The sequence below is a fragment of the Vespa crabro genome, chromosome 12 (assembly GCF_910589235.1).
Source record: "Vespa crabro chromosome 12, iyVesCrab1.2, whole genome shotgun sequence".
Classification (NCBI taxonomy): domain Eukaryota; kingdom Metazoa; phylum Arthropoda; class Insecta; order Hymenoptera; family Vespidae; genus Vespa; species Vespa crabro.
In genome coordinates this window covers 2,494,138-2,638,316 of record NC_060966.1, presented here as the reverse complement: position 1 = coordinate 2,638,316, position 144,179 = coordinate 2,494,138, and the positions used below count along the sequence as shown (strand labels likewise).

The 144,179-nt window shown below is 27.8% G+C and overlaps 9 protein-coding genes and 2 long non-coding RNA genes across 21 annotated transcripts; 7 read left to right on the top strand and 4 right to left on the bottom strand.

The window, feature by feature from the left end:
* The first annotated feature begins 591 nt into the window (after positions 1-591).
* On the top strand, positions 592-4,062 carry LOC124428360 (cytochrome P450 4C1-like). Its single transcript, XM_046972303.1, has 14 exons — positions 592-665; positions 851-1,054; positions 1,143-1,351; positions 1,423-1,529; positions 1,611-1,701; positions 1,998-2,180; positions 2,270-2,339; positions 2,414-2,540; positions 2,644-2,713; positions 2,798-2,904; positions 2,986-3,054; positions 3,159-3,333; positions 3,454-3,630; positions 3,719-4,062. Exons 1-14 carry the CDS (start codon positions 592-594, stop codon positions 3,883-3,885), a joined length of 1,830 nt encoding a protein of 609 aa, XP_046828259.1. The 3' UTR covers positions 3,886-4,062.
* Positions 4,063-12,826: 8,764 nt separating this feature from the next.
* On the bottom strand, positions 12,827-17,431 carry LOC124428359 (cytochrome P450 4C1-like). Its single transcript, XM_046972302.1, has 16 exons — positions 17,426-17,431; positions 17,164-17,344; positions 16,988-17,094; positions 15,908-16,086; positions 15,611-15,819; positions 15,433-15,539; positions 15,260-15,350; positions 14,782-14,964; positions 14,623-14,692; positions 14,422-14,548; positions 14,249-14,318; positions 14,058-14,164; positions 13,908-13,976; positions 13,629-13,803; positions 13,332-13,508; positions 12,827-13,243 (listed from the first exon to the last, which is right to left on the bottom strand). Exons 1-16 carry the CDS (start codon positions 17,429-17,431, stop codon positions 13,077-13,079), a joined length of 2,025 nt encoding a protein of 674 aa, XP_046828258.1. The 3' UTR covers positions 12,827-13,076.
* A 14,953-nt stretch (positions 17,432-32,384) lies between these two features.
* LOC124428357 (glutamate receptor 2-like) lies at positions 32,385-36,319 on the bottom strand. The gene is made up of 8 exons (XM_046972301.1): positions 36,029-36,319; positions 35,610-35,939; positions 35,455-35,529; positions 35,383-35,392; positions 35,096-35,301; positions 34,888-34,977; positions 34,342-34,505; positions 32,385-32,466 (listed from the first exon to the last, which is right to left on the bottom strand). Exons 1-8 carry the CDS (start codon positions 36,317-36,319, stop codon positions 32,385-32,387), a joined length of 1,248 nt encoding a protein of 415 aa, XP_046828257.1.
* Positions 36,320-49,836: 13,517 nt separating this feature from the next.
* On the bottom strand, positions 49,837-65,737 carry LOC124428282 (cytochrome P450 4V2-like). 4 transcript variants are annotated; one of them, XM_046972184.1, is made up of 9 exons: positions 65,535-65,737; positions 64,885-65,098; positions 64,412-64,652; positions 63,993-64,140; positions 51,388-51,457; positions 51,236-51,326; positions 51,026-51,095; positions 50,132-50,934; positions 49,837-50,043 (listed from the first exon to the last, which is right to left on the bottom strand). In XM_046972184.1, the coding sequence occupies exons 5-8, from the start codon at positions 51,450-51,452 to the stop codon at positions 50,804-50,806; spliced, it is 357 nt and encodes a 118-aa protein (XP_046828140.1). In that variant the 5' UTR covers positions 51,453-51,457; positions 63,993-64,140; positions 64,412-64,652; positions 64,885-65,098; positions 65,535-65,737; the 3' UTR covers positions 49,837-50,043; positions 50,132-50,803. The 4 variants fall into 4 exon arrangements, 2 of the variants coding, with proteins under 2 accessions (XP_046828140.1, XP_046828141.1); XR_006943118.1 differs by lacking the exons at positions 49,837-50,043; positions 50,132-50,934; positions 51,026-51,095; positions 51,236-51,326; positions 51,388-51,457 and adding an exon at positions 61,465-62,287 and having other exon boundaries at positions 62,377-64,140; XR_006943119.1 differs by lacking the exons at positions 49,837-50,043; positions 50,132-50,934; positions 51,026-51,095; positions 51,236-51,326; positions 51,388-51,457 and adding an exon at positions 61,465-63,553.
* A 9,317-nt stretch (positions 65,738-75,054) lies between these two features.
* Positions 75,055-79,321, top strand: LOC124428356 (glutamate receptor ionotropic, delta-1-like). Its single transcript, XM_046972300.1, has 6 exons — positions 75,055-75,121; positions 77,582-77,791; positions 77,853-78,340; positions 78,432-78,761; positions 78,845-79,010; positions 79,092-79,321. Exons 1-6 carry the CDS (start codon positions 75,055-75,057, stop codon positions 79,319-79,321), a joined length of 1,491 nt encoding a protein of 496 aa, XP_046828256.1.
* Positions 79,322-88,711: 9,390 nt separating this feature from the next.
* Positions 88,712-90,582, top strand: LOC124428355 (glutamate receptor ionotropic, delta-1-like). The gene is made up of 5 exons (XM_046972299.1): positions 88,712-89,052; positions 89,114-89,601; positions 89,693-90,022; positions 90,106-90,271; positions 90,353-90,582. The coding sequence occupies exons 1-5, from the start codon at positions 88,890-88,892 to the stop codon at positions 90,580-90,582; spliced, it is 1,377 nt and encodes a 458-aa protein (XP_046828255.1). The 5' UTR covers positions 88,712-88,889.
* A 9,388-nt stretch (positions 90,583-99,970) lies between these two features.
* LOC124428329 (probable glutamate receptor) lies at positions 99,971-103,881 on the top strand. Of its 2 annotated transcripts, XM_046972265.1 has the most exons (10): positions 99,971-100,311; positions 100,373-100,860; positions 100,952-101,281; positions 101,365-101,530; positions 101,612-101,820; positions 101,953-102,042; positions 102,616-102,776; positions 102,845-103,055; positions 103,276-103,381; positions 103,462-103,881. In XM_046972265.1, the coding sequence occupies exons 1-9, from the start codon at positions 100,149-100,151 to the stop codon at positions 103,330-103,332; spliced, it is 1,875 nt and encodes a 624-aa protein (XP_046828221.1). In that variant the 5' UTR covers positions 99,971-100,148; the 3' UTR covers positions 103,333-103,381; positions 103,462-103,881. The 2 variants fall into 2 exon arrangements, with proteins under 2 accessions (XP_046828221.1, XP_046828220.1); XM_046972264.1 differs by lacking the exon at positions 103,462-103,881 and having other exon boundaries at positions 102,845-103,353.
* A 2,630-nt stretch (positions 103,882-106,511) lies between these two features.
* On the top strand, positions 106,512-120,810 carry LOC124428354 (probable glutamate receptor). Its single transcript, XM_046972298.1, has 9 exons — positions 106,512-106,563; positions 106,690-106,997; positions 107,116-107,418; positions 107,497-107,662; positions 107,791-107,999; positions 108,183-108,272; positions 108,363-108,526; positions 108,595-108,731; positions 120,545-120,810. Exons 1-9 carry the CDS (start codon positions 106,512-106,514, stop codon positions 120,808-120,810), a joined length of 1,695 nt encoding a protein of 564 aa, XP_046828254.1.
* Positions 120,811-133,004: 12,194 nt separating this feature from the next.
* LOC124428309 (60S ribosomal protein L6-like) lies at positions 133,005-134,724 on the top strand. The gene is made up of 4 exons (XM_046972240.1): positions 133,005-133,107; positions 133,367-133,561; positions 133,627-133,900; positions 134,312-134,724. The coding sequence occupies exons 2-4, from the start codon at positions 133,367-133,369 to the stop codon at positions 134,656-134,658; spliced, it is 816 nt and encodes a 271-aa protein (XP_046828196.1). The 5' UTR covers positions 133,005-133,107; the 3' UTR covers positions 134,659-134,724.
* A 576-nt stretch (positions 134,725-135,300) lies between these two features.
* LOC124428437 lies at positions 135,301-137,565 on the bottom strand. Its single transcript, XR_006943165.1, has 5 exons — positions 137,406-137,565; positions 137,132-137,272; positions 136,954-137,056; positions 136,574-136,853; positions 135,301-136,184 (listed from the first exon to the last, which is right to left on the bottom strand). It is a non-coding gene; the product is annotated as an uncharacterized LOC124428437 (long non-coding RNA).
* A 153-nt stretch (positions 137,566-137,718) lies between these two features.
* Positions 137,719-141,042, top strand: LOC124428438. 7 transcript variants are annotated; one of them, XR_006943173.1, is made up of 6 exons: positions 137,729-137,916; positions 138,103-138,242; positions 138,388-138,526; positions 138,688-138,838; positions 138,912-139,222; positions 140,128-141,042. It is a non-coding gene; the product is annotated as an uncharacterized LOC124428438 (long non-coding RNA). The 7 variants fall into 7 exon arrangements; XR_006943167.1 differs by having other exon boundaries at positions 138,912-139,678; positions 139,761-141,042; XR_006943168.1 differs by having other exon boundaries at positions 138,912-139,947.
* The last annotated feature ends 3,137 nt before the right edge of the window (positions 141,043-144,179 follow it).

Here is a 144,179-nt window from a genome sequence, read left to right as displayed (position 1 = left end):
TCAATGGTAAGGAATTTTATGCGTAGTAATTGATAATATGTATGCAAAATAAATACGTACTAACTGCATAAATCAAAAATCATACACTAATCCCTCATAATTTGAAATGATTTGATATAATTAATAATTAATTGATAAGTCAATTCAATATCATTTTTATTACTAATTTTCAAATTCTTAAATATACTCCTTTAAATTAAAATTATTATATAAATTTGTACCAACTGAAAAATGTGTCCTTTATAGGTTTCCTTCTCCAGACCGAACGTAAATTTAATCGATGGGAGAATGTAACAAATGATACAATCCCGCGTTACGTGAATTATTGATTTTTTTTTCATGTTATATTAAAAATCATTAGATTTGTCATTATCTCTCATGTTAAAGTCATCTATAATTTCTATGATTCTTTTCCAATATCTTCATTCATATTCATTCGCTTTTTTACGCTTTTAACATGATCGATAACATAGGCGATTTATTATAATTATAGGCAATTTATTATAATTATAGCTAATTAAGGTCACCTTGATATTTATTCAATAAACAGAATGCAACGTCTTTTTATTTCATTTAATCGAATCATGGCATATGACTGTGGGTTTGATAAGTGTATTGAAGCATATTATATTAAATAAATACTCATATGCTGATTTCAGATTCCAGTAACACATTATTATTATATACATATACACACATGTATATGAATACATATATATATATATATATATATATATATACACATACATATACATAACATATACAAAAAGCGAATAAATATCGTATTTATAAGATATTCGTCATTCCAATAAAAAATTAATTTATAACCGGTTTATAAATCAATGTTCAGTTATCGCATTTCTTCTATTAATAAGAAGTGGGGACAGAATCAAATTTTGGTGACATCTCCGATCTTTCTAGATTGTTCTTATCCAATCAAAAGTGAAATGCCAGATGTAAGCGGTAATCACGTGAGCAAAGTCAGATTTATGTTTTCTTTAAATATTCCTCGCTTTTCTATTCCATCCTCAGTTTCTGTAAGGACGGAAGTGTAGTAAAAGTCGTTGAGTGGTGCTATCAAATTATCTGTAAATCTCAACAATTATTATTAGGGATATAAGATTATTTTCATTATATTTAAGTTGTTTATATATATTCCTATTGATACAATTCATCATGTATTTCACCGTAATATTAATTATTATTCTAACAATTTTATTTGGATTATACTATGGAATAGTAGAATACTTTTTAAATAAATTACATACGTTTAATATTATCAACGGCATTCCTGGACCAAAAGCATTTCCTATAATAGGAAATGCTCATCTGTTTATTGGTGACACAACAGGTAAATTTATATCATAAATTCTTTTATATTTAAGTATTTCATACAATAATTATTTATAATCTCTATTCTAGCTATATTTAAACAAATAATAAATCTTGGTAAGAATTATCAATTACTGTGGCGTGTATGGATAGGCGCGAAATTACTTGTAATAGTGGAAAATCCTGAATATATCAAGGTAAGATTTATTCACATTATTTTAATAATTTTTAATAAATTCATAATCTTTTCATTTTGTATTTTTATTTTTTTTCGGAAGACTGTAGTCAATAGTCCAAATATTACTGATAAGAGCGAGGAATATGAAAAATTGAAACCTGTTGTGAGCAATGGATTGTTAACTGCTCCAGGTGAAGTATATATCTTCCACATTGTTTACTAGTACAAAAATAATTATATTAAGTATGTACTTTCTAATATATTCTTTTTTGTAACATTTAATCTTATGAAATTGAATAGAAAAAAATTTTTTCTCCTTTACTTACACATACAAATGAATATATTATATGAATATGTAAAAGATATTTTCTATGTATAGACGAACAAATTAAATAAAATATGTAAATTAAAGTAATATGTAAATTATGTAAAATAAGTGAAATATGTAAATTAAACACTAATTGTTTTCCTTTTGATTTGATTTTAGCATCAGTATGGGATTCACATCGAAAAGTTTTAAATAAAATGTTCCTTATGAAAAATATAAAGTCACATATAGATGTATTTATTAATCATTCTATCGCATTAATGGAAAAATTGGAAACTTTTGTTGGAGGAGAATTAGACATTTTTGATTATGTCTTTCGCTGTACTTTGGATATAATATATGGTATTTTAATTTAGAAACTTTTAATGTCTATAAAATTTATGTACATTTGTTTGAATTTACTATAATTCTGCTAAACTTTAAATTTGAAGATGTCACGCTGGATACGCAACTAAATTCGCTGACAAATCCGGATTGTAAATTAGCTGAATCAATAAAATGGTAGTAATAATGATACTTTTATTTTGGTAATATATTATGTATAACAGAATATCTAACATTTTCATAACTTTCAGTTTGATGGATATATCAATAGAAAGAATCGTTAAATTATGGTTACATCCGAACATAATTTTTTATAACACTGCTAGTGGAATGAAATTTCAGGCGTGCGTGGCTTGTCTGGATAACGTAACAAACAGGGTACCATTAATGCAAATAATTTTTAAATTGCATTACTTCTTTTCAAAATTAAAAAATTCTAATATAATATTTTCTATACATATCGTAATTTTTTTTCCCAAAGATGATGAAAGAGAAAATGGAATCTATGTTAACAAGTAAAATTAATCGGGAATTGACGACGGAAAAATTAGGTAAAAATAAGCATTATACCTTTAATAAAATTTAGTTTTCAATCTTTTCATTTATTAATGATAGATTCTTGTTCATCTTTCAAGGACAAAAACAGAAGACACTTTTCGATTTTTTATTCGAGCTTTCAAACGAAGGAGAAGTATATACGGAGAAAGATATTCGCGATGAAATGAATACAATAATTATAGCTGTAAGTCGTATTTATTATTTTTAATTGCAATAACATTTTTTTTATTAATGACAATTAAGGAAAACTGTATATTACTTTCAGGGAAGCGAAACTTCAGCCACAACCATTAGCTTTGTCCTCTTAATGCTTGCAACATTCCGGGAAATTCAAGTACGTATATATAACATTTTCTTAATAATTTGTCATTACGCATTCGACGTAAATTATATTCATATTAATTTCTTATCATGTCTTCCAAATCTTCGATCACAAAGGACGAAGTATATGAGGAAGTTAATCGAATTTACTGCTCGGACGATCCAAAATATGTTCCAATGACATATAATGATATTAAAATTATGAAACTTTTGGAACGTGTGATAAAGGAAATATTACGTCTATTTCCTGCAGGTCCTGTTTTCGGCCGGAAAGTAACGCATGATATAAAAGGTAGCTCTACATGCAACATAATTTTAGACACATCTTCTCATTGTTTTACGTTTTATATTTCATTATTAATAATATGAACGTATTATACAGTACTAATATTTATTTATTAATTATATTAAGTTACTAAAAATTGGACTATACCGAAAGGATGTTCAGTATTATTTTTCATCTATAAACTACATAGAAGTGCGAAATATTGGCCACGGCCATTAGTATTTGATCCCGATAGGTTCCTACCGGAAAGGAATTGTTCTACGTATTACTTTCCATTTAGTTACGGTCGAAGAAATTGCATAGGTAATTGCATACTCCTATAGATTATTTGAGAGTATATTCCAGAGAATTCAAAAATAAATTGCATTTACAATTGATTTTACTTTTTTAGGTCAACATTTCGCTATAATAGAGGTGGCAACAGTAATCGCTTTGCTGATAAAAAGATTTTTAATTAAAATAAATAATCCAATAGGAATTGCAGAAATAGGTTTAAAGATAAGCCTCACATTAAAACCGGCAAAACCAATAAGATTAAAATTTGAAAGAAGAAATTAATTAAAACATATAATATGCATGCATGAATATATATATATATATTCAGATATATTAGAAGAACTAAGAGAGATCTTAAAGGCAGCATTTCAACCCTCAAGGTCTGTGAATTACTACAAAGGCTTACTCAGTAGCACTTATAAGAAATATATATATATATATTTAATACATAATTAATATATTTATACATAATGAATTCTGTGAGTAATAACATACAATCTGTAGTAGAATCATAATATTGTCTGTATAAAATAAAATCCGTCTACTTGTGATTTCATATAACTTTATGTAATATTTATGTATTATTATACACCTTGAAGATCGTTATTATTGTTATATTTAAAATTTTTATAAATTATTATTGTCATACACATAGCATCTAATTAAATATCTTCATTTGCTGAAACACACATTTCTGCAAATTGACCATAACAAAATATCTTTTAAATTATACATTTGTCGCAAGCCTAACGCATCAGTCATCATCAAAGTTTTGTCATTGAGTATTCGTACTTAAAAAATACTTTTAATCTAATGAGCCATTCTATTATAATATTTATATACAGACTCAATAACTGTCATCATTTTAAACCAATTCTGATATGAAACGTATGAAAATCATGCAAATCGAAATAAATTTCCGCTTAACACTTTCCGATGCAAATATAAAATATTCTTTATGATTTTGCAATTTCTTTTCCAGCCTCTATTTTTTCATAACATTTCAGTTTTAGCAAGGACACTTAAATATACATCTCAAATACTAAATGGAGTAATATAAATATTGATAATGGAAAGCATGCACTCATAAATTTTCTTCGTTATTGCTTTCTTTACCATAGAGTAATTGAAACCTTGTCTGAAATTAATTGTCTTTGGATATTCACTAACAATCGAGACTAATCTATTAAATTTCTAATCATGTTCATAAATTCACCGTTACATTATTATCGCCATGTCTTCGTGTGTGGGTCAGCCAGAAACTATGAAAGACACTTTAAAAAAGAGAAACCCTTATAAGCACGAATACGTGTGATTATAGAATTATATCATTTTTCATTTGTTTCTTCTCTATTTTTTCCATTAGAATAATCATTTGCAGTTTGTAGTTAATAAATTATTTAGAACTATCTATAAAACACGTAGTAAAGAAATAAGACGTCCACAGTTATCGATAACAAGAAGGAACCAATTCAGGGGTCAGTAGTAGAAACCCACGAAAGAAATATAGACGCGAGGAATGATATTCGGAGCCTTTCTCATCATTTCATTGAATAAGTATGTTCAAGAAAATCTTTCCTGGCGCAGTTTGACTACCGTATTATGAAGAAAAAGGACGAAAAAAGAGCCTCGCTCCATTGGTAAGATTCCAAAAGTATTGACCGAAAAAGAGGCGGATTAGTTAGGTGTAATTGCGAGGCTGCAGGCACTTCGGTTACTCTGCAGCCATTCAAGACCCAACTGTTGACGTCACATTATATTCATTCATATTTCCAATTCTTTTTTGTTGTTAATCCCTATTTTTCTTCACAAGCAAGCAAAATGTTTTCGTCACGTGAATCTCCTTTAACGGATGTAAGCTTTACCAAAAAAGAGAGTATAAGCTACGAAAGCGCGTTATTACACCGCGAACAAAGCCTTCAAGATGTTATGAACGAAATTTCTTCCTTCGAACAGTTAGCCAATATGAAAAGGCATATCAATCAATAGAATGCTACTCTATATAGGAAAAAAATAGAATTGGAAGAAAGAGAATAACTACTAATTCGCCGCGAACGCGATTTAGATAAATGGGATGGATTCTTAATTATCGATGAAATACAAGAGGGTAACCACTTCTCTAGACATACCCCAACTAGTCGCGAAGGGAGTGGTTGCTCTTCCAGAAGCGATTCAAACCTGCAATTCGATATCGATATCCTCAGGCGAGAACTCGACTAATTGAAAAGGAAATTGAGTAATGAATCGGGAAGTAGGCAACATGTACAATACAGACCGATGGCTGCACCCAGACTGAAAATGACACAGCTCAAATTGAGAGACATAACAGAAAGCATACCTAACTTCGGCTGGACACAATATGCCCGTTCTTCGCTTTACGCGCGCATGTAAACGAGCCATGGGACTCTTCGAAGAGATCCCATCAGGGATAGGTAGAAAAACTAAGAGAGATCTTAAAGGCAGCATTTCAATCCTCAAGGTCAGTGAATTACTACAAAGGCTTACTCAGTAGCACTTATAAGAAATCGAGCGAGTACGTCCTAGACTACATAGGCAGGTTGCACGATTTAAGACAGGCCATCATAGAAGGAGAATCAAAACCGGCTAATGGAATTCCTTCCGAGGAAAAGCATAAGATAGAAATCGAGGTATTAAATAGCTTCCTAAACGGGTTACCGCCGGAACTTAGAATCCCGCTTATTATGGAGAGATACTACGATTTCATTTCCGCATCGAACGCTCTCATACGTATTGCTCAAGTGGTCGCACGAGATCAGGAAAGGGCTGAATCCCCTAACAGGTATAAGACTATAGCCATTCGAACGATAGCTGTCAAGGAATCGAAATGTGAGTTGTGCGGAAAATGGGGACATCAAATCGCGAAATGCTGGTCTACCTCGCGGCCAACTACGTACACGATAGTTGCAGCTAGTCCTTCCCCACGCGCAAGAGAATCATCGCCCGACTCGAGCGCCAAACGAAAGGGTTAACAACACCTCCAAAGAGGAAAACCTTAAGATAGATTCTAAAAGGAACGTGTCGCGTCCCGCTAGCCCGAAGGTTAAGAAAATATGTGATTAGTGTAACCGAACAGGACATTCGGCAAACGAATGCTGGAAAAGGGCATTTGACTATATTCGCCGAAATTTAGGCGCGTCCGCGTCGGGAACCGCCGAAGGCGGCCCGACCTGCAACAATGTGGGCGATCCGGCGACCAAGTATGTTCGTCCAAATCAGGCCATGATAGCAACCTGCACCGACGATTGAATGTGGATAATTATTGCCCAATAGCCAAAGCCCCTACGATATTTTTTAAATCGGCAATTTTCCACGGACAAAGCAAATTCATGAAAAATGCGAGTTCAGAAGTGAACATCGTCCAAGCAAACGCTATCAGAAACGGAATGGCAGTGAATGAGGAAGAAGGTATAAGAATTAGTGGAATAACTAGCAACCACATATCTACATAAGGCTCTATTATAATAGATCTCCTCAATAAACTTAAAAGCTTCCAAGTAGTGGACCCTGCCTATCCTATCAGGACGGTATATTAGGCAAATAATTCCTTGGAGAAATTGGCGCGAACGTAAATAACTCCAAGGAATCATTAGAGCTATCCGATAGGGAAATTCTGTTCATAGATCGGGAAGTAATTCGCGATCACTCTCCCGGATATATTAATAGGAGATGCGTTAGTCAAGAATGACCGAGGTCAGGCGTGTCTCAAGATCATTAATACTACGGAAAGAGATTTCGACCTAATAGTTCCCACTTTAAAACTTCAGCGGTGCGAGATCCACGACCTAAGTAAGGCCAAGTCAGTGGGTCGAGGAAGTAAAAAGTTAGGAGAAGGGTTTCCGATCGCATCTATTAAGGCTGTAACTGCCGTTTCTGTACTTACCGAGACTACCGGTCAAATAGAAAGGAAAACACATAAACGTAAGGGTAAAAATAGAGCAGGTACGATCTTTTCTAATACTCGAACACCTAAATAAAGAGAAAAGAGAAAACGTAGAAAGACTACTAGCCATCAGTGCGGATTATTTTCACCTGCCTAGAGAATCATTAGGAAGCACCAAAATTATAAACCATCAAATTATAACAACGGACAAGATACCAATACATACTAAACAATATAGATTTCTGCCTATCTACAAAAAAGAAATTGATAAATAAACGAAAGAACTCATAACAGATGAAATAATCCTGCCATCAATAATCATGCCGTACAATTCACCTATCTGTGTAGTTTCCAAGAAAGCAGATTCGAAGGGAAACCCAAAGTGGCGAGTAATAATAAATTACAGAGGGTTGAACGAGAAAATGATACGGGGAGCGTACCCATTACCTAATATTACAGAAATCTTAGATAGTTTAGATCTGCAAAGTATTTCTCGATTTTCGACCTCAAGTCGGGCTTTAATCAGTTCGAAATGCATCGAGAAGATAGGCAAAAGATAATATTCTCGAAGCCTCATTGACACTACGAATTTAATCGTATGCCATTCCGCCTCAAATATGCACCTGTAACATTTCATCGTCTTATGGACCTTGTTCTAACAGTTCTCCAAGGCGAAGATATGTTTGTTTATCTGGATGACGTGGTCTGTACGCGAAATCACTTCGGGAACACGAAATTAAATTCAGATAGTTAATACAGCGGCTGAGACTAGCCAATTTAAAATTACAGTCAGATAAATTCGAATTTCTAAAAAAAATAGGTACTGTATTTAGACCACATAATTGGCAAAGGTGAAGTAAAGCCAGATCCCAAACAGCTCGAAGCGGTCAAAGAGTTCTCATGACCGCGAAACAATAAGAACATTCGCCAGTTTTTAGGACTTACTGGACACTATCGATGATTTATACCAGATTTTTCCAAATTAGCGAAAACACTTACGGACCTGCTAAAAAGAAGGTAACCTTCACGTGGAACCAAGTACAGGATAACCCATTCACTTCTTTCTGGGACGCATTGTGTCGAGAATCCATTTTGCAATATCCTGATTTTACAAAATAGTTCAATGTAACTCCGGATGAGTCGGGATATGCAATCGGCGCCGTATTTAGTCAGGGCCCTATCGACAAAGACCTTCCAATCTCGTATTGCTCAAGGTCGTTGAACCAAGCTGAAAGGATCTATTCAACAATCGAAAGAGAGCTATTAGCTATAGTCTACGCATTACATTATTTCCGTCAGTATCTGTAAGGACGAGAATTTAATTTATTTACCGACCAGAAACCCTTAGTGTGGTTAAAAGCAGTTAAAGATCTAACTTCTCGGCTAACAAAATGGGCTTTAAAACTAGCTGAGTATAGCTTCAAAATCATTTATAAAGCAGGAACCGCTAACACTAATGCGGACGCACTATCTAGGAATCTTCTTGAAGCTAAACAGATTCTACCCATTCGTCCGTCGAATGAGACATCCTCCGACGAATACCCATATTCAAGTAGGTTGGAAACGAGCGAACAAATAAAAAAATTGAGAGAAGAATCGCCAGTAGGAATTCGGCGGCATTAGATACGCATAAAGGTTCGAATATATCTCTCCACCCTAGTCAAAGGGACAACGATTCAAACACTAGTTCGGAAAATATGTTCGATTCTGCCTCATATCCGTACGTTATGCCGCCTCATTTAGAGGAAATGTATAGTAATTCACGGAATCTAATAGAATCACGTGACCAACTTTTTTCTAATAGAGATAATTTAGCGATCTTCGTCACTATACGCGGAACACCATGTAGTGAAGGAGCAAAACATTCGGCCAGAATAGGTAAACTCCCACAATATAAAGGTTTAACGCTAGGTCGCTCGAAAGTAACCAACTATGGTAAACAAAACCTAATATCTCTACTCGTCAAACAAACAAATAATATAATGCTGAACGACGAAATATTAGACTCCGCACTCGTATCACTACTGTGGGTAGCACGAGAGCTGGATCTTCAAACTATATGTATATCGAAACTATCGAAATCGATAATATTCCGTGGCAGTATATCGAAAAAAGATTGGGACAGATATTCAACGGAGAGCAGTGCATTATTTATGTATATAAGTACTTGACGACAACACGAGAGAGAGGGAGAGAGAGAGAGAGAAAGAGAGAGAGAGAGAGAGAGAGAGACCCTAATTCAAGAATATCACGCCTCTGCCCTGGGTGGACATGAGGGAATAACTAAAACATATAACAGATTAAGACAACGTTATCATTAGAAAAATATGTAAGAACAAATGCAAAATTTTATACAGAACTGTCTAAAATGTCAATTATCGAAGTTAGTCAGAGTAAAAGACAAACAACCAATGATACTAACGGACACACCAGGTGCTGCATATGATAAAGTGTCAATGGATATAGTAGGCCCTCTCCCTCAAACCCCGAGGAGAAATAGATTCATATTAATCATTCAAGATGTGCTCATGAAGTTCTCCATTGCAACTCCTCTTAGTAAAACCACATCCATTGATATAATAAACACGATGATTATTTACGCATACGTGCATCTCTCCATTGTTCACGGTACTTTTTCTTAAGGATCATATAACACCTTTGGAAACAGTTATTCTTGGGAACTTATCGACTATTAGCTAAACAAAACGCACAGATAAAAAACACATGGCCACCTTTCTCTGGGCTTAGGCATTCTTAGTAAAATATCTGGGTTTCGAAAATATGTCGACTCGACCAATAAATAAACAATAAAAGTAAAAGTCTAGACTCGATAAGCTACGGGCTATCTGCGCCTAGCCTTGAAATATCCATTGAAATCCTATAATCTTCAAGAGCACTAGAACAAAGAGGCATACATGAAATGTTTAAACTTTCCAACGAACTATTCTCGACTAATGGGCATTTATTTTTTACCTTTCTATAGGTCAAACTCCGCCCTTTACCAATCTCATTTGAGTTTACGTGGATAGTTCAAAATAGGCTAAAAGACAGTAAAGTTATACCTTTTAGATTTACGATATCTGAGGAGTCAAACTACATTTTTCAGACTCACAGCGTCTATGCTCTCTAGCAACCAGTTCAGCTAACTACACATTATACACGAGACACACAAACAATTGTAACTCATCCAATCAAATACACGGTGAGATCTGCATATCGCAATTACTTGACCAATACTCACGGGATCCTTTAAAGAACGCGCGTTCACCCATTAATTTGCGGGAACGCGGGGGAATGATATTTTGCTGACGGCCTAAAACGGTATCCTAGGCTAATGCTGTCGCCCTTATCCATCGCGACCAGTAGATCTATAGCTCGGACAACAAGGACGAGAAGATGCATCATACTTCTTTCACGCAACGGAGCGCGCCCAAGAGCCACACGTGTAGAGATAAAACTGACCAAGGAAGTACATGCAGGGACAGCGTCACGCAATTGCTTATGAAAGAACGTCTCGTGCAAGGGGGCGCGTGCAGGCGAGGCGCGTGCACAGTACGCGCCTAACGACTTGATGCTGCAGGCGGGCCCGCATCAGAATACACTTCATCGTCAGGACTTTATCATTCGCAGTCGTCTAGTTAAATTCATCGCAGCAGTTATTATCAGTTCGTTGCAGTCTGCCGTTAAGCACAGTTCTTTACAATTAGCAGTAACGATAATTTAGAATTATAATCTTGTTATTCATTGTAAATTTCCATGACCGATTTTGTACAAAATAAATCAATTCGTAAAAGAGAATAATAGGGTGTCGAATACCGAGCATCTTTTCGCCCTATTATTCCTCAGTTATCGCTAACTAATAGAACAGAATTATGTAAATGGGATATTAATTAAACAAATCTGTATCGTTCTGTGTTTTTTCTCCTGTAAGACAAGAAGAAGTGTTTATTCAATTCGACAGGAATCGATACATTGGGTCGATACATCGATCAAGATGGCCGAAGCTGGCCTTGACTATAAAAGCAGCAGGAACTTATTTTTGTTCAAATTGAGTTTACAGTTTCTCAACATTTTCAACGAGATCGGTCGTCAAACAAAAAAAACTGTCGCTAAGCTGGTGATAAATTACTTCACTAGCAAATCGGGAACCATAATTAATTGTTGTAATCAGAAGTGAAATTACATAAACCTATGTTAAAGTTTGCTTCGACATCGACCCAGAGTGTTAGGCCATTTGAAATATGTGAATTCACAATTGATTCGATCGCTTCCTTGTCGCATTTATTTTTTAACATCTCTCGGTTCATCTGCTAGATCGGACGATATATAATAATTTTAATTTTCATCAAAAGTATTTTGTCGGTATGAATATTGATGTATATTGATGTATACTATTACATTATATAACATGTAAATTGGATTAGTTAAACGAGATATATTAGTTTTCTTATCTGTAAACTCTGATTTTCGAAGGAGAGAGAGAAACAGAAAGAATACAAATATTCATAATGACATCATTTCAAGGCAAATTTCTTCGTGTAATGAACACTAGGCTCGTAATCAGAGGCTCCTAGAAAGGAGACAACTAAACATCCAAGATCGATTATTATTTACTTAATTGCCATAATGTTAATATGCTACTCTTATGTATGTCCCATTTTTCTTGTTTTCTTACACTTATTTCATGTCATTCTCTTTCTTTCTCTCTCCTTCTCTAACGATCTTCGACCGAGCGATGAAAATCATATGGTGTCTTACTAATTTCAAAAAAATTTTATAAACTGTTGAGGATTCCCGCTAAAGATCTTTCTAATTGGCCGTTATAAAGTAAGGGATAAATACAGGACGAGATTTATTTTACAGAAGGATTCTGTTGTATCGGTTCCAATAAACAAGAAGTTATCTTGCTGAACGTATCTTACTAAAATATTGGTCCTTTATAGTGGTAATATAATACTAAGATTTAACCAATCTCATCGTATTTAGTAGAATAATATTTTAATATTTCATTACGAAATGAATAATTGAATTCTTCTTTCAATCACAATCTATTTACCTCATCAGACATTGATCAATTTAATTTTCCGAATCCGAATAGAAGAAATTTAGTACATTGCCTTACAACATGACGTCCATAAGGAAAAGGTTAATTAAAAGAACATTACGGAGAAGAAACTCTACGAGAATGCATTTTTGTGATATTACATGAAAAACAATAATTTATAGAAACTTTGAATATAGTAACAATAACGATCTTCAAGGTGTATAATAATACATAAATATTACATAAAGTTATATGAAATCACAAGTAGACGGTTTTTATTTTATACAGATAATAATTTGATTCTACTACAGATTGTATGTTATCACTCCCAGAATTCGTTATGTATAAACATATTAATTATGTATGTAGGTGGACCGGAAAATAATATCATTTCGGCGCATGTCAATATGTGTTTGTGATTAAAAATAAAAACATGATAAAAATTCATTCGTTTGAATTTAATGTAAGAAAGCAACATTACTTTCCGGTCGACCTAATATATTCATTCATGTATATTCTATGTTTTAATTAATTTCTTTTTTCAAATTTTAATCTTATTGGTTTTGCTGGTTTTAATGTGAGGCTCATCTTTAAATCTATTTTTGCAATTTCTATTGGCTTGTCTATTGTAATTCTAAATCTTTTTATCAGCGTAGCGATTACTGTTGCCATCTCTATCATAGCGAAATGTTGACCTAAAAAAATAAAATCAATTGTAAATGCAATTTATTTTGGAATTTTCTGGAATATACTTTCAAATAATCTATAGGAGTATGCAATTACCTATGCAATTTCTTCGACCGTAACTAAATGGAAAGTAATACGTAGAACAATTCCTTTCCGGTAGGAACCTATCGGGATTAAATACTAATGGCCGTGGCCAATATTTCGCACTTCTATGTAGTTTATAGATGAGAAATACTGCTGAACATCCTTCCGGTATAGTCCAATTTTTAGTAACTTAGTATAATAAATAAATAAATATTAGTACTATATAATACGTTCATATTATAAATAATGAAATATAAAACGTAAAACAATGGAAAAATGCGTACAAAATTATTTTGAATGCAAAGGTACCTTTTATATCTTGCGTCACTTTCCGGGAGATGATAGGACCTGTAGGAAATAGACGTAATGTTTCCTTGATCACACGATCCAAAAGTTTCATACTTTTAATATCATTATATGTCATTGGAACATATTTTGGATCGTCCGAGCAGTAAATTCGATTAACTTCCTCATATACTTCGTCCTTTGTGATCGAAGATTTGGAAGACATGATAAGAAATTAATATGAATATAATTTACGTCGGATACGTAATGACAAATTATTAAGAAAATGTTATATATACGTACTTGAATTTCCGGGAATGTTGCAAGCATTAAGAGGACAAAGCTAATGGTTGTGGCTGAAGTTTCGCTTCCCTGAAAGTAATATACAGTTTTCCTTAATTGTCATTAATAAAAAAAATGTTATTGCAATTAAAAATAATAAATACGACTTACAGCTATAATTATTGTATTCATTTCATCGCGAATATCTTTCTCCGTATATACTTCTCCTTCGTTTGAAAGCTCGAATAAAAAATCGAAAAGTGTCTTCTGTTTTTGTCCTTGAAAGATGAACAAGAATCTATCATTAATAAATGAAAAGATTGAAAACTAAATTTTATTAAAGGTATAATGCTTATTTTTACCTAATTTTTCCGTCGTCAATTCCCGATTAATTTTACTTGTTAACATAGATTCCATTTTCTCTTTCATCATCTTTGGGAAAAAAAATTACGATATCTATAGAAAATATTATATTAAAATTTATTAATTTTGAAAATAAGTAATGCAATTTAAAAATTATTTGCATTAATGGTACCCTGTTTGTTACGTTATCCAGACAAGCCACGCACGCCTGAAATTTCATTCCACTAGCAGTGTTATAAAAAATTATGTTCGGATGTAACCATAATTTAACGATTCTTTCTATTGATATATCCATCAAACTGAAAGTTATGAAAATGTTAGATATTCTGTTATACATAATATATTACCAAAATAAAAGTATCATTATTACTACCATTTTATTGATTCAGCTAATTTACAATCCGGATTTGTCAGCGAATTTAGTTGCGTATCCAGCGTGACATCTTCAAATTTAAAGTTTAGCAGAATTATAGTAAATTCAAACAAATGTACATAAATTTTATAGACATTAAAAGTTTCTAAATTAAAATACCATATATTATATCCAAAGTACAGCGAAAGACATAATCAAAAATGTCTAATTCTCCTCCAACAAAAGTTTCCAATTTTTCCATTAATGCGATAGAATGATTAATAAATACATCTATATGTGACTTTATATTTTTCATAAGGAACATTTTATTTAAAACTTTTCGATGTGAATCCCATACTGATGCTAAAATCAAATCAAAAGGAAAACAATTAGTGTTTAATTTACATATTTCACTTATTTTACATAATTTACATATTACTTTAATTTACATATTTTATTTAATTTGTTCGTCTATACATAGAAAATATCTTTTACATATTCATATAATATATTCATTTGTATGTGTAAGTAAAGGAGAAAAAATTTTTTACTATTCCATTTCATAAGATTAAATGTTACAAAAAGAATATATTAGATAGTACATACATAATATAATTATTTTTGAACTAGTAAACAATGTGGAAGATATATACTTCACCTGGAGCAGTTAACAATCCATTGCCCAAAAAAGGTTTCAATTTTTCATATTCCTCGCTCTTATCAATCATATTTGGACTATTGAGTGCAGTCTTTGGAAAAAAGAATAAAAATACAAAATGAAAAGATTATGAAATTATTAAGAATTATTAAGACAACGCTAATAGATCTTACCTTGATATATTCAGGATTCTCTATTACTAAAAATAATTTCGTGCCTATCCATACACGCCACAATAATTGATAATTCTTACCAAGATATATTATTTGTTTAAATATAGCTAGAATAGAGATTATAAATAATTATTGTATGAAATACATAAATATAAAAGAATTTATGATATAAATTTACCAGTTGTGTCGCCAATAAACAGATGAGCATTTCCTATTATAGGAAATGCTTTTGGTCCAGGAATGCCATTGATAATATTAAGCATATGTAATTTATTTAAAAAGTATTCTGCTATTCCATAGTATAGTCCAAATAAAATTGTTAGAATAATAATTAATATTACGGTGAAATACATGATGAATTGTGTCAATAGGAATATATATAAGCAACTTAAATATAATGAAAATAATCTTATATCCCTAATAATAATTGTTGAGATATACAGATAATTTGATAGCACTACGCAACGACTTTTACCACACTTCTGTCCTTACAGAAACTGAGGATGGAATAGAAAAGCGAGGAATATTTAAAGAAAACATAAATCTGACTTTGCTCACGTGATTACCACTTACATCTGGCATTTCACTTTTGATTGGATAAGAACAGTCTAGAAAGATCGGAGATTTCACCAAAATTTGATTCTGTCCCCACTTCTTATTAATAGAAGAAATGCGATAACTGAGTATTGCTTTATAAACCGGTTATAAATTAATTTTTTATTGGAATGATGAATATCTTATAAATACGATGTTTATTCGCTTTTTGTATATGTTATGTATATGTATATGTATATATATATATATATATGTATTCAAATTCATGTATGTATATATATATAATAATAATGTGTTACAGGAATCTGAAATCAGCATATGAGTATTTATTTGATATAATATGCTTGACCTTAATTAGCTATAAGGTGACCTTAATTAGCTATAATTATAATAAATTGCCTATAATTATAATAAATCGCCTATGTTATCGAACATGTTAAAAGCGTAAAAAAGCGAATGAATATGAATGAAAATATTGGAAAAGAAACATAGAAATTATAGATGACTTTAACATGAGAGATAATGACAAATCTAATGATTTTTAATATAACATGAAAAAAAAATCAATAATTCACGTAACGCGGGATTGTATCATTTGTTACATTCTCCCATCGACTAAATTTACGTTCGGTCTGGAGAAGGAAACCTATAAAGGACACATTTTTCAGTTGGTACAAATTTATATAATAATTTTAATTTAAAGGAGTATATATAAGAATTTGAAAATTAGTAAAAAAGATGATATTAAATAGACTTATCAATTATTTATTAATTATATCAAGTCATTTCAAATTATGAGGGATTAGTGGAAGATATTTGATTTATGCAGTTAGTACGTATTTCTTTTGCCTACATATTATCAATTACTACGCATAAAATTCCTTACCATCGATAAAAATATAAAATATAAAATAAAAGGAACATATAAAAGATGTAGAAAAATTTATAAAAATTATTAAAAATTATTAAAAATTATTAAAATAACGTTAATATATCTTACTTTGATATATTCGGGATTGTCTACGATTACAAATAATTTCGTTTCTAGCCATACACGCCTCAATAATTGATAATTCTTACCGAGATTTAATATTTGGTTGAATAAAGCTAAAAAAAGATTATAAAAAAATATCGGGTAAAATACTGCCATATAAAATATTTAAGATGCAAGTTTACCAGCTGTATCATCAATAAATGAATGAACATTTCTAATAATTGGATATGCTTTTGGACCAGAAATTCCTTTAATCTTATTAAACATATGTAATTTATTTAAAATATATTCTGCTATTCCATAGAGCAATCCAAATAAAATCGTTTCAATAATAATTAATATTACAGTGAATTCCATGATGAACTGATTCAAATAGAATGTATGGAAATAACTTAATAAAATAAATATAATCTAGCGATTATGGTTATAAATTTTGTAATTTACAGACATACTGATCGCACAATGCAACTACTATGATTCTCCTGCCGTAACAGTGAAAGGAAAGAATGAAGAGGGAAGCACTGGTTATTTAAATATTGTAGTCTATGGACTTTGTACATTCAATTGGAATTTGCTTACATAAACGTTTCTTTTGCACGATCGCTCGATAATGATTATGTTATTACACAACTTATAAAAAATATAAATGCAACAACAGCACTGACGTATAAAATCTTATTCATTTGGTTCTTCATTGGATTGATGATTAATTTGTGTAATTATATTTTCATTCGTTTCTTATTTTAATATGTATTTTTCTTCAATAATTATTATTTATCTTGTTCATAAGAAAAATAAGAGTTTCCAGTTTTAATTCTTGAAGAACATTAGCTAATAAACACAGATATTAAACATAATTTATAGATTATCTATTGTTACCCGCAACCATACGTTAAAACAAGAAAAAACTTTGATAACCAAAACAACAACTTATTTACAATGAACAATTTAACAGATTAACTCTTTTAATAAAATATTCAAATACTTCTGAACGTTCGCTTAGTTCGGGTTACCGTAGAAGACGGATGACAACCGATGTTTACGTGTCAAAATTTCTAATGTATGTCTAGAGACATCTAGTTCCGAGTTCACTTCAATCTTCTCTACGTCGGATCATAACAATATTACTAATAATAATATTATTATTAAAAGTATAAAAAATAGCAATATGTATAAAAAGGACAAGTAAAAATAAAAATCGTCAAAGCAGTAACGTCCGTGGTATGTGCAATGTGATAAATAATTTTCTAAAAGGATTCCATGATAAAACGGAAATGGTGAAAGATGAAAATGATAATTTTATTACTGACTCAAATGGAGTACTACATACTCGGAAAAATTATTTAGATTGCTTATTGAATGTTGAATTTGAATGTAAACGGGAAATAGAGAATCTTGAGTTTCACACGGCTGAAGCCATGATTAACGAACTGACAATTTTAAAAGTAAAACTGCGCGATTAAAAGAATAAAGAATCACAAAGTACCGAGTAATGGATTATAGTATAGTATTAAACGTAATTGCTTTATAACAAAGATTCAAGTTTTATAAGGATATTCATATTTTTATAAATTTTTCTACATCTTTTATATGTTCCTTTTATTTTATATTTTATATTTTATATTTTTATCAATGGTAAGGAATTTTATGCGTAGTAATTGATAATATGTATGCAAAATAAATACGTACTAACTGCATAAATCAAAGATCATACACTAATGCCTCATAATTTGAAATGATTTGATATAATTAATAATTAATTGATAAGTCTATTCAATATCATTTTTATTACTAATTTTCAAATTCTTAAATATACTCCTTTAAATTAAAATTATTATATAAATTTGTACCAACTGAAAAATGTGTCCTTTATAGGTTTCCTTCTCCAGACTGAACGTAAATTTAATCGATGGGAGAATGTAACAAATGTTACATTCCCGCGTCACGTGAATTATTGATTTTTTTTTTCATGTTATATTAATAATCACTTGATTTGTCATTATCCCTCATTCATCATTGCGGAATCCTCATCGAAAAATTTTAAATGACGTCTTTCTTTTAAAACATACAAAATCGCATATAGATGTATTCATTAATTATTCTATCATTTTAATGAAAAACTTGGAAACTTCAGTTGGAGAAGAATTAGACGTTTTCCATTACATTTTTCGATGTACATTGGATATAATATGTGGTAGAATTTAGAAATATTTATAGGTGTATAAAATTGACGTTTTTGTTTAAAGTTTAATATAATTTTGTTAAACTTTTTATTGGAAGACAGCATGCTGGGTACGAAAATATATTCGCTGACAAATCCGGATTGCAAATTAGCTGAAGCAATAGAATGGTAATAATAATGAAACTTTTATTTTCTTAATGTATTGTATATTTTTCGTCTGCTCTTTCAGTGGAATGGATATAGCTGCACAGAGGATCTTCAAATTATGGTTACATCCAAATATAATTTTTTATAACACTGCTATAGGAAAGAAATATCAGGCGTATTTGTTTTATCTGCATAACTTTACAAACAAAGTATAATTAGAAGAAACATTTTTTAAATTGTATTCCTACTTTTCAAAATTTCGAAGTTTTAATTTTATATTTCATATATATATATTATTGTTTTTTATTCCTAAAGATAATCAAAGAAAAGAAGAAATTTATATTGAAAAGTAAAATTAATCGGGAATTAACAGAGGGAAATTTAGGTAAAAATATGAAATATACGTTTAATAAAATTTAGTTTTGAATCTTTTCATTTACTAATAATATTAATGAGATTCTTGTTCATTTTTCAAGAACCAAAGTCAAGGACACTTCTAGATTTTTTATTTGAATTGTCGCACGAAAGGGGAAAATATTCGGAGCAATATATCCGCAATGAAATGAATACAATAATTATAGCTGCAAGTCATATTTATTATTTTTAATTGGAATAACATTTTTTTATTAATGACAATTAAGGAAAACTGTATATTGCTTTCAGGGAAGCGAAACTTCAGCTACAACCATTAGCTTTGTCCTCTTAATGCTTGCAACATTCCCGGAAATTCAAGTACATATATATAACATTTTCTCAATAATTTGTCATTACGTATCCGACGTAAATTATATTCATATTAATTTCTTATCATGTCTTCCAAATCTTCGATCACAAAGGACGAAGTATATGAGGAAGTTAATCGAATTTACTGCTCGGACGATCCAAAATATGTTCCAATGACATATAATGAATTTTAAAAGTATGAAACTTTTGGAACGTGTGATCAAGGAAACATTACATCTTCGCAGGACAAGTCATCGCCCGTAGAGTGACGCAAGATATAGAAGATATCTCTGCATACAAAATGACTTATTTTATGTTTTTTATCATTAATAATATGAATATATTATATAGCAATAATATTTTTTATTAATTGTATTAACTGAGAGAAGGTTAGATTATACCGAAAGATAGTTCAGCAGTATTTCTCATTTATAAACTTCATGGAAGCGCAAAATATTGGCCACGGCCATTAGTATTCGATCCCGATAGGTTCCTATCGGGAAAGAATTGTTTTACATATTTCTTTCTATTTAGTTACGGTCGAAGAAATTGCATAGGTAATTACATACTCCTATGGATTATTTTATAATATATTCCAGAAAATTCTAAAATAAAATGCATTTACAATTGATTTTATTTTTTTAGGTCAACATTTTGCTATGCTAAATATGACAACAATCATTGCTACGCTGCTAAGATTTTTAATTAAAATAAATAATCCAGTAGGAATTGCAGAAATAGGTTTAAAGATAAGCCTCACTTTAAAACCGGCAAAACCAATAAGATTAAAATTTGACAGAAGAAATTAATTAAAACATATAATATATATGCAATACATTCATAATTAATATATATATACATAACGAATTCTGTGAAATATAGTATAAAATCTGTAGCAGAAACAAATTATTATTTGTATAAAATAAAAACTGTACAAAAACCTTTCACTAATTATTTCATGTAATTTGATATAATGAATAAATAATTAATATATCCCTCGAAGGTCATTTTTGCTTATTTCGAATTTCTAATAAATTAATATTTTAATACATTCTCTCTCTTTCTTTCTCTCTCTCTCTCTCTCTCTCTCTGTCTCTGTCTCTTTCTCATAAATCAGAATACTCGACTGTCACATGTAGAGTCTTATCATGCGATGAAACTAAATAAGGTAAATAATCTATTTTGTTTAAAAATTCTTATCTACAAATTATAAAATTTAATGATAAAATACTTCTAGTATGAAATAAGGTAATTATTCAATAATTATTCAATTCATAGGTCAATTCATAGGTCGTTCAACCAGACGAATCGAGTGATATTATTCAACGCACGCGACGGGTAAGTGATCGAGTGAAGAGTGAATTCATAAATTCCAATTTTTTGATTCAGTCTTAAATATAATCTTATCCATCAAACAATTACGCTATTCATTACATTTCATTCGTAAGGTGTATGATTTCAGCGATTGGACAAAATATGGACTACCAAACAAGCGAGAAACGCTGTCTTTACGTTGCGTCTCTATAAGCTTGGATTGATTATTTCCCTCTCTACTCCGGCGGCTTCGTACTATTTTAGAGAAAGAAAGAAAGAGAGAAAGGGAATTAGGAAGAGGGAATGAGAGAGAGAGAGAGAGAGAGAGAGAGAGAGAGAGAGAGAGAAAGAGAAAGAATGCATAACTTATCAAGTATGCAAGCAAAAAACAATCTTTTTTATTGGATTCAGCCGAGGCTGCATATGTAATAGTTGCGTCATACACAACGGAAGTTTATGAAAAAACTATATCATGTAAATTTTGGTATTCTAATCCTATACACATATCCTTCCTTTTAATTCTCATTTTATTTCATATCATCCTCTCCCTCTCTTTCTCTCACATTCTTAGCAGGAATTTGTTAATATTATTTATGAATATCAGTTAAAGTATTAGATTTATATGGAGTTGTGTAAATTCTTGCAGGAATACTTTATTTATTCACGAGATTGTTTCCATACAATCCCGCTAAAAAGCCGTTAGAAAATAAAAAATAAATAGAAGATGAGATTTTTTAAATGCTAAAATGATCATTATGTCAAATTAATCCTTTCTTTAGGTATTTAATGACAGACATTTTATAACAATTAAATAGAAACTATACAAGTAATGTCTTTTCATCGTATTTAACAATATTAAGAAGAATAAAATTCACTCGTTAATTATACATTATATACGTGTTCTACTCCCTGTTATCATGCCTAGTGTTCTATATAGATAAGCATTTTTTTCGCTCTTTACTCTCGCATTGTCGCTTTTTGCTATCCACGTGTACGTTTTTTAGAGCATAGGCCAATGATCTACGTCCGGCGTAAAGTGCTCGCCTAATCTCAGCACGTGAACTGACATTCAATCTTGTGGCTATATTTATTCCTTACGTTTGATTTTATATAATATTCAAATTGTAATCCATAAATTCTAGAAAATGAATTTACTATTGATTTCACATTCTTAGATAAAAAATTCGCAATGCTTGAAATGAAGGTAATAATTGCTATTTTGTTAAAAGGATTTATCATTAAAATACGGCCAGTAGGAATAGAAGAAATTCTGATAAAAATGAACGTTACGTTAAAGCCGGCGAGATGTCTAATGTTTAATTTATATAAATATAATATATAGACAATTAATATATAAACAGAACAAATACTGTAGCTAATATGTAACAGTTATAAATTATTAACCGTATAAAATAAGCATTGTACAAAAACTACAAAAGGATTTCATTATTTCATACGATTTTATATAATAAATGGTCAAGACTTTCTCTAATTTTAACAACATTGAGTAAGTTGTGAGGTCATGTTTCTGAAGTGGTCGGTGAAATTTTCCCGTATGATAACTACTTTAGATTTTATCAACAATCAATTTGAAAGTATTACTAACTAATATTGAAATCGTTCAATAATTTGATATTATCTCGTTGATCGCTAGCAAACGTTAGAACAACTTCTACCAACAACGAAAACGTAGCATTTATCCTTAATAAAATAATTATTCTACTTTTCCGTTATATTTACTGATATTTATTCTCATTTTTGGATGAATTCAATCTTAATTATATATTTATTCATGTTTTTTCAACAAGCAATTAAATGTTTACGTGACACTTCGTAGTTAACAATATTTTTATGATGTAAAAAACATTTTCTCGCTATATCAATATTTTCTGAGATAAGTAGCCATTTCCGTATCCTCTCCACTTACAGCGTCCAGACGTTGAATGAAACGTTACTCAATGAATTTGCATTCGTCTAGGCTATATCACAAAAATATTCATATTATTACAGTAACGGTCCTCCTATTCTAAGATCCATTCATTTTTTATTGTCTTATAAGTCGTAGCGATAAAATTGCTAGAAAAAACCTAATTAAGTACAGAAAAAAATATTCTGGTTACAGTTTCAGAAATTGACCACTTAAGATCATTGTGGGTCATATCCAAAAAAAAGTAGATGAATAAAGTTTAGAAGAAAAGTCGGTTGCTATTATAATAAATTTCCAAGAATTCCGTTTTTGTTAAAAGGAATATGACTCGGTCTATCGTATTAAGAAATTTTGCGTGTCTGCATCCAAATGCGTGTATCAATACTGTCTGTATCAATGAAAGTTAGATGGTGTGCAAGGAATGAGAGATAGAGAGAAAGAAAAAGAGAGACGTTTTTGACCTCAAGGAATGATTCGATACTAATTTAAAATAGTGTAAACTTATTATTGAGAATAAATGTTTATTGTTCGATAATAGCAATATCTTACTCCTCATACTCTTAAAGAAATAATATATCTCTAAAAAATTTAACTTTTTTCCAAAATAAATAAAAAAAATATAAATGAAATTAATAAAAAAAAAATATTTCATGACATGATTTAGGGTCCATTGCTATATAACCGTATGGGAGTCGTTCTGTATCTGAACATTTATATACGATCGATCACTGTACGCTAATGAAACGATTCTGAAGTTAACAATTCATCATTTATGAGTGGCTACGGTCACCACTACAAAGGAGCCAACATGAAATTATTTAACCATTTTGGACGAAATATCCTGATGCGTACACGACCAATAAGCATCATTCCTTCCCTTTCTAAACTTTATATTCTTCCTTGAACCCTACCCATTCTCTTTCACTTTCCTTATTTTATTACCGTCTTCGCTGATAACCCGAGAGAAGCCATCGTCGAAATCAACTTTCTAGTTTGAAGTTAAAGATAGTAAGGCTTATTGGCTAAATTATTCATGTCTCACTCGAATGTAGCTAGCACAATTTAACGATACACAATAACGAAACGTGAATACCGAAACCTTCGTATCTTAATAAACCTTCGTATACCTTAGATATATTAGATATATCGTTATAAATTTAAATTCACAAATTGCTTTTTATCGCGCATCTTTCTCACGAATCCTTCAGAATCCATCACAGACATTCAGAAAAATGGCAAAATAAAAAATTAATTTTCATGGGAACAACCAGAAAATTCCAATTCTTGAGTTGACATTATTCATGGTGACCAGTATCTTCGATAATTTCGACGTATGACCGCCCATCGATAGATATATCTAACCCTTCGGATTTGAGAAATTTTCAATATAATTTTTCTGCAACTCCAACTCATTTTTACTATGAGATACCAGCTATTCCAGAACTTCTCGCCAGATTGATAACAATTATCATATGCCAAAATATCTACCGACATGTATAAAAATACAAAGTTATTTATTGATGCTAACGTTGACAATAGTTTTACCGTTTTATATTACAAAATCACCGCAACAATGACAACGGAGTGCAAAAACTAAAAAAATAACATATGTGATGAAAAGTACGAAAATTTTTCTTTATTTTCATGTGCTATAGCCCCTTCTTGACTTACCACTTTATGATCGTTATGCATTTGTTTCCATACTGTTTTTTACTCATCATCAGTTGAACCTAACTGTCTTTACTATTATAATATAAAATGTATTAATTCTAAAGCTATCAAATGAACCCTTTTAAACTTTCTGGCGGAATTTCTTACACACAACGTTATCAAATCGCCATTTGACTTTACGACTTTTGTTATTATTTACATCCAATGTATGTATGTCTCTCTTATTCTTTTTTCTTTTTTTCTTTGAGAAATAAATGACGTACCTACTGCAACGGTTCGAGTTGCAATGAAACCCGTGGAATAATTTTTTGGTATATATTATAATACTTATTTGCAGAACTAATTTTTATAAAGTTAATGAGCACATCACTAGTTGCAAATTTACTCGATAGAAAAATCACTATCGTTGGAACCATTCGTGGAAATAAAAGAGTTTTACCAAAATTCATAAAACAGTTGGATAATTGTATACCATATTTCTCAACAAATCTGTACAAATTGGATCATTGTATACATAGAGTTTACGAGTAAGTCAAATAAAAAAGTGTTTCTAATATGCCCAAAATGTAAATCTATAAAAATTGAAAAAAGTGATAATTTTTGACACAATCAGATTCTATAATACTATAATAATACTGTAATAAATTCGGTTTTGACATGACGGATCAGATAGCACGAAAGTACCCCATAAAATCGAAATTTCGAAGACGGCCTGTGTAGATCTTCTTTAACATTCTTGATTTACCCGGAATAAATTCGTGGGTTTTATATAAAGAAGCAATCCGGGAAAAATTTGTACTTGAAACAATTTGTACTTCAATTGGCTGAAAAACTTGCTGGCGATTTACAAGATATGCAACACAAAAAATAAGAAGATATACAAGGAAAGTCAATAAATGTAGGCCCATGTGTGAGAAAAAAATGTCAAATAAGATATTGCGAAGGAAACAAGTCTACAAAGATTTCTTTCAAATTCAAAAAATATGTGTGTGACAAATGTGTCATTCAGGACTCAATAATTTGCAAAAAATGCGCTAAATATGTATAAATTTTGTATAATGCTTATTTCAAAATTCAGAAATAACTGGAAATTTTGTTTTCTTATTTTTATGCATTCTTTTAACTGAATAAATACACAAATCACAATCGCTATTTGGAGACAATTATATCATTCATCCACCAATTTCATTCCTGAAATAATGCCGCTTAGTCACTTGACACACAGAACAAATGAATGTTATTTAATCTTTCTGTTTTATAATAACTATATCGTATTCTCCTAAATTCTTCCGTTTCTCACTGAGCATCATCTTCTTTGCAAGCGGATCTCACGAATTTTACAAATAGAGATATTTCATCGTTATTCTATTATCGTAAATATTGTAAATATTAATATAAAATGTTAGGTTATTTATATGCAATAGTATAAATGCAAAAAATTTATTTTGATTTCTTCATTCAAATATATTAAACAGTCTTATTCAGTATGTACCAGTTAATAAGTGAAATAACTTGAAAAATTTTAGAAACTTTTGTGACCATCTAATAATATATTTTTGAAGTAGTTTTAGATATAACTCACAATTTCGATCTTCTGTGGAATTATTTATGTAAAAAAAAGTTATGCGCAGTGAAATAATATACCCAAGGTGTAAAAATTCACTGAAATTAAGCAATGTTGCGGAAAATCTTATAGTTCACTGTGAAAAGATATATAATAAAGTTATTAAAAATCGAAAACGACAAAAAGTACATGCAATTTTAAAATCATTGCATTCCATGGAACATGACATGAACAATTACGTTTGAATCGTCCTACAATTTGCTGGTATATTGTTTATATTTGTTGCTGGTATATTTGTTATGATGAAGCCACCTCCATAGAGATCTTTAATAAATGAAATACAGCTAAACGATCATACGGTTATCGATTGAACAAATTTTTGTTGAAAAGTAACTAAAGTACTCCTTATATTATTTATTTATGTTTTTTATTAAGTAATGTTGTTTGTATGCTGTATTAACTTTAGTTAAGTTATTTGCAAAAATTGATTATGAATGGACAAAAAATATTGGTGGAGATGGTAAAATCATAGGATTAGATGAAGCTAAAGAAGACGAGAGGAGGTACAATGCTGGGTTGCGTTTTTCTGTTTTCGCTATACATGCATGTACTTTGGTTTATTCGTCTCATTATACGTCATAATACTCAAAATAAATGCAATACTTTTCAAACTTTTCTTGTTAATAACGTGTTAATAAACGATAACCGAAGATTAAGTTATAAGGAAGGTGAGCTTTATAATACATGTCAAGATCAAGGAAGATCGGAAATGTATCCCCTCATCTTCATTTTTACCAAAAATAAATCAAGAAATATTGAAGCAAACCTGCAAGATCCTGCTGACAAAATATACCCCAAATCTTCAAAATATTATCGAACAATAAATATCTGATTTTACGATCGATTCCATTTTTTATTTTCAGAAAAAACAATAAAATTGATGCAGCAATTAGTACTCCAAACATAGCAATCCAAATAGACTGAGTGGAAGTCTATAAAAATAACAGTTTTATTATTCATGAAAGTTAACGCATGAAAAAACAAGAAATAACAAATTTTACTACAAATTTTCGTACTAAGAGGTAAGATGATTTAAGATGATTTCCAATGTAAAATTTAGAGTGACATGAAGTTCTCCTAATATTCTACCGATTATACCGTCTAATTCGCTATCCTTGTCTATAGTTATGAATGAAGAAGTCTAAAAAAGAAAAAGAAGAAAGGAGAAAGCAGAGACAAATTTTGTTAAGCAAAAAAAGACATAAATATTTTACCTCAATCATAACAGCTTTCATAATTAAATTCTGTAAATTATCTTTGATAAAGAAAATCTAGAACCACATTTTATTGATTCCTTTCTCTAAGCTCCAAATTGCTACATCATTAATCTCGATTTGATGCGTATTGAACGAATACCATTCTCGTAAAATGTTTTCCGTACCAAAACGGACCAACATTTCGGAGTTGAATTTTAAATGAAATATATTACCTGGTGGTTTGTGACAATAATCGGAATCGCTTTCCTCATAAATGAATTTCACTTGCTACACAGCTGATGTCAAACGTACTTGTTGCTAATGAAAACTCATTCATAGCGTTGTAATTAGAGATCACCATTATGTAATACAGTCATATAATTCGGTTCAAGTAGTTCCTGGAATCGAGAGAAATACAAATTCGTGCTCGCAACCTTTTCACAAAGTGCTCGCCTTCATTTGAACATCGTTGTTGTCATTTCACAATACATCATTTCAATGGCACAAACAATGCAATTTTTTTCGTCTGTTGATTGAATAATTCTAAGGCTATTATTCAATTTTAACAAATCGACAATTATTCAATAAACTGAAAAATTGTGTATCCGACAGCGGAAGAAGATCACGCGAGAGTGAATTTTTTAACTATTGAAAGGATCACGTTTTTTATTATGATTTTCGTGTAGATTGGAAGTCACGTGTGCATATTAGTGCGGAGAAAATGATTTTATCTTTTTATGTAATTTTAGTAGGATCGTTGATTTAATACCAGATCTTGCGCTCAAGAGCATACGTCTACATTATAGATAAATAATACGAATAATAGATCGTCTTTTGTTTTTTCAAAATTATTCATGCAATTTTGCTTTAGCCATCCTACGCATATATCCTACATGATAGAGTGTAAGAGGAGAGAATATACTAAAAATAATGAACACTTCCGTGATCCCTTTTTATCTTTACGTGATCTGCGCGTCAAACTGGCGGCCACAATATAAATTTTATATCATATTACATAAATATATGTAAATCCATGAATGTAACTACATAACATAGTTACTGAAAATTTATCATAATAAGCCATACCACAAGCAATGGCAAGTTGATAAGTACCGTCGGGAATGAAGCTCTCCAATGAATCAAATAGTAAGACACGAATGACAAATGTTAGAGAGTTTATCAAAGCAGCGACTTAAATTAAATTAATTAAATTAATAATAAATTAAATTAATAAGCGACAAAAAAGATGATAATCAAAGAAATATAGAGAGATATGCTATTCGTAATGAAGACTTATCAGAGAAATATACATGAAAGGAATAATTTGATTGTATCTATTAGAAAAATGAAATTCAACGCAAATCGAGTAATATTAAATCAATCCAACAAGTCCTTGTTGGCAAAATACACCCCAAATTTACAAAAATTTATTAACGAATAAATATTTTATTTTACGATTGTTTTTACCTTTCATTTTCAAAAAATCAGGACGACCGATGAAATAGTTATTACTCCTAACATAGCAGTTCAAACGGAACAAGTTAAAATTCAGAAAAGTAAGAATTTTTTAATTTATATAGTATCTTGAACGGCAATGAAGTATCTTCAACCAACGCCATTTTTTTCGTCTGTTGATTGAATTATTATTGAACTATTTTACAATTTGAACGAATCGACGACTATTAAGGAAAATGAACATTTGTGTATCCGATAGCGGAAGAAGATAATAAGAGATTAAATTTTTAAATTATTAAAAGGATTATTTTCAGGTCGTTTATTATGATTATCGTGCAGATCACGCAATGTTCGTGTGCATATTAGTGCAGAGAAAGTAATTTTATATGGTAAATTTATATGGTATATATATATTGATATTCTATATCTTAGTCTGTATAAATTTATTATTTATCAATTAATAAATCTTCTTTTCTTTTACTTTTTGTATTGCTTCTTTATCTTCCTAGATGTTTAAATACACCCATACACATATATGTACTGGCACATGTATGTGTATACATATTTATATTCGTTTTGTTAATGTATCTGCATACGTATATACATATTCCACGTTTACATTCTTGTATATAGGATGGTAAAATATTGATAGAAATTGCTCAAATATCATTTTCATTGAAATAATTTAACAGACATTTTGATCGATAAAATTGAGACAATTACTTAAAAAAATGATTTACGACCACGAAACTTTTCAGTAAATATATGTGAAATGGAAGATTATAGTATTAGTTACTTTTGTGTGTCTGTATACGAGATAAGTCGCTCGATGGTCGAATGAAAATATAATCTATTCTTTGTGAGGTGCATTTGTTTATAAAAAGAAGGGAGAGGACTGAGGTATTGGGAGTGAGAATAAAAGGGAAGTGCATCTTGAGTGATAAATAAGACAAAATAACGAAAGGGACAAAGAGAAATATGAAATTCTGAATGCATATGCTTAAATGTGTTCGGGTAAAAGAAATGCTATGAAGTAGACCTGAGAAAAATGTTAATGGAGGACAGTCTTGACTAGATCAACCAAAGAGTAATGAGAAAAGGTCTTGAGCAGACGAAATGAAGAGTAAATAGAACGTAAGGTGGTCTTAAATAGAACGACTTAAAAGTAAAGTAATATATAGGAAATAGTTATACCTAAAAAATTATAGTAGTGATTAAGAATATATGACAAAGCGACTATACAAATTTGTTTATATCATTAATTAAATAATATGTTTCATGTAAATTTATTATATAGTCAGAATTAACAGATGGAGATGAAAAAATAACCTTTCAACAAAAATATTTATTCAAGAAAAATTTTCCACTAGATATGTAATATGAGAAAATCACTAAAATTATTTCATTGTATAATATATAGGTATATATATATATATATATATTACATAGATACATATTATTATAATATATTTTGTACACCAAACATAATATGTATAACATATAATAAGATACATCCGTGTGCATATGTGTCTATGTGTGTATTACGGGTATCTTCGTAGCGTTTGGTACAATGGAAAATTTGACCTGTTAATAAAACCATATCGAGTTCAGAACGATAGAAATATATATTTATTAAAAATTTCGATGAAATGTAATTCAGTTATGCGAAACTTAAGTTCGAATAATACAAAAAATGAAAAATAAAATCTTTTTTAATTATTAAATACATAGATATACCATATTTTGTGCAAGTACAAAAACCGAAACAATTCTAAAGTATTAAAGTCTGTGTATATATATTCGATAAATAAAGAAAATATATTATATACACGTCTATATCTACAGTATAATGAAAATGTTCTGTTTCAATTTAAAACTGTTATACACAAGTATATAAGTAATGCAAGGGCTCAAATATTCATACGCATATTTCTATTTCATTGTGCACCGTAATGATTCGTGTAATCTATTGTAATATTTTTAATAATTTTCTTCTGCTTTACATAAAATCTTGACGATTTAATCGACGGAATATGATGTATCGTTGACAGTTTCTTCCCTTTACGCAGAAAAATACACTTTTCTATGGTCACTATACACGTACTCAAAATGATATCTATTGACCAGAAGAAAATAAACGATATTATGGGGTCTGACCATCCAAGAAGTTTGAAAATATCCATTTTTTTTGCACTTTTATTAACTAAGTTTCGCGAACGATTTAAATCATAATCGGTATTAAAATTCGAAAAATTAACGGAGTTAACGGTTTTTCTAGATAAAACAGTCGGCAGATGTGAGCGGTAAATCACGCATTTCGATACGTACGTACTCGGTGCAGATACTTGTTCTATTGTGTCCTTCTGTATGTATACGGAATGTTATCATTTGTCGCCGTTTTTTCTATAATCAGTTGTGAAGCGTTCTATTAATAATTTTGATGCGTAAGGCATGCAACAGTGACGTGAAGTTCATGAAATCAAGCATCCGTGGATGTTAGTGCATTAGTGGATTACGAGGCTTTTCTTTGCTTTACGGAGTATCGACGATTATTGAATATAGCTCAGGCAAAGTAATAGATTTAATAGTTAAATCAATGTCAATAATAAACTTAATGCATCTACAAGTGGGGCATCGATTATGTATGAATTGTGCATGAAAGTTAAGAAACAGCGTTGCGATACCTCGGAGATCTGAGCACAAGGAAATACGATAAACGTTCGCCAAACACGCAAATCATCTCAGAAAGGATTTCAAGATGCTCATTGTACTGCTGAAGAAACATCATATCAGCCAGGAATTGCTGATTAAAAGTGAGCAAAAATCACTTTTATCATCCAAATAACCGGATACTTACTTTCTTTTGCATTTTTCTCGAAATTACAATTTTCGAGCTAACTGCAAAGAAATCTCGGAAAATACCGGACTGATTGTCTTGAAATTTAGATACAATACTCTCAGATACATTATCCATAAAATAACATTCGATTTTTATGATACATTAATCAGTTTTCTAATATTAATTATTTTGTTGTCAAATTTTTATGCAAAAGAAGTATTTCTGAAGATAAAACAAAATTCGTGCGTTATTTTATAGTCACAACATCCACGAATAAAAAAATATATTCTTTTTCAAATGCATTATTACAGAGATCTGCTTTCGATCAGTGATGCGTATTCCGACGGAAAACCTCTGCGGCATCAACTGCAGCGCCGCCATTTCTTAATATTTTTAATATAATTTTTCTATGAAAGATTGTTTAATCCATAAACTAGCATGTGGCCAAAAAATATTCGTTTAATACATTTGAGTTTATAGATTTTTAAAAATAAGTCCATTTTTCGAGCGTTCTAGATCTTCAGACTACTTAATTTGCGGAAAAGCGATGAACGGTATTTAGTGAAGACCTTCAACGGTTTCTGAACCTTGTGTAGCTCCTCTTATTCATCGAAATCAGTCGATCTACTACTCTGAGAATTAAAGGAAAAGACGGACGATGAACAGATCCTCCGTATTAAGCGACCATCATTGCTAATCCTGTGCAAAAGCGCTTCTGAACGAGCTCTCGTAATTGCGCCATTATGAAGTAACAATTTTCTTGGAGTTATTATGCCAGCGGCGTAATAAATATAATATAAAAACTTTTTCTTATCACAATGAACGTATATCAAGAATATTGTTAATCATACACGAAATTATAATATTTTTTTATTAAGCATATTTGTTAATAATAACTTCATTTCTATTAAATCGTATAACAATTAAAGGGATCTTAATCATAACAAGGATTAATTTATTAATAAATAAAATTACTATGATTCCATTCAATAATATATTATAGAAATGATTAAAAAAAATTCATTAGCGTCACTATTTTGCTTCAGAAAACTGTTTTATTTACAGACATTGAACATACTAAAAGCGTAGCGTGACAGAAACAAAATTTTAACAATACTCATATCGACAAGCATTAATTATTAATGAGACAAACATGAAATTTCCGATAGTTAAGTCATAATAGTTGTTATATTAATGTATAGACGATCGGGTTAGGATGCTCCATATATTTATTGATTGGAATTGCTTCGCCATCAACCTGTTCAGTGATTGTCGGTTTTGTTTTATTTTATTACGTTATTACTTAAAAAAAACGACGAAAGAAGAATCAGAAAAAATAAACGTTTCGCTACACAGAGTCAAAGGAAATTAAATCTTAAGATTATCTCAGCGTGATTTTATATGTAAAGTTCGATGAAGATTTGTTAAAAAACGTTGAGAGAAAATTGACTTTAGCCTTGAAATTCAAGATCAATTTTTTTATGTGTGCATTGCATTCTATTCGTCGTGAAAATAAAAAGGTTCAAAGGAATCATTGGTCGGAGCTCAACCGTTCTCTTGAAAAGTAACTTTAAAGTTGTAATAATACTTAGAAATCTTTTATTTAAAGAGTGTTTACATTAACAAATACATATAAAGTTAATAACTTATTAATAAAAAAGCAGTAGGAAACCACATAATATCTTCTAAGATATGTATTTAAATTTAATAAGAATTAGTAGTAAATGATAGTATCCAGAAGAAAAGCCAAATCAACATAATTTTTAGCGGCTAGAACTAATGAATTTAGAACCATTCCATTAGAAAATTATAATCTGAATATAAAAATTCATTGAGCACATATATTATTATTATCGCTGATATTCAATGTAAGCACATTTATTATTTGTGTAATATTTTGCAATATTTCTAATAACTTCTTTGCTTTATACATAAAATCCTGACAATTTAATCGACGGGATACTTTAAATCGACATATTTAAAATCGCTTTAAAATCGATTTAAATCGACATATTCTTCCTTTTATAAACGATAATACTCTTTTCTATGATTAGTACACAAGTACTCAAAACGATACCAATTAACATAAAAAAAATAAGTGATATTAAGTCAGTTAGCAGAACCGGTTGGTGCTTGTTCATGTCATCGTATTTCTTTATAAATATCGTTTCTTTTAAACGATTTATCATACCATTGCCGACAGATTTCTGCAAACTAAAAAGAGCTAATGCTTTAACGTATGATAAGTAAAAATTTATATTATTAGATTTTTGTATTCTTACTGAAAATTGATGATGTCGGTGAATGGATTGTGCTTAGATAAAATTATAGCCAAACAGTTTATACTTCCTGTTCCAACTTGAATCACATTACATGGTAGTTTATTATCTATATTCTTTTTTATTTCATCATACGTGTAAATTGCTAGTTTTGGATTGTTACAAATCTGTAATATGTCAATGTATATTAATAATAAAACTGTATACAGAATGTAACGAAACTAACTATAAAATAATGTATTATTCATATGTTGAGGGAATGCAATCAGTATTAAGCAAATTATATTAGAGAAATTCTGTATATCAAAAAATTTAGCACAATCGTTATATCTTTGTACGTAATGTAATTAGAATTTTCTATTTAATTTCAGCAAATAAATTAAACATAGTAACAATACAGTAATCATAAGATTTAGAACAATATTTTTCTTCTTCTCACATATAAGGTATATATTCCTGTAATATCGTTACAGTCTGTACATGTAAACGTTATTCCTTTTATGTGTATGTGTGTATGTATGTATGCCTGTGTATAATACTCGATCGTACTCTTTCAAATCCCTCCAGTGCAGTTATGGGCAATTTTTCTTCATCTAGCATCAACTTCATTATTTTTTTCGCAAGTGGATTTTGCGAATTCTACAAATAAATATATTTCTTTGTCTTTCTGTACTTCTGTTTTCGTACAAACATATGTATGCATTGAATAACTTAAGTTACACATATGTGCATTTAATGATGTTTCTATCATACTTACTGCAAATATATCATAAGATGATCCATGAAAGACGGCAAGTTGATAAGTTCCGTCTTGAACGAAGCTCTCTAATGAGTGAAAGGGTAAGATACGGATAGGTGACGTTAAAAAACTTATCAAAGCTGCTGAATAGGTAGCCCATAAAACTGTAACTAGAAGAAATATAGAGAAGTATGCCATTCTTAACGAAGATCTACCAGAAAAATCTACAAAGAAGGAATACTTTGTTGAAATATAATTATTAAAAGAATCAAATGGAACGTGAAACAAGAAACATCGAATCAAACCTATCAATCCCTGATAACAAGATATACCCCAAATCTCCAGAAAATTATCGGAAAATAAATGTTCTGTTTTACGAACAGAAATGCCACTAAGATCGACCCAACAATTAACAGTCCAAACGTAGCAATCCAAATGGAATTAGTGAAAGTCTACAAAAGTGACAATTTTATGATTGATGAAGGTTAATCTATACAAAATAAAATAATAAAAAGTTCGACCGCAATAGTACTGAAAAGTAAGATGTCCATTTAATCGCATGTCTTTCTGGTTTCCGAATGAAGAGACAATTTTTGGAAGTGAAAAAAGGAATTGTGAAGTCAACGGGATTTAATCTCTCATGGGTAATGGAAAATTTTGCAAGAGCAATGTCAGCACGTCCATCATGTACTTCTGCAATTGCTCCAGAACATGACTGTTTTCTTGCATTCCATCTTCCATGCTCTTCCACTTTCGAGACAATATCTAAACTAAAATTAAGCGTAACAGAAAGTTCTTTTAATATTTTACCGAATAAACCATCTAAATCTTCATCCTTCTTTACTCTTACGAATGCTGTATCCTAATGGAAAAAAGAAGTAAAAAGGAAAGAATAAAGTTAAATCCTTTTTAATATAAAATAGAGTAAACGTTTAGACGAAAATGCTTTACTTTGAGTGCAACAGTTCTCATAACCAAACCCTGTAAATTATATCTTCTTTCGAAAAGAAAATCTGGAACTAATTTAATGATTCCTTTTTCTAGGCTCCACGTTGCTATATCATTGATCTCGAGTACATTAGCATCGATCGAATACCATTCTCGTAAAATATTTTCCATACCACAACGAACCAACATTACTGAGTTGAATCTTAAATGAAATATATTACCTGGTGGATTGTAACAATAATCGGAAATATGTCCCTTGTAAATGAATATCACTAGCCACACAGCTAAAGACATGTCAAAGGTATTTGTTGTTAAAGAAACTCATTAATCGCGTTGTAATTAGGGATCACTACGATGTAATACGGTCGTACAATTTCTTTTACGTAATACGATGATTCGTGCAATTGTGAAAAGTGCAAGTTTGTGCTCGCAATACCTTCTCGAGAAAGTGTACGCCTCCATTTAAACACCATCGTTGTCATTTCCATTTCTGAGGAACATGAAGATAAATATGATAGAAATGAAGAAAAGAGAATGAAAAATATCTTTACCTTTTATCGATTCGGCATATAAAAATACTACAGATTTCCGTTCGTATAATTTGCAAATATCTATGAGAAATGGTGTTTGTTCTCCGCTTATAGAATGAAAGTCAGACGAACTTGCAGTCTTCAGAAGAAAAAGAAAAAAAAGAAGAAACATTTTCTATGACACAATCAACGCCATTTTTTTCGTCTGTCGATTGAATAATTATAATGTTATTTTTCAAATTGAATGTATCAACGAATACATTCTAAAGAAAATGGGAAAATTTCAATGCGATTACGAAAGAAGGTTGCACAAGACTGAGATTCTAAACTATCTAGATAATTAATATGACTTAAATTATAATGAATATCATATAGATCGGAAGTCACGCGATGTTGGTATGCATATTAATGGGAAGATAATGATTTTATCTTTACTGGTATTGATTTAGTACCGATCGATTGATAATTATCTTTTCATTTGCCTTTCTTGTTGCATTTTTTCTTTTCTGCTATATGAACCTATTTGTGTGAGTGCATATATATACATACACAGACACACACACACGCTCACACACATGACTATATATATATTTTACTTTTCACGTATTTATATACGCACATTACTCGTTTATATTTTTCTATATACGATAATAAAATTTTAAAGGAAATTTATTAAAATGGGATAGTTGAAACTTCATTTTCATTGAAATAATCTAATAAATACCCTCATGGATATGAACAAGGCAAGTACTTAAAAATGATTTACGAATAGTACAGTTTTAGGCAAGAATATACGAGATTTATAGAGAGAATATATAAGTCTTTTCTTTTAAGCAATATCCGTTTAACTGTAGAAGTTATATAATGGAATATATTAATAAAGTTAACTTGGATCATCATTAGATCTACACATACCTTGTTCGGAATATTTTTCTTTTCGTCCTGTTCGAATTACAGATGGAAATACATCTTTTAATTTTTCCTGTGACGGCTAGAGTTATTTGAAACACACGGAGTATGATTTTTGCTCAAAAATTATAATGAGATTCTATTGTTTATCAGTTATATTTAAAGACTTTTACAATATACTTATTAAAATGGACGGGGATTGGAAAATTCCCAATGGTCGAGTCCCTTGTACAACTCTGAAAGTCCTCGAAATGGAAATATTTCGCCTTTCTTGATGATAAAATACAAATGAGTAACTACAATTGCAAGAAATATTTTTGAAGAAATAATTTTTTGTATACCATCATAAGATATGATAAACAATAGCATTAAGGTAATGAGAAGAATACTTATATACGAAGCGTTACATATGAAACTAAACGATATTATATGAAGGTTGACCACAAAGTTAACAAATTTTAATGTAACCTAGAGAATTTATCCTTAAATGAACCTATATTATAAAATAATAATTACAGCGCAATTATATGCATATTTTCTGAATTTAATGTAAAATTTAATATTTAAAATTGAAACATCACATATTTTTCCACAAATATTTCAATTAGTTTATAATGTATACAAATTATATACTCTAATATTAAAGAAATTTCTATTAAGACTTTACATATTTTGTTGATAATAAAAAAATTCTCATGACAATATTTTCTAAATTTATGTAATAATTTGTGTATACTTTGATCAGATATTTAATAAGATTCTCATTATTCTAATTTTCGAGTTACTACAAGAAATACTTAATGCAAGTAAAACAGTCAAAATATCGACATGAACTCGACCATTGGAAGATTGCACTACGTAAAATATAAACGGAGTCATTAACTTGTTAATGAAGACTGTTTATCATCGCTAGAGAAACAATTAAAACGATCATGTATTACGTCGAATTAAACATAGAGTGATTGGTTTACATTAAGAAAAAGATTTGTTACATTATAAATTATCATTTACCAAAGCGAATTACGTTACCCTTCTCGCACCATAGCTAGTGATGTTATCCGAATCAGAAATTTGATCGAATTTTGCATATTTCATTTTGCCCACCATTTTCTCTCTGACTTGCTCCCTCTCTCTCTCCCTCTCTCTCTCTCTCTCTCTCTCTCTCTCTCTCACTTTTTTCAGGTTTTACTCGTTCTTTCTGCGTTTCCATACGTCTCATGCCAATGGATTGACGGAGATCATATCGAATAGTTTCTCTTTTCGTAGATATCCGTTATTGCGTCGTAGATGTCAAACGAGGAAATTTAACCAATATTTATATTATTTAATACGGAATGCTTGGCATTCTTTCTTTTTCTTTTATGCAATGATCAACATAATCACAAGATCGAAGAGATCGCACTAGTTTTTACAGAAAACATAAAAATCATGTTGACTAATTTATCTGATTTTAATCATGATATGTATACATTATATATTTTAATGATTTATGTAGAAAACGATAATCATTTCCGTAAAATACCTATAATAAGAAAAAATTCATTATATCTGAACATATAATTCATTGAAGTCGAATGGTCAGCAAACCAAAATGTAACAGTCGCGTACTAAGCTTCTGATAGATTAATTATAGCAGCTATTTGCGACAGTCAATTGTTGAAACAGAAGGTTGATTATATAAAACATTGTTAATGTTTGCTTCGACTTTCGCCCGAAGAGTGTTTGGCAATCTGAAATTCCTGAATTCAATCATGACCTGATCATGACATTACCGTGTGGATTTGTTTGTTTCTTTCAATTCGTTTCGTTAATTGGACTATTTCTAATTATATTTTTCCATACTAAAAGTATTTTGTCAACATGAATATTGGTGAATATTATAATCATAGCAATATGTAAAATGTGGATAGGTCCATTAAAAGGAGATACAGTGATCACTTTGTCTATTCGTGTTTTAATAGAAAAATTTATATATTCGACCTAAGTGTTCTAATTTGAGAGAGAGTGAGAAAGAGAGAGAGAGAGAGAGAGAGAGAGAGAATGAATGCAAAAATTCATAATTATATTATCCCAAGATAACTTTTCACGAGCAATATGCACTACGCTCATAACCAAGATCCCTTGATACATAGTTGTCATAATTGTAAAAACTGATCTTATGTACATTCCTTTTCTTCTTGTTACTCTTACTATGTTATTCTTTCTTTCTCTCTATCACTCTCTCCATCTCCCTCTATCACTTCATGATCCACACAATCTTTCTCTTTCTCCCTCTATATCCCACTGTTTATCATTCTTCGACTAAGCAGTTAGAATTCTTAATGATGTTGCACATACTTTTATAGGAAAACTTTATTGTTTCATTAGGTTTCTTTTCAATGATTTCTCTAATTGGCAGTTAAAAAGTAAGGTGTATAAACAAGACCAAATCCTTTTTATAGGATTCTGTTGTATCGTTCACAATAAATATGAACCGTATATTTTTCGACTAAAAGACATTTATGGAGATATTGTAATATAAATTTACCGGCAATAACATCAAATGTAGTAGTATAAAGTTTAAGTATCAACTCGTACTGATACTTTAAGGCTTGCTTTGACTTCCACCAAAATAGTGGATTAGAATATAAAATCCATGTTAAATGCGGCTACTATAATTTATGGTATATAATTTGTATGATATATAAAAATAGATATAAGGAAGAAATGTAAACTATGATAGAGATCAGAATGAGTATTAATCCACATGATTACCTATATAAAACACTAGGCATGAATGCACATCGATTGTTTTACTACAGCACGACGATCGAATATCGTACGTCGAGTGTCGAACGAATGAACAGATGAAAGTTTGTGTGGTCCATGACGATATAAATAAATTGAGAGCTGTTAAATAGTACGGCATTGGACGTGTAATTAAAAAATAATTTTTTAAAGGTGCGTTGCACCTCTACCGTGGTCAATCATGACGGCCGATTTGCACAGAGGATATTTTTCTAATTCTACATATAGTTAGAATTTTACATATAGATAACTTTTCATATATATTGTTATTTCCAAAATTAGCGTTTATTGTATATCTATGTATATAAGAAATATTTTTCATGAATGAAAATAGAAAAGAATTGCTTTTTGTATAATGAATAATGTAATTACTGTTTATTACGCCAAAATTAGAAATTTAAGTAGAAATATATATTAAAGTAACAAGCTAACAGAAAAGATGATTTTCATAACATATTCGTATGATTTATGACATATGAATTATTAATCTTCCAATGAAGAATTAATTAATAACCGTTTTATAAAACGATGTTCAGTTATAACATCAATAGACTGTCGTAAATATCTGCTATAAACAATCTATCAGAAGTTTAGTACGTGATTATTTCATTCAGGTTTTCCAGGGCGTCCAGTTCAATCAATTATAGAAAATGATTATCGTTTTATGTTGCATTCTACATAAATCATTACAATGTATAACGTATGTATACCATTATTAAAATCAGATAAATTGATCAACATGATTTTTTTTTTCTAAAATAACTCCACATGTGCTGTCTCAGTATTTCGATCATTGCAAGAAAGAAAGAGATAGAACGCTAAGCATTTATTATTAGATAATGATTAAATTCTCGCGTGTGAAAGCTGCGATGTAATAACCAAAATCCATGAAAAAAGAAACTATTCGGTATGATCTTTGACAATTGTCGGTGATTGCATGTTTAATATTATCATTGCTTTCTCCTCCTCTTATTTCATATCTCCTTCATTTTATTTTTCTCTCACACTTACACTAACACATAGTAGTAGATTAAATATTCTTATTTGCCGAATCAAACATTCCTACTAACTAACCATTACACTCAAAATATATTTTACATTATACACTTGGCACATGCCTAACCCACCGGTTATTATCTAGATTTCTTTCATTGGTTATCCGTGTTTATTAAATACTCTTGATTTAATGAGTAATTTTATTAGAAGATTTAATGAGACAGAGGAAAAGAATAACTATAATACATACAATACAATTTTAATTCTCATCTTCTTTTGTTCTAATCAAGGATCCTTATTTATTTTCTAAAAACAAAAGCTGAGGACATTTCTAAATTTTTTATTCGAATCAACGCATGAAGCAGAAAAATATTCAGAGCAATATATTCGGGATGACATCTATACGATAGCTACAAAGATAAGTACATACATATTACACTTTCTTAATTATTTGTGATTATTTATTATAGATTGTTGACGAGAGCGTTTTTAAATGTGTGTCTCGTACCGGACCAGCGATGACAGTCGATTCACACGGATGAAATGTCTCCCATTTCGTCGTTGTTGTCCGAGCTATACACCCACTGGTCGCAATGAATAAGGGCGGCGACACTAAGTTAGGATACCGTTGTAGGCCGTCAACAAAATACCACTCGTAGCGTTCCTGCAAATTAATAGGAGAACCCGTGTTCTTTTAAGGATCTCGTGAGAAATGGAAAAGTAATTGCGCGATATTAAATGATGCGTGCTATGTAAATCTCACAGTGTAATTGTTTAAATGAGTTACAATTGTTTGTGTGTCTCTTGTATGATGTATAGTTAGTTGTACTGGTTGTTTCTGAAGGAGGCTTGAAAGCATAGATGTTGTGAATTTGAAAGATGTAACTTGACTGCTTTTTTGGGCTCTTTAGAACTATCCATGCAGAGATTGGTAATGGGCGGAGTTTGAATGTGGAAAGGGAAAGAATAAATGCCCATTTGTCGGCGATAGTTCGTTGGAATGTTTAAACATTCCGTGTGTGCTTCCTTTGTTCTAATGATCGTGTAATTAGAGTATGACAATGGATATTACAAAGCTAGAAGCCAGATAGCCCTTGACTTATCGCGCCTAGGCGTCTACTTTCGTTATTTACTTATTGGCCGGATTGACATATTATCAAATCCCAGATACTTTACTAAGAATGGCCAGGCCTAGACCAAAATGGCCACGTGTTTTTATCTATGCATTTTGTTAGTTAATATCCAATAGGTTCCCAATTAATAATTTCCAATGGTGATATATAACCCTTGTTAGTGCAAATATTTCCACTGATGATATGTAACTCTTAAGACAAAATGCCGCGAACAATGGAGAAACGTACGTATGCGTCAACATTTATATAACGGAAATAATTTTCATATTAACTTCTTATCATCTTTATCACAATTGCGATCAGAAAGGATACGAGGAACTGAACCAAATCTACGGTTTGAACGATTCGAAATATGTTCCAATAACATACGATGATATTAAAAGTATAAAATTGTTGGAAAGAGAGATCAAGAAAACGTTCTCTTTTTTCTTCAGCAGGTCTAGTCTGCTCGGAAAGTAAAAAAAGATATAGAAGATACCTATACATATAAAATGATAAGTATTATATTTTGTTATCGTTAATAATTAATTAATGATATCATTTGTTATCGTTAATATTATTTAATAATAATATTTATTTATTAATTAAAGCAAGTTACAAAAAATTGGACTATACCGAAAGGGAGTCCTATAATTTCTATCGACACGAAAAATATTCGATCCAACCGTTACTATTCAATGCGGATAGGTTTCTACCAAGTATGAGTACTTTATCAAAATTCTTACTAGCTACGGAAGATAACATTGCATAGGTAATTATATATTGTTATATATTATTGTAATAGCATACCATAAATTTATAGAATAAAATGCATTTATAAATGATTTTATAAATATTTTATAAATATATGATATATACAAAGATAAAAATTCGCTACGCTAGAAATGATAATAATAATTGTTACACTGGTAAGAACAACTATAATTAAAATAGATTAGCCAATAGGAATTGAAGTTAAAACCAAAAAAAAATTGAAAGTTAAAACCAACGGAACCAATTAAACTAAAATTTGAAAGAGGAAATTAATTAAAATATATACATGCATAATGAGTTTTGTGCGTGTTAATTGGTATCAGAAATAAATTAATAAATGTATTAAATAAGTATTGTATAAAAACCGTCTACCAGAATCTGATAATTTCAAGATCACTTTTACTACTAATTTCGAATTTCTTATAAAATAGTGAAAACTCAAAACTGCATCCATATAGATTTTCTTCTCTAACTTTTTTTTTTAGAAATTCTTAGATTCTTTAGAAATTCTTTTTTAGAAATTTTAGAAATTCACTAATGAGCGAATCATATCTAAGTATATAGAATATATTAGTATATATAATAAGCCCATAAAATTTCTCTTCCATTTATTTAGGAATTTGTTCGCGTATTGTATCTTACAGAAGAAACGTGTAACTATGTACAAGACAAGCCAACTATTCATAATTCTCTCTTCTTATTTCTCTACTTACTCTTCAGAACTTTCCAATGTAACTAAGAAAACTGGTAAAGAGATTCTATGCGTTTATTCAAAATAAACAATTCTTAAATATTTACAGAAAATGTTTCTTTTGTAAAAATAAGTAACTATAAAGGAAACAACCAGGAGATACGTTTCTTTATAAGTTTAACTTTAATAAAGCAACAAAACTTGCACAGCGTATGTAAAATGTTTTCTCTAAGTATAATTCAATTAAAATTTTTATCGACTTGATAGCATGACAGTATGGCAGTATTCACAACACCGATGATTCAATATTTTCTTTTGTAATAAAAAATCCTAAAAATGTTTAATTTTCTAATTTCTAACTGACAATTTTCTAATTGTCAATAAAAATATTGACAAACAAAACCGTAAATTTACTAGTAAAAAGTAGTAAATTTTATCTTTTTAATTATAATTCATCATATTAACATCAATATGATCTGTTACTATTTGGTAGGACAAAATGATATAAATAATACTATTTAGACAGTATAGGAATCGGTCGAGTTGGGTTAAGAGTGAAGTAGAGTCCGAATTTTGTGTTATGATTTTACGTTATAGTATCGAAAAGTACATTCACGTTGCATGCAATTATTCTTGCCCGAAGTTTTAATTTTTCTCTCATTTGTAATAGACTTTCTATTATTTTCTGATAAGTAATTGTGCAGTATTATATTTCGAGAAAAAGATGTAAGAAGAATCTCGGCTTGAGCCGCGTACTTACCTTGATATAGAAATAAAAAAGATTGTGAAGCATTCAGTTATTGTTAATTTTCTGAAATAATTCCTAGAACTTTCGAAAGTCCGATAAACAATTAATATAAATATGAAAAGGAGTAGGCAAATCAGTACGTATATTAGTTACAATGAGTTAGACTGTGAGGGCTAATTCGTAAGTCTGTGATTTGATATGAATAAAGTCATTATTATAAGTATTGTAATAAAATAATAATAGAAAACTGTTTAGAAATATGTAACCTTCATACTGAAATATATTACAAAGCCAAAACATATTAAATTGCCCAAGATTAAATGTAGCTGTCTTCATAACGTCTGATTAGTTCAATAAATTAAGAAATATTTATCATAATACGGAGTCATTCTGGTCATTATTCACAATGGTCAAGCACTATAAATTAGTAAATCTGTTTAATCATGTAACCCATGACATACATATATAATACTTTAATGCTATTTTTGTTACTGTAGGCGAGGCTCAAACATAAGATTAAGTATATAATCTTTAATAACTTATTGTTATTTACACTATGTGTGTACAACGTCGCAAACGAGATATAGGTAATTTATACTTGAATTTTTTTTATTCACGTACCGATAAAGAGAAAGCGATTTTTTTTATGGGCTTCGCATTTCTCGTCTTGTTCTTTTGTACGGTTTCTACTCACTATCTAACATATACACATATTTAAGTACATATATTTATCCTTCAAATACATACCTCCCTCAATCTCACAGTTATGTTATTTATGTTAAAGTACTAAATATTACGTCTAATAGCGGATAAGTAAGTGTATATATATAAGGAATGTATTTTCCAAACGTATGATTTTCATAAGATAAGATTTTTATATGTCATATCTATTATCTCATTATATGCCATCCCCCAAATTTCGTCATGATAGGTCACCAATACCTACGGAACTATAGCCGAAATTTCTAACAATAATTCCTTCAAAAAATCAGATTAATTATTACTAATAGCTAATTTTAATGTTTAGTTACAATTAATTATTAAATTATTAATAAAAACTAAACAGAGACACATTATGAAATTTTAATTATTAATAATAAAGGATTAATACATAATTGAATACTAGCTTATACATCTCCTGTATTAAACTTTTTTAATCTGATAATCTGAAATAGTAATTAATACGAACTGATTTGAAATAATTATTATTTATGTATGTTTTCGTTAACACAAAATACAAACGATAAGAAGAATAAAAATCTATTGGATCCTTTAATCTTCGGTTATGTGCATACGTTTGAAAATTGAACGCGATGTTCAGGTAGTGATCTTACTCTAAAATCGCCTAATTCAAATATGTTAATATTATTCAAATAACAATCATAAATATTGTTGACTTATATTAATTAATTACTTATTAATTAATTGTTAACTGATTATTAATGATTTAGCAATGATTAGATCTAAATACTATATAAACTTCTTATTTAAATAATTAATTATTTCGTTTTTGTAAGGATATTCATCATCACCAGTTTTACAATGCTTTACGCAAACAATGAAAACAAACGTATTTTTTGACCGATTTAGATAGAGAAGATCTCATTTTAAAGAAGAATGTTTAGGTATAGAACTCACTTTTTCGAAATTTTCCAAAAGCTTTATTTTTTATGAAAAAAATTGTGTTAAAAAATGATGTTCTTTCTAGAATAGTTTATGCAGAAATATGAAGCTTTTTCAAAAATTTCAAACAGTGAGGTCCTAGATTAAACCTTCATTTCCAAAATGGGGCTTTAATTAAGAAATATGCTTTGTTTATAAATTGTTGAATTGCTATTTCGACATTTTTTGAAAAGAAAAAGTTTTGTATACTGTCCTCCCTGTGAAATCTGCGCCAAAAGAGAAGTTGGAACCTCCACGACTGATTTTCATATCTACACTGGAATGATTTGTTTCGGTTTAGTAAACGATAGCTCGCTTGTTTGTTTGCATAAACTGATGATGCTAAGATTTTCTGAACGCTAAGAAATGCGTTTCACGATGTTCTTATGGAGAAACAAAGGACATTTTCATGAACTTTCGACAAGTGACTTTACGACGAAAATAAGGAAATGCGTGTTCAATCGTTCATGTCAATGGATCTGAATTTTTAAGATATTGTTAAATTTTAGAAAATTTTGTAGTTCCTTTTATATTTTATAAACTAAATCGTAGAGTTTTTATAAGCAATATGTAATACATTGACAAACATCTAGATTAATAATTCTGAAATCGTAGATTCTCTGAGGCTGAATGATTCCGTTATTTCTTTTTCTTTTTTTGTTGTATCAATGTAAAAGAAAATAATCGACTAATTTATATTTTGATTCTTTTATTTGATACTTTAATAGGACGTTACTATCCAATATTTTATATTTCCTCCACTGATAGTTGATGTGATCTATGTTGCCGATTGATTTTCGATTGATTTTCCAATAATAATAATTAGTGGTAGATTAAAGATCAAAATACGAGTTCGTTTCCACATTATTTTTTATGGATTTCTCTGTAGGAGTAATTACTATTACTACTACTATTACTATAATAATACATAATACAACAATATAATAATTGGAAGAATAATAAGAAAAAGGAAAAGTAAAAGAATATACTCACATTTATTACATGTGTCCTCTGTCCAAAATTGTTTATTCCCGTAAAGTTTGTTATCTTCCGATTCGTAATTCCGCGCATATTTTAGAAACACAACATGCTTAGGACGTTTAATCCGAGATTTTCAAATAGCAAAGTATCACCAGTGCTTTTACTATTATAATATAAAATAAACATAATGTATGTAATACTTAAATACGTTTTTATTATTATTGAATTATAATCAGTAATAGACTACTACTACTACTAGTATATTTATAATAGAGTATATTAGTATATTAATAATTAGTATATTAGTATATTAGTAATAGAGTATTACTACTACTAGTAGTAGTAGTAATAGTTGTACAATAGAACAATAGAAGTAATAGTTGAAATAGTATAGAGTAGAATAGTCATGAAAAGAAAATCACGTGAAAAATACGCTCGAAGGTAGAGTGGAAATGAATTCATGTTTTAATTTATATTAAGATAATATAATATAGAAGTTTTCACTACTTATTTTTGGCAAAATATTCTACAAAATCTTATTTTTTAACCTATATTTATATACTAATTATAACAATTATATTCAATATTCTTTATGCAATTGCGGAACAAATGCGTACCAACGTTATATCTAATTCGGATCGCTGCGAAACCACCTAAAAGCGACCATCTAAAAAAGATCTACATTTAAGAGATTGAAAAATGTGAGGTCACAGCCTACTTCACCGACCACTTCAGAAACATAACCTCATTGGATAACATTAACTTACTCAATGTTGTTCAAATTAGTTAACTTACTCAATGTTGTTCAAATTAGAGAAAGTCTTTATCCATTGATCATTTATTACATAAAATCGTATGAAATAATGAGATCCTTTTGTAGTTTTTGTGTAATTCTTATTTTATACGGTTAATAATTTATATCTGCTACAAATTACCTACAGTTATCCACAGGATTCGTTATGTTTATATATTAATTATCTATATATTATATTTATATAAATTAAACATTAGACGTCTCGCCGGCTTTAACGTAACATTCATTTTTATCAGAATTTCTTCTATTGTTACTGGCCGTATTTTAATGATAAATCCTTTTAACAAAATAGCAATTATTACCTTCACATTGTGAATTTTTTATCTAAGAATGTAAAATCAATAGTAAATGCATTTTCTAGAATTTATGGAATACAATTTAAATATTATTTAAAAACAAACGTAAGGAATAAATGTAGCCACAAGATTGAATGTCAGTCCACGTGCAGAGATTAGGCGAGCTCTTTACGCCGGACGTAGATCATTGGCCCGTACTCTGAAAAACGTACACGTGAATAGCAAACAGCGGCAATGCAAGAGTGAAAGAGTAAAAAAAATGATTGAATTTTAATGATAATTAATGAATTAATTTTATTCTTCTTAATATTGATAAATACGATGAAAAGGGATTACTTGTGTAGTTTCTATTTAATTGTTTTATAACATGTCTTTCATTAAATGCCTAAAGAAAAGATTAGTTTAACAAAATGGTCATTTTAGCATTTAAAAAATCTCATCTTCTATTTATTCTTTATTTTCTAAAGGCTCTTTAGTTGGATCGTTTGGAAACAGTCTCGTGAATAAATAAAGTATTCCTGCAAGAATTGAAACAACTCCATATAAATCTAATACTTTAACTGATATTCATAAATAATATTAACAAATTTCTGCTAAGAATGTGAGAGAAAGAGAGGGAGAGGATGATATGAAATAAAATGAGAATTAAAAGGAAGGATATGTGTATAGGATTAGAATACCAAAATTTACATGATATAGTTTTTTCATAAACTTCCGTTGTGTATGACGCAACTATTACATATGCAGCTTCGGCTGAATCCGATAAAAAAGAATGTTTTTTGCTTGCATACTTGATAAGTTATGCTTTCTTTCTCTATCTATCACTCTATCTCTCTCTCTCTCTCTCTCTCTCTCATTCCCTTTCTCTCTTTCTTTCTTTCTCTAAAATAGTACGAAGCCGCCGGAGTAGAGAGGGAAATAATCAATCCAAGCTTATAAAGACGCAACGTAAAGACAGCGTTTCTCGCTTGTTTGGTAGTCCATATTTTGTCCAATCGCTGAAATCATACACCTTACGAATGAAATGTAATGAATAGCGTAATTGTGTGATGGATAAAATCATATTTAAGACTGAATCAACAAACTGAAATTTATGAATTCACTCTTCACTCGATCACTTTCCCGTCGCGTGCGTTGAATAATATCACTCGATTCGTTTGGTTGAACGGCCTAATTACCTTATTTCATACTAGAATTATTTTAACATTATATTTTATAATTTATAGATAGGAATTTTTAAACAAAATAGATTAGTTGCTTTGTCTAGTTTCATCGCATAAATAATAAACCCTACATGTGCCAGTTGAGTATTCTCATTTACGAGAGAGAGAGAGAGAGAGAGAGAGAGAGAGAGAGAGAGAGAGAGAATTTATTAGATTTTCAAAATAAGCAATGAGAATGAACTTCGAGGGATCTATTAATTATTTATTCATTATATCAAATTATATGAAATAATTAGTGGACGGTTTTTGTACAGTTTTTATTTTATACAGATAATAATTTGTCTCTGCTACAGGTTCTATACTATTTATGTACTATTATTATATGTTTTAATTAATTTCTTCTGTCAAATTTTAATCTTATTGGTTTTGCCGGTTTTAATGTGAGGCTTATCTTTAAACCTATTTCTGCAATTCCTTTTGGATTATTTATTTTAATTAAAAATCTTAGCAGCGTAGCAATGATTGTTGTCATATTTAGCATAGAAAAATGTTGACCTAAGAAAATAAAATCAATTGTAAATGCATTTTATTTTAGAATTTTCTGGAATATATTATAAAATAATCCATAGGAGTATGTAATTACCTATGCAATTTCTTCGACCGTAACTAAATAGAAAGAAATATGTAAAACAATTCTTTCCCGATAGGAACCTATCGGGATCGAATATTAATGGCCGTGGCCAATATTTTGCGCTTCTAGGAAATTTATAAATGAGAAACATTGCTGAACTGCCTTTCGGTATAGTCCAACCTTCTCTCATTTAATACAATTAATAAAAAATATTATTACTATATAATATATTCATATTATTAATGATAAAGAACTTAAAACAAGTCATTTTGTATGCAGAGATATCTTCTATATCTTGCGTCACTCTACGGGCGATGACTGGACCTGCGAAGATGTAATGTTTCCTTGATCACACGTTCCAAAAGTTTCATACTTTTAATATCATTATATGTTATTGGAACACGTTTCGGATCGTCTGAGCAGTGAATTTGATTTAGTTCCTCATATACTTTGTACTTTGTGATCGAATATGTGGAAGACAGAATAAGAAGTTAATATGATTATAATTTTCGTCGGATACATAATGACAAATTATTAAGAAAATGTATTATACACATTTTTGAATTTCCGGGAATGTTGCAAGCATTAAGAGGACATAGCTAATGGTTGTGGCTGAAGTTTCGCTTCCCTGAAAATAATATACAGTTTTCCTTAATTGTCATTAATAAAAAAATGTTATTCCAATTAAAAATAATAAATATGACTTGCAGCTATAATTATTGTATTCATTTCATTGCGGATATATTGCTCCGAATATTTTCCCCTTTCGTGCGACAATTCAAATAAAAAATCTAGAAGTGTCCTTGACTTTGGTTCTTGAAAAATGAACAAGAATCTCATTAATATTATTAATAAATGGAAAGATTGAAAACTAAATTTTTTTAAACATATATTTCATATTTTTACCTAAATTTTCCTCTGTCAATTCCCGATTAATTTTACTTTTTAATATAAATTCCTTTTTTTCTTTGATTATCTTTAGGAATAAAAAACAATAATATATATATGAAAAATAATATTAAAATTTTGAAATTTTGAAAAGTAGAAATACAATTTAAAAAAAGTTTCTTCTAATTATACTTTGTTTTTAAAGTTATCCAGATAAGACAAACACACCTGATATTTCTTTTCTATAGCAGTGTTATGAAAAATTATGTTTGTATGTAACCATAATTTGAAGATCCTCTGTGCAGCTATATCCATTCCACTGAAAGAGCAGACGAAAAATATACAATACATTACGAAAATAAAAGTTTCATTATTATTACCATTCTATTGCTTCAGCTAATTTGCAATCCGGATTTGTCAGCGAATTTATTTTCGTACCCAGCATGTCGTCTTCCAATAAAAAGTATGACAAAATTATAATAAACTTTAAGTAAAAACGTCAATTTTATACACGTATAAAAATTTCTAAATTCTACCACATATTATATCTAATGTACAGCGAAAAATGAAATGGAAAACGTCTAATTCTTCTCCAACTGAAGTTTCCAATTTTTTATTAAAACGATAGAATAATTAATGAATACATCCATATGCGATTTTGTATGTTTTAAAAGAAAGACATCATTTAAAATTTTTCGATGATAATTCCACAATGATGCTGAAAGTCAAAAGGAAAGCAATAGATTAATTTATATACTTTACTTATTTTATTCGTCTATACATACATTTATTTGTATCTGCATATAAAGGAGTAAAAATTTTTACTGTTCAAATTTCTAAAATTTAATATTTTATATATATATATTTATGTATTAATAAACAATGTAGAAAATAAACATCAACTGGAGCTGTTAATAAACCGTTGCCCACAGCAGTTTTGAGTTTTTCATATTCCTCGCTCTTATCAGTAATATTTGAACTATTGAGTACACTCTTTCGAAAAAAAAAATAAGGATAAAAAATAAGAAGATTATAAAATTATTAAAAATTATTAAAAATTATTAAAATAACGTTAATATATCTGACTTTGATATAATCGGGATTGTCTACGATTACAAATAATTTCGTTCCTAGCCATACACGCCACAATAATTGATAATTCTTACGGAGATTTAATATTTGGTTGAATAAAGCTAAAACAGATTATAAAAAAATATCAGGTAAAATACTTCAATATAAAAAATTTAAGATGCAAGTTTACTAGCTGTATCACTAATAAATGAATGAACATTTCTAATAATCTGATATGCTTTTGGACCAGAAATTCCTTTAATCTTATTAAACATATGTAATTTATTTAAAATGTATTCTGCTATTCCATAGAGCAATCCAAATAAAATTGTTACAATAATAATTAATATTACAGTAAATTCCATGATGAACTGATTCAAATAGAATGTATGGATATAACTTAATAAAATAAAAATAATCTAGCGATTATAGTTATAAATTTTGTAATTTACAGACACTCTGATTGTACAATGCAACTCCTATGATTCTTCTGCCGCAACAGTAAAAGCGAAAAATGAAGAGAGAAGTTATTTAAATATTGTGGTCTATGGACTTTGTACATTCAATTGGAATTTGCTTACACAAACGTTTCTTTTGCACGATCGCTCGATAATGATTATGTTATTACACAACTTATAAAAAATATAAATGCGACAACAGCACTGACGTATAAAATCTTATTCATTTAGTTCTTCATTGGATTGATGATTAATTTGTGTAATTATATTTTCATTCGTTTCTTATTTTAATATGTATTTCTACTTCAATAATCATTATTTATCTTGTTCATAAGAAAAATAAGAATTTCCAGTTTTAATTCTTAAAGAATATTAAATAATAAACACAGATATTAAAAATAATTTATAGACTATTTATTGTTACCCGCAACCACACGTTAAAACAAAAAAAAACTTTGATAATCAAAACAACAACTTATTTACAATAAACAGTTTAACAGATTAACTCTTTTAATAAAATATTCACATATTTTCGAACGTTCGCTTAGTTCGGGTTATCGTAGAAAACGGATAACAACCGATGTTTACGTGTCAAAATTTCTAATGTATGTCTAGAGACATCTAGTTCCGAGTTCACTTCAAACAACTCTACGTCGGATCATAACAATATTACTAATAATAATATTATTATTAAAAGTATAAAAAATAGCAATATGTATAAAAAGGACAAGAAATAGATAAAAATCGTCAAAGCAGTAACGTCCGTGGTATATACAATGTGATAAATAATTTTCTAAAAGTATTCTATGATAATGGTAATGGAAATGGTAAAAGATGAGAACGATAATTTTATTACTGACTCAAATGGAGTACTAAATACCCGGAAAAATTATTTAGATTGCTTATTGAATGTTGAATTTGAATGTAAACGGGAAATAGAAAATCTTAAGTTTCACACGATTGAAGCGATGATTAACGAACTGATAATTTTACAAGTAAAAAGCGCGATTGAAAGAATAAAGAATCACAAAGTACCGACTAATATAATAGTATTATAGAATAGTTTTAAACGTAATTGCTTCATAACAAAGATTCGAGTTTTATAAGTATATTCATATTTTTATAAATTTCTCTACATCTTTTATATGTTCCTTTTATTTATTATATTATATTTTTATGGATGGTAAGGAATTTTATGCGTAGTAATTGATAATATGTAAGCAAAATAAATACGTACTAACTGCATAAATAAAATATCATCCACCAATCCCTCATAATTTGAAATGATTTGATATAATTAATAATTAATTGATAAGTCTATTCAATATCATTTTTATTACTAATTTTCAAATTCTTAAATATACTCCTTTAAATTAAAATTATTATATAAAAATGTACCAACTCAAAAATGTATCCTTTATAGGTTTCCTTCTCCAGACCGAACGTAAATTTAATCGATGGGAGAATGTAACTAATGTTACATTCCCGTGTCACGTGAATTATTGATTTTTTTTCATGTTATATTAATAATCATTTGATTTGTCATTATCTCTCATATTTCAGTCATCTTCAATTTCTATGTTTCTTTTCCAATATTTTCATTCATATTCATTAGCTTCTCTATGCTTTTAACATGATCAATAAACATAGGCGATTTATTATAATTATAGGCAATTTATTATAATTATAGCCAATTAAGGTCGCCTTGATATTATTCAATAAATAGAATGCAACGTCTTTTTATTTCATTTAATGGAATCATGGCATATGACTGTGGGATTGATAAGCGTGTTGAAGCATATCATATTAAATAATATTCATATACTGATTTCAGATTCCAGTAACACAATATTATTATATATATATATGTACATACATATATATATATCTAAAGAAAGTATACTTTCTCCAAGTAGATTTGTCACGCGTCTCATGGCCCGCCCTTCCTTTGTTTTTGTTATTTACAAATTCTTTTGTTACCCACAAAGCGAGCCGTTAAGATTTGGGGAGAGAAACTGGCAGTAAGAAATAGAACGTAGACGAGAGAAGTAGTACGAGAGTAAAATATAAAATTTAATAATAAACGTGAATTGTCGTTTCTTTGTTCACAGAGAAACATATTTCCGTTTGTCACTTCACCCTAATTAAAACGAGTTAAAATAAAAAAAATTAAGTTATTATAAAACGACAATTCTTTGTTTATAATGGAAAGAAAACTACAGTTTGCATTTAAGTGTGTGGCATCACCAAGCGACAGAAAAACAAACGTGATTGCTATAATCTCTATCACAACTGAGGATAAAGAAAAATACATATTGCCGGAAAACGAGAAATTCGTAAGTAATCACAGCGAACTAATAAAAACGGAAAGTTATAAGAGAATGAAAAAAAGCCTCAATCAAAGAGGCCAGGAGAAAAAAATATGGATTAAATGCACACAGGAAATGGAAAGTACGTATTTCAACGAAAATGGAAACGTAATATTCAATGATATATACCTAGACGAAGTAGTAGAGAAAGACATAGTAGAACCCGCACAGGAAAAAGAACGCCAAGTAGATTTAAAGAATATATCGGAACAATTTATGATCGAAAAATTTGTGTGCTAACATTCAAATGCCGAACAATGGTTAGAGACATTTGAAAGAGAGTGTCAAAGATTCAAAATTAATAGAGATAACACAAAAATCGAAATCCTAAGATTATTCTTTGACAGAGCATGTGTGGATTGGCACTCAGCAACATTAACAGCGTTAACAATGGAGGCTAGTTGGAACGAATGGAAACAAAAGTTCTTGAAATCATTTGCAAACAAGGGATGGAATACAGGTATATACGCTACATCCTACAGATATAAGGAAGGTTCACTGATGGAGTACGCTATGAAGAAGGAAAAACTACTACTCGATATGGACAACAATACGAAGACCCTGATAATGCTTATAGCAGCAGGACTACCAGAATTTATAAGAAATAAGATAGACAGAGAAAAGTGTCAAAATTCGACAGAACTATTACAGGAGATAAAGAAATGTGAAAATCTGGTAAGTAAGAACAATTTTAAAAAGAAGAAAAAGGAAAGACAAGATAACAACAAGAAATTTGAAGAGAAAAGACCATGTAAGAACTGTGAAAAACTAAACAAAGGTATTAGATATCACTCAAAGGACACCTGTTGGTTTAGAAAAGAAACCAGAATAAACAAAAGCAACTCGACGATAGAAGTAGACCTATGCAAGGAACAAAAAAACGAATAACCACACCATTGATCAAAGTAAAGATGATATTAGAAGAGATGTTGGAAGTAAACGGAACATATGACCCAGGTTCCCAAGTCTCTCTAATAAATTCGAGACTAGTTAAAATAAAAAAAAAAGAAAAAGAGATAAAAGATAAAAATAAAATATTTTTAGAAACGGTCAATGGTGTGACACAAACAAAAGGTTTAGTAACCATTAAAATAAAAATTTTCGATAAAGAAGAATACGTTGACGTATTTATCGTAGAAAGAAATGACTTTGAAGATTTTATTATTGTGTTGGATATGATAAAGAAATTCAAACTAACCCAAGATGAAAATCTACAAATATCTCGAAAGAGAGAAACACAGACAAAAGAAAATATAAGTACAGTGGATACAAAGAAAGAAATAAGAGAAGTTAAAATAAACTTTAACGAACATGTGAATGAGGACGAATTTAGATCAGATCTGAATTACTTGGATAATACAAAAAAAAACAAAGATAAAAAAACTAATAGAAAAAGACGGGATATTCTATAAAAAAATTAGAAACAAAGAAAAAATAATCTTATCTACAGAACTAAGCTTAAAATTAATTAAAGAAATACATTCTGAATGGTGTCATATAGGCATCAAACAAATGATAAGCAGGATATCTCCTTATTACACAGCTAAAGGAATAACGGCAAATATAAAAAAAGTTTGCCAAAACTGCAAAATATGCATTAAAAACAAATCTAGGGGGCAAGAAAAATATGGACAGTTGTCACAACTAGGACCGGCAACGAAACCATTCGAAATCATGTCAATAGACACCATCGGAGGCTTCGGAGGACAAAGATCAACAAAAAGATACCTTCATCTACTGGTGGATCATTTTACAAGATACGCGTTCATGAGAACATCAAAAACCCAGAATGCAACAGATTTCATCAAGCTGATAAGTGGAATTCTAGAAACTGACAAAATAGGAGTGATACTCGCAGATCAATACCCGGGAATAAACTCAAAAGAATTTAGGGAATTTCTCATAAAAAAGGATACGAAACTGATTTTTACGGCTGTCAATACGCCCTTTTCCAACGGTCTGAACGAGAGACTGAATCAGACATTAGTAAACAAAATAAGATGCAGAATAAACGAGAAAGGAAAAAAAAGAGCTTGGACAACGATCGCTAGAGAATGTTTGGATAAATACAATGAAACAGAGCATACAGTAACCGGCTTCACGCCTAAATATTTGTTAGATGGCACAATCACCAGCATTCTACCTGAAAAGATAAAAAAAGAAAAAATGATAAAGAAAATTGGATAAGAGATAAAGTACTAGCCCTAGAAAGAACAAAAAGATCACATGAATATAACAAAAGAATATTTAACAAGAATAGAAAGAATCACCAATTTAACACAGTAGATTTGGTGTATATAGAAGATGGCAATAGGTTGAATAGAAAGAAATTAGACGAATTGAGAATTGGCCCTTTCCAAATAATAAAAAAAATTTCGGAGTCTATATACGAAATAAAAACAGGGAAACAGAAACAAGAAACTGGATTCTTCCACATAACAAAACTACTTCCGATCACAGAGGATGGAGAAGAGGACTAAAAATTGTTGACACTTTATCCGGGGGGGGGGGGAGATGTAAAGAAAGTATACTTTCTCCAGGTAGATTTGTCACGCGTCTCATGGCCCGTCCTTCCTTTGTTTTTGTTATCTACAAATTCTTTTGTTACCCACAAAGCGAGCCGTTAAGATTTGGGGAGAGAAACTGGCAGTAAGAAATAGAACGTAGACGAGAGAAGTAGTACGAGAGTAAAATATAAAATTTAATAATAAACGTGAATTGTCGTTTCTTTGTTCACAGAGAAACATATTTCCGTTTGTCACTTCACCCTAATTAAAACGAGTTAAAATAAAAAAAATTAAGTTATTATATATATATATATATATATATATATATATATATATATATATATATATATAATATATATAATATAATATGTGTATATATATATATATATATATATATATATATACATATTAAATGTTTTAATTAATTCCTTCATTCAAATTTTAATCTTATTGATTTTACCAGTTTTAATGTGATGCTCATCTTTAAACCTATTTCTAAAATTCCTATTGGATTATCTATTTTAATTAGAAATCTTGTTATCAGCATAGCAATGATCATTATTAATTCAAGCATAGCGAAATTTTGACCTAAAAAAATAAGATCAATTATAAACGCATTTCGTTCAATAAATTTATGGAATATAATTTCAATAATCTGTAAGAGTATGTAATTATCTACGCAATTTCTTCGACTATAACTAAATGGAAAGAAATATATGGAACTATTTTTCTCCGGTAGGAATCTATCGATATCAATTATTAATGGCTATGGCCAATATTTTTCGCTTCTATGGAATTTATAAATGAGAAATACCGCTGAATTACCTTTCGATATAGTCCAACTTTCTGTCTCTTAATATAATTAATAAATAAATATTATTTCTATATAATATTAAGGATAAAAAATATAAAGTATTATTTTATATGTTGATTTTATATATGTATCCCTTCGTACTTTGCGTTATTTTTCGAGCGATGGCGGGATCTGCGAGAAAAAGACGTAACGTTTCCTTGATCATGCGTTCCAAAAGATTCATATTTTTAATATCATCATATGTTATTGGAACGCTAGAGCCATAAATTTGATTTAATTCCTCATATACTTTGTCCTGTGATCAAAGATATGAAAAACAAAATAAGAAGCTAATACGAAAATAATTTTTTTTATATAAATAAATGAAATATCAGGGAATTTAGCAAGCATTAAAAGTACAAAGTTAATGACAGTAGCTGAAATTTCACTTCCCTGAAATAAAAATAGACACTCATCATATCAATTTCATTCAAGAAACAAACTTTTATTGCAACTAAATAATAAATGCGACTTATAGCTATAGCTATCGTATTGATTTCATCCCGAATATCTTGGTTCAAATATTCCTCTTTCATGGGATGATTTGTATAAAAAGTCCAGAAGAGAGCTTTCGTTCTTGAAAAATAAACAAGTATATATGATCTAATATTAATCGTAATAAAATTAACAAATTTTAATAAATTAAGTTTTATTAAGATAATTAAAGTTTCAATAAATCGAAAAAAAATAAAAAATAAAATCATGTAATAAACATGTGTAGATAATTATTTTTACTTGAATTTTTTTTTCTCAATTCCCGATTAATTTTACTTCTCAACATAGGTTCCATTTTTTCTTTGATTATCTTTAGGAACACAATATAATATATATATTTATATATAAAACAAAATATAAAAATGTCATATTGTTAAAAAGAAATAAGGCAGTTTAAAAAAAGATTTGTCTTAAATATACATTGCGTGTAACATTATTCAAGTAGGATAAATATTTCTAAAATTTTTTTTCCGATTGAAGTGTTAAAAAAAATTATGTTTTGTTGTAACCATATTTTAAATATTTTTTACATAACTGTATCCATTAAGCTGAAGAAGGAAACAAAACGCGAATTATAAATAAAAAATTAAATATTTCAAATAGAATAAAATTCAGTAGTATTATCAATCAATAGACTTAGCCAGTTTACAATTTTTTTTATTTATCGAATTTAATTGAATATCAAGCATATAGCATCTTTCAATAAGGAATGTAACAAAAATTTTGAAACAAAGGTTATTTAAAGTCTATGGAGTACGGACTTTACATTTGTGGTCAGAGTTTACGTCAGATAATTCTTATTCATTTCTCGTAGGAGGTGCTTTGCAGCAGCAACAAAAAATTTTGCAGTAGCACTTATCTGCAAAAAATGTGCTAGCAGTCGATTATGACATAAATTTTTCTTCGTTCGTTCTATACATTAATATATAGTTTGTTTAAGAACCTATGAGTATTATTTCACTAATGGATTCAATATATCTTTATTTCCGAAATATAGCCATTATTCTATCATATCAATGATTATGTTAACCTGCAATCACTTAAAAGCAGATAGTTTACAACACATTAGTGGATAATATTGAAATATTCCGATAATATATTATAGAAGATTGCTAACAAATTTGCACAATACTAGGCAGTCTTGAATTAATCAAAAACGATCAAGTATCTCTAATATGCAGACGGCTATCAGTTTAGAACCGGGATTAATAATATATTTCTGTTTCAGCATGTAAACAATGTAATAGTCTCCGATGTAGTTACGTCGTAACAATGATAATGGTTGTGTACGTATGTTCATACCGATTGAAATGTTTATTAAAGTTAAAATTGAATATAATGAATTTTGTGCGAAGAAGATAATTTTCAGCAAAAATTAATATTTACAAATTGTACAAGAAAAATAACCATTCGCCAGGATCATTACAAATTTAATATAATTAATAATCAATTAATAAAATACTTGAATTTATTTTACCACTAAATTTTTATAAATTAGTATATTTATAGATTAAATAATGCAGTTTTATAGCTTATCCTTTCTGTACTTTTTTTAATATGTATTAACCTTTTCGTTACGCCAATGGAGAGCGCTACTATTACATAGCATAGTCAGAACATGTACTTTATCATCTATCGAACTGCTGACAAAACGTAACATTTGATACTCTATGTATGCAAATTATTTACTTCTTATTATTTTGGTCAATTTCTAATTTTATATAACATTTCTATTGTTTTCATCCATATTGAACGGTCCTTTCTATGCTTCTTACATGATAAATATACGCAATTAACGTCATGTTTATAAAACCAATGGTTTTTATAACCAAAGCTTTTTATACCGTTTTGTTCTTTTGATCAAACTCGCATTAATTGGTATTCTATGTAAAGTGAGAATTACTAATCATTCATATTATTAGAATGATGCAACCCTGCGTTTTCTTCAATACCGTTAGGAAAATTTAATAGTAATCACCTATATAGATCTACATAATTAATAATTACCTCTATAATAATAATGTCGTATTCCTTTAACATTCGAATATCTGCACTAAGAAATATTTTGTTATTTTTGGACAAATTTCACAAAAGTATCAAATGAATGCCATTCAGTATCCTCGAACCGTGAATCTTTAAGGAAAATTTTTAATTAAAAAAATTAATCGTGTCTATTCGATTGCAGGTTTATCACGAAAATGGTTTATCGAACAACTACAAAATTTATATTGGAGTATTCGGATAATTGTATAATCATTGACCAACACTAAGGTATCTGATGTTTTAACAGTTATTAGTACTTGCAACTTAAATTTAAAAAAAATCTATTAAAATATATTTTTCGAAACTCTTGACCAAAATACTCATTTATGATGTCTTGAGAAAACTCTTATAGTGCAATAATACAATTCAAAAGGTTACTTGTGATTGATTTGATGATCCTCTTTACAAGGACTTCAATCTCGAGCCAGAAAGTGAACAAAAAATTAAAAAATACTGTAGAAAAAATATTATCTGATATCGTAGATGATGAAATTCCCTATAATATAGGAAACATAAAGAACGCTATTTTAAATATTGTATTTAAAAGAAATAATACATATCGAAGAAAATTCATATATTCATATATTCATAATATCCAAATATTCATATATTCATCGTATATTTATATATTCATATATTCATATATTCATAATTTACCGAATTGAATTTGACGTGGATGCTCATCAATATTTATTTCGATAAAATATTTTTAATAACAAAAATAGATCAAATACAAGGTCACGAATACAAGAATAAAAACAAAATGATAAAAATGGAAAGATATCGATTACCCTATGTAACATACATACATACATATACATTGTCCAAACAAAAAACATTCATCAGTTTTATTACGAAATCTAATGACTTAAATAAATCTAATGTCTTAAATAAATTCACCTACTTTGGGTTAATTCTCTAAGCAGTTAATAACCTCAAACATCTTAAATGGCAAAAAGGGTCGAATCACATATATGGAAAGTATTTTAACTGTCTTACAATGGTTTTTTCATTTTGAGTCAATAGTTTCCGAAGAAACGCGTTTTAAAATATTTGGTTGAAAACAACTTTTATTTTATTAAATGTTTAAAATGTTCAAATCGCTTTTTTGCATGCATTAATAAAGTTTTTTTTTAGTGTTTTGTCCAACATTTTGCAGTGCAACAGGTGTAATTTGACAGTATTCTTCGACTTCGAAAATTGATTAGGTGACATATATTCTGAATTTTAAATATTCGCATAGAAAAAAATTCAAGAGTGTAAACGATTGGAAAAATAATGTTTTAAAAATTGTCACATTGGAGTAGATTTATCAAATGATGAAAAAACATTTTTTCCAATATATTCAGATCATTTTAATGATTATTTTCTTTCGTTCGATGCAACACATAACTTTTTTATCTTTTCGTTCTTCCTTTATTTTCTTTTGATTACATGAAAAATTGTTTCTTGTATGTGTATATATATACTCCACAAATATATATCTATATATGTAACAGAAAGATGAGTTTTATCACACGTTGGAAAAGATGATCTTAAAAAAAATTATAAATTTTCAACTTAATATTCCTACCAGACTTCTTTTATAGTTTTCCTTCCACAATAGATAATTGAAAAATAATCAAAGTAGATTTTCTGGACCAATATAAGTAGCAATCTTCTCTGCTGAAATGATCGTGAATATTATATTCTTCAAAATGTATGGATCCATTATTACATAATTCAATCTGATGCATTTAAATTCGACAAGGTCATACTTTGATCAATCTTTTTCAATTTGATCAATTGAATTTCGGATCACTATATAACATTGGTTTTTTCTGTAAATGATTATATTTGAGAATTTTTTTGATGAAGTTCAAAATCAGATTTTCCTCCCTGACCGTCTATCTCACATCTCTCGTAATTATGTGCACGAGTATAGTAATTTGCCTGATCACTGGTCTATTGACTGTAATCCTGATTACTGACTACGGTGTCTTTCAAGAAGAGGAAGAATACGATTATAATTGTATTGTAAACAAAAAAGATTAATTTGATATAAATACTAAAAGCTCATAAATCCAATATAAAGATGAGATAGCCAAAATAATGAAGATTTCTTAATAATTGTCGAATTCGTTGATGCAAATTTTCTCTACGTTTAACGCATTAATCAGACCATACAACGTTGGCTTACGTGAGCAGAGACTTGTAATCGACCTTGTTAATAAAATTTTGTTATCTTGTTGACATGATAAACAACCAGCTAATGAGAAAATTTACACCTTAATACATTAAATCAATTCATTTTTCCTTGCAATTGTTTAACTTATTACCATACAAAAATCTCGAAGAAGGTGCCTAGGCTTCCTACTATAGTTATTTTCTATATCAATCTGTTGAATCTTCTATCATCCTTTTGTATGTAGATTATTTGTTTTTTTTGAATTACAAACTTGATGAAGTAAACACCAGAAACCTTAACAGTATTAAAATCAGTTTTGGTCCAGAAAGAGCCATCATGCATTGAAATAACTTCATCGGCACAACTTGAAAACTGTAACTGATGGATCTCTAAGATCATTATCTTGTTTTACAGATACCCACATATGCATTGCTCAACGGTACATATATTTGCCAGAGCATCTACCGCTAAAAGTGAATCATTCAATAGATAAAAGTCCATTTGAAGATAGACTGACCTAGTAAGATTAATACAAGAACGTGGTCTACATCTCAAATTTAATCTTCTTTCACCAAGGATCGTTCTATCAACATGAAACAAAGCAATTTTCCCATTCAATTAGCAGATCTAAATAATTTCCTTCTAACGAAATTTATCCATAATATGACCAAAAAGTATGATCGATGGGACAAAAATCCATAACCGTTAACAAACATAAGCTTTGTTACCATTAGTTTTCACAAAACCTTCAGCTGCAATTCTACTTAAACATCATTTGTAATAAACTGCTTCTCTCTTTCTCTATAATTGTTATTAGGCTAGCAGATTCGATAGATACAATTGCTCTGTTTTCATCTCTACATATTTACTGCAGCCATATTTATCAGTATGATATATGTTCTTCAGATGATTCTGATAATCTTTTGAATAGCTCTCTTGCTTTTCTCAATCAGTGCATGTACAATGAATTTTCCAATATGACGTATGGACGAGAAATCATCGACTAACTGGCGGATACGTACCATCAAACGATATTCCTGAATCCTTTGATATTTTTCTTCCCTATTCTCATACAAATAACAATTTCTTATTCAATGAAAATCCAGTAGTCATGGAGTTTTGGATAGTATTGAGGCATGATCTTATGGGGACGACCATCTTTGTGAGGACCTAGTTGTTACCAGGGAGAATATAAATCAGAATCAAAATGAAAAAACAGACTCTTGTAACACATAACATTCAAATACCAGTTCAATCTACTACAGAATGGAGTATGCCTATATTATGTTCATTTGCTTCTTAAAAGATAAAAGGACTTTTATCTTTTAATGAAATTAAATTTAAAGACAAATATTTTACAATGTTAGCTAGTTTAAATAACTTCTTAATCTATTTTATTATTCATTAAACAAATTGGGAGAAACAAAATAATATCTCTTACTTTTTCAGTCAATGTTTCATCTTTGAAAACTAATTTGAACATAGTTCTATCAATAAAAGTGCAGCAGGCTACTTTCACTCTTTTCCAAAATGTGAGCAGTCTTGGAAACTTAAATAGAAAACAAATGCATCTGTAAAAGTAAATGAGATGAACAGCAGCATAGTAATACATTTTTAGATCGACTTCTTTTTGTGTATTTAATTGATCTAACAGATTTCTGATCATCGATGGTTGGACAATTCTGAAACATTGGACATAATAGTCATACATTAGCATAATTTGAAAATAAAGAAATATATTTTCTTTAGAAATATTTTACTTAGCATTGTTCTCACTTGATATTTTCTTGTATGGAATAAAAGAAAAAATTTAAAATTTACAAAAATAATACCACAGGATTATTTCTTTGATAGAACATTTATTAAATTTTATGTTGCTTGCTAATAAACTATCTATGAACGCTAATATATTACCAATTAATATGATACTCCTTTCAAAACATTTTCTCAATTCCCTGTACGATTGTAACTCAGATCCATTATCTTTCTTTCTAGAATTATTCTCATGTTCCAAGATTTGAACAATGCCGTCTTCTGGACATTATTCTGATACTCTGTCAATGATGAATATAATTCATTCTCTTGTAACACTCCTTCATAACAAGAAACCATCATACTAAATGTCCACCTGAAAGACAATTTGTGCTTTGGAAATAATATCTAATAAAAATAACTATTAACAGTAAATAGTACTATTAAACACAATCAATTAGAATTAATAACATGATAAAAAGCTCCTGATACTTTAGTATTAACTTCTCCAAGTTATTATGCTTTACTGTCAAAATAATTTAAATCGCTTAAGTTTTTGATAGGTTAAAAGTTTTCGATTAAACTCATATTTAGAGATTAATTTTTAGTATTTATCAACGAATATCTTAATAAATTTTTCACGTGCTAATTTTGGTTTCTAAAGGAAAAACCTACTAGAAGATTTGGCAAATGAATGACATAGAATGACAATAAAACACAATATGACATATAAGTAGCATTTACTACATTAATTAAAGATTTTATTAGAAAACACATCATGAACCTTTTTTAAATATCAAAAAAATACTAACCTAAAAATTACACACCACCTTTCGCTAGAAACGTTTGTAATTTGAGCGACTGGTATGGACAAAATATGAACTACAAGTGCAAAACGATCCCCACCAACGGTACAAGATGATGACTGTCCCCACCATGCTGTTTGTGGTATCGATGTATATGCTTTTTTTATACCTCTTTCTCGCGCATTTTACAATTAGCTTCGAGTAGGTTAGTATAGATAAAGCTAATTAGATGTGAGTTCATACTCAGTGGACTTTCATATAGATATATTTTTTTGGTGGTAACATGTATCTTGGAGTGATCTGTGCCAGATACGATGTCGGTACATATTTGTTTCATGCCAAATAATAATAATAAGAATAATAAATATAATTGACGCGTATAATAACTAGTATATAAATTTGCGACAAAAAATAAAATTTTGTCTAATGTTCTGTCCAACATATAATATTATTTTAATATAAATTAAAATATGAGTTCTTTTCCACATTAGAGATAGAAATCCTTTCTTTTTTTACGTCTTTTCTTTTGCATGGGAAATTTCCAATCTGTACTATTTCAAATATTACTACTTCAACTATAATTATTACTACTACTGCTACTAATAATAATAATAACAATAATAATAATAATAATAATAATAATAATAATAATAATAATAATATTAATAATGATACTAAAAACATACTTTCATATTATATATATTATATATATTTTACATTATAATAGTAAAGATAATGATAAACACGTTGTGCTTCTAAAATAGTCGCCGATTCTCGAAATGGAAAATTACGAGCTTTACAGGATTTAACACATTCGGGCAGAATAAATATATATTATAATTTTAATAAATATAAGTATGTTCTTCTACTTTTTGTTCTTATTACTATATTATTATATTATATATTAGCATTATAGTAATAATAATAGTAATAGTATAAATAAACAGTTGATTATTCTTAAAGAGGATACCATAAAAAGTAGCACTGGTAGAGAAATCTCATAAATGATATAAAAATGAATTCGTGTTATGATCTTCATGAAAATAATATTAAATATATAAGTATATTTTAATTAATTATTATTTTTGAAAAAATAATCGACAAATGTATATAATTTTAATCACTATGAAACTCACGTCAATTATCAGCGAAGGAAATAAATATAAGAGATTGAATAGCTACACTTTACTAAATTATTAAATAAGAAAGAAAAAGAATAAATTGCTATTGTGTTGTTATTTTGTATTTTATATTAATATAAATATATATATATAATACAAATATATATAAATAATATAGTTACTAAACTAATTAATATTAATTATTATTTCAGATCTTTATATTAGAAAATATTAACACAGGAAACATATAAATTAGTATTCAATGTAGTTTTTTATTATTAATAATTAAAATTTATTAATTTATATTTTTATTTAGTTTTTATTAATAATTTACTAGTTAATTATAAATAATAATTAAAGCTAGACTTTAAGAAAATTAATCTTATAATTTTGTAAAGGAAATATTTTAAGAAAATTCGCCTGTAGTTCTGAAAAACACAGATCGAATGAATAAAAAATACTAAAAGTATTTTGTCAAAATGAATATTGGTGTGTATTGACGTTGATCATTGAAGCATGTAATTTGTCGATAGAGTTATTAAAAGGAGATACATTGGTTACCTTATGTATTAAACTTTATGTGTTCAACAAGAATATTCTAATTTTCGAAAGAGAGAAAGAGAAAAAATGTAACCATTTATAATTAAATTATCTCAAGACAATTTTAGTAATAGGCATTATGCTTATAGCCAGGAGCCTTGAGAAGAAAAAAGCTGGATATCATTCATCAATTATATATATATATATTAGTTTTTATAAGTTTTTTATAAGTTTTATAAGTTATATATATATATATATATATATATATATATATATATATATATATAAAATTATAACAATTTTGATATGCTAATCGTATGAACGTTTCTCTCCTCCTGTTTCTCTTATATCATGTCTCTCCCTTTCTCTCTCTGTCTCTCTCTCTCTCTCCCTCACTATCATCATCTTTCTTTTCCTCAAATTCTTTCTCGTTCTTTGACTGCAATGGAACATTTACATAAAAAATATATCTACATTAGTGAATATCGATTTAACCTATCGTTCATTGATGAATGTACCTCAAAGATATAAATATTAACTTGAATTAAAATCTTCGTAATATATCTATCAATTATATATGCCTTTCAACACACACACACACACACACACACACACACACACACACACACATGTATACTAAGAAAATATTCAAGGTACGACGCTCATAACTAAAGTACCGAGAAGGTAAATAATTCAATATTAATCATAAATTATTATATGCATAATTAAAACAATTTTGATATGCTGTTCATTTTTTCAAATCATTTTCTCTCTCTCTCTCTCTCTCTCTCTCTCTCTCTTCCTCTCTCTTGCCTACCTACCTCATCATTGTTCTCTTTCATTAACTATATATGTATTATATGTTCATATTTCTTTTTCGTTTAAACGCGTGATTGAGTCTGGGTTACGTTTTGGTTGCATCCATATATATATATTATATATTTACACATAGAATATAATATAAGTTATATAGACAAACATAAAATAATATCGTATTTTACTCACCAAAAACTTATCATAATAAGCTGCAGCGCGAAAGATGGAAAATTGATAAATACCATGTTGAACAAAGTTTTTTAATGAATCAAAGGATAAGACATGGATATAAGAAGTAAAAAAGCTTACCACAACAATTGAATAGGCGGCTCATAAGACGAGTAACAAAAGAAATATAGAGAAGTATGCTATTCTTAATGAAGATCTACTATAAAAATCTACATCAGAGGAATACTTTGTACAAATATAACTATTAAAAAAATCAAATAAAACGTGAATCAAGAAACATTGAATCAAACTTACAAGTTCTCGTTGATAAAATATACCACCAATCTCTAAAAAATTATCAATCAATAAATATCCTATTTTACGATTTACTTCAGTTTTTAATTTGAAAAAATTCAGTAAGATAAACACAGCAGTTAATACTTGAATTATAGAAATCCAAACAAAATGAGTGAAAGTCTATAAAATTAAACATTTTGTGATTAATGAATATTAACAAAAAAAAAAAGAATAAATTCGATTGGAAGTTATCTTATTAGAAAATAAGATGACCACTTAACCGTAAATGTTTCTAGTATACGAATGAAAAAACAGCTTTTGTAGATGACAAGTGGAAGCGTAAAATCAACGACAATCTGTCATTGATAATAATAAAATCTGAAATAGAAAGGTCAGCACGTCCAGTATGTAAATCTGCAATTGCTCCAGACCAAGTCTCTTTGTTAAATTCCATTTCTATATTCTTTTTTCGAGGCAATATCGTAATTAAAATTAAGAGTAACACAAAGTTCTTTTAATATTCTACCGACTATACCGTATAATTCATCATTTTTCTTAAGAATATTCTATCCTAAAGATAAAAAGAAATAAAATGGAGAAATATAAAGATAAATCTTTTTAAACAGAAAATAAAAAAAATATCTAGACGAAGATATTTTATGTTGACTATTACAGCTCTCATAATTAAACTCTGTAAATTATATTTTCTTTCTTAAAGAGAATTTGTAACCATTTTAGTGATTCCTTTCTCTGAGTTCCATATAGCTACGTCATTAATCTCGATAAATCGACGACTACTAAAGGAAATGAGAAAATTTCTATTCGACAGCGAAAGAAGATCGCATGGAACTAAATTTTTAAACTATCGAGTGAATTATTGTCACTTCGTTTATTATGATTGTCATGACGGTCGGAAGTCACGCGATGTTCCTGTTCATATTTGTGTAAAGAAAATAATGTTATCTTTATTGGCATAGATTTATTATCGATCGATTAATAAACATTCTTTTCATTTTTTCTTTTTGTTGCTTCTTTATCTTCTTTGATATCTCCATACACAAATACACTCTCACGCATGTATGTATATATATTGGTTAACGTATCTACATACGTATACATTGCACGTTCATATTCCTGTACATAGTAGTATTAATAGAAGTACTTAAAATGTCATTTCCATTGAAATAATTTAATGAACCTTAAGATTGATGAAGTCGAAATAATTACTTAACGAAATGATTTACGATCACAATATATTTCAACAAATATATATGAGTGTCATCTAATAAGTAATACCCGTTTATCTATATACGCTATATAAGAAAATGGAATTTGCTTATAGAATATTATTTATTTTTATTTTCTAATATAAATCAATAGTTCTTATATATTATCAGTTCGAGGATCTCTTTCATATAATGTGCATTTTCCCGGAACTCTAACCATTAACTTTGTACTTTTTAAAGAGAAATAAGATGAGAAAAAATTTTCATTTGTACAAGTTATTTATTTTTCATTGGTTAGAAGAAAAAAAAGAAAATACTTAACTGTAATGCAGTGTTTTCCAATCTTTTGTGCATTATGGCCATTTTAACGATGCCATTGTGAAAAATCCAAATTCGTACTCGCAACCCCTTCACGAGAAAGAATACGTTTCCATTTGAAAATCATCGTTTTCATTTCCATTTCTAAGAAAAGAAAAATAAATGTATTAGAAATGAAACGAAAGAAATAAGAAATATATTTAACTTTTATTGATTTAGAGTAGAAAAAAAATTGCAGATTTCGGTCCGTATAATTTGCAAATATCTATGATAAAAAGAGTTTGTTCGTCACTGATAGAAGAAAAATTCGTACGATCTTCAAATATTTGAAAAAAAAAAGAAGAAAAAGTATCTTTAATTGCACAACAAACATTATTTATTTCGTTTGTCGATCGATGCTTTATAGAATTATTTTTCTAATTAAATGAATCGGCGATTACGTTCTATAGAAGTTGATGGAAGATTAAAGGAGAAATAAAATAAAATACATGAGTCTAGATTTCTAAACTACTGAAAGAATTATTGTCACTTCTATTATTCCGAGTGTCGTGCAGATCGCAGTACACGCGATGTATGTATGCATATTCAAGCGAAGATAATAATTTTATCTGTATTGACATATTATCGATTAATAAACTTTTTTTCATTTTCCTCTTTCGTTTTGCTTTTTTTTCAATTTTTGATATGTGAATATAAGAGTGTCCATTCGGAGATGTCCGAGCAAATATTTTGCGATTGAAGTTAGAAGAAAATATAATATAAGAACTTTTCACGGTTACTATTTAATCTCTATAGTACAGACTATGAATTGCATTATCATATGAATTTGTTAGTCAATCTCTAAGATGCGGATTATTTCGAAAACGATGCATAGATTAGTTAAATATGATTCTGATTGTAAATAATCACTAGAATATAAATATGCAAAAAAAATATAGTTATCGAAGAATTATAGTTATGAGTAAAAATAAAATGTTTTTATTCACTTTGTAGCTGACTCAAAGACGTTCTCTTATTTAAAGATTTTAAACTTTCTTTTAACTTCAATCAGTCATGAGATATTTGCTCGGACGTCTATAAATAAATATTCTGCAAATCCATCTGTATTTATGTATATATCTGCATAAATACATTACATATTTCTATTATTGTACATATAATTGTAACATATTAATAAAAATTGTTAAAATTTCACTTCCATTGAAATAATTTAATAGATATTCTAATCTATATAAATGAATTAAGTGATAAAATGATTTGCGAACATTATACGCAAAATCTTTTTTAAAGTGTATATACAAAAGTCACCTGGAAAACAATAAATCTATTCATACACAGTTTTCATATCAGTAACAATAAGTTACTTATCAGTAACACAGAAGACGGACCAATCGCATTGCTCAATTTCGTCATAACAATAGCAATAATCGTAACAGACTAATCGAAAAATTCAGCATGTTGAAATTTTATTGTTATACTTTTTATGGATCGCCAATCTGATTGCGAAATTGTCTGAAGTCAAAGTTTAACACGAGAAAAAGGATTCAACCAGGTAATAGCAATTATTTAGGTGAATATCGGACCGAAAATTTTATTTTATTACATAAATGAAATCGAAAAGTGCATCGTTTATATGATAAAATGTATTATACGGACACTGATGGGTTACAAGATTAAATATTTTACTTAATCACTTGAGTTTCTTTCTTTGTCAGTCCGATTATATCTATTTATAATTGAATATTCAATGCATAAATTTTTACTCGCTCAAAAATAACATAATGAAAAAGTATTCCATAAAAATTGATAAATTTACTCTTATAATTCACAAAGTGTTTCTCAAATATTTTGAATAACTCACTACTATAATCTATACCACCAGTCGAACAGAGCATGGTCTATCCTTTGTGAGGTGGTTTTATTTATGAAAGAAAGAGAAAAAGCTGAAATATTGAGAAAGAGAGAGAGAGAGAGAGAGAGAGAGAGTGAAATGGAAATGCAGCGTAAGATAGGCAACAAAATAAGAAATAGGACAAAGAGCGATAAGAATTACCGAATGTGTATACACGAATGTGAGTGGAGATGAGAAAGACTATGCGATGTACGTGAAAAAAAAAGGATGGAGAAACAATCTTGATTAGACCAACAAGAAGAGTAAGATCAGAATTACGAGTACAGTTCTAAGTGAAGTAGATCCTGAGTAATTAGAAGACCAACAAAGAGTAACCAGAAAAGCAACACAGAATACAACAGAGTAATGAGTAAAGCCTTGAATAGATCTGAGAAAGAGAAAAGAGTTATAGTATATTAGTTGTAACATCTTAATTATAGTATCTTTATCAATAAAATACGTATTAACTAAGAATAATTAATCGGAGCTAATTAGTCCGTATCTTTCAGGTAAGGTTTCAAAAAATATCCTAGAATTATTTTCATGAATATTTTATATCGACTATGTTAATCAGGACAATTTTATGTGCCTAGAAAAATATTGCTTCTTTGTGAACTGTACGTTCCACATTGGAAAACACTGCTGCACTGCTATAAAGAAAGATTCATTAGGATTGTATGGTATTTTTTATAATGAAATCAAATTTTTGTTTAAATGATCAGTTAGAGATTCTTAACTATTAACTCGTGGCACCTGAGCATGAGCACCTCGGTTTACAAATCAAAAACATAAATCATATTAAATTTCATATTTAAATAACTGATATTATCGTTAGTATATATAAACATGTGTTTAAAATAGCGATGAGAATTGAAACTTTTGTCGATGCGGTTTGTCATAAATTTTATCAATAATGAAAACGTTTGTCCAAAAGAATTTTATATTCACAAGTATGTACAAAACATGTATAGAACTGTCCCAAAATGTGATATTACTCCACAATAAAGCTCGTTCTCATTTGCCAAAGACCTTCTGGAACACATTAAATGGGAGGTACTGGAATATCCTATTTACAGTTCGAACTTGGCTCCAAGTAATCAACATTTTCTTGCAAAACTGTTTAAAAGTTTTTAAGACACTTCAACATTTCGCAGAAAATGTTGACTTATATGATGGCATGCAACGATACTTATTGGGTTACATACTGTTAGGAAGTTAAAAGAAATCGTTTTTTCAAAAATATTATTATTCGACAGTATTACTCTTTAAGAATAATTTCTATAAATTGGATCAGAAAATTTAGAAAATAGATAAAATTACAGCCGTTTGAAATCGATTATTCCGAGTTCTTTAATTGCTCTTAATACATCTCCTTATAATTAGCTGATCTCCCTTTGCAAATCCACAACATAATTTCATATTTCATCTTGGTCATTCTTCAGTCAAGCTTGAATATTATCATTCGCTTTTAAGCAGTGGTAGAGAATATAATACGTTCTAATATTATAATTGTGAAAATTTTTTGAATGGTTCGATCAAAAGTTATAGAATAAGAAACCGATGATTTAAATGATGGCGCAGCATCAAACGAAGATTATATGAAATAGTAGCTAAGTATAGTATACTAAAGTTATAAATAAAAAAAGTTTTGGAAAATACATTTATCTTATCGTAATTTTTAAAGGAGTATTACTTTCTAAACAAATCTCGTATGAACGTATATATTATAAGCATTATATTTTAGTTATTCCTCACGCGTAATCACCAGCTTATCGTAAAAAATTATTACAGACGATTAAGAATACAATTAATAAAGAATACGAATTTGGTTATAATATTAATTAAATAATATGTTTCATGCAAATTTATTTTATAATCTATATGAATAGATATCATGAAAATGCAAAAATATTTTTTAAGGATATATTCATTTCATTTCAATTCTGCATTATAAATCTAATATCAGAAAATCGTAACTTTCTTAAACAATTTCATTGTATAATTATATTGTATAATATATTGTATTATATATATATATATATTCTAAAATAACTTTTTCTGTTTCCAAACAGAAAAAGTGAAAGTCTATAAAAATAACAATTTTTTAATTCCTGAAAGTTAACGCAGACAAAAGAGAACAATAAAATATTTTATTGCAAGTAATCGTACTAAAAAATGAGATGACCATTTAATCGCTAATAATTCTGGTTCATAAAAGACGAGAATATCTTTAGAATTCATAAGAGGAAGCAAAAAGTCAATGACATTCTATCTGGCATTGATAATAGAAAACCTGAAATAGAAATGTCAGCATGTCCACCATTTAATTTAGTAATTGCTCCTGACTTAGTCTCTTCTTTTGAATTACATCTTCCACATTCGTCTACTTCGGAGACAATGTTGAAACTAAAATTGAGAGTAACACAAAGTTCTTTTAATATTTTATTAATAAATAAATTGTGAAATTTGCCATCCTACTTTACTTTTATGAATGGTGTACCCTAAAGAAGAAAAAAGAAAGAAGAAAAAAACCAATAAAGACAAATGTCCTTAAGTAGAAAATAGAAAAGTTATCTAGACAAAAATATTTTAATTTAACCATTACAACTGTTATGATCAACCAATGTAAATTGTATCTTCTTTCGTAAAAAGAATCTGTAACCATTTTAGTGATCCGTTTTTCTAAACTTCACGTAGCTACATCATTGATCTTAGTATGATTCGTATCGACCAAGTACCATTCTCGTAAAATATTTTCCGTATTATAACGGACTAATATTTCTGAGTCGAATTTTAGATGAAATATATTATCTGGTGGATTGTGACTATAATCAAAATCATGATCTTTGTAAATGAATATTACTAGTTGCTAAAGAGAACGCATTAATCGCGTAATTTATATAATCGTAATTAGAGATCATTGCTATGTAATATGGGTGTACAATTTGTTTTACGTAGTACGATGATTCGTGCAATTGTGAAAAATGCAAAATCGTACTCACAATCCTTTCACGAAAAAGAGCACGCCTCCATTTAAAAATCATCGTTGTCATTTCCATTTTTAATAAAAAAAAATAAATAAATATATTAGAAATAAAATGAAAGAAATAAAAAATATCTTTACCTTTAATCGATTCGACATATAAAAAATGGCAGATTTGGGCCTGTTTAATTTGCAAATATCTATGATCAAAGGGATCTATTCGTCAATAATAAGTTAATACGATATTGCGATCTTCTAAAGAGGAAAAAGAACGAGTATCTTTAATCACGCAACGAACATTATTTATTTCAATATCGATAACACTTTTTCTCAAGAAGAAATTCATATGAAAATATTTACACGCCACAGAAAGTAAAATGCACGAGTCTAGATTTTTAAACTACTGAATGAATTATCGTCACTTCATTTATATGGAGTATCGTGCAGATCGGAATACATATGTATGCACTGTGCATATTCGCGCGAAAAATATAATTTTATCTTTGCTAGCATATTATCGATTAATAAACATTTTTTTTTCATTTTACGCTTTGGTTTTTTCGCTACTGACTGAAGTTGTAAGAAAGTTTTATGAGAAAAATTTTCTTTTGCATCTGGCTCTATTTCAACAACAAAATACATTTATGCATTTTTTTCTTGCGACCTTTTCAAGTTTGGAAGCTCAACAAAGTTTCTTTTAAGTGAGTAACTGTAATTTCTTTTATATATTTATACAGTAGTGTTCGTTTGCATTCAAAACTATATCTAATAAAAAGTTGCTATTGTGCATCATTTATGATATAATCATTATCTTATCGAACTATTATATATACCATATTCCATGGTATACAAATACATTATTTACAAATAAAGCAGTCGTATATTTTATATGTTAAAGATTAACGTTGTGTTCGATTTAACCGACTTTTACAGTATGTAGTTTGTATATTTATGTAGTTTGGCGATTGTCTTTCAAATTGTGATATGGAAAACCAACTAGTTTAATATATATGATGTCGATTATCCTATAAACAATGCATAGTGGCAATATTTTTTATAAAATAAATATTACTAAATATTATGATTATGATTTCAAATTATCATTACTATATAAATATGCAAAAAATTGTAAGTATCTATTTTAAAAAGTTGAACAAATTAACCTTCATAAATTGAAAAAGTCACGAATAAAAAAATGTTTACATGCACTTTGTAATTGATTCAGAGCAAATTTCTCTTACAAAACTTTTCTATAACTTCAACTAGTCACGAGATATTTATGAGCAGACATCTACGTACGGACACTTTGTATATCTGACTGTGTTACATGTCAATCTACATACATACGTTTATATTATTGTAGATACGATTATAAAATATTAATAAATATTATTAAAATTTTACTTCTATTGAAATAATTTAATAGACGTTCTAATCGATATAAACGAGTAAGGACTTAATAAATTGATTTGCGACCATCACCTGCAAAAGCCTTCTTTGAAACAATATATACGGAAGTCATCTAGAAATTAATAAGGTTGTCCACATATACATTCTATAACAGTAACACTAAAGGTTTCAATCTATCGCGTTACACGAGTTCGACTGTTATAATAAGAGTTCTAACAATAATAGTACCGTTCGAATAATTCATCATATTGGAATTTTACTATTATGCTTTCTATCAACCAATCAGAACGCGAGGTTATCAGATTGTCGTAGATTCATGAATTTAAAATATCGATGAGTATTGGAAATAAATGTCATTAAATTACACCTGTTTAAAGAAAATGTGTAGAATTACAAGTGAACTATCCTGCCGTCTCAGGTTGTGATGTTCCTAAACATCTTTTTTTAGTCGTGTTCCTTACAATTTATGAAGATCAATTTATGAAGATGACTTTTTTTTCAATAGATATCTATAATTTTTTTATATATTTATAGAGTGGCAATTTAAAATAAAAATCACATATAGTCAAAACTTGCCACTATGGATCGTCCACGAGATACGCTATTTTAGTTTTTATACCACAATTTCAAATACAATCGTCAGACTACATAATATTCAGAAGCTTTTGACACATCAAAATACATCACTGTTTGATTTGTAAATAATATATTTGTATACCATGGAATATAAATTAATAAGGTTTGATAAGATGACAATCATCTCGTAAATGACGCATAGAAGCAATTTTTACGAAATATTATTTAGAATACAAAAATGACAAAATGAACTACTATAAAAATGTACAAGAAAAACTACAGATACCTATACATAAAACTATGTTGACCTACATAAGTCGAAAAATATATTTAAATGCACTTTGTATATAAGTCAGTGCCCTGCAAATTTTTTCTAATAAACTTTCTTATAACAAAAATAAATCACGAGATATTTGCTCTGGACGGACACCCAGTATATTCAAATACTAAAGAAAAAAAAAATAGAGGAAAATGAAACGAACATTTATTAATCGATAATATATTACCAAAGATAAATTTATCACAAATACGAACAGTGCAAACATACATCGCGTGCACTCCGATCTGTACGACATTCGGAATAATCGAATAAGCGACAATAATTTTTTCGTTATAGTTTAGAAATTCAGTCTCGTGCATTTTAGTTTTAGCGACGTGTAAATAATTTACTATGAATTTCTATAGAACGTAATAGTCAATTCGTTCAGAAATAATCCTATTGGCATCGAAACCTATAATCCTATTGCAAATAATGTTCGTCGAGCGATTGAAGATACTTGTCCTTCTTCTTCTTCCTAAGATCGCAAGATCATATGAATTCTCTTCTATTGGCGAAGAACAGTTTCCTTTTATTATAGATATTTGCAAATTATCCACATCGAAATCTGTAATTTTCTTACACTATGAATCAATCAAAGGTAAAGACATTTCTCATTTCCTTCTCTTCATTTCTATGATATTAATATTCTTCTTTCTTAGAAATGGAAATGACAACGATGATTTTCAAATGGAGACGTGCACTTTCTCGTGAAGGGATTGCGAGCACGAATTTGCATTTTTCACAATTGCACAAATCATCGTACTACGTAAAACAAATTGTACGACCGTATTACATAGCAGTGATCTCTAATAACAACGCGATTAATGCGTTCTCTTTAGCAACAAGTACCTTTGACATGTCTTCAGCTATGTGGCTAGTAATATTCATTTACAAGGAACATGGTTTCGATTATTGTCACAATCCACCAGGTAATATATTTCATCTAAAATTCGACTCAGAAATGTTAGTCCGTTGTGGTACGGAAAATATTTTACGGGAATGGTATTCGGTCGATACGAATCTAATCGAGATCAATGACGTAGCTATATGGAACTTAGAGAAAGGAATCACTAAAATGGTTACAAATTCTCTTTACGACAGAAGATATAATTTACAGGGTTTGATCATGAAAGCTGTTACAGTTAAGGTAAAATATTTATTTCTGGATACGTTTTCTATTTTCTATTTTAAAAAATTATTTTTCGTTTTCTTTATGTCTATTCTTTTTTCTATTATAGGGTTCATCTTTCATTAACGTAAAAAAAAATAGCGAATTAGGTGGTATTTTCAGTGAGCTATTAAATCAAATTTGTATTACTCTCAACGTTAGTTTCGACATTGTCTCGGAAGTAGAAGAATTCGGAAGATGGAATCCAAATAAACAGACTTGGTCTGGAGCAATTGCAGAATTATATTCTGGACGTGCCGATATTTCTCTTTCAGGTTTTTCTATTACCAGTGCCAGATTGAATGTTGTTGACTTCACTCTTCCTATTTCATACACCAAAAACCTTCTTGTTATGCAAGAACCAGAAAAATTCGGGATTAAATGGTCATCTCACTTTTTAGTACGATTATTTGCAATCAAATTTGTTATTATTCACTTTTTCATGCATTAGCTTTCATAAATTATGAAATTATTATTTTATAGACTTTCACTAATTCTGTTTGGATTGCTATCCTTGGAATATTAATAGCTTCATCAATCTTATTTATTTTTCTCAAAATACATAATGGTACTGATCGTAAAATAGGATGTTTATTCATCGATAATTTTCTAGAGATTTGTGGCATATTGTGCCAACAGGGACTAGCAGGTTTGATTCAATATTTCATGATTTTCGTTTAGTTTCATTTTTTTAATAGTTATATTTATACAAAATATTCCTTTGATATAGATTTTCCTGTTAGATCTTCGCTAAGAATAGCATACTTCTCTTTATTTCTTTTGGTTACCGTCTTATCGGCCGCTTATTCAGCAGGTTTGATAAGCTTCTTAACGTCCACTACCCACATTTTACCTTTTCATTCATTAGAGAGCTTCGTTGAAGATGGTACTTACCAACTTGCCGTCGTTCGTGGTTCGGCTTATTATGATAAATTTGCAGTAAGTATAATACGTACGTGACGCTGCATGCATATTTGTAATCGATGTTCTTTCATGTGGGTATAAATATGTATATACAAAACAATAAGTATATTAAGTGGAATAAAGATGAAGAAAAATATTTATTTGTAGAATTCGAGAGATCCACTCGCGAAAAAATTGATGAAGTTGATGTTAGAAGATAAAAAATTGCCCCTTACTGAACAAGAAGCATATAAGAGAGTACGATAAAGTTTTACAAAAAAAAAAATTAAATAATATTTATATATACAAAATGTAACGAAATCACGCAGCGAATTTTCAAGAATGGATTTCTCATAAATACAGAAGAAAAGATAGGTTCTATCTGGACAACATGGATATCGAAGTGCTTAATTTCTGAGTTATAAGACCTTCAAGACTTAGGTGTGTGTCCTGGTATATTCCATTTTATTTGCTGATATTATGATACACTTTTTCGATATTTTTTTACATGAAATGTTGGAAATGTTCATCTTCTTCATGAATATTAAGTTCCAAAGACGTTAAAAAATAAATACATTTATGAATGTTAATACAATAGTTTATCTTCAAATGTAAAAGATTTTCACTACAACAAAAAATTCAAGAGACACAGTTATGTATTTGAATTTGATTCAACTGGTGTTCCGTTGGAAATCTTCTAACTCATAAATTAAGTTTTTCCGGATCTATTTTTTTTTGCTTCTCTACATATGAAGAATTAATATCTGAAGTTTCACTGCGTTACTTCTTTACACTTTATATGTAATTTTATTATTAATAACCGTCATTAAATTATAGATTTGTAAAAATCAGAAGCTAGCAATCTACTCAATTCAACACAATACGCCAGTAAATCTGGAAATTCCATGCAATGTAGTTCATATTGATACAGGACATATAAATTGTATTGCTATGATTTTATCTAAGCACAATCCATTCACTAACGTCATCAATTTTCAGTAAGAACGCAAGTATCGTATAAGGTAAATTTTTATTTATCGTATGTTAAAACACTTGCTCGTTTTAGGTTGCAGAAATTTTTCGACAATGGCATTATGAGTCGTTTAAAATATTCACTATTTGAAAAGAAATCCAATGATATGATAAAGCATCAACCGGTTCCCCTAACCAGCGTAATGTCACTTTTTATCTTTATCCTAATTGGTATCGTTTTGAGTACTTGTATTCTGATTATGGAAAAGTTTATTTTTACTCATAAAAGAAAAAAAATATCGATGGTACATCATATTCCGTTGATTAAATCTTCAACGTTTTATGTAAAAAAGAAGAAAAGTTTAAGAAATATTACATAACATCACGTGAATCGTAAATGTTTATAACTCGTAAATTATTAACGGCTACGTCAAGGTTCGTTCTCAAAGAATTTTTATATTCTGATTATAATTCTCTAATGGAATAAAAACACGCATACGCATATCTAATCTTTTATTTTATTTACTACAATTTTGAATTGAAGTAGAATTTTTTCATCATATTGTAAGTGTAGATGTAATTATACTCATATTTTAACTCTCTCGATCTGTTTCTATTTTGCCTATTTGCATTAAAAATATGATTTAGCTATATATTTAATTGTGATGAAAAAAATTTCATTGACCATATTTTATGTGTGAGTTGTGATTAAGCAATATAACTAATAAACGTTTCCTCAAGTTCTTCAATTTTCTATTTAGAGCGAGTCAATTTTATTGTAACAGCGTGTGAAATTTCACGTGATTTGAATCAATCGCAATGTATATTATGTTATTAAATATAATATATTAATATATCTATCTATGTTATACAATAAAATTGTTTAAAAAGTATTATATATATCTAGTAATATGAAATGAAGAACTCGAAAGTTCATTGCCGTAAATACCAAATCCCGTTACCTTCCCTGAGCAAGATCCTACTGCACTAGAAGGATTTATGCGTGTTCGATGAAGTATTATAAAAAAAAATTAAATGACATTTACATAAACAAAATGCAACGAAACTACACGAAATAATTTCAGAAATGGATTCCTTTTACGTAGAGAAGAAAATTATTAGTTCTATCAACTTGAGTCCGGAAATTTTTCAGTTATAAGGCTTTCAAGCATGTTAATAATATATTCTAATTATGTTAATTTACTGTAATTATCATTATCTATTCATATTTTCTAACATGAAATATATAAGTACATTCGAAATATTTACCTTCTTGAAGACAAGTCTCAATTAGTCATCTCACTGCGTTCTGAACACGCTCCAAAATATGCCTACTTATGATTGTGATTATAATAATCCATTTGCGGATGATGAAGTTCATTACAACAAGAAGATCGTCAAACACGTTGCATATTTGAATCTATTGTAACTAGTTTCTCGGATTTTATTTCAGCAAATGAAGTAAACATATTGGATTGCGTTAATTGTAAGATCAATCTTATAATTCAAAAATTAAGCATTTTCAAACCCATGTTAATAGAGTCTATTTTTTTCTTCTCTCAGATATGAGAAATTTATTCCTAAAGTTTCACCGCATAATTTCGTTACACTTGCAATGCGATTTGCGTTGAAATAGGATGCGTAAATAATATGTATAATAATAATAATACAATAATACATTTTGTAAATTTGTCATTTAAAAAGAAATCCAATGATATGATCAAGCATCAACTGATTACTCCAATCTGCATAATATTACTTCTTATCTTCATCCAAATTGATATCCTTTTGAGTACTTGTATTCTGATTACAGAAATGCTTATTTTTGTTCGTAAAAGGAAGAAGATGTCGATGGAACATGACATTCCGTCGAGTAAATCATCTGAATTTTAATTATTTAGTTAGGAAATGAAGAAAAATATAACAAGTATTGCTCAAAATAACAAGAATCGTAAATGTACATGCGTAAAGTATTAACGGTAACAACAATATTTCTTCTGAACGAAATTTATATTTTGATTATAAATTTCAAATGGAATAGAAACACACGCACGCATACCTAAACTTTTACATTATTTAATACAGTTTTAAATTTAAATGGTATTTTGTCATTATATTATACGTGTAGACATATGTTTAATACATTTTCATTATTTATCAAATCCAAATACACATAATTTCATTATTTCGAATTGTTTCCATTTTTCGTACTTGCACGAGATATGATATATCTACATATTTCATAGCAAAAAAAATATTACATTCGCTATTTTTCATATATGAATCTTGGTTGAGTAGTATAATCGAATTACATTTTTTCATTTTTTCCAATATACTTATTTTCCTATTTAGAGCAAGTTAAAATGATCACATCTGCGTGTCAAATATCTTATGAGAGCAATCATGATGCATGATCACGCATAGATATATATGTGTAAATATATATATATATGTAATAATATATATATATGTAAACATATATATATATATATATATATATATATATATATATATATATATATATATATATATATGTATATAATATCTCGAATGTATTATATGAGAGTGATAAACAAAAATATTTTTCTCTGTGAACAAAGTTATAAGTCTTTATTTATTAATTAGCAATTATTTGCTATTTAAAGTCTTACCTGTGAACAAAGAAACGACAATTTACATTTATTATTCACTATTTAAATTTTATTTAATATATTCTTTATGAAATTTCTTAGTAATCTCACGTACATCCTATTTCCTAATGCCCGTTTTTCTTCAAAATCTTAACGGCTCAACTTGTAAATAACAAAAGTTAATCGAAGGGCGGGACATGAGAAGCGCGGCAAATCTAACTTAAGAAAGTATACTTTCTTTACATATATATTTTGTAAAAATGCAACAAAACATTAACACACTACGTGTTTAGAACATTCAGTACCTGTAGATCGAATAACTCTCTTAAGTAGAGTTAGGACTGTAATTTTTTTAATTATATCTGTAATATATTATTGAATGATATTATATATATTATAATCATTAATCAATTAATTATTACTAAGGTAAATCATTAATTCTAATTATTTTTATAATTTGTGATCATAAATCAGTCATTTCTAAATCGTGTAACGGTTAATTAATATTTCATTGGGAATAGCAATGCGTATTTATACATTGAAAAGTATGTTCATATATATCTCGATATAGCTTCAATTCTTCAGTACTTTACGATTTAATAGAATTGGTTATTATTGACTAATATGTACAATATAAAAATATTATTTTTTTGTATGTAAATAACAATAATTTCAATATATATCCATTATGGTAGAAAAAAGGTTTTATTTTATGTAACATACCGCTGCCGTATTCAGCTCCTGTCAAGAGATAATTCTCATGCGCAACAATAATAAATAAATCTACCGAAAGCACATAAATTACCTATTACTCGCATATAAGCTCATATTAAACTAAATAATTAATTTATTAGAATTGTTCTTACAAATAAATTATTGATTCAAACTTAATTGAAACAGAAATCATTACATGATTAGAAGTTAATAAATTAATCATAATTTTTGATTACATGATTTTGACTAGTTCTCTTATTTTAAATTATGTTCAAAATTCACGAAATTGCTGAACTGACAATCTATAGTGATTTAATTTTTTATATATATACATATTGTTAGGAACTGACTTCGAAGAGAGGAGTTCGAAGTGAACTCAGAATTAGAATGTTGTTTCTAGGTATCCAGAAACTTTGACACATAACAATGGGTTGTTTGTTTTCTAAGAGGTGTCTGGCTGGACATGATTCGCAAACGTTACGAAATATGTGAATATTTTATTAAAAGAGATTATCTGTTATTTGTTAATTTCAAATAGGTAGTCCTTGTTTTATTTATTAAATTTCTTTTTCTTTTAAACACGTAGTTATAATATACATACTTATATTTTTATTATAATAATTAAAAATAAATATATATTTATGTAGGATGGAAGCTTCCATGGAAGATTAATTAATCATGTATGTGGGAGAGAGAGATGTGTCGATCGACAATTGGGATGGAAGGGATGGAAGAAATGGAAGGTTCTAGACCTAATTAGTCGTGTGTATGTGTGTGCATATGTGAGGTAAGTCGATACTAGTAAAAGATAGCGTGATTTGTCTTTTACGAAGAGTGTTTGTTTATGGAAAAAAGAAGAAATTTACTTTAAGAGAGAGAGCGAATGAGAGAAAACATTCAGAGCTGACCTGAGTAGATCAACATTATATAATTTAAATAATTTATAAATATATAAATATTTAAATAAATAATATTTATAAATATATTAAATTATATAATAAAAATACATAAATGACTTAATTCTATGGGAAAGAAAATTATTAATTTTTTATATGATTAATTTGAATAATTCTCGAATTTACATTATCAAATAACTCATTAAAAAACTAATAATTCGCTGGTTTTATCAGGTTCTGCGGCATTTTGCTATAGTTAAAAATACTGCTATATTCTTGTTTTCTCAACACACAACATAGATACAATATTATGGGTGAATACTTGTGCACATACCAATAATTTGTTTTTTATTTTATTTTTGGTAACATACTCTTCCATTAACTTATCTCAAAACCTAAATCAGCAGCTATCCAAGTAAATGTGTATTAATTCATTACTCATGTTTGCTATATTATAATGCAGTCCATTTGCGAAAAATCTATTACTATTAATATAAAATGTTAGACTTTTTTAGTTACTACATTGTTTCTCATTGCTTTTAATAAATGTAGTTATTTTAAAAAAATACAATCTTATCATTATTAGCTACAAGGATATTCTCATAATTTATTACATTGTCACTTTGTGTAAATCGCAATATGTTTTGTGTTTAAAAGTAAATAAATAATAACATTAGCGCTACTAGTGCCATTTAACACATTGCCTGTCAGATCTATTTTTAATATATTATTTAATTATTATCATTTTTAATATGCATTACTATATTTAATATACATTTAATATAGTAACATAAAGGGATATACGTAGTAAATAGAAATTAAATAAATACCGATAAACCTATTTGTAGCTCCTACTGTGCAAACCACAGGAAAACGTACACATGAGGACTATCGTCTGCTATTCAATACGTTTGGATTGACTTTCGATTGCAGCAAAGCTACCAGTATTGTTAAAATACTTCGCTACAAGTGACTATATCCTTTACTTACTTCATTTTTTCGTACTTCATTTTCGTTCGTATTAATAAAGAAAGATTAATCAATTGTAATGTCGTAAAAACGATAAAAAAAAATTATCGTTATTGTAACCATATCTTAATATTACGCTTGTTAAATAATAACGAGTCCATTAAGTACCTTGATCAATGATTTCTTTTTCTTTTGATATGAATTTTGATGTAGTGATCATCATCAATGTTTCTTAGTAATTGATGTTCAATATTATTTACTGAGACAAAAATTTTTACAATTTGTTCGAAAATCTCATATTGCCCATGAACATGACCTGTCGAATTTGTATGTATGGCGCAATGATATTAAATCTTGTTCAGGAAAATGAGTCGGTTTTTGTGAGTACAAAAAGTTATTGGATATTGAAAAAATGAGGACGTGTCCGCAACTTAGAAATTGAATGCAATATTTATTCGCCACACATTTTGCAAAAAAATTGTAATTGGTTGAAAATTTGTCTAGACTGCAGGATTCACCAATACATCCCATTTAAAGTTTCATAAGCTTCCTTAATATTCAGAGCCACATGAGGACAAGTATTACTGTGGAGAAACATCAGATAGTAGGATGTTTCAATTACGGTTCTATGCATCTCTTTTACATAGTTATAATTTGACGGTGAATTTTCTTTCAAAGATGGTTTTCATCATTTGAAAAGCGAAGGTTAGATCTCATCGGCGATATTTTCAATTCTCACCGATATTTCAAGCGCATGAGCTAACAATAATATCTTACGATAATATTTAATAAGTTACTTAAACGCAAAATTTAATATGATTTATAATCTAAATTTTCTAATTGAGGTTCGCGCGAGTTATAAACAGGAATAGTGATATTTTAAATTAAAATTTTATTTGTTATTTAATTTCATTATAAAAAATATAATAAAAATATAATAAAATATTATGCAATTCCAGTTAATCTTTCATTATAACAATACAGCATTGTTTTCTAACTGAGAGTATAAGGACTATAGACGAACAATAACTTTTTGTTTAGATAAAGTTGTCTTGATTAACACAATAGGTAAGAATATTTCGCGATAACAATTCATAATTCCTTTTAGATAGTATTTTTAAGAAACATAATGAAAAATGATTGGATTCTTTATTCTTTAGAATTTAAATTATTCAATTTACATGATTATTTTCTACTAGATTACTAAAGGAAATATAAAAATTGTAGAGACATTGAGATGGAGCAAATTACCAAAAGAATTGAAGCATTACAATTAACTATTTTGTATTTTTTTTGTATAAACCAAGTTTAACAGAGATAAATTCAATGAACTCAATGGGAAAATGTAGATCGGTGAAAAATAAATTACATGAAAATTCTTTTCTTACCTTATTTCTTACCGAAAAGTATAAAATTTTTATATATCTATATTCGTAAACAGTTACATACATTTTGGTCATTTACATTTTTCATAGATTTAATAATAACTATAATAATAACCGTAACGTAGGATCCTGCAATGTGTTGTAATGTAATTTTATTATGGTAATATCACCACGACTGATATGACTGTATTTGCTCATAGATATAGCCTATAGAAGTAAGTTTATCCGAAATATTTGAGAAACATTTTATGAATTTTAAAAGTAAATTTATCAGTTGCTGTGCAATACATTTTCGTTATGTTACCTTTAAATCAGTACAAATTTATGCATCCATATAAATTATGAATGTGTAATATATTTTTGCGTATGTACAATACAATTTACGATTTTTTTCATAATACAAAATTTCAGTTCGATATTCACCTAAATAATTTGAGTGATTTAATCAGTTTGATATATGGTTCCATTTTATCTATACTATGACCTCATATAACTTCGTAATCCGATTTACTGTCCATAAGAAGCATAATAGTAGAATTTCGATATGTGTATTTTTTAAACGCTACTGTTATTGCTAGACCTACTATTTTGACGGCCAAATCGAACAACGCGTTTGATTAAAATCTTACTGATATATAAAGAGTGTGTGTGCAACTTTATTATTTTCTAAATGATTACCGTATATATTTGTTGAAATAAGTCTTTTCATGTGTTGGTCGCACCACACTTTATCAAGTTTTTACTAGTCTATATTGATTGGAAAGTCCATTAAATTATTTCAAAGGAAGTGAAATTCTCATAAGTAATATATTTATTCAATTAAGGCTTTATATCTAATTGTCACACTATATCAATCAATCAAGTCCTTACACGTTTATATCGATCAAAACATCCATTAAACTATTTCAATGGAAGTGAAATTTTTATAATTTTTATTAATATTTTACAATCGTATCTACAATAGTTGTGAAACGTGTCTATGTAGAGAGATTCAAAAATATGGACGATACATAAGGTGTTCTTTCACGAATGTCTGAACAAATATCTCGTGACTGATTGAACTTACAAAAAAATTTAATAAGAGAAAGATACATAGCTCCGAGTTAGCTACAAAATGCATATAAAGATCTTTTTTTTTTTGTAACCTACTCAATTTATGAAGATCAACATAGTTTTTTCCAAAATATTTATAAGTCTTATACATATTTATATAGTAGTGGTCCTTTGCAATCAAAATCATATCGTGTAAAAAATTACCACTACGTATAGTTTACAAAATATTTTGCATCTTATATATTAAAGTAGTTGCTTCTCCTACTGCAATTTGCAAAATAGTCGACTGATTAAGTAATATTTAGAAATTGTTTACAAGTACTGATCTTTAATATATCAAAGTAGATAGCTGCTTGATTTCTAAATAATATATTTGTATATCATGAAATATAAATTATATTACAGTATAGTTCGATAAGATGCCGATTATATTATAAACGATGCATAGCTGCAAATGTTACACATAATTTCAATTGCTAATGAATTACCAAATTAGCTATTATATAATTGTACGAAAAAATTGTAGACATCTACAAATAAAAATTATATTGACCTTCATAACTCAAAAAGGTCATGAGTAAAATAAAATAATTAGGTACTCTTTGATGAACCAGAAACCTGCAAATTTCTATTATTAAATTTCTTGTAACTGAAACCAGTCACAAAATATTTGTACGATCATTTATGGACGGACACCCTGTATATTCACACACCAAAGAAAAAAAAGTAATAAAAGAGGAAAATGAACGTTTTTAATCGATAATATGCTAGCAAAGATAGAATTATCGCGAATATGCACAGTACAAATATACGTCGCGAGCACTTCGATCTGTACGATTCTCGGAGTAAACGAATAACCGACTAAAATAAGCGACAATAATTTTTTCAATAGTTTAGAAACTCAGGCGCTTTATACTTTATGTGCACCGTACATTTTGTGATGTGTAAACATTTTCTCATGAATTTTTACAGACCGTAGTAATCGATCCGTTTAACTTGAGAAATAATGTTCCTTATTCGATTAAACATACTCGTCTTTCTTTTTCTTCCAAAAAATGCAAAATCGCAAGATTTTTTCAACGCCGACAAACAAACACCTTTCATTTTAGATATTTGCAAATTATCCGCATCGAAATCTGTAATTTTCTTACACTATGAATCTATAAAAGGTAAAGATATTTCTCATTTCCTTCTCTTCATTTCCATGATATTAATATTCTTCTTTCTTAGAGATGGAAATGACAACGATGATTTTCAAATGGAGACGTGCACTTTCTCGTGAAGGGATTGCGAGCACGAATTTGCATTTTTCACAATTGCACAAATCATCGTACTACGTAAAACAAATTGTACGACCGTATTACATAGCAGTGATCTCTAATAACAACGCGATTAATGCGTTCTCTTTAGCAACAAGTACCTTTGACATGTCTTCAGCTATGTGGCTAGTAATATTCATTTACAAGGAACATGGTTTCGATTATTGTCACAATCCACCAGGTAATATATTTCATCTAAAATTCGACTCAGAAATGTTAGTCCGTTGTGGTACGGAAAATATTTTACGGGAATGGTATTCGGTCGATACGAATCTAATCGAGATCAATGACGTAGCTATATGGAACTTAGAGAAAGGAATCACTAAAATGGTTACAAATTCTCTTTACGACAGAAGATATAATTTACAGGGTTTGATCATGAAAGCTGTTACAGTTAAGGTAAAATATTTATTTCTGGATACGTTTTCTATTTTCTATTTTAAAAAATTATTTTTCGTTTTCTTTATGTCTATTCTTTTTTCTTTTATAGGGTTCATCTTTCATTAACGTAAAAAAAAATAGCGAATTAGGTGGTATTTTCAGTGAGCTATTAAATCAAATTTGTATTACTCTCAACGTTAGTTTCGACATTGTCTCGGAAGTAGAAGAATTCGGAAGATGGAATCCAAATAAACAGACTTGGTCTGGAGCAATTGCAGAATTATATTCTGGACGTGCCGATATTTCTCTTTCAGGTTTTTCTATTACCAGTGCCAGATTGAATGTTGTTGACTTCACTCTTCCTATTTCATACACCAAAAACCTTCTTGTTATGCAAGAACCAGAAAAATTCGGGATTAAATGGTCATCTCACTTTTTAGTACGATTATTTGCAATCAAATTTGTTATTATTCACTTTTTCATGCATTAGCTTTCATAAATTATGAAATTATTATTTTATAGACTTTCACTAATTCTGTTTGGATTGCTATCCTTGGAATATTAATAGCTTCATCAATCTTATTTATTTTTCTCAAAATACATAATGGTACTGATCGTAAAATAGGATGTTTATTCATCGATAATTTTCTAGAGATTTGTGGCATATTGTGCCAACAGGGACTAGCAGGTTTGATTCAATATTTCATGATTTTCGTTTAGTTTCATTTTTTTAATAGTTATATTTATACAAAATATTCCTTTGATATAGATTTTCCTGTTAGATCTTCGCTAAGAATAGCATACTTCTCTTTATTTCTTTTGGTTACCGTCTTATCGGCCGCTTATTCAGCAGGTTTGATAAGCTTCTTAACGTCCACTACCCACATTTTACCTTTTCATTCATTAGAGAGCTTCGTTGAAGATGGTACTTACCAACTTGCCGTCGTTCGTGGTTCGGCTTATTATGATAAATTTGCAGTAAGTATAATACGTACGTGACGCTGCATGCATATTTGTAATCGATGTTCTTTCATGTGGGTATAAATATGTATATACAAAACAATAAGTATATTAAGTGGAATAAAGATGAAGAAAAATATTTATTTGTAGAATTCGAGAGATCCACTCGCGAAAAAATTGATGAAGTTGATGTTAGAAGATAAAAAATTGCCCCTTACTGAACAAGAAGCATATAAGAGAGTACGATAAAGTTTTACAAAAAAAAAAATTAAATAATATTTATATATACAAAATGTAACGAAATCACGCAGCGAATTTTCAAGAATGGATTTCTCATAAATACAGAAGAAAAGATAGGTTCTATCTGGACAACATGGATATCGAAGTGCTTAATTTCTGAGTTATAAGACCTTCAAGACTTAGGTGTGTGTCCTGGTATATTCCATTTTATTTGCTGATATTATGATACACTTTTTCGATATTTTTTTACATGAAATGTTGGAAATGTTCATCTTCTTCATGAATATTAAGTTCCAAAGACGTTAAAAAATAAATACATTTATGAATGTTAATACAATAGTTTATCTTCAAATGTAAAAGATTTTCACTACAACAAAAAATTCAAGAGACACAGTTATGTATTTGAATTTGATTCAACTGGTGTTCCGTTGGAAATCTTCTAACTCATAAATTAAGTTTTTCCGGATCTATTTTTTTTTGCTTCTCTACATATGAAGAATTAATATCTGAAGTTTCACTGCGTTACTTCTTTACACTTTATATGTAATTTTATTATTAATAACCGTCATTAAATTATAGATTTGTAAAAATCAGAAGCTAGCAATCTACTCAATTCAACACAATACGCCAGTAAATCTGGAAATTCCATGCAATGTAGTTCATATTGATACAGGACATATAAATTGTATTGCTATGATTTTATCTAAGCACAATCCATTCACTAACGTCATCAATTTTCAGTAAGAACGCAAGTATCGTATAAGGTAAATTTTTATTTATCGTATGTTAAAACACTTGCTCGTTTTAGGTTGCAGAAATTTTTCGACAATGGCATTATGAGTCGTTTAAAATATTCACTATTTGAAAAGAAATCCAATGATATGATAAAGCATCAACCGGTTCCCCTAACCAGCGTAATGTCACTTTTTATCTTTATCCTAATTGGTATCGTTTTGAGTACTTGTATTCTGATTATGGAAAAGTTTATTTTTACTCATAAAAGAAAAAAAATATCGATGGTACATCATATTCCGTTGATTAAATCTTCAACGTTTTATGTAAAAAAGAAGAAAAGTTTAAGAAATATTACATAACATCACGTGAATCGTAAATGTTTATAACTCGTAAATTATTAACGGCTACGTCAAGGTTCGTTCTCAAAGAATTTTTATATTCTGATTATAATTCTCTAATGGAATAAAAACACGCATACGCATATCTAATCTTTTATTTTATTTACTACAATTTTGAATTGAAGTAGAATTTTTTCATCATATTGTAAGTGTAGATGTAATTATACTCATATTTTAACTCTCTCGATCTGTTTCTATTTTGCCTATTTGCATTAAAAATATGATTTAGCTATATATTTAATTGTGATGAAAAAAATTTCATTGACCATATTTTATGTGTGAGTTGTGATTAAGCAATATAACTAATAAACGTTTCCTCAAGTTCTTCAATTTTCTATTTAGAGCGAGTCAATTTTATTGTAACAGCGTGTGAAATTTCACGTGATTTGAATCAATCGCAATGTATATTATGTTATTAAATATAATATATTAATATATCTATCTATGTTATACAATAAAATTGTTTAAAAAGTATTATATATATCTAGTAATATGAAATGAAGAACTCGAAAGTTCATTGCCGTAAATACCAAATCCCGTTACCTTCCCTGAGCAAGATCCTACTGCACTAGAAGGATTTATGCGTGTTCGATGAAGTATTATAAAAAAAAATTAAATGACATTTACATAAACAAAATGCAACGAAACTACACGAAATAATTTCAGAAATGGATTCCTTTTACGTAGAGAAGAAAATTATTAGTTCTATCAACTTGAGTCCGGAAATTTTTCAGTTATAAGGCTTTCAAGCATGTTAATAATATATTCTAATTATGTTAATTTACTGTAATTATCATTATCTATTCATATTTTCTAACATGAAATATATAAGTACATTCGAAATATTTACCTTCTTGAAGACAAGTCTCAATTAGTCATCTCACTGCGTTCTGAACACGCTCCAAAATATGCCTACTTATGATTGTGATTATAATAATCCATTTGCGGATGATGAAGTTCATTACAACAAGAAGATCGTCAAACACGTTGCATATTTGAATCTATTGTAACTAGTTTCTCGGATTTTATTTCAGCAAATGAAGTAAACATATTGGATTGCGTTAATTGTAAGATCAATCTTATAATTCAAAAATTAAGCATTTTCAAACCCATGTTAATAGAGTCTATTTTTTTCTTCTCTCAGATATGAGAAATTTATTCCTAAAGTTTCACCGCATAATTTCGTTACACTTGCAATGCGATTTGCGTTGAAATAGGATGCGTAAATAATATGTATAATAATAATAATACAATAATACATTTTGTAAATTTGTCATTTAAAAAGAAATCCAATGATATGATCAAGCATCAACTGATTACTCCAATCTGCATAATATTACTTCTTATCTTCATCCAAATTGATATCCTTTTGAGTACTTGTATTCTGATTACAGAAATGCTTATTTTTGTTCGTAAAAGGAAGAAGATGTCGATGGAACATGACATTCCGTCGAGTAAATCATCTGAATTTTAATTATTTAGTTAGGAAATGAAGAAAAATATAACAAGTATTGCTCAAAATAACAAGAATCGTAAATGTACATGCGTAAAGTATTAACGGTAACAACAATATTTCTTCTGAACGAAATTTATATTTTGATTATAAATTTCAAATGGAATAGAAACACACGCACGCATACCTAAACTTTTACATTATTTAATACAGTTTTAAATTTAAATGGTATTTTGTCATTATATTATACGTGTAGACATATGTTTAATACATTTTCATTATTTATCAAATCCAAATACACATAATTTCATTATTTCGAATTGTTTCCATTTTTCGTACTTGCACGAGATATGATATATCTACATATTTCATAGCAAAAAAAATATTACATTCGCTATTTTTCATATATGAATCTTGGTTGAGTAGTATAATCGAATTACATTTTTTCATTTTTTCCAATATACTTATTTTCCTATTTAGAGCAAGTTAAAATGATCACATCTGCGTGTCAAATATCTTATGAGAGCAATCATGATGCATGATCACGCATAGATATATATGTGTAAATATATATATATATGTAATAATATATATATATGTAAACATATATATATATATATATATATATATATATATATATATATATATATTTATATATATGTATATAATATCTCGAATGTATTATATGAGAGTGATAAACAAAAATATTTTTCTCTGTGAACAAAGTTATAAGTCTTTATTTATTAATTAGCAATTATTTGCTATTTAAAGTCTTACCTGTGAACAAAGAAACGACAATTTACATTTATTATTCACTATTTAAATTTTATTTAATATATTCTTTATGAAATTTCTTAGTAATCTCACGTACATCCTATTTCCTAATGCCCGTTTTTCTTCAAAATCTTAACGGCTCAACTTGTAAATAACAAAAGTTAATCGAAGGGCGGGACATGAGAAGCGCGGCAAATCTAACTTAAGAAAGTATACTTTCTTTACATATATATTTTGTAAAAATGCAACAAAACATTAACACACTACGTGTTTAGAACATTCAGTACCTGTAGATCGAATAACTCTCTTAAGTAGAGTTAGGACTGTAATTTTTTTAATTATATCTGTAATATATTATTGAATGATATTATATATATTATAATCATTAATCAATTAATTATTACTAAGGTAAATCATTAATTCTAATTATTTTTATAATTTGTGATCATAAATCAGTCATTTCTAAATCGTGTAACGGTTAATTAATATTTCATTGGGAATAGCAATGCGTATTTATACATTGAAAAGTATGTTCATATATATCTCGATATAGCTTCAATTCTTCAGTACTTTACGATTTAATAGAATTGGTTATTATTGACTAATATGTACAATATAAAAATATTATTTTTTTGTATGTAAATAACAATAATTTCAATATATATCCATTATGGTAGAAAAAAGGTTTTATTTTATGTAACATACCGCTGCCGTATTCAGCTCCTGTCAAGAGATAATTCTCATGCGCAACAATAATAAATAAATCTACCGAAAGCACATAAATTACCTATTACTCGCATATAAGCTCATATTAAACTAAATAATTAATTTATTAGAATTGTTCTTACAAATAAATTATTGATTCAAACTTAATTGAAACAGAAATCATTACATGATTAGAAGTTAATAAATTAATCATAATTTTTGATTACATGATTTTGACTAGTTCTCTTATTTTAAATTATGTTCAAAATTCACGAAATTGCTGAACTGACAATCTATAGTGATTTAATTTTTTATATATATACATATTGTTAGGAACTGACTTCGAAGAGAGGAGTTCGAAGTGAACTCAGAATTAGAATGTTGTTTCTAGGTATCCAGAAACTTTGACACATAACAATGGGTTGTTTGTTTTCTAAGAGGTGTCTGGCTGGACATGATTCGCAAACGTTACGAAATATGTGAATATTTTATTAAAAGAGATTATCTGTTATTTGTTAATTTCAAATAGGTAGTCCTTGTTTTATTTATTAAATTTCTTTTTCTTTTAAACACGTAGTTATAATATACATACTTATATTTTTATTATAATAATTAAAAATAAATATATATTTATGTAGGATGGAAGCTTCCATGGAAGATTAATTAATCATGTATGTGGGAGAGAGAGATGTGTCGATCGACAATTGGGATGGAAGGGATGGAAGAAATGGAAGGTTCTAGACCTAATTAGTCGTGTGTATGTGTGTGCATATGTGAGGTAAGTCGATACTAGTAAAAGATAGCGTGATTTGTCTTTTACGAAGAGTGTTTGTTTATGGAAAAAAGAAGAAATTTACTTTAAGAGAGAGAGCGAATGAGAGAAAACATTCAGAGCTGACCTGAGTAGATCAACATTATATAATTTAAATAATTTATAAATATATAAATATTTAAATAAATAATATTTATAAATATATTAAATTATATAATAAAAATACATAAATGACTTAATTCTATGGGAAAGAAAATTATTAATTTTTTATATGATTAATTTGAATAATTCTCGAATTTACATTATCAAATAACTCATTAAAAAACTAATAATTCGCTGGTTTTATCAGGTTCTGCGGCATTTTGCTATAGTTAAAAATACTGCTATATTCTTGTTTTCTCAACACACAACATAGATACAATATTATGGGTGAATACTTGTGCACATACCAATAATTTGTTTTTTATTTTATTTTTGGTAACATACTCTTCCATTAACTTATCTCAAAACCTAAATCAGCAGCTATCCAAGTAAATGTGTATTAATTCATTACTCATGTTTGCTATATTATAATGCAGTCCATTTGCGAAAAATCTATTACTATTAATATAAAATGTTAGACTTTTTTAGTTACTACATTGTTTCTCATTGCTTTTAATAAATGTAGTTATTTTAAAAAAATACAATCTTATCATTATTAGCTACAAGGATATTCTCATAATTTATTACATTGTCACTTTGTGTAAATCGCAATATGTTTTGTGTTTAAAAGTAAATAAATAATAACATTAGCGCTACTAGTGCCATTTAACACATTGCCTGTCAGATCTATTTTTAATATATTATTTAATTATTATCATTTTTAATATGCATTACTATATTTAATATACATTTAATATAGTAACATAAAGGGATATACGTAGTAAATAGAAATTAAATAAATACCGATAAACCTATTTGTAGCTCCTACTGTGCAAACCACAGGAAAACGTACACATGAGGACTATCGTCTGCTATTCAATACGTTTGGATTGACTTTCGATTGCAGCAAAGCTACCAGTATTGTTAAAATACTTCGCTACAAGTGACTATATCCTTTACTTACTTCATTTTTTCGTACTTCATTTTCGTTCGTATTAATAAAGAAAGATTAATCAATTGTAATGTCGTAAAAACGATAAAAAAAAATTATCGTTATTGTAACCATATCTTAATATTACGCTTGTTAAATAATAACGAGTCCATTAAGTACCTTGATCAATGATTTCTTTTTCTTTTGATATGAATTTTGATGTAGTGATCATCATCAATGTTTCTTAGTAATTGATGTTCAATATTATTTACTGAGACAAAAATTTTTACAATTTGTTCGAAAATCTCATATTGCCCATGAACATGACCTGTCGAATTTGTATGTATGGCGCAATGATATTAAATCTTGTTCAGGAAAATGAGTCGGTTTTTGTGAGTACAAAAAGTTATTGGATATTGAAAAAATGAGGACGTGTCCGCAACTTAGAAATTGAATGCAATATTTATTCGCCACACATTTTGCAAAAAAATTGTAATTGGTTGAAAATTTGTCTAGACTGCAGGATTCACCAATACATCCCATTTAAAGTTTCATAAGCTTCCTTAATATTCAGAGCCACATGAGGACAAGTATTACTGTGGAGAAACATCAGATAGTAGGATGTTTCAATTACGGTTCTATGCATCTCTTTTACATAGTTATAATTTGACGGTGAATTTTCTTTCAAAGATGGTTTTCATCATTTGAAAAGCGAAGGTTAGATCTCATCGGCGATATTTTCAATTCTCACCGATATTTCAAGCGCATGAGCTAACAATAATATCTTACGATAATATTTAATAAGTTACTTAAACGCAAAATTTAATATGATTTATAATCTAAATTTTCTAATTGAGGTTCGCGCGAGTTATAAACAGGAATAGTGATATTTTAAATTAAAATTTTATTTGTTATTTAATTTCATTATAAAAAATATAATAAAAATATAATAAAATATTATGCAATTCCAGTTAATCTTTCATTATAACAATACAGCATTGTTTTCTAACTGAGAGTATAAGGACTATAGACGAACAATAACTTTTTGTTTAGATAAAGTTGTCTTGATTAACACAATAGGTAAGAATATTTCGCGATAACAATTCATAATTCCTTTTAGATAGTATTTTTAAGAAACATAATGAAAAATGATTGGATTCTTTATTCTTTAGAATTTAAATTATTCAATTTACATGATTATTTTCTACTAGATTACTAAAGGAAATATAAAAATTGTAGAGACATTGAGATGGAGCAAATTACCAAAAGAATTGAAGCATTACAATTAACTATTTTGTATTTTTTTTGTATAAACCAAGTTTAACAGAGATAAATTCAATGAACTCAATGGGAAAATGTAGATCGGTGAAAAATAAATTACATGAAAATTCTTTTCTTACCTTATTTCTTACCGAAAAGTATAAAATTTTTATATATCTATATTCGTAAACAGTTACATACATTTTGGTCATTTACATTTTTCATAGATTTAATAATAACTATAATAATAACCGTAACGTAGGATCCTGCAATGTGTTGTAATGTAATTTTATTATGGTAATATCACCACGACTGATATGACTGTATTTGCTCATAGATATAGCCTATAGAAGTAAGTTTATCCGAAATATTTGAGAAACATTTTATGAATTTTAAAAGTAAATTTATCAGTTGCTGTGCAATACATTTTCGTTATGTTACCTTTAAATCAGTACAAATTTATGCATCCATATAAATTATGAATGTGTAATATATTTTTGCGTATGTACAATACAATTTACGATTTTTTTCATAATACAAAATTTCAGTTCGATATTCACCTAAATAATTTGAGTGATTTAATCAGTTTGATATATGGTTCCATTTTATCTATACTATGACCTCATATAACTTCGTAATCCGATTTACTGTCCATAAGAAGCATAATAGTAGAATTTCGATATGTGTATTTTTTAAACGCTACTGTTATTGCTAGACCTACTATTTTGACGGCCAAATCGAACAACGCGTTTGATTAAAATCTTACTGATATATAAAGAGTGTGTGTGCAACTTTATTATTTTCTAAATGATTACCGTATATATTTGTTGAAATAAGTCTTTTCATGTGTTGGTCGCACCACACTTTATCAAGTTTTTACTAGTCTATATTGATTGGAAAGTCCATTAAATTATTTCAAAGGAAGTGAAATTCTCATAAGTAATATATTTATTCAATTAAGGCTTTATATCTAATTGTCACACTATATCAATCAATCAAGTCCTTACACGTTTATATCGATCAAAACATCCATTAAACTATTTCAATGGAAGTGAAATTTTTATAATTTTTATTAATATTTTACAATCGTATCTACAATAGTTGTGAAACGTGTCTATGTAGAGAGATTCAAAAATATGGACGATACATAAGGTGTTCTTTCACGAATGTCTGAACAAATATCTCGTGACTGATTGAACTTACAAAAAAATTTAATAAGAGAAAGATACATAGCTCCGAGTTAGCTACAAAATGCATATAAAGATCTTTTTTTTTTTGTAACCTACTCAATTTATGAAGATCAACATAGTTTTTTCCAAAATATTTATAAGTCTTATACATATTTATATAGTAGTGGTCCTTTGCAATCAAAATCATATCGTGTAAAAAATTACCACTACGTATAGTTTACAAAATATTTTGCATCTTATATATTAAAGTAGTTGCTTCTCCTACTGCAATTTGCAAAATAGTCGACTGATTAAGTAATATTTAGAAATTGTTTACAAGTACTGATCTTTAATATATCAAAGTAGATAGCTGCTTGATTTCTAAATAATATATTTGTATATCATGAAATATAAATTATATTACAGTATAGTTCGATAAGATGCCGATTATATTATAAACGATGCATAGCTGCAAATGTTACACATAATTTCAATTGCTAATGAATTACCAAATTAGCTATTATATAATTGTACGAAAAAATTGTAGACATCTACAAATAAAAATTATATTGACCTTCATAACTCAAAAAGGTCATGAGTAAAATAAAATAATTAGGTACTCTTTGATGAACCAGAAACCTGCAAATTTCTATTATTAAATTTCTTGTAACTGAAACCAGTCACAAAATATTTGTACGATCATTTATGGACGGACACCCTGTATATTCACACACCAAAGAAAAAAAAGTAATAAAAGAGGAAAATGAACGTTTTTAATCGATAATATGCTAGCAAAGATAGAATTATCGCGAATATGCACAGTACAAATATACGTCGCGAGCACTTCGATCTGTACGATTCTCGGAGTAAACGAATAACCGACTAAAATAAGCGACAATAATTTTTTCAATAGTTTAGAAACTCAGGCGCTTTATACTTTATGTGCACCGTACATTTTGTGATGTGTAAACATTTTCTCATGAATTTTTACAGACCGTAGTAATCGATCCGTTTAACTTGAGAAATAATGTTCCTTATTCGATTAAACATACTCGTCTTTCTTTTTCTTCCAAAAAATGCAAAATCGCAAGATTTTTTCAACGCCGACAAACAAACACCTTTCATTTTAGATATTTGCAAATTATCCGCATCGAAATCTGTAATTTTCTTACACTATGAATCTATAAAAGGTAAAGATATTTCTCATTTCCTTCTCTTCATTTCCATGATATTAATATTCTTCTTTCTTAGAGATGGAAATGACAACGATGATTTTCAAATGGAGACGTGCACTTTCTCGTGAAGGGATTGCGAGCACGAATTTGCATTTTTCACAATTGCACAAATCATCGTACTACGTAAAACAAATTGTACGACCGTATTACATAGCAGTGATCTCTAATAACAACGCGATTAATGCGTTCTCTTTAGCAACAAGTACCTTTGACATGTCTTCAGCTATGTGGCTAGTAATATTCATTTACAAGGAACATGGTTTCGATTATTGTCACAATCCACCAGGTAATATATTTCATCTAAAATTCGACTCAGAAATGTTAGTCCGTTGTGGTACGGAAAATATTTTACGGGAATGGTATTCGGTCGATACGAATCTAATCGAGATCAATGACGTAGCTATATGGAACTTAGAGAAAGGAATCACTAAAATGGTTACAAATTCTCTTTACGACAGAAGATATAATTTACAGGGTTTGATCATGAAAGCTGTTACAGTTAAGGTAAAATATTTATTTCTGGATACGTTTTCTATTTTCTATTTTAAAAAATTATTTTTCGTTTTCTTTATGTCTATTCTTTTTTCTTTTATAGGGTTCATCTTTCATTAACGTAAAAAAAAATAGCGAATTAGGTGGTATTTTCAGTGAGCTATTAAATCAAATTTGTATTACTCTCAACGTTAGTTTCGACATTGTCTCGGAGGTAGAAGAGTTCGGAAGATGGAATCCAAATAAACAGACTTGGTCTGGAGCAATTGCAGAATTATATTCTGGACGTGCCGATATTTCTCTTTCAGGTTTTTCTATTACCAGTGCCAGATTGAATGTTGTTGACTTCACTCTTCCTATTACATACACCAAAAACCTTCTTGTTATTCAAGAACCAGAAAAATTCGGGATTAAATGGTCATCTCACTTTTTAGTACGATTATTTGCAATTAAATTTGTTATTATTCACTTTTTCATGCTTTAGCTTTCATGAATTATGAAATTGTTATTTTATAGACTTTCACTAATTCTGTTTGGATTGCTATTCTTGGAATATTAATAGCTTCATCAATCTTATTTATTTTTCTCAAAATACATAATGGTACTGATCGTAAAATAGGATGTTTATTCATCGATAATTTTCTGGAGATTTGTGGCATATTGTGCCAACAGGGACTAGCAGGTTTGATTCAATAATTCTTGATTTTCGTTTAATTTCATTTTTTTAATAGTTATATTTATACAAAATATTCCTTTGATATAGATTTTCCTGTTAGATCTTCGCTAAGAATAGCATACTTCTCTTTATTTCTTTTGGTTACCGTCTTATCGGCCGCTTATTCAGCAGCTTTGATAAGTTTCTTAACGTCCACTACCCACATTTTACCTTTTCATTCATTAGAGAGCTTCGTTGAAGATGGTACTTACCAACTTGCCGTCGTTCGTGGTTCGGCTTATTATGATAAGTTTGCAGTGAGTATAATATGTACGTGACGCTGCATGCATATTTGTAATCGATGTTTTTTCATGTGAGTATAGGTATGTATATATAAAACAATAAGTATATTAAGTGAAATAAAGATGAAGAAAAATATTTATTTGTAGAATTCGAGAGATCCACTCGCAAAGAAATTGATGAAGTTGATGTTAGAAGATAAAAAATTGCCCCTTACTGAACAAGAAGCATATAAGAGAGTACGATAAAGTTTTACAAAAAAAAATTAAATAATATTTATATATACAAAATGTAACGAAATCACGCAGCGAATCTTCAAGAATGGATTTCTCATAAATACAGAAGAAAAGATAGGTTCTATCTGGACAACATGGATATCGAAGTGCTTAATTTCTGAGTTATAAGACCTTCAAGACTTAGGTGTGTGTCCTGGTATACTCCATTTTATTTGCTGATATTATGATACACTTTTTCGATATTTTTTTACATGAAATGTTGGAAATTTTCATCTTCTTCATGAATATTAAGTTCCAAAGACGTTCAAAAATAAATACATTTATGAATGTGAATACAATAGTCTATCTTCAAGTGTAAAAGATTTTCACTACAACAAAAAATTCAAAAGACACAGTTATGTATTTGAATTTGAAACTGGTGTTCTGTTGGAAATCTTCTAACTCATAAATTAAGCTTTTCCGGATCTATTTTTTTTGCTTCTCTACGTATGAGGAATTAATATCTGAAGTTTCATTGCGTTACTTCTTTACACTTTATATGTAATTTTATTATTAATAACCGTCATTAAATTATAGATTTGTAAAAATCAGAAGCTAGCAATCTACTCAATTCAACACAATACGCCAGTAAATCTGGAAATTCCATGCAATGTAGTTCGTATTGATACAGGACATGTAAATAGTATTGCTATGATTTTATCTAAGCACAATCCATTCACTAACGTCATCAATTTTCAGTAAGAATGCAAGTAACGAATAAAGTCAATTTTTATTTATCATACGTTAAAACACTTGCTCGTTTTAGGTTGCAGAAATTTTTCGGCAATGGCATTATGAGTCGTTTGAAAAATTTACCATTTGAAAAGAAATCCAATGATATGATAAAGCATCAACCGGTTCCCGTAACCAGCGTAATATCACTTCTTATCTTTATCCTAATTGGAATCGTTTTGAGTACTTGTATTCTGATTATAGAAAAGTTTATTTTTACTCATAAAAGGAAAAAAATATCGATGGTACATCATATTCCGTCAATTAAATCCTCAACGTTTTATGTAAAAAGAAAGAAAAGTTTAAGAAATATTACAAAACATCACGTGAATCATAAATGTTTATAACTCGTAAATTATTACCGACAACGTCAATATCGTTCAGAGTTTTAATATTATTAATTAGTGTTTTTTTATTATCTGTATTTGAATATATTAACATTTGTATTATACCGTTCAACCGCAGACTAACTTCACTTTTCTGGATTTCTTTAACGACATATTCCAATACTACATTAAATAATAGAGGCGACAGTGCATTTCTCTACTTTAATCTGCTGTAAGTACTAAAAGTAAGTATTTTTGATTTTGTCATTTATTCTACCTCCAGTATCTTTCTAATAGATTTAAACTATGCTAACCAATTTTTTAGGTTTCCTCAGCCAAATCAAAATTTCAAACAATTTCTCTCTGTTTCATCGTATCATACGTTTTTTTGAAATCAATGTAAAGCTAATGTACACTTTGATCAAATTTCCATTTTTTCTCCAAAATTTGTCGAATATTAAGATGTAATCGATCTATTTCTTCTAAAACCACATTGATGATCCCTAATTATTTCATCTACATATTGTACAAGCCTCGTCAAGAAAATATTCGATAAAATTTTATAGTATGTAGGTAAAAGTGAGATGCTCCGATAATCATTACAGTTTATTTTGTCTTCCTTTTTGAAAATCGGCATTATAATTGAATCTTTCCATTATTCCGACAATGCTTATTTATTCCATATTATACTTATATAACTAAAAATGTTTTAGAAGTATTAAATTTTTCGATGTTACATTTTCGATAGATAATTGATGTGAAATGATTATCTTATAATAGCATACTTTGCGTTTTGATCATATCTATTCATTCAGGTTTTAAATTAAATTTATATGAAATATATTACATAATTAATGTTATAATCAAATTTGTATACTTCGTTAAACATATTTTCAATCGATTATAATAGTTTCGTACGATATGTTACGCCTAAGGAATAATAAAAATATAATATTTTTATATAAATATATACGAGGGTCGTTTAAAGTGTAATATCCATTTTGAAATTACTACAATATAAATCTTTTTAAAAAGTTTTCTTTGTCTGTAACATAACTTTATTTGTAAACAAATACTTAGTTACTTTTCTATATATTCGCCGTACCTATTTACCTATTTACTTATAGTAACATGGGATGATTTTTTTTATACCTTCATCATACAACTTCCGCTACAAGTTCATTTAACCATTGTTGGACAATGCGCTATCCTGTAAATTATTGTTTTCTTCTTCTGTAATTTTCGATCGATTCATTTTGATCATTTTCGCAAAAATTAGTATTTATTCAAAAGTGAATGATTCATACTTATCCTTACATGTTCCTCTAACCTAAAATGTTCAGGTAGTAATTTTCAAAGTGAAGCAGCCGATTATTAAGGACTATACATTTGTCAGTTACAAAACTCGACAAGATCGATTTCAAAGGACTGTAACTTTGTCGATTTTGGAAATTTTCTGATGAAATTTTCCGAAAATATGCTTAAAAAATCATACTGTTGAATAAAAATACTTATTTCAAAACATATTTTTAAACTTTTTAGGTATATATAATCTCATAAACATCGTTGCATATCAGATTTAAAATAGCTAAGTCCAAACTGTAAGCAGGATACTGCAATACCTCACGTTTAAAGTGTTCAAGAATGTTTTTAGTCTTCAAATGCATAGAAGAATAAGCATTATCGTGAAAAATCACACCAGGACACCTAGCTTGTGGTCATATACATATTATCTATTTACATTTGTAATTCGAGGATGAATTTCTTTTGGACGAATGTTTTCACAGTTCGAAAAGCGTATGACTGACCACACTTCGTTATGGACAATATTTTTAGTTCTTACCGCCATTTTAATCGCATGAACCAATATTTGTTATTTAAACACAAAATATAGTATAATTAATATTTTAGATTATCAAATATAGTATAATTAATATTTTAGATTATCAAATGTAGTCCATAGTCCTCTAGGAGTCGAATAGTAAATAATTAAGAATCAACAACTGATTTTTTAGATTAAAAAATTGGATTACTATTTACATTTATTAGAAAAAATATATATTTTTTCCAACACGGGACGTTCGGCCCACAGGGAAGTAATTTTATCCTAATCATGTCAAATTGTTTGAATTACAGTATGAATCCTTCGTGAAAAGAGTTCACAATTCCTTTTAAAGACTTTTTCTAAAGAAATGATTGATTATCTTTTATTGTTTAGAATTTAACTGATCAATACATTCGGTGGCTAATGCAAAACTGAATAACTAAAAGAGACAATAGTCGTTCTATCTCTCATACTGTTTACCTATCATATGTACGTACGTTTTTCAGCGCAGACCCTTTCTTTATATAACACAATTTATATAATTTTTATTTTCTACTAGATTTCTTGCGAGGGCATCAACATTTTTAAGATGTTAAAGTGGGATATGACTGAAAAAAAAATTGGGAACACTGTATTACTATTAAGCATTTTGTATTATTCCTTATAACCACAATGTGGCCCAATGGAAAATAAGTAGCTTGTATAGATGAACATTTCTTTTTATATTATTTCTTGCAGAAAAGTTCAAAGTTAACGGTAAGGCATTCGAAAAAATGCACATTATATAAGATGAACTAATAAAGTTTTCGAATTGACAATATCTTATAGTAACATGGAATGATTTTTTGACAATATCAATAAGAATAGCTAATTTATGTCAACGTATGACTAAAGCTAACATTCCATTATTTTATATAGCTTCGATAATTAAACGGGTATTCCATATTAAACGATGCTCATATATATTTGTTTAAACGTGCAGTAGTCGCATTTCATTTTGTTAAGTGCTTGACTCAATTATATCGATCAGTACATTTATTAAATTATTAAGATAGAAGTGAAATTTTAATATTTTCTTTAACCTTTTACTACCGTAGAAAGATATAAATGTATAACTTTTATATATAGATACATGAATGACAAGCATAATAATCGAAATAACAATAACTTTCTTATTACTTTAAGAATTTAGTATCCTACGAGCTGCTTTTGTAGTCGGATAAAAATTTTCTCATTTTCCTTAGAAAATAGAGTCCGATTCGTTCAATTTGAAAAATAACACTATAATCAATCGATCGACACACGAAAAAAGACATTCGTTATGCTATTAAAAATATTTGTTCTTTATCTCATTCTTTTTCTTCCGAAAGTTGCAAGATCGTACGAATTTCTTTCTATTAGCGACGAACAGATTCCTTTTACCATAGACATTTGCAAATTATATGGAAAGAAATCTGCAATTCTCTTATACGCCGATACGGAAAAAGGTAAAGATACTACTCATTTTCATTTCTTCATTTCTACTACATTTGTTCTTTTTTTCTATAGAAATGGAAATGACAACGATGATATACAAATGGAGGCGTGCACTTTCACGAGAAGGTATTGCGATATCAAGTTTGCCCTTTTCACAATTGCACGAATCATTCTACTACGTAAGACGAATAATGCAACCGTATTACATCGTGATGATCTCTAATTATAATGCGATTAAAGAATTCTCTTTAGCAACAAGTACTTTTGACATGTCTTCAGCCATGTGGCTAGTGATATTCCTGTACAAAGAACATGGGACAAATTATTGTGACAGTCCACCAGGTAATATATTTAATTTAAAATTCAATTCAGAAATGTTGGTCCGTTGCAGTACGGGAAATATATTACGAGAATGGTATTCGATCCATATAAATCGGACTGAAATCAATGATGTAGCTACGTGGAGCTTAGAGAGAGGAATTACCAAAACAGTTCCAGAATCTCTTTATGAAAGAAGACATAATTTACAAGGCCTGATTATGAGAGCTGTTATAGTTAAGGTAGAATATTTTCATGTAGATATTTTTTCTATTTTCTACTTCAAAAAATTTGTCTCTATTTTTTTATTTCTTTTTGCTTTTTCTTCTTTAGAATTCTCCATTTATAATTATAAACAAGGATGGCGAATTAGATGGTATATACGGTAGGATATTAAAAGAACTCTGTGCCACTCTCAATTTTAGTTTCAACATTGTCTCAGAAGTAGAAGAGCATGGAAGATGGAATCCAAAAGAAAAAACTTGGTCTGGTGCAATTGCAGAATTATATACTGGACGTGCAGATATTTCTCTTTCAGAGTTTTCTATGACCAATGATAGATTAAATGCCGTTGACTTCACGAATCCTGTTTTGATCTCCAAAGACTGTCTCTTCTTTCGGGAACCAGAAATATTCGCGATTAAATGGTCATCTTATTTTCTAGTACGATAATTTGCAATCATTTTTGTTATATTTTCTTTTTCACAACCTTCATTAATTAAGGAATTATTTTTATCGTAGGCTTTCGCTTATTCTGTTTGGATTGCTATGTTTGGAGTACTAATTGCTGCATCAATTTTATTGATTTTCCTGAAAATAAAAAATGGAACCGATCGTAAAATCAAACATTTATTGTCTGATAATTTTTTGGAAATTTGGGGTATATTTTGTCAACAAGGAATTTCAGGTTTGATTTAATGTTATATTATTTACGTTTTTTAGTTTTTTAATTTGATTTTTATATATTAAGATAATTATTAATAATATTTTTATATACTTTTATATAAGCATTAACAAAGTATTTCTTTTCTGTAGAATTTGTTGATAAATCTTCGTTACGCATAGCATACTTTTCTGTATTTCTTTTGGTTACCGTCTTATCAGCTGCTTATTCTGCAGCTTTGATAAGCTTTTTAACGACCGTAAGTCACATCCTACCCTTTGATTCATTAGAAAGTTTCGTTCAAGATGGTACTTATCAACTTTCTGTTTTTCGTGGTACCGCTTATTATGATAAATTTGCAGTGAGTATGATACCGCTGTTATCTTATGTTTATATATATATATGTATATATGTATGTATATATGTATATATATATGAATATATATATGTATATATGTATATATATATATATGTATTTATATATGTATATATATGTATATATATATATGTATATACAAAGACAAGGAAAAACGTTTATTTACAGAATTCGGAAGCTCCGCTTGCAAAAAAGTTGATGAAGTTGATGCTAAAAGAAGACAAATTGCCCTTAACTGTGTTGGAAGGATTTACGAGTGTATGATGAAATATTATAAAAAAAATTAAATAATATTTATAAATAAGATTATATACAGTTTTATTATTAATATCAGTTATTAAATTACAGATTTGTGACAATCAGAAGCTAGCAATATATACGTTCGACGAAATGAAAAAATCAATAGATCCTAAAATTCCGTGCAATGTAGTTCGTGTTGAGACAGGACACGTAAATAATGTAGCTATAGTTTTATCTAAGCACAATCCATTTACTGGCATTTTTAATTTTCAGTAAGATCACAAGAATGTAATAATGTAAATTTTAATTTATCGTACATTAAAACTTCTGCTCATTTTAGGTTGCAGAAATTTTTCGACAATGGCATTATGAGTCGTTTAAAAAATTCACCATTTGAAAAGAAATCCAATGATATGATAGAACATCAACCGGTTCCCTTAACCAGCGTACTATCACTTCTTATCTTTATCCTAATTGGTATCTTTTTGAGTACTTGTATTCTGATTATAGAAAAGTTTATTTTTGCTTGTAAAAAGAAGAAGATGTCAATGGTACACCATATCCCGTCTATTAAATCCTCAGGATTTTATATAAAAAGAAAGAAAAATATAAGAAATATTAAAAAACAATATACGAATCGTAAATGTACAAGGATAAAGTATTAACGACAACGTCAATATTTATTCTCAATGATATTTATATTTTGATTATTATTTTCTAATCGAATATGAGCACTCGTACGTCTTTCTAAACTTTTGCATTATTTAATATAGTTTTAAATTGAAGTAGAACTTTTTCGTTTCATTATCGTAAATATATGTATGATACTTTGTCTTTATTTATCGAATATTTTAATTCTTTCGAACTGTTTCAAATTTTTTTACTTGCACGATGTAAGATATACATACATATGTATATCATAGTCAGAAAAAGATTACATTCAGCGTTTTATATATTTTAAATTTCAGCGATATAATTGAATCATGATTTTTCGTACTTTTTAGGATACATTTTTTTCTATTTAGTACAAATGAATTTGATCACATCCATATGTCAAATATCTTATAATAGTAATCATAATGCATGATCACGCATGCACTCTCTTTCTCTCTCTCTCTCTCTCTCTCTCTCTCTCTCTCTCTCTCTCACTCTCTCTATATATATATATATATATATATATATATGTGTGTGTGTGTGTGTGTGTGTGTGTGTGTGTGTGTGTGTGCGCGCGTGTGTGTGCGTGTGTGTTATATAATACATCATATATATATATTGAATATAATTATAGTAAATATTATTATTAATCGATTAATTAAAATTAACTACTGTTAGGATAAATCATTAATAATAATAATTACTTTTTTAATTTATAATCTTAAATTAGTCACTTATAAATCATGCAGTGAATAATTATTATTTCATAATATATTGATATCGCTTTAACTGTTCAGTGCTTTACGAATTACAGAATTGAAGTTATTATTGACTAATAATATGTGTAATATAAAAATATATAATATAAATATATTACACAATTTAGTGTGTGAATAACTATAATCCTAATATTCATAATAATAAGAAAAAACATTTAGTTTATACAACACGATGCTGCCAACTTCAGCTTTTGTCAAGAGATTATTCTCATGTGCAACAATAATAAATAAATGTACCGAAAGCAAAATTATCAGATAGAATGTTTGATATGATAGTTAAAAGCAACTATTACTCTATTACTATTATTATTGTTTTAAAACTATATGACTAATAAGTATATATTTTCCATAAATATTCACAATATTGTTCTTACAAATAAATTATTGATTAATCGTAATTGAAAAAGTAATCATTGAATAATTAATGATTATTAAATTAATCATGATCTTCAATTATATGGTTTTGACTATTTCTCTTTTTCATTAATTAATGATTACTAATTATCAAATAATCAGTATTCATGATTAATAAGCCGGAATTTATATTCAACTATTAATCTTAAACTAAACTTCAATTATTAATCAAATCATGTTTTGTCCATCTCTGTTCTGGACATTTTCAAATTCTTTTTCCCAAATTTGTCTATATTTTGCATATGTATGTATATGCACATGTATACAAAAATGTAATTTTTCATTTCTGTTTAATGCTTAACACGAATCAATATATTTTCTTAATGTATGTGTGTCATCTTTATGATCTATACTAATATAGGTATACCAGTATATTGTTTCAATTTAGATTCTAACAGTTTTCCGTTTTATCAAATTCATCATCTTGGTCATTTGGTTTCTTCATAAGATTTTTGCATCAATGTCAAATCGTCGGAAGATCTTCATTTCATGATTATAGAAGTTATAAATAATGTAAAAAGCATAAGAATTATCATAGTTGTAAAGAAACTTAAGTCTATATATCATCCGGTTTTAAATTCAACCCTTTGAAAATCAAATTCACCATTTTGCAAATCATATGTATTCTTTTGCATATCAAGTTTTTCTGCTGAATAGTTTTATTAATAAAAATAATGATTTTTGTAATGAAAATAAAATTGAATGTATATTTATTGTTAAGAAAATCCAAATTGCATTGTATGTAATGTAAAGAGGTAAATAAAATATTTATTTAATTATTTATCTAGTAAAATCCATTTCTTTACACATGAAATTCATAATTATAAATTAAACAATATATCTTTCTCTTGTGCAATAAAGTTAAAAGCAATTCTATTTTTCAATTTTTACTAAATGGGTATTTATGGATAGTTCCTAAATAAGAACTCACTTATGTTAATATTTAATTCGGAATTTTTACAATTTACGGGAAATCATAATTTCTTGTAAATGTATCATTTAAAGTTGGATCATAATGCAAACTCATGTAGATTTTCACTACATCATTGATTGTACATCGAATAATATTATTAAACTGTGATTTGAAATTTTATTTTTGAGTGAATTTTTTAAAAATATCTTTTCATTACTTTCTATTTTAGAAATTGAAAGACAATAATCTGAGCGAAAAATTTTCTAGAAAATATTGATTTTCTAAAGATTTAATTTAATTTGCAAACAGCTGTATGTAATCTGCAAAAATTGCAATTTGCATGTAATCTGCAAAAGGATGAATTTGATTTGCAAATATTGTCTTGAATGTAAAATTTGTAAATGCATATATGGGTATTAAAAATAAACTATATTTATTTATTTTTTAATAATAGTAATTTTTTTTATAATGACTGCATATTGAAATTAAACTGATTCCCCATTGAGATCTAATCGGGCGAATTTATTTTTCTCTGCGTCATTAACTTTTTAATGAAGATGCATTATACTTTACATTGAGAATGCATTAGAGATGATGCATGAGAGGGTGAATAATATATTGTGAATATTACGACCGTGTATTTTATTTATTTGTATATACTTTATATATATTTATTTGTACATTATTGATTACATGAAAGTTCACGAGAGAAAGATATTATTAATATATATAATATTATGTCATACTATGTCCTTTTTCATATCATTCAAGTTTTGTATATAACATTTTTCCATATTTTTAAAACTAACGGAAATATTTCGGGTGTACAAAATTTTTGTCACACCTTATATAATAATTATCGTCATCGAGAGCTGATCCAAATGCATTCTACAACACAAAATTACGTTTACTATTTTTATTCGATGAGACAGAACATTATTTCAATTCTTCCCCCTTTAGCTAACGAAGCTAACGAAGAATTTTCTTCTCTTTTAGTCGATTCTCTTCTCTACGTGGATCTCTATCATTATCGAAATAAGAATTCTTTCATTTTGTATAATAAATGAATTACCAATTCTATTGAATTCAATTTAATTTAAAAATGACTTTTCGTTTTGTAAATAGTAAAAAGTTAGTAACAAAATATTCAAACGTTATGTTTATTGTTCTAAGAAATATCTTTTTCGTACTATATTAAAATTGTTTTCAAACAGAGAAAAATTTTTAACTTTCTTTATCATCGAATCATTTTCATGGCTAAACTAAACACAGCAGTTATAGGACAATATGAAAGGATTGCGTCTATCATTTGAGCGTTTGCACCGATTAATGTTATTTATAAAATTTTTTTCGAACACATGTTCTTTTGCTTTCTTTCTCCCTTAATAAGTTGAGTACCAAATCCATTTTGCAGATAAAAAATAAAAGAAGAATTTGTTGTCAAACCTTTTACATTAAACTTTTAAGAAGTATATTTTGATAATCTCCTTAAAATTACAATAGAAATAAAACGTTAACAAATTTAAATAAAAAATAGATTTCAAATAATTTAAAAATATTAAATAAAAATATAAAATAGATTAAAAGTACTTTTCTAAATAACTTTAAATGTAGCGATTTGTTCTCGTTCATAGTTCTAAACATTTTCTAAACATTTCTAAATTACTTTTCTTATCATTTTCTTAATTATAAATAAATCAAAATATTTTCTGGGATTTATTCTTGTAAATCTTTTGCTTTTCTAAAATCAAAGATTCTTCTAATATTTTTCTCTTAATTTGATGTTTCTTTTCAATAACGTATTTTTTATGAATTAATAGTTGGTAGTGATATCAATGCTTATAATACCAATATTATTCTTTATATATAATTCCATTATCATATACTAATATTTGTTGAAAATATTAATATTAAGTCATACCGCAAATCTTTTATATACAATTTCTTTTTTTGCCAATTTAGGTCTATTTGAGTATTAAATAATGCTAATTGTATTAATACTATTTACCTTAAATCTTGATGTTTCAAAAGAAATTTTGACTTTTATGTAATTAATGTTTTACAAAAATTTACTTTGTTGAAAATTTTCTTTTCATATCAGATTCTTTATTCTTTTATATCGAATCCTTTTATATTAAAACCTAACGCCTTAACATCATCAAATTTAAAATCATCAAATTGAAAAATAAATATCACTTTGCTTTTTAATACTTTCTCTTTTAATAGAGCATTTTAATTTTTTTCTCTTCATTATATTATCTCTCAAATTATGATCATTATCATTTTTAAGCATTGCTCAAAATTCTTTTTATCCCTACATGTATTTCTGTTATTCTTAAATATATATGAGGTAGATGCGATAAATTGATTTTCATCTATCATTTCTAACAACTAATTACTTGTTCTTAAGTTTCAGTAATATTATTCTTTTTATTAGTCATACTAGTTAAATGAATCTTTTGCACGTACAAACTTTTGTTGTTTAATATTTCTTATACTATACAAGATATTCATGACGTGTTTGTCTACATTCTGTATATTATCTATTTCCTGATTTTATTACTGAATTTGTATAACTTCTCCCAAATTGACTTCAAAATTCATCTTCTAATAAAACATTCAAATAGGTAATCTTTCATTATGAATCTCCTGACATTTATCGTTATACAGATTTCGATTTTCCGAATAGTTTCTGTAATATTCAAATTCACAAAAATATTGTGAACATAAATAATACATTCTCATAGATAATTTCAAAAACTTACAAAGATCGAATTAGAACATTTTCTAACGGATCATTAATGGATACATTTTCTTTTTCAATTTCTTGAAACTTACTTTATTCTAATAAAATAATATCTCTTCTGCATTTAGATAAATTTAATAATCACTACTTTATATTCAGATAGTAATGTATCCTATTAAATTATAACATTATCAATCTTTTTATAAATTAATGCAATTATTTAAAACTAAAATATATTACGTATATATGTAATAAAATCATTTTTACAAAAGTACCTTGTAAGATTGAAATGCTTCTGTATTCTATAATGATAATATTTTAAATACCGTCTGCTAAACATAATAGAAGCATACTCCTTGCTTTAAACTCCCACATTTAAGGTTTAATATCTTTATTTCTAAATAAAAATTTGAAAGACTATTCCAATAGCTTATATTTTGAAATTTATACGTTCTACATTTTTTTCCATCTATATTAATATTAAAAAATACAATATAAAATGTTATACATAAAAATATATATATATTTTTTTATATATAAAATTTTATATAAATATATCCGGAGGATATAAATTCCATGAAACGCTATACATATTTATTGATTAATATATTCTCATGCAAATCAATTTGTTATCATTGCGTTTTTACAAATTTTGATATTTTATTATAGACTATATAAATTAAGCATAATCGTAAATGAAATATCAACTTGTATGGTAATCATAAAGCTAATTTTTCAAAAAGAAAGTGTACGCAATCCAACAGAAAGAGTTGAGTCTGGATAAATTCAACTCATCAATTCATCTCTCAAAAGAAATATTTTCGTAATTCCTTTTAAAGAAAATTATAGCATAATGTTAATCCATTCGACCAATCCTACAATCATGTCCAATAGAACAATGAAGAATCTAAAAAAATGTACAGAAAATGTTTAACATTTAAAGGCAATAAAAACTTTGATAATTCATTATTTAACAAGAAATTTAAGTTTAACAATGAAAACAATACAATTAATAAAATTTATAATTACAATACTATTGTATGCACTGCAGAGGTTGTTATTAGTTAGGTTTTAATATCGATAAACAAGTGCTCCAGTCGATTTATGTATCTTCAGTTGGCATCAAGAAAAATCGGAAAAATTATACAGAGTTTACAGATTACCAACAAAAAATTTTTCTTCCTAAATTTAATTCTCATAATTACATAACGATAAATTTGTTACTAAATTTTATGATATAATATATTTTGTTACTTGAGAATAAAATAGAAATCAAAATAATAAAAATTGATTATGAAAGATGGAGATTTTCATTGAATATTAACAGCCTTTTACTCCATAGTAATCGGGTTACATTATGTAAAACAATTTTATCACAATCGATATCAATTGTTCAAGTTTTATTCCGAGTATAGTTCAATAAAAACTAAGATTCTAGTATAAATAACTTATTAATATATACATATATATATATATAAATATATATATATGTTTACTTATAATTATTATAATAAATACATAAATATATACATTGTTACGAGCAACCACGAGCACGTGTAGACGAAAAAGAACTTTAATAAACAAAACAAGGACAATTTATTTGCAATTAACAACTTAACAGATAAACTCTCTTAATAAAATATTCAGATATTTCGGAACGTTTGCGAGTCACTCAACCGAATTTCCTTATAAAACAGATGGCAATCCGTTGTTACGTATCAAAGTTTCTGTGTGCCTAGAAACAGCCTTCTAGACATACAGAATTGCGAACTCCCCAATCTATACATATATGTAGCTCGTAACAATCTATACGTATATATGGCTCGTAACAATTTATATGTATATATGAAATCGTAAATTACTATAGTTTGTCAATTCAGAAATTTCGTTAATTTTGAACCTAATTCAAAATAAGAGAAGTAGTCAAAATCATGTAATTAAAGATCATGATTAATTTAATCATCAAATAATCTTCAATCATGTAATTATATCACTTTCAATTACAATTGATTTAGTAATTTATTTATAAGAACAATACCGTAAATATTTAATGAAAAATATCTATGTACTATTTACATAATTTTAAAACAAACATTTTAACAATAATTTACTTTGATATCAAACATATAACTACGTCTATATAAATGTATATGCAAGTAATAATTGGCTTGTAACTATCATTTCAAACATTTTATTCGATAATTTATATACTTTTGGTACATTTATTTATTATTGTTGCACATGAGAATAATATCTTGACAGAAGCTGAAGTTGGCAGCGAGGTATTACATAAAATGAAAACTTTTTTCTATCACAAAGGATATATTAGGTGGACCGGAAAGTAATGTTGTTTCTGCGCATGTCGATATTTAATTGTTAAAAATTGTTAAAAATTTATTCGTTTGAATTTAATTTAAGAAAGCGATATTACTTTCCGGTCCACCTAATATATATATATATATATATATATATATATATATATATATATATATATAATAATATATATATATATATATATGATATATATATATATATATAATAATATATATATATATATGATATATATATATATATATATATATATATATATATATATCAATACTATTGTTATTCACACAAAAAATATTAATATTTTAATATTTTTATATCACACATAATAATATTTTTATACTACATACACATATTAATCAATAATAATTTCAATTCTATTAAATCATAAAGTACTAAACAATTAAAGCAATATCAGTATATAATGAAATATAAATTAATCATTATATATGATTACAAATTATAAAAATAATTAAGATTAATGATTTAACTTAATAATAATTAATCGATTATTGATTACGATTAATATATCATTCAATAATCCATTACAGAAATAATCAAAAATTTATTGTCCTATGATTAAAAGATTTATTTCATCTATAGACACTGTATATGCTAGACACATAGTATATCAATGTGTTATTACATATATATATATATATATTTGATATAAATATTTGATGTAGATATTTGACACGCAGATGTGATCAAATTAACTTGCTCTAAATAAAAAAGTATGTATAATACATTGAAAAAAGAGAGAATATAGTTCGATTATATTACTGAATCACGACTCATAAATAAAAAATGGCGAATGTTTTTTTTTTAACTATGAAATACATAGGTATATTATACTTCATACAAGTACGAAAAATTAAAACAATTCGAAAGAATTAAATTATGTATATTTGCATTTGATAAATAATGAAAATGTATTAAACACATGTCTACGCATATAATATAATGACAAAATACCATTTAAATTTAAAACTGTATTAAATAATGCAAAAGCTTATATGTACGCATGTTTCTAATATATTAAAAAGTTATAATCAAAAATTTCATTGAAAGCAAATATTGACGTTGTCGTCAATATTTTATGCATGTACATTTACCATTCGTGTTATTTTGTGCAATGATGTACTATCGATATATTCAAAAATAAGCTTTTCTATAATCAGAATACAAGTACTTAAAATGATACCAATTTGAATGAAAATAAGAAGCGATACTACGCTGATTAGGATAACCGGTTGGTGCTTGGTCATATCATTAGATTTCTTTTTAAATGACAAATTTAAAAGACGATTTATCATACCATTCTCGAAAATTTTCTGCAATCTCGAACGAGATAATATTTTATCATACAGTAAATAAACATTTACATTATTAGATTCTTGTGTTCTTACATAGAAAATTGATGACATTGGTAAATGGATTGTGCTTAGATAAAACTATAGCCATATTTTTTACATGTTCCGTCTCAACACAGACCACATTGCACGGTATTTTATGATCTACTGACATTTTCATTTCGTCGAACGCATAGATTACTAGATTTCGATTTTTACAAATCTGTAATTTAATAACGGATTTTAATAATTAAACTATATTATAAATTTAACAAAACTAGCTAAACTTCAGAAATTAATTCCTCTTTTGTAGAGAAGAAAAAAATATATTCTATCGGTACCTTATTTCTTCGAAATACATTGTTATAATTTCAATTCGCAGAATATTCTTTAATGTGCGTCTATCTCACTAAATCTGCGGAATCTTCCAAATATATCTTGTTCTCCCCTTAATTTGCAGATTTAATATTATTATTAATATTATTATAATATTAATATTTTGCTGATGATCTTCAATAATTTCCGCCTTGCCGCCAACCTTTTGCCGCCGCCCTTATTCATTATGACCAATAGGTTTTCGACTCTGACAACTAGGAAAAGACAGAGACAGATCTTCTATGCGAATCGACTATCATCGCTGGCGGTGCGCGAAATGCAAACAAACCTGCTCTCGTAGTAGCAAATTAACTACGCAGCACCGAAGCCAAGATGATAGAACTACATTTTTCTCCTCTACATTTAAGAAATCCATTTCTGAAGTTGTTTCAAGTAATTTCGTTACACCTTGTATATGTAAATGATATTTAATTTTTTTTTATATTACTTCATCGTACATTCATATATCCCCTGCCATTATAGTTAAGAGCAATTTATCCTCTTCTATCATCTACTACTTAGTTGTATGTGTGCGTGTATGAGACAAATTGACCGACAGTCGAACAGAGCATGATCCGTTCTTTGTGAGGTGCGATTGTTTATGGAAGGAAAAGAAGGGGCTAAGATATGAGATAGAAGTGTAGCATGAGTGAAGTAAGCAACAAAATAAGAAACAGAACGAAGAACAATAAGTATTACCGAATGCGTATCAAGATTGGAAGCGTGAAGTCAAGAACATTCAATCTGACACTGGTAATAGAAAAACTTTAAAGAGCAATTTCAGCACCTTTAAATATAATTCTGCAATTACACCAGACCAAGTCTTTTTTTCTGGATTCCATCTTCCGTACTCTTTAACTTCCGAAACAATGTTGAAATTAAAATTAAGAGTGACACAAAATTCTCTTAATATCCTACCGTATATACCATTTCATTTGCTATCCTTATTCATAGTTGTGAATGGTAAATCCTAAAGAAGAAAAAGCAAAAAGAAAGAAAACGATAAAGGCAAATGTTTTTAAACAGAAAATAGAAAAAATATTTAGAGAAAAATATTTTACCTTAACTATAACAGCTCTCATGATCAATCCCTTTAAATTATATTTTCTTTTGTAAAGAAAATCTGGAAACATTTTATAGATTCCTTTCTCTAAACTCTACGTAGCGATATCATTATTATCGATACGACTTGTATTGATCGAATACCACTCTCGTAAAATATTTTCCGTACCGCAATGGATCAACATTTCAGAATTGAATTTTAAATGAAATATATTATTTGGTGGAATATGACAATAATCGGAATCATGTTCTTTTAACATGAATATCATTAGCCAGCTGGCTGAAGACATATCAAAAATACTTCTTACTAAAGAGAGTACCTTAGTAGTGTTGTAATCAAAGATAATCACGATGTAATATTATTCGCCTTACACAGTAGAATGATTCGCGCAATTGTGTATGGCGTAAATTCGATATTGCAATATCTTCTTTGAACCTACCTTATATATCATCGCTGTCATTTCCATCTCTGATGAAAAAAAGAAATTAATGTATTAGAAATGAGGAAAAGAAAATAAATAATGCTTATTACTTTTTTCGAATTAGGGAATAAGAAAATTGCAGATTTTTGATCATATAATTTGCAAATGTCCATGGTAAAAGGAATCTGTTTGTCGCTAATAGAAAAAAATTCGTACGATCTTGCAGAAGAAAAAGAATGAAAAAAAGAACAAATATTTTGAATGACATAACGAACGTCTTTTTTTCGTGTGTCGATCGATTGATTATAGTGTTACTTTTCAAATTGAACGAATCGGTGTCTATTTTCTAAAGAAAATGAGAAAATTTCTATGCGACTACAAAAGCAGCTTGTAGGATACTAAATTCCTAAACTAATGAGAAAATTATTGTCACTTCGATTATTACGCTTGTTATTCACATATAAAAGTTATACGTTTACATTTTTCCACATATGATAGTTAAATGTTAAAGAAAATTTTTAAATTAATTTCCATTGAAATAATTTAATAGATATACTGATCGATATAATCTAAGTAAGAACTTAATGAAATGAATTTCGGCTATCACACGTTTAATCAAGTTTGTATAAGTGATGTTTTATACCCTATAACTGTTTAATTATCGAAGCTATTTATAGTAATGGAATATTCTTATAGAAGTTCACTTAGTTTTACTGTTGTGTTGACATAAATCAATGATTCTTAAACTTCATCAGTTAGAAAACTTTATCAATTCATTTTATATAATGTGCATTTTATCAGATCTCTAACCGTTAACTTTGAACTTTTTTGCAAGAAATAAGATAAAAAAAATGTTCATCTATGCAAGCTATTTATTTTCCACTGAGCCATATTTTTCATATTATGGTTAAACCAAATAATACAGAATGCTTAACTATAATACAATATTTCCCGATTTTATTAGTATCTTATCCCACCTCAACATCTCAAAAATTTTGATATCTAAGACCAATTTAATTTAACGTTATTAAATAAGACGAATTAGCTCCAGCTGACTCGTCTAAATAAAAGAATTTTTGCGCACCTATACTATTAGAAATGATAGAAAATTACAATGTTCATCTGCGGAAAGTAGTAGAACGGAAATCCATATAAAGTTTTGTATCAGCATTATATAAATTATGCATCTATTATAATTTGTATAATTTGTTAAAAATGGCATTGAAAAACAAATGTTTGTATTAGGATTGACGAATAAGCCAGACCAAACAGGGTTATCAGGTACAAAATATTTGGATTTCGATAAGGAAGTAAATTATTATTTTTATGGTATTATCCGAAAGAAATCTAATACTAGTTATAGTTGTCAATCGATTAATTACCCATACACGAATCAACTGAAAGCACAGAAAAAATCATACGAGGCCTTCATAAGAACCGAAGAGGCAACTATAATATTCGATATGGACAGTGGAAGAACTGTAGTATTATATGGTAAATTTCATGTTTAAACAATTTATATTGCTTCATATCATACGCTTTTCCAATGGTGAAAACGTTCGTCCTTCGATATTATTAAGCTTCACAACTGATAAGTATATAATCTCTTATAATCAGCTGACTTTGAAAATTCTTATCTGAACATTTTAAGTTAAATAAACATGTTCGGACGAGTATAAATACTAAGTCATTCACATTTGTTAATTTTTGAGAAAATTTTCAAAATGAATCAATCGAAAATTACAAAGAAAAAAAATAACTATTTACAGGATAGCGCATTGTTCAACAATGATTAAATGAGCTTACAGCGGAAGTTTATGACGAAGATATAAAAAAAAACTTACAAACAATGTTACAAACAAAGAAAACTTTTTAAAATATATTTATATTATCGTAATTTCAAAACTAATATTACTTTTTAAACGATCCTCATATATATGTATAAGCATTATATAACATATTATATATGTTATATATTATTATATATATAATGTTTATCATATAATTTTATTTTATGATATATAGATACATATATGAATATATTGTATATAACAATGTATATACCTTACGATTGATTGGTATTATGGAAAATTTGACATGTTGTTCCGATCAAATTGATTCGTTTCAAATAGAATAATATGATTATTGAAGAAAAAGAGAAAGATTAATTTAATTATATTGCTGAATCATTATTCTTAAAACATCGTAAATAAAATTTTCTTTGTTGAATACGAAATACATAACTAAATCATCCTTTGCACAAATAGGCAAAATCGAAACAGTTCAAAAGAGTTAAAACATATGTATTTATTTCATATATTTATATACATTTGATAAATAAAGAAAATATGTAATATATACGTCTATACATAAAATACAATGAAAAAATTTTATTTCAATTTAAAACTTTAGTAAATAATGCGAAAGAAAAAATATGCGTACGCGTGTTTTTATTCCATTAGAAAATAATAATAATTGAGAGAGAACATTGGCGTTTTCATTAATAATTTTCGCGTGCACATTTACGATTTGCGTAATATTTTCCAATATTTCTTAATCTTTTCTTCCTTTTTGCATAAAATCCTGGCGATTTAATTGACGGAATATGATGTACCATCGACATTTTCCTCCTTTTACCAGCAAAAATAAGCTTTTCTACTATCAAAATACAAGTACTCAAAATGATACCAATGAGAATGAAAATAAGAATTGACATGACGCTGATTAGAGGAACAGGTTGATGCTTGATTATATTATTGAACTTCTTTTTAAATGTCTTCTCTCTTAAACGGCTCATCATACCATTGTAAATATATTTCTGTAACCTAGAACGAGCTATTGTTTTAGTTTATGATAAATAAAAATCAACTATTACAAAAAGCAACTATTACAAAAATTAATTATTAGATTCTTGGATTCTTACTTAAAATTGATGAGATCGGTGAAAGGATTGTGCTTAGATAAAATCATAGCAATATTGTTTACATGTCCTGTAGCAATATGAACCACATTGCATGGTATTTTCAGATTTGCTATAGCATCTTGATCAACCGTGTAGAAAGCCAGTTTCCGATTTTTACAAATCTATAAATAAATAACGTATATCTATAATAAAATTAATATGATTTATAGTAGAATAGAAAATAGATGACAAATCTTTAGGAATATTTCTTCATATAAAAGTCTTATTACGTAAAAATCATGCAATTCTATACGAATTATTGATGAAATTAAATATGAAGAATTCATTCTCGAAGTTTTGGCACGTAATTTCACTACATCCTATATATATAAATATTATTGATTTTTTATTTTATAATATTTCATCATACTCTTTTATATCCTTCCTGTTCAGTAAGAGGCAACTCTTTGTCTTCTAACATTAGCTTCATCAATTTCTTTGCGAGCGGATCTTCCGAATTCTACAAATAAATATTTTTCTTCATCTTTCCATCCTATACTTATTGTTTTACACACACAAACACAAACGTAAATATGCGTGTAGCATAACGTATTATACTCACTGCAAACTTATCATAATAAGCCGTACCACGAACAACGGCAAGTTTGTAAGTACCGTCTTGAACCAAGCTCTCTAATGAATGAAAGGGTAAGATGCGAATAGTGGTTGTTAAAAAGCTTATCAAAGCCGCTGAATAGGCGGCTAATAAGACAGTAACCAAAAGAAATATAGAAAAATATGCTATTCTTAGCGAAGATCCTTCAGGAAAATCTATAGCAAAGTTATACTTTGTGTAAATATAACTATCAAAAAATAGAAATGAAATGCAAATCAAGAAATATTGTATCAAACCTGCCAGTCCCTGTTGACACAATATACCCCAAATCTCCAGAAAATTATCGATGAATAAATATCCTATTTTACGATCAGTTCCATTACGTATTTTAAGAAAAATCAATAAGATCGATGCAACAATTAATACTCCAAGTATAGCAATCCAAACAGAATTAGTGAAAGTCTATAAAAATAACAATTACAAAATTCATAAAAGTTAAAGCACGAAGAAATAAAAAATAACAAATTTAATTGCAAATTATCCTACTAAAAAGTGAGATGACCATTTAATCCCAAATTTTTCTGGTTCTTGAATAACGAGAAAGTTTTTGATATTCAAAAATGGAAGTGTGTAGTCAACAACATTCAATCTGTCAGTGGTAACAGAAAAACCTGAAAGAGAAATATCAGCACGTCCAGAATATAATTCTGCAATTGCTCCAGACCAAGTCTTTTTTTCTGGATTCCATCTTCCAAACTCTTGTAATTCCGAGACAACGTCGAAACTAAAATTAAGAATGGTACAAAGTTCTCTTAATAGTTCACCAAACGTACCGCCTAATTCGCCATCCTTTTTTACAGTTATAAATGATGAATCCTAAAAAAAAACAATAGAAAGATCATTCTTTTTAAATATATAATAGAAAAGATATTCAGCCGAAAATAACTTACCTTAATTATAACAGCTCTCAAAATCAAACCCTTTAAATTAAATCTTCTTTCATAAAGAGAATCTGGAGCCATATTAGTGATTCCTTTCTCTAAACTCCACGTAGCAACATCATCAATCTCGGTTCGATTCTTATCGATGGAATACCATTCCCGTAAAATATTTTCTGTACCACAACGGACTAACATTTCTGAGTCGAATTTTAAATGAAATATATTACCTGGTGGATTGTGACAATAGTCAGAGCCATGTTCTTTGTAAATGAATATCACTAGCCATACAGCTAAAGACATTTCAAAAGTACTTGTTGCTAAAGAGAACTCATTAATTGCGTTATAATTAGAGATCACCGCTACATAATGCGGTCGTACAATTTGTTTTAAATAATTCGATGATTCGTGCAATTGTGAAAAATGCAAGTTTGTGCTCACAATACCTTCACGAGAAAATGCACGTCTCCATTTGAATACCATCGATTTCATTTCCATTTCTGGAAAATGAGAAAATTAATATCGTAAAAATGATGAGAAGGAAATGAGAAATATCTTTACCTTTTATCGATTCAGAGTATAAGAAAATTGCGGATTTCGATGCATATAATTTGCAAATGTCTAAAATAAAAGCAGTTTGTTTGTCGCCAATAGAAAAATCTTGCGATTTTGCGATTTTTGGAAGAAAAAGAATGACAAGTATGTTTAATCGAACAATGAACATCATTTCAATATCGATAGGACTATTTTTCAAATTAAATTAAATTACGTTCTATAAAAATTCATAGGAAAATATTTACACGTTACAAAGTGTACAATGCATAAAAAGTAGAGTCTGGATTCCTAAACTATTGAAAAAATTATTGTCGCTAATTTTAGTCCATTATTTGGTTATTCCGAGTGTCGTACAGATCGAAGTACTCGCGACGTATGTTTGCACTGTGCATATTCGCAATAATTTTATCTTTACTAGCATATTATCGATTAATAAACGTTCGTTTCATTTTCCTTCTTTATTACCTTTTTTTTCTTTGGTGTCTGAATATACAGGGTGTCCCTGCAGAAATAATTGTGTAAATATCTCGCGACTAATTTCAGTTACCAGAAAGCTTAATAATAAAAATTTTGCAGGGTTTAGAATTATCTACAAAGTGTGTGTAATCATTTTTTTATCCATGATCTTTTCGAGTTATGAAGATCAACTTAGTTCATATATATGTGTATATTATAATATTATATATATATATATATATATATATATATATATATGTATGTAAATTTATAATATATATGTATTATTTTATATATATTTATATATGTTTATATATATATATATTATATATATTATATATATTATATATATTTATATATATAATATATATATTATTTTATATATAATTATATATATATATATATTTATTTATTTTTGTACATTTTTATAGTAATTAATTTTGTAATTCATTTACAATAGAAATCATATATAATAAAAAATTACATGTAAACATCAATATAATCGGCCTCTTATCGAATAAATATGTTATTTAGAAATCAACCATGTATATTTTGATATGTTGAAGATCATAACATGTAAGCGGCTTCTATACAGCTTCTAAGTATTACATAATCTATCAACTAATTTTTTAAATTGTGGTTGAAGAAGCAACTTTTTTAATAAGATGCAGAATATCTCGTAAACTATACATAGTATTTTTTATTTGATATGATTTTAATTACAAATAACCACTACTATATAAATATGTAAAAGACTTATAGATATCTATTTAAAAAAAAAACTATGTTAATCTTCATAAATTGAAAAGGTTATGAGTAAAAAAAGATCTTTATATGCATTTTGAGTATGCACAGCTAACTCAAAACCATATAAACTTTTCTTATTAAACTGTCTTGTAAGTTCAATTAGTCACGAGATATTTGTTCAGACATCTGTGAACTAACACCCTGTATATTGTCCGTATTTATGTATTCATCTATGTAGACACGTTTCACAACTATTATAGATACGATTGTAAAATATTAATAAAAATTATAAAAATTTCACTTCCATTGAAATAATTTAATAGATGTTCTAATCGATATAAACGAGGAAGAACTTGATAAAATAATGTGGTACGACCATCGCACGCAAAGTCTTATTTATTAACAAATATATTATATATGAGAATTTCATTTCCATTTAAATATTTTAATGGGCATTCCAATCAATATAGACGAGTAAGAACATGATAAAATATGTGGTCTAATGACCACATTAAAAGCCTTATTTCAACAAATATATACGATAATCATCTAGAAAGTAATAAAGTTGACCATATACACTTTCTATATAAGTAAGATTTTGAGTTGCTCGATTCGGCCGTCAGAATAGTAGCTCTAGCAATAAATGTAACATCCGAAAAATTCATCATATTGGAATACTATTATGCTTTTCATGGACAATTAATCAGATTATGAGGTTATCTGAGGTCACAATATAGATAAAATAGATACATATATCAAATCAGTTAAATTATTGATATTATTTAAATGAATAACGAATTAAAATTTTGTTTCATTAAAAAAATCGTAAAATGAATTATACATACGATAAAATGTATTATACATTTATAATTTATGTTGAATACATAAATTTGTATTCATTCAAAGATAACATAAGAAAAATGTATTCCACAATAGTTGATAAATTAACTCTTAAAATTCACAAAATGTTTTTCATATATTCCAAATAACTCACCTTTATATGCTATACCGCAACAAATAATGCCGTGTGATGTTATACTATCGTAACAAAACTACATTACGGCACATTGCAGACTACTATGTTACGATTACTGTTACAATTAAGGAAAATGTATATTACCAAAATATAATGGTTTATGTTTAGATATACAAAAACCTTATACTTTTCGATAAGAAATAAGATAAAGAAATATTGTCATGTAGACTATTTACTTTCCGCTGGTCCACATTTCCCCGGTGGATTCACTGAATTTGTCACTGCTATATACATTCATATCAAAAGAAAAAAAAAATCATTGATCAAGCTACTTAGTGAGCTAGATTAACACATATAATATTAAGATGTGGTTAGAATGTTTAATTACAATCTTTTTCCTTCTTTTTTACGATATTATAATTGATTCATTTTTCTTTGATAATTTGAAATGAAGTACAAAGATATGAAATAAATAATGGACAGTCACCTGTAGCGAAATATTTTTACAAACCTATGAACATAATGATAACTTTGCTGCAATCGAGGAAAATCAATCAAAACGGATTGAATCCTCATGTACACATTTTTCTGTGGCATACTAAGTAGGAACTACAAATAGGTTTATAGATATTTATTTAATTTTTATTTACAACGTACACATCTTTTTTGTTGATATATTAAATGTATATTAAATATGATATATATTTAAATGTAATATATATTAAAAATGATAATATATCAAATAATATATTGAAAACAGATCTGGTAGATTAACTGGTTCTAGTAGACGTGCAATGTATACAGGCTAACTAAACTAAAATTAAGAGTGACACAAAATTCTCTTAATATCCTATCGTATATTTAATATGCCATCTTTGTTTACAATTTTGAATGGAGAATCCTAAAGAAGAAAAAGTATAAAGAAAGAAAAAAAAAGATAAATCTTTTTAAACAGAAAATAAAAAAAATATTTAGAGAAAAATATTTTACCTTAACTATAACAACTCTTATGACTTTCAAATCATATCTTCTTCTATAAAGAAAATCTGAAACCATTTTAGTGATTCCTTTCTCTAAACTCCACGTAGCAATATCATTGATCTCGATACGACTTGTATCGATCGAATACCACTCTCATAAAATATTTTCCGCAACGGATCAACATTTCAGAATTGAATTTTAAATGAAATATATTATTTGATGGATTGTGACAATAATCGGAACCATGTTCTTTTAACATGAATATCATTAGCCAGCTGGCTGAAGACATATTAAAAGTACTTATTACTAAAGAGAATTCCTTAGTAGTATTGTAATTAAAGATAATCACGATGTAATACTATTCGCCTTACGCAGTAGAATGATTTGCGCAATTGTGTATAGCGTAAATTCGATGTTGCAATATCTTCTTTGAACCTACCTTGAACATCATCGCTGTCATTTCCATTTCTGATGAAAAAAAATTAATATAGCAGAAATAAAGAAAATAAGATCAGGGATATATTCACCTTTCATCGATTTAGATAAAAATAAAGGTAGATAGAAATTCATATGATCTTATAATCTTCGAAAGAAAAAGAAAAAGAAGAAGATAAAGAAAGAATATCTTTAGTGATCCAAAAAAGTCATTTTTTCGCTTGTCGATTAATTATTATGCCATTTTTTAAATTGATTACTATTCTCTAGAAAATGGGAGTATTTCTATCCATTATGAAAGATGATCGCACAAGATTAAATTTATAAACTATTAAGAGAATTACGGTCATTTCGATTATTGATTGTCGTGCAGATCGGAAATCATGCAACATGTATGTACACATTTGTACAATAAAAATGATTTTATCTGTAGCATTAATTTATTATCGATAGATTAATAAACGTTTTTTTTTTCATTTTTTGTTGCTTCTTATATATATATATATATATATATATATATATATATATATATATATATATATATATATATATTATGTATTTACATATGCACGTTACATGTTTATATTATTGTACATATGATATTAATATATTAAAAGAAATGATTAACATTTTATTTATATTGAAATAATTTAGTAGACATACCGATCGATATAATCGAAGCAAGCACTTAACAAAATGAATTGCGACTACCACCCGTTTAAACAAATATATATTAGTGTTATTTAATAATTTAACTATCGAAGCTATGTAAAATAATAAAATGTTCTTATAATGTATAAAGAAAAAATCTTCATGTATAAAAGCTGTTTATTTTTTACTGCACCATATTGTGGTTACAAAAAAGATATGGTTACAAAATACATGTGATTACAAAATAATACAAAATACTTAACTGTAATTCACTGTTCCCAATCTTTTTTGAATAATATCCCACTTCAACATATCTAAAACTTTAATCTCCTCTCAAGTAATCTAATAGAAAATAAAAATCATATAAAATGTGTTGCATAAGTTGACTTAAAAGAAGGATCTGTGCTGAAAAACATATGTCTATACGATAGGTAAACAGTATAAGCGGTAAGACGTGCGTTGTTTCTTTTAGTTATTCAGTTTCAGCATTAGGCACCGAACACAATGATCCTGTATGATGGATTGTAAGACATCGAAGAGAAAATATAGAAAATAAACATTTCCCCGATCTATTCTTACTTTCATCTGACTTACGTAACTACATAGCGACGAAGATACCACAGAAATGATAAAGTAATTTCAGTAGCCTTACAAGTTAAAAAGTATATTACATAGATATACGATGTCCATTTAAAAATGTGAAACAAGAAAACGGACAAAGAATTTTATACAGTACACCTACAAGGATTAAGCTCAAAGAAAATAATTGCAGAGATACTATTGCAAGATATATTCAACAAAACGTTCGATCCGTCTATTACAAATTGTATGAGATGCCTACAAAATCTCCAGCTGATAGGATTTTACGCATCTATGCATCGTTAGAAATTGTAGAAAATTATCGTTTCTATCTACAGAAACAAGCAGAAAAGAAATCAATACATAATTTCGTAATAGCACTATATAAATATCTATTGCAATTGTAAAGATTATTTTAAACACACAGAAAGGTCTTTATATATGTATAAAACTATTATATATTTCGAGTTTACCTACAATTTAATAACGGGAAATGGAGAACTTCTTAAACGACATTTCAGGAGTTACAATGTTCCTCAATGATATAAAAATTACAAGCGCTTAACGTTAAATTACATTTAGACGATCTAGATCATGTATTAACTAAGTCAAGTCAAGTGAATATACTAATTAATAAAGAAAAATCGGAATTTTTACAAGTTTAAGAGAATACTGCAGTTATAACGATCGATAAAAATGACATTCATAAAACAAAAGCAAAAATAGGTGCCATTGATAAAATGTCGTGATCGTAAAATAACACAGAATTAAGAGGGTTTATCGATTTTGTAAATTACTACGACAGATTTATCGAAAAAATCTTTAATTTATTATTATTTTCATTGTATAACTTATTGATCGTGTTCCATTTAGATGGTCTAATAAGTATGAAGAAGCGTTTTAAACAAAGAAACAGTTAAAAAGCGATGAAATTTTAGTTCATTTTGACGAACTAAACGGACAGAACGATTTCTACAATACGCGTCAGAAACTTTAACAAAAATTCAACAATGGTATTCACAAATCGATAAGTAATTTTTACAGTAGAAAAATTTCATCAATATGGAAATTATTTTACATTACACATCGACTACCAACCATTAGTACAAATTTTTTGATCATCAAAGAGATTATTAGCATGCAGTACTATGAGGATGCATGTTGTAAATATGTATATGCATCTATATAGTGTACTTAAATTGTTATATAGTTCATTAAGCTATCACTCAATGCTTAACTTTCTTTTTTCGTTTTGTATTTTATATTTAAACTTTAGGTGCTGCTCTCCTTTCTCGTCTGAAATGGTTAGTTCTTATTCGGTTCTTGTTTTGTACGTGCGTCTGTAATACCTGATAACATTTATTGTTTTATTTATTTCATATTAATTAGTATAGTCTTCATTTTAGACCAACAGATTATAGGGTTAACACGTTTCTGTTATTCTAAAATATTGTGCTAAAACGTTTTTTATCGGGTCTTTTATTGCTTTTGTTCGAATTTATTAGTAAAAAATTTTTCAATAATATCGCATTGTTTGAACGTTCTTTTTTATCATGGAAATAAAGAAATTGTTTAATCTTACAAGATTAAGTATGGTGTGTCATTCTTTTTTGAAGCATAAGAGTTGACAAGACAGTTGAGCCTGATGAAACTACATCTAAAAAAGAATCGATGCAGTGGAAAAAAGAATAGTCAAGAATCACCGTGATCCTCTTTAGTATGATCATATACAGTTGTTACATATAAATATTGTAAATTATTCCTAACACCAAAAACAATACAGAGGAAGCTGCGTACACTGTATGATGAAACAATTGGAAATTCGAAACAACATTGCTGACAGGAATTTTATGAGTTTCACATAAAAGACGAAGAGTCCGTCGCAACGTATATTGAAAATTTTTAAACGATCTCCAAAAAATTGTATAATGAAGATGAAGAATTACATGATCGCGATCATGTCGAAACTATTAAATACTTTACCGCCAAGATTTTCCACGTTCTCAATGACATGGGAATGTTAAGGAATATTACCATAGAAAATGCAAGCGGAGGAAAGAGATCTTAAAATAAATCAAGGTTCGTAAATTAGAAAAATATTCGACAAATTTTGTATGAAAGAAGCGTATTAGGAGAGTGTATTTATCGAATCTTCCTGAAAAAAAGTCTGCATGATTCAGATCAAAAATGACTCCGACACGATTCTTCTCATATAACATCCCTCCCAACACCTGGTGATTGTAATTGATACCACTGATCCTGAGTCAATATGACCCAAAAACTGAAGTATTTAAAAAATTGAATCATTTGTATTATCGTAATTCCAAAACGGATATTATTTTTTAAACGCCTCTTGTATAAATATAATGTATATATATAAGCAATACATTTTTGTTAATCTTTATGCGCAAAAGTGTGCTCATCTTAAAAAATCTTATAATCATTTCGTATTAATACGAAGATATTTCGTATTAATACGAAGAATAGTTGGAAAGAGTTAAAATATATATGTATAAGTACGTGCGTTCGATAAATAAAAAAAATATGTTATACATATGTCTCCATATATAATATGAGGAAAAAGTTCTATTTCAATATAAAACTATATTAAATTATGCAAAAGCTTAGATACGCATATTTCTATTCCATTAGAAAATTATAATTTAAATATGAAAGTTCATTCAGAACGAACATTACAATTACAGTTAATACTTTATACAAGCAAATTTACGATTCACATAATCTATTGCAATATTTTTATATATTTATTACTTATATTACTTATACTTTTTTTCCTTTTTACGTGAAATCCTGACGATTTAATTGACGGAATATGATGTACCATCGATATCTTTTCCTTTCTCGAGCAAAAATATATTTTTCTATGACGAGAATACAATAATCTAAATAATACTAATTAAGATAAAGATAAGAAACGATATTACGCTGATTGAGGAACTATTTGATTCTTGATCATATTATTGGATTTCTTTTTATATATTATCTCTTTTAAACAATTCATCATACCATTGTCGAACAATTTTTTTAACCTAGAATGAACTAGTACTTTATCATACGTATAAATGAAAATTTACATCATTTGTGTTTTTACTGAAAATTGATGATATCAGTGAATAGATACATGTCTATATGTCCTGGACGTTTAGCTGTTCGTTGAACGTGCATTGCAGCGGTTATATATTTTTAATATAGCAATGCATTGGAGCGATGCTACGTTTTTGAGTGCACGATGCGTTACTGCAAACGAATAGTACAAGAAGGAACGTTGCGCCTACATAACATTTTTTCGATCTTCATCGTCCTCGGGAATGAATATGAATCTTCAAAATATTTAAATTATATCGAAATATACCGAAAATTAAAATATATCGAAATATTTTTCAATATTCAAAAATTTTCAAGCTATAGCCATTCAAACTCCTATTTTTTTATTTTTATCGTGATAATCTTCTCTTGTAACATTCCAAATTTCGCAGATTTTTAATTTCTTCAATTAGAAAAATTCATAATTATAAATAAACCATATATATATATTAACTTTTTTTAAATTTGAAGTTTAAGACTATTAAACTTCAAATTTAAAAATTATAAGAATTACTTTTTAAATATAGAAATTCGTAAAAATATTTTCTTGACTTCAGCTGAAATACATTAATTATTATTCAGTTTGTTATTGTGTACACAATACATTGTTATAGCTCATTTACATTTTATATAAAATCCAAATTTGAAAATAATCATGTTTTTCTATCAAGTATGATGCTTTTCCCGCTCTTTTTTGCAAAGATGTTTAAGAATTCTCGATATATTATAGATATCGATATTTAAATTTTTCATTCATTGAAGGCCCGATAGATGGAGTAATGCTGGATCTCTTAACTTTTCGAGGTATGCTAAGAATATGACTCAGATGTGAATCAAAAATTATTCAAGAAATCCTATAATTCTAACGTAAGTGTTTCAATTATTAACTGAAAAAATTCTACCTTTTATAACTTTTTTTTTGATAATTTGGAATATATTTTTTTGTTCCAAAGCAATTTTGTAAAAATACCTTGCCGGAATGTTAATCTTACGTTTTATCTTACACTATTTACTTAACTTTATAATCCAATGTGGATAAACTTAACCTAAGATTAGATTTTGATAATAGATTTTATAAACAATGATTATAGTAACCTGCTTATAAAAATTTTCGATATTTTCACAGATGTCGGATACAAAAACAAAATCACTGGAAAATACTGCGCCAGCAGCTACAATTTCAACCGAAAAGAAAGCCAAGAAGAAATCTAAGAAACCAAGAAATTATGATCTAGGAAATGGTGTTTATAGATTTAGCCGTTCACGCATGTATCACAAAAAAGCCATTTATAAGTTTCTAGATAAAAAAACACCTAAAATCGTAAGTAATATAATAAGATCTATTTATAAAACATTGGAAAAAATTTATGAACATTTTTTTTATAGGTAAAACTTAAAAAACCATTGACGAGCGAAAAAGAAATAGGCGGTGATAAGAATGGAGAAAAACGAATTGTTCTATTAAAGAAAAGAAGGGCTAATTATCCTACAGCAGATCCTATTACAAAGAAGCATGCCAAAAAATGTTTCCGTGAACATCGTCGATATTTAAGATCTACTTTAGTTCCAGGAACTATTTGCATTTTGTTAGCTGGGTCTCACAAAGGGAAACGTGTTGTTTTCTTGAAACAGCTGAAAACTGGATTACTGTTAGTTACAGGTTGGTTTTAATATATTTTTGCTAATTTTATCCATGAAAACATATATAAATAGTCAGTTATGTATGCAGAGTATCGATTCATAAATGTCTGAGTCAATTTCAGATATATATCAAAATATAAAAATAGTTAAAAAAAAAAAAATTTATTCATGCAAACAATTATTTTATCCGTGATCTTCCTGAGTTATGAAGATTAACATAGTTACTTTAAATAATATCCTTTTTTATACTTATACAGTAGTAATCATTTGAAATCAAAATCATATTTAGTATATATAAATATCGGTTTACACACACACATATACACACATATATAGGAATAAAAAGAAATGTAATTACTCGTCAATTAATATTATCTATCAATTTTATTATTCCTGCAAGATTTAATAAATATAAACCTTTATGTCTTAGGTCCATTTCTGATCAATAGTTGTCCATTACGTAGAATAAATCAGAATTATGTCATAGCAACTTCTACACGCATTGATCTTTCTGGACTCAAATTGCCAGAACACATAAATGATGAATATTTCAAAAGAAAACGTGAAAAACGATTAAAAAAAGAGGAGGACGATATTTTCAGTAAAAAGATGGATGAGTACAAACCAAGCAATCAAAGAAAATTGGATCAGAAAACTTTAGACAAATTTATAATAGAAAAAATTAAAACAAATCCAGACAAGAAACTATTATTCACCTATCTGTCAGCTATGTTTGGTTTGCGAAGCAGTCAATATCCACACAGATTAAAATTCTAATATATTGTTACAACTAACTTGTATGATTTTATGAGCTAAATAAAGAGAATGATTTTATGAGCTAAATTAAAGAGAATGACTTTATTTTTTGTGTTCTATAATTAACTACTTATTTAATTATTTAGCTATAAAATGATATACATACAAGGTATATGCATACCATACTATATCGAATAAAAAAAAGAAAAACATACAAAAAATTCTTTTATTTTATTCTTGTGCAATATATTCAATAAATAAATAAATTAATCCTCAGAGAAATTAAGAATAAAAAGATAAAGAAATAAAAAAGGATGTTGAATATTAACTAATCTTTGATTAGAAAAATTGATCAGATCTAAAATTTTATCTATTAATGAATAAAATAATATTTCTTTTTTCAATAATTATAATGTTTGAATTTCAATATATTTTTTTTTTAGATATTGGAATCATACGTTAGAAAAATTAATGTATTTTATTTTATTTTATTTTATTTTATTTTATTTTATTTTATTTTATTTTATTTTATTTTATTTTATACAGAAATATAATAATCATTAATATATATGTACATTTGTAATTTTCTTATTTAATACTTTTACAATTTTAACATCACAACATTTTTTAACATCATTCGAAAAGTACTTAGGGAATATATCATTATTTAATTCATCAGAAATAATATATTGCATAATGTTATGTATAATTCTATATGTTCATTTAATAAGAATGAGATATCGTTCTGATAAAAATTCATATAGCCATTGTAATTTCTCGGTTCCTTGGTGTACATTTTAATATTATTATTTGGTATTAAATATTTTTCAAAGATATTCTGTTGATCATAATTAACAAATTCTATCTTATATTAATAAAATATATTAATAAAAACCATAATTTATATTAATAAAAACGATAATTTATCTTAATATATTGATATCAATAAATATGTATAATGTATGATACATGAATCATTTGACAATCGAGATAAAATATAGAAATATAACATATAAATTATTAACATAAATTAAAGTTAATTATTATAAACAAAAATATTTTTTATGCAAATTTCAATATATTACCTAGCGACTGATATAAATTTCTTCCATAATTTCTTTTACAAATAAAAGATTCTTCTACAATTTTTGGAAGTTATATTTTTTCTAGCACAATTCTTATAAATTAATTCTTATAAATTCTATGATTATATCTGGTAATATTGATTTCATATATGCTGTTCTATATTCTTCATCAAGAAAATAAGTATTACATTAATAAGTTGAACATAATTATACCGTACATAATTGTATAATTACATAATTATAATTAGTTGAAACTTTGATTGACTTCTACCAAAAATATGATCTTTTCATCCCATTTCGGTATATTATCATGCTCAAAAAATACTGATATTTTTGTCTCAATTTTATACATTGTGATATTAGATTCTTCTAAACCTGTTAAAAATTTTTTATTGGTAAAAGATATCATTTAATTCTCCATCCAAATTGAAATCGGTCATATGTATTTTTTCGAATATTTCTCTATAGAACAAATAAAACATAAATATAACAATATTTAGCATAACAATATAAGCATAAAAATATTTTTAATAGAAAAATAAAAACGTATAATATTTCAATAAAAAATGTATAATACAAAATTTGGATAAATTTAATATTTATAGGAAAGTTAAGAATTATCGGAAAAAAATGATACTAACAATGAAATATCTTCATCATTTAAAAGAAGAAAATTCAATTGTTCAGGAGTTAGAGCAGCGAAGTCCAAATTCCATATTTTACATATACACACAAAATAAAAGGAGTTATATATAAAGAATGTGGACAAACAAATATAAAACTTGATATTATTTGTGTAATCATTACCTACAATTAAAATTTAACAATTATAAATGCTAATCAATATTTACCATTGCTTCCATCTTAGTGTCTACGTTAAATTCATTGTGTAAAGCAGGCAAAATATTATCTTATTAAATATCATTAAAATCTTGAATTACAAAAATTATATTACTTAATCCAAAGTCTTTTGAAATAGTATCAACTTCATATCTATAAAATACAAATTTTTTTTTAATTGTATCTCCCTTATAAACTTTTAATATATTGTTATAAGTATTAAAGAACTAAACTATTAGATATTATTCCTTTTGTAATACAGTATTTTCTTGTCTATTTGAAGAACTTGAGCTAAAACAAATAAATATTAATTAATCATTAATTAAAAGAAATAATCATTTTTTTAAAATTATACAATTTGCTCATATAATCAATAAAATATATAACTTACTTTGTTATCTGATGGTCTAATATAAGAGTATTTTTGCTGTTTTGTACAGAAGTTGTGACAATAAATCCAGGCTAAATTATCTACTTGTTTCATTATTTTCATCCTTGAATTGGTAAATATATAATTAACATATTTCATATGAGAAATAAACATTAACAATATATTTAATTTTATTTACCATAATTCATATAAGTTAATTCCATTCTCAGTCGATCGATGATTTACACATTTGTTTGAATATTCAATCACTGTATATACTCAACTTCGTGCACGTTTTCCCTTTTGTTGCAGGGAAAGAGGTCATGTAAATAGAACATCTCTAATTTAAATTAAAAAATTAGAATATTACACATTATATGCATAAAAAATTGGTAAAAGTAATGTTAAATTACTATTTGTTAGGTTATATGATGTTATAAGTTTAAATTCAAGATATATATACATATACATACTTTGAAATTAAGAAAATACTTCGCTTTTTAAAATATATCGTGCAGAAATTTTAAAAATTAAAGAAAATAGAAAAAACATTTTTCATTGTTTTCATAAAGTACATTACACATTTATCTGATATATTAGACGCCATTTTTAATTTTATACGAAATTCAAAAGAGTTGTATACTGTTCAATTATTATAATTATTATGATATAATTATTCAATTATGCTAATTTCTATTATTTACAAATTTATTTATTAATAAGTCAATTTCTAGATTATTTATTTTAAACCATATTGTTACATATAAAAATGTACACTTGAATGTATATAGATACGTACATTTAAATATAAACAACGATGTATTCGGTAACTACAAATGTATTAACAAGTTTTATTGTTAAAATAATAAAAATGAATGAAGATCTTATACAACGAATCAAAAACACTTTAATATCAGTAAGTGAATTTTATGAGTGAAATTTGATTGAGATTCTATAAAATGATTTATTTCAAAAAATAACACTGTAAGTTATGATAATATAATGCTTAAAACATTTTTGTTAACATAAATGTGATATTTAAAGATTGTTGATCTATTTATTCATACAACTGAAGTAAAAATAATTACATATAGCAGTAGAAATTTATTAACATTATAATTACCACATAAGTTGATACTTCATTTTATGGTTATGTTTTACTTTGTATAGTGTATAATAAAATAACAAAATTTGTAAAAACGCAATTGTAATTAAATGATTTACGTGAGATAAATAATGACAATAGATATTTACCAAGAGATCTTAATTAACAAATGTGTACAGTATTACACGGAACTTATATCCTCCAGGTATACTTATACAAATTTTATATATACAATATATATATATATTTTTTTTTTACTTACATTTTTATATATAATATCTTATTTATATATCATATTTTATACATAATATCTTATTTTAATAGTATTTTATTTTCTAACATTAATATAGATGGAAAAAATGTATTACATATCAACTTCAAAATATAAGGAATTGGAAATACTATTCCAAATATTAAAGTAAGAAAATATAAAACTTCAATTATAAGTGCTAAAAACAAGATGGATACTTCTATTATATTTAACAAATGGTAAGATATTAGCACTGTCAGAATCATTTTACTCTTACTCGTAATATACTTTTGAAAGTACGATTTTATTACAGAGATATATTATAGTTTTAAATAATTTATTTTAGTTTTAAATAATAAAATTAATTCATAAAAGGATTAATAATATTATAATTTGATAGGACTACCTGGATATAAAGTAATGATTACTGGACTTATGATATACAGAGGAGGTATTATTTTATTAAAAGAAAGTAAATTTAGAGAAATTGACGGAGAAATAAAAAATTTATCCATCATCAATGCATTAGAAAATGTTCTAACTTGAATTTTGTAAGTTTTTAAAATAATCAATGAGAATATATTATTTATGTTTATAATATTTTTAAGTATTTGAATATTCCAGAAACTGTTCAGAAAATACAGACTTCTATACAATAAAGGTTAGAAGATAATGAAAGACCACTTGCTACAAATGATTTCTTTGAAGATGATTTTGAAATCAATTTGGAAGAAGTTATACAAATCGAGCAATGAAGTCAAGAGATAGATGACATATGCTATAAATATACTAAATAGATTAGAATAAATAGACTAACTAGAATAACTTGTCTATTACAAAAAATATTAAATAAGAAAATTTTATTTATCCAAAAGATCCATCAAAACAGAATGACAAACATGAAAAGAATAATATTACTGAAACTTTCGATATAGGTAATAAGTTGTTAGAAATAATAAATGAAAATCAATTTATCGCGTTTATCTCATGTACAATTATCAATAACAAAAAAAAAAAGAATTTCGAGTATTATTTAAAGAAGATAATGATCAGAATATGAGAGATGATATAATAGTAGTGAAAGTTCTGTTAGCAGTTGAAATGAGAATATTAAAATACAAAGTGACATGTTTTTTCAATGGATGATTTTAAATTTGATGATATTGATGTTCCAGAAGCTTTAGAAAAGAAGATTCAGTAAAAAATAATAAAAAATTTTATATGAAATGAAATTTTCAACTAAGTAAATCATTCTTGCGAAACATTAATTCCATAACAGGCAAAAATTCCTTCGAAATATTAAACTTAAAACATATAGCATTAATACAAATGAAACATCATCTAATGCACAAGTTGATAGTTAAAAAAAAATTGGAGATAAAAGATCTATAGTACGATTTAATATTTTCAGCAAATATTAATATATAATAACATAGACAGAATTATCTATAAAATATAATATCTGTATTTTAGGCATTAATGTAATCATCATTTATTAATTGATCAAAAATATGTTGTATTTCAAAGAAAGTTTGATCAAAGAAACATAAAATCAAGAAAATAATGTAAAAAGATTTTCTGACTTTATAGAAGCAAAAAAGTTACAAGAACAAATAGCAGTGAAAATTTTAACTTTATTTGTTATGTAATTGAGAAAATGGTAAAAGAAATAATTTTAAACGTTTTAATAGTACAAGAACAATTTACTACATTTGAAAAATTATTTAGAAAAAATTCTTATTAGCAATTAAAAGTAACAATCTCTGATAAAACAGCAGTATTATATATTTTAGAAGAAAGTTTAAATATATTTATTAATATGTTTCTATACTTTTTTTAGATTATAGAAAGATTTTTTGGATTTAGCGTTAAGGAATTTTCCCAAAAAAAGGAAACATGCAGAAACTAATGGTGATATAGAACATAAATTAAGAATGGTAATATTGTAAGATACGTTAATCATAATATTTTATCACTCATACATAATTGTATTATTTATTACACATATGCTGTTATGTATTTTATCTATGTACATTTTAGTGATATTTTAGATTTGCCATAATGCAGAAAAATTTGAACAATTGGATGTTTTATTAGAATTGAAATTGAAACTAAATCACAAAGTAAAAGTTGTAAACATTACGCCGTTAAGTGATTAATATAAAGGAAATAATTGATAAATTGATGAAGACACTAAAGATTTATAAAATTCTACTTCATATAATTTTACATAAAGATTCGTTTGTATTATCATTATTATATCATGTTATTTGTATTACTATTACTATGATCTTTACATTTTTTCTTATTGCAAATCAATCACAACTAAGTTGATTTAACAAATGATAATATTCTAATTATATTACAATCAATAATTTTATATTTAAAATTTTAATAATTTGTTTTTTTTTAATGAATAAATAAATTATTCAGAATAATATTTATTATTGTTTTAAATTTTGTCTATGTAAAGAAGTCGAGATGCTCCAATTTGAAACTCAAAAGAAAATAAGTTGAAGGGAGAAAAGTGAATTCATTCTGAAGTTTTTTTTTAATCTTCTATAATGGTACTACACTTCCATATCACCATACCTTGATTATGTAAAAGCGATGGGTAAGAGTAATTACATCTTGCTTTTCAGTATCGTAGAATTTAAATCTAACTTGAGTGACGAAAACGAATAATAAAATTATTTCTTTTTGTTTTCTTATATTTTATAAATCTAAAAAATTAAATTAAAAATTATACTTCCAATATTAATCTATTTTTTTTTATATACACATTGTTCGTCATAAATATATTTAATATTACTTATTATTATATTTTGAAAGCTTTTTTATTATTATAAAAATACTTGTTCTTAACGCAAAAACCGAACTCAAACGATATTATTGAGCTACTTAAAATCTACTTTTTATTTAACTTTGTTAGAGTTCTATTCTTATTATAATTTTAAGAAGATTACCAAAATATACCTTTTAATAAAAGTCTAATATTAAAAGTATGACAATAAATCCTTCTTTTATTTTTTACCTACAAAATCGGTTTAGTACTCAATCTATTAATGGAGAAAGAAAAAGAAAGAGTAAGAGTTTGAAAAAAGTTTAATAGTTTGATGATAAAGAAAATTAAAAACTTTCCTCTGATGAAAACGATTAATATAGGACGAAAAAGATATTTCTTAGAACAATAAACATAATGATAGAATCTTCTGTCATTAACTTTTTACTGTTTACGAGTCGTTTTTACATTTAAGGAAATTCAATCGAATCAAATCGAGAAGAAAAATTTTTCATTAACTTGGCTTAATGTTCATGGGGATATTCCTTCTCATAAAAAAAAAAAGGAAGATTCACTAGAGCAAGTTCAAATTCAGAAAATCATAGAAAGTTACAGCAAGAGGGAGGGAAGGAGAGAAAGAGAGATAGAGAGAAGACATTTAATGAATTAGTCATCGCTTTCTGAGAGAATGAGAATAGTAAAAGAGAGAGGATAGTGATTGTTTAGAAAGTGGTCATGTCATTTTGTCTTTGCGAATTTTTCTCTAATCTCAAAAGGTCAAAAAGGGGAGAATCGAAAGAGGGGATGGCAATGGATATCCTCAATTTTCCGTCCCATCGAATAAGGATGGTAAATATGGTTTTATGTCGTAGAGCATATTTGGATCTGCTATTGATAACGATAATTAATATGCAGGGCGTAGCAAAAACTTTGTACACTCGAAATATTTCCATTATTTGTAAAAATATCACACAATGATAAACAAAAAATCTCAAATCTTAAAAAAAAAATGATTTTGAAATCTCCTCTATATTTCTATCTCCTCTATATCTCAAAAATTGAAATATCTCATGAGGAACTGAACCTACCAAAAACATTTTTTACAAATTTATTTGATATGAAGGAGTATATTATATGGTGTTAATTTTTTTTGCAGGTCAAATAATAAAATGTAAGGAAAATTTCAAAATCTAAATTAATTTTTTTAATGGAATTATATATTTTTCTTTTCGATGGCGTTTATTGAGACGAATTTAACAACAAGCCATATGAGGTCATTTATTATCATAAAATATTATAAATTATATTATAAATTTGTAAGTTTTTAAGGATTTATTATCATGTATGTGTTGCTACTAGATCTTGCACAATCTCTCTTTTTTCTCTTCTCTTATCTCTTTCCTATCTCTTTCCTCTTTGTTCTTTCTCACTTTTCTCCTACACCCTCTTTCTTTATTTTTATTTCTAGATTGTTGAAAGGATTTTAATGATACGGCTGAACTGTCTCCTGATTGGTTTAAGGATGTTACCTGAAATATACTATGACTGGTTATCGCAACGGCTAAATCTAGAAAAATGTATAATTATATGGTGGTTAGATGCCATATTGGTTTGTTTCGAGAGGATTATTGGGGGGTAAATGGACGAATTGTGAGTCGTGCATGTTCAAAGATTACCATGAGTCGTTATCAATAAATCGTGAACAATCGTGGAGAGTGTCACGACCAAACAAGAATGAAATCTCGTCTCTCGTTTCCTCTTTTCTTTCTCTCTTTTACTATTCCATTTTCCTTAGAACGGTGAGCCTAAATCGATCAGATGTCTGTAGGCGGGACCAGTCCCTTCCCCTGGGAGGAATAAAGAAACCGTTCCTAGCGTAATCGAACACTGACAGCTATAAGTATTGTACCGTTGTCGTTGCGTACACGGTGTCTTACCGCAAACAGTACAGAACTGCGTTGCATTCACATATCCTTTTGTTTTTTTTAACTTAAAAATAAATCAATTTTAAGGTCCATAGATTGTATAATCTTTGATTTTATAAAATATTATAAAACATATAAAACTATCATAAAAAGTACTGTTCGTTTAGTAACTTTGATTACATTAATCTTAGAAAAATAATTAACCGTAATTTAACCTAACTTATTTATGTATGTAGTTCAAGTACTTTGGACGATAATATTGCACGCAACATTGTAATATAACTGTCAAAATTAACATTAAAGGATGCGATGATAAATTATAGGAACTACAGTTCACTCTAGTTAGATTCTTAAATAAATTATTTAATAAAGAAATTATTGATAATTCTTATTGCTTATATAATATAATAAATAATAATTATATTTACTCACATTAGAAACATATCGATATCGTAACGTTCGATATTTTCATTTCTATTTGCGCAGTTTGTTTATCGTTATGTTTCGTCTATAGCTATATACAGGATATTTCCATTATTTCCATGATGTTGATCCTGAGCAACGAAGTAGTCAAATTATAATGATTAATCCTCGTTTTGTTTACCCAAAAAATAATTTCTTTGGACATATTTTTTCGAAAAAAAACTAGGATTTGCTTCCTGGTTCATGAAATTTTTATAAGTTTAACTTTAGTTAGATCTTGGATTATGATTAACTTTTTAGTCCATTTCCTTATGTTAAATTTGTACCTCTTTATAAAAACTCTAGATATCCAAATATGTTCATTAGATATTATTTCAATGGTTTGCTTGACTAATTCATCTGTTATTTCATTTTTTGAAATTCCTTTATGCGATGAGTTTAATTTGTTTGTTATTTTTCATGCTACACGTTCACGTATCGTTTTTTCGATTATTAGCGTAATCTACGGAATATGCCCATAATTATGAAAGTGGTCTAAGTCAAAATTTCAAAAAAATGAGTTTATCACTTATTTCATATCCACATTATCTTAAACTATATGTATTTAATGTAATTTTTACGATATCGTCAAAAATGAACCTTTAGATAGTGGATGTAATTTCAACGTTATACGGAATTCATTTAGTGTTAATTATGAAAGTGGTCTAAGTCAAAAATTTGAAGAAATTACATATAAACATAACTTGAAAATGACGCGTGGCA

Excerpts from the sequence above, each read along its gene's own strand:
- LOC124428282 (XM_046972184.1), bottom strand. The coding sequence starts at position 51,452 with ATGCTGGGTACGAAAATAAATTCGCTGACAAATCCGGATTGCAAATTA. Across the intron at positions 51,327-51,387 it reads TTAGCTGAAGCAATAGAATG|TGGAATGGATATAGCTGCAC; the intron begins GTAATAATAATG and ends CTGCTCTTTCAG. Across the intron at positions 51,096-51,235 it reads CTATAGAAAAGAAATATCAG|ATAATCAAAGAAAAAAAGGA; the intron begins GTGTGTTTGTCT and ends TTATTCCTAAAG.
- LOC124428357 (XM_046972301.1), bottom strand. The coding sequence starts at position 36,319 with ATGTCTTTAGCTGTGTGGCTAGTGATATTCATTTACAAGGGACATATT. Across the intron at positions 35,530-35,609 it reads AATGGACATCTTACTTTTCA|ACTTTCACTAATTCCATTTG; the intron begins GTACTATTGCGG and ends TCACTTTTGTAG. Across the intron at positions 34,506-34,887 it reads CACTGGAGGGATTTGAAAGA|ATTTGTAACAATCCAAAACT; the intron begins GTACGATCGAGT and ends GACATATTACAG.
- LOC124428309 (XM_046972240.1), top strand. The coding sequence starts at position 133,367 with ATGTCGGATACAAAAACAAAATCACTGGAAAATACTGCGCCAGCAGCT. Across the intron at positions 133,562-133,626 it reads ATAAAAAAACACCTAAAATC|GTAAAACTTAAAAAACCATT; the intron begins GTAAGTAATATA and ends TTTTTTTTATAG. Across the intron at positions 133,901-134,311 it reads TGGATTACTGTTAGTTACAG|GTCCATTTCTGATCAATAGT; the intron begins GTTGGTTTTAAT and ends TTTATGTCTTAG.
- LOC124428354 (XM_046972298.1), top strand. The coding sequence starts at position 106,512 with ATGGAAATGACAACGATGATATACAAATGGAGGCGTGCACTTTCACGA. Across the intron at positions 107,419-107,496 it reads AATGGTCATCTTATTTTCTA|GCTTTCGCTTATTCTGTTTG; the intron begins GTACGATAATTT and ends TTTTTATCGTAG. Across the intron at positions 108,527-108,594 it reads ACTGGCATTTTTAATTTTCA|GTTGCAGAAATTTTTCGACA; the intron begins GTAAGATCACAA and ends TGCTCATTTTAG.
- LOC124428359 (XM_046972302.1), bottom strand. Across the intron at positions 13,977-14,057 it reads TGAATACAATAATTATAGCT|GGAAGCGAAACTTCAGCCAC; the intron begins GTAAGTCGTATT and ends TATTACTTTCAG. Across the intron at positions 13,804-13,907 it reads CAACATTCCCGGAAATTCAA|GACGAAGTATATGAGGAAGT; the intron begins GTACGTATATAT and ends TCGATCACAAAG.
- LOC124428356 (XM_046972300.1), top strand. The coding sequence starts at position 75,055 with ATGGCAGATTTGGGCCTGTTTAATTTGCAAATATCTATGATCAAAGGG. Across the intron at positions 78,341-78,431 it reads TGAAAGCTGTTACAGTTAAG|GGTTCATCTTTCATTAACGT; the intron begins GTAAAATATTTA and ends TTTCTATTATAG. Across the intron at positions 78,762-78,844 it reads AATGGTCATCTCACTTTTTA|ACTTTCACTAATTCTGTTTG; the intron begins GTACGATTATTT and ends ATTATTTTATAG.
- LOC124428360 (XM_046972303.1), top strand. The coding sequence starts at position 592 with ATGACTGTGGGTTTGATAAGTGTATTGAAGCATATTATATTAAATAAA. Across the intron at positions 1,352-1,422 it reads GTTTATTGGTGACACAACAG|CTATATTTAAACAAATAATA; the intron begins GTAAATTTATAT and ends TCTCTATTCTAG. Across the intron at positions 2,181-2,269 it reads TACTTTGGATATAATATATG|ATGTCACGCTGGATACGCAA; the intron begins GTATTTTAATTT and ends TTAAATTTGAAG.
- LOC124428355 (XM_046972299.1), top strand. The coding sequence starts at position 88,890 with ATGTTCCTTATTCGATTAAACATACTCGTCTTTCTTTTTCTTCCAAAA. Across the intron at positions 89,053-89,113 it reads ACACTATGAATCTATAAAAG|AGATGGAAATGACAACGATG; the intron begins GTAAAGATATTT and ends CTTCTTTCTTAG. Across the intron at positions 89,602-89,692 it reads TGAAAGCTGTTACAGTTAAG|GGTTCATCTTTCATTAACGT; the intron begins GTAAAATATTTA and ends TTTCTTTTATAG.
- LOC124428329 (XM_046972264.1), top strand. The coding sequence starts at position 100,149 with ATGTTCCTTATTCGATTAAACATACTCGTCTTTCTTTTTCTTCCAAAA. Across the intron at positions 100,312-100,372 it reads ACACTATGAATCTATAAAAG|AGATGGAAATGACAACGATG; the intron begins GTAAAGATATTT and ends CTTCTTTCTTAG. Across the intron at positions 101,282-101,364 it reads AATGGTCATCTCACTTTTTA|ACTTTCACTAATTCTGTTTG; the intron begins GTACGATTATTT and ends GTTATTTTATAG.